This window comes from Symphalangus syndactylus, chromosome 3 (assembly GCF_028878055.3).
Source record: "Symphalangus syndactylus isolate Jambi chromosome 3, NHGRI_mSymSyn1-v2.1_pri, whole genome shotgun sequence".
In the NCBI taxonomy this organism is placed as follows: domain Eukaryota; kingdom Metazoa; phylum Chordata; class Mammalia; order Primates; family Hylobatidae; genus Symphalangus; species Symphalangus syndactylus.
In genome coordinates, this window is record NC_072425.2 from 59,736,169 (window position 1) to 59,880,347 (window position 144,179).

At 41.6% G+C, this 144,179-nt stretch overlaps 1 long non-coding RNA gene and 1 pseudogene across 1 annotated transcript; one reads left to right on the forward strand and one right to left on the reverse strand.

Moving 5' to 3' along the window:
* Window positions 1-300: 300 nt before the first annotated feature.
* Window positions 301-81,848, reverse strand: LOC129479267 (uncharacterized). Its single transcript, XR_008656629.2, has 6 exons — window positions 81,703-81,848; window positions 50,954-51,159; window positions 27,610-27,773; window positions 1,980-2,048; window positions 1,741-1,879; window positions 301-339 (listed from the first exon to the last, which is right to left on the reverse strand). It is a non-coding gene; the product is annotated as an uncharacterized lncRNA (long non-coding RNA).
* A 47,619-nt stretch (window positions 81,849-129,467) lies between these two features.
* Window positions 129,468-129,889, forward strand: LOC129479266 (cytochrome c oxidase subunit 7C, mitochondrial-like; annotated as a pseudogene).
* The last annotated feature ends 14,290 nt before the right edge of the window (window positions 129,890-144,179 follow it).

Sequence of the window (144,179 nt, forward strand, 5' to 3'; positions counted from 1 at the left end):
ATCAATAGACAGGACACAGCCCAAGAAAGGAATCAGTAAGCTTGAAGATATATTAGTAAAATTCCCAATCATAAATGCAAAGAGCCTATTTGTCCTCCAGTATTCACTCTTCCCTTCCTCCTCAGGAAAAGAACCCCCACATTGTACCCGGTTGTCTAGAACAAAGACTATTGTTTCTAGCTTTTATTGCAGCCGGACATGGCCACATATTTAAATACTGGTCAATGAAGTACAACTGGAATAAATAAATAAATGTGAACTAAGTCTGAAAAGTGCACTTACAGGAACACCATAGCTTTTCCTCCCCTTTTCTCCTTCCTACTACCTGGGACATGATTGCTGGAAAAAAAAAAAAAAAAAAGCCATTTTAGACCATAAGGTGACCTCAGGAATGAAAGCCACATAAGCATATAAGCATAAAACAATAAGAAAGAGCCTGGGTCTCTGATGCCAACCAGAACTTAACAAAAAGTAAACATATCTTGTCTAAGCCATCATTATTTGGTTTAGACAAAGAGAAATTTGTAGCCAAATCTAACAAAATATACTAATTTTTGTTATTTTGAAACATTTTTCTATTTTATATTTCTTCTAAGAAACTTTGAAATAATTGTAGAGTAAAATAGGGTTTACGATTAATCTCTATCCAAATAAGAACAAGGTAAGATCTTTAAAATGTTCCTATTATTAGGCCGGGTGCAGTGGCTCATGCCTGTAATTCAAGCATTTTGGGAGGCCAAGGCGGGCCTCCTTGCTTGAGACCAGGAGTTCGAGACTAGCCTGGCCAACACGGTAAAACCTTGTCTCTACTAAAAATACAAAAGTTAGCCGGGTGTGGTGGCACACACCTGTAATCCCAGCTACTTGGGAAGCTGAGGCACAAGAATCGCTTGAACCTGGGAGGCAGAGGTTGCAATGAGGCAAGATCATGCCACTGCACTCCAGCCTAAATGACAAAGCAAGACTCTGTATAAAAAAAAAAAAAAAGTTCTTATTTCTTACTATTAGAAGCTGGCTGCTGTTTAATATATTCTGGGACCCAACTATAATATTTATGTGCTGCTTTCCCTCCTCATTGTTTAAATAAAATTTTATTATAACCCTATATTTCAGGCAGTGTGGAAGGCAACATTTTCAGTGGAATGAAGCATAAGAGAAGATTTTTTTTTCACTTATGTACTCACAAACTCGAGAGTCAGACTCATGGATAAATTAAAACCATTATGCACTACGAGGGCAATCACAGATGCATGTTATGGGAACACTAATTATTCATGGAGTCAAGGAACCCTTGTGGATCAAAAGGATGAGATATGAGCTAGATCTTAAAAGACAGAGAGTAATTTACCAGACAGAAACAGAAAGGAAAGGCATTCTAGGAAAAGGGAATCATTGAACTTGAGAGATAGAAGTAAAGCCAGAGAAAGTGCGCCAAGAGAGGAAAAGTTGTGTTAGAGTTGGTCCAGAACAGAATTATGTTGTGGAGTACAGTTCATCACACAGAGTAGGATATCAACACAAAACTGAGCTGACTTAAGCTAAATTGAATATTATGGCAGCATATAAAAGATTTACAAAGACCATTTTAACATGGAAAATTCTAGTGATATAATTTTTAAGTGAAAATGACAGAATTTTGAATTACATATTCAGTGTCATTATAATTCTGGTGAATTGTAATTCTCTGCAGTTGTCTGGTGATTTGACTAGGCATCAATAAGAAGTGAATCATGAACTTACCATTGTTCATGTTGGCTGATTGGAAGACTTTTCCCCATATTAACTTTTGGTTCCAAAAACATCAGATCTTGTTTGCTACTCACAATTTTCTGTGCCAGGCATCAAAGGATGTGTGCATACTGCAATACAACTTCTGGCCCTACAACATCAAGTCAGAACACTAGCCAGGTCAGTAGAAAGAAGTCTTCTTGGACGTCATTTCCACAGAAGCGACTGTGAACCATTTAAACAAAACCTACCAAAATGCATCCACAACTCATCTTCTCTTAGCCAGATCCCCAAAATGCCTGCTGCCACTTCATTACCACCTGATGTGAGAAGAAGCATGACGGATGAAAGTCTGAGTGGAGAAAGATGGCAGTCTTAACAATTTCAGTTAATTGACTTTACTTCTGCAAAGTTTACAAAAACATGTGACCATGATAACACATTGTTAGTGTCTCTCCCGAGCCTTAAGAGGGTTTTTGCAAGTGAGGGGCACTGAAGTTGCAGATCTATGACTTTCACAGTAAATATGTCTCTGTACTCTGTTTAAAAACAAAGCAAAGCAAAGCAAAGCAAAACAAACAAACAAAAAAAGCTAATGTACAAAAAAGGGCTGAAAGGAACTACCCCTAAAGTATTAGCAATGTTTATATTTAGGTGATATAACTGTGGGTGGATTTTATTTTTTGTCTACTTTTCTGTTATTATCAAAATTTCTTTGAAAGACTCTTTTGCTTTGGCATTAAAATGATTAAATTAGTTTAAGTGATATTTCTGGCTTTCTCTATTACACAAGCTGTAATCTCTGATTTATTTTTTATCAGATAAGGATCATGAAAGATGTTTTAGCTCCCAAGGAATTTCTTCCCTTTAATAAGACATTTCCAGTCTTCTGAATAGTTTATTCACAAGCTATAGCTGCTCCACCAAGTCTTCTCTAAAACACTGCATAGTTGAACATATAGAGTTGCAATACTTACAACTTCATTGATAACCAACAATATTCAATAATAAGGATAAGATTTCCTGACATAGTGCCACAATTCTTACTGATTAAAAGATAAATCTATATGCCAAACTTTCTCCTCTGACATATGTGTGACATGTTAACAAGAAGTAAAATGGCCCTCAACTTTTTTTTCAGGAAACACAATCATATTCATGTACATGGATGAATCCAAGAATAATTTTATTTACTCTTAGAATGAGTTTTAGAGTCTATTGCTTAAATAGTGTTAAAATGCTGCACATTCCCATCACAAATACAACAATGAAACCTACAAGAGTCCACATATGGTCATCACGAGTCAATGAGTTTACAGCAAATTTCCCGAGCTGGTATTACACAGAATATTCTTTCAAATGGTATTTATGGATATGGTGTGAAAAAAATTTTTCTCAAATATTTGGTAAACACTGGGTCAAATAAGTTGTGTGTGTGTGTGTGTGTGTGTGTGTGTGTGTGTGTGAGAGAGAGAGAGAGAGAGAGAGGGGATTTGTCATTTTTTTAAAAACTACTGGACTACTGACTTTAATGGGTAAACACATGCTGTACCTTTTCAAAAGAAAATAGAGTATGCTGCATTTCTCAAACATATTTGATCATGGAACAAATTTTTCTTCCTATAACTATTGAAGTCCCTAGATGAACATTTTGAATACCACCACTTGGAAAAATGTTGAGTTAGATTCCAATTCTTCATAAAGTATGTGTACTGTATGAAGTGTGGTATTTGGGATCATTGAAAATATTTGCCATCTGTCAACACTGAAATTTAAACAAACCATTGCTACTGGGGAACTGGTTTACCTTTGCTTAAAGGCAAATTCCATATTTATATTTTTAGCATAATTCAATCTGGAACATTGCAACACAGGAAAGCAATTAAGCTCCCCAAGGCAGTCACTGTGGAAACCTATTAAAAAGGAGGTGGGGGAGAAAGGGAACTGTGGAAGCAAATTATTAAAATCTTCGAGACAAAATTATAAAAGATGAGTTCACAAATATGTTCAGTAAAAATGCATGTCTACCAGTTACCTACCCCTTTCAAGTAAAGAGCAATAACGCTAAAGGAAAGCAGATGGAAAAGAATTTGCATTTCTCTTTCTCCAAATTGTTATTAGAAATATAAAACTCAAAGGAGTCAATGAGGCTGGGTCATGCTCCTAGGCTATTGCTTTGCCAAATAACACAAAATACTGTCAACAATATCAATTTAATGTTCAGGAAAACATCACATTCTCAAATGAAAAGAAAAAAGTAAAATGTATCATTCCGTCATAACTACAGAAAAAATACACTGGTAAATTAAAGCTGCCATGGAGGTCCAAAGTATTATTATTCCAAATTACAAAGAGTGAATGTGATACTCAAGATATGAAGCATACAAATGAGATATACTTGGTTGGCACAACAGTTCTTGAAAGGCAAATACTAGCTCGAGGTAGCAAAGATAACCAAAATTCCAGTGGAAAAAGGACATTGCACATTGAAAAGACGGAAAATATACAAGTGCCCACAGTGATATCTTTATTAAAAAAACCACTTACTATTTTCTAAATAAAAGGTATCCTTTTCAAAATAACATCATTGGGCCAGGCACGGTGGCTCACGCCTGTAATCCCAGCACTTTGGAAGGCTGAGGCAGGTGGATCACCTGAGGCCAGGAATTTGAGACCAACCTGGCCAATGTGGTAAAACCTCGTCTATACTAAAAATACAAAAAAAAAAAAAAAAAAAATTGGCCAGGTGTGTTGGTGGGTGCCTGTAATCCCAGCTACTCAGGAGGCTGAGGCAGGAGATTCACTCGAACCTGGAGGTGGAGTTTGCAGTGAGCCGAGATCGCGCCATTGGACTCCAGCCTGGGCTACAAGAGCAAAACTCTTGTCTCAAAAAAAAATAAAAAATAACATCCCTGGAGTAGGAGCCATTCATCTTCACAGATTGCAGATAAAATAACATACAGGCCAGACATGGTGGCTCATGCCTGTAATCCCAGCACTCCTGGTGGCAAAGGTAAGCAGATCACTTGCGGCCAAGAGTTTGAGACAAGCCTGGGCAACATGGTGAAACCCTGTCCCTACAAAAAATACAAAAATCAGCTGGGCATGGTGGCGTGCACCTGTAGTCCAGCCACCCAAGAGGCTGAGGTGGGAGGATCACCTGAGCCTGGGAGATGAAGATTGCAGTGAGCCATTATCACATCACTGCACTCCAGCCTGGAAATAGAGTGAGACCCTGTCTTAAAATAATAATTATAATAATAATAATTTACAGACAGACCTCAAGATTGTGGTCATTGTTTGCCTACTAGATACTCTTTTGGACTATTTATTCTTTGAACTTTGAAAATCAAGTTTCAAGATTATCATGAAACGTGAAATAAAAGTATCAATGTCCTATCTTATGGGATAGCCATACATTGTGATCCAGGGCTATGCTGAAAACAATTGTATGTATGTCTTCCCATCTCCATGTTCAGTGACATCAATGCAGAGATGGCTTGAAATCAAGCTGTGGTGGAAGTTTTTACACTACAGAAATTGACAAACACCAGAAATCAAGGTTTTATCTTTTCAGATAACTGATTGTCAGCACGACTCTGGTAATAACTTGTCAGCATAACTCTGGTAATAACTATTAGTGTTCTGGAATTCTCTTGATTATTGATAGCTAATATTAGTTTTCATTAAAATATTAAGGCTCTGATACTTGTACCTAGATTTACATTTAAGATGTAACATGCAAGGATAAAAATTATAATAAAAGATGTGGGCTCCCTCTACTATCTAGAGAGACACCCACACCTAAAGGAGGCTGCTTATAACACACAGTACAAGAAGTATCAAACTTCTCTGACCAGAGCCCCAGTGCCAGGGAAATCCCAGCTATTGTGCATTAACAAGAACAGGAAAAACTGCAGTGATGCATAACAATGAAGTGTTTTGGAAAGAATTCTGAAAGTGTCATTGGGAAATACTAAGAACATGCCAGTTGTAGTTTGTAAGTAGCAATCATTAGTTAACCTTAGTAATTCATTTAGTAAGGTTGCTGGTAAACAGAGCCACTGCGTAGGGGATTTGGTTTACGTGCACCTGCCAAAGAGGCAAGCAGGGACTGAAGTGCAATCTGCCCTCCACTTGCAAGCTGCTGGGCTACAGCCGCCTAGTATCATACAATTTGACAAAGGTGTGTTATGTGCTAAGGACTATCCTAATAGTAAATAGCCCTTGGTTATAGTTAAAAATAAAGGACTGGGCTAGGCGCGGTAGCTCAGGCCTGTAATCCCAGCACTTTGGGAGGCTGAGGTGGGTGGATCACCTGAGGTCAGGAGTTCGAGACCGGCCAACATGATGAAACCCCATCTCTACTAAAAATATTAAACATTAGCCAGGCGTGGTGGCAGGTGCCTGTAAATCCCAGCTACGCAGGAGGCTGAGGCAGGAGAATTGTTTGAACCCAGGAAGTGGAGGTTGCAGTGAGCCGAGACCACGCCATTGCACTTCAGCCTGGGCAACAAGAGCAAAACTCTGCCTCAGAAAAAAAAAAAAAACAATAAAATAATAATAATAATAATAATAATAAATAAAGGACTGTAGAATGGGAGTCATTCAAATATAAGATCAATAAACAACAACAAAAGACTTGCACTTTTCAATTAGGAGGCTTCTCTTGAGACCCCTACAAACTAGTTAAAACACTGTAAAAATCATTCTTGAGAATTCCAGCCAGGACAGCTCTCTTACTGCGAGCTCTGATCTGACACATTTCTGCTCCTCCAAATACATAACAATGATAGACTTTTTTTTTAAAGTAAAAAGAAGTCGCAGCCTGATTCTAACACAAGACAAACACGTCTGTGGACTAAAAACAGAAGAAAAATACAAACTGACAAGCAGAGCCAGAGACCTGGCAAAGGAGTGAGCAAGAAGGGTGTGTGCAAAATGAGAGAGAAAAACGGATGGACAGCCAGGGAGCGGACAGGGGTAGATTTGCAGCCATGGATGGCGAGTAGGGAGATGCTACAAAAGAAAAAAAACAGAATCCTCCACAAAATGGCAAGACAGAATGACAGTCACTGAGTTCTTCCAGCACAAGGAGGTTCATGTCACTTCTGGCAGAAGCATAGAAATTTTATATAACTTGCCATATTGTTAGAAAACTATTTTGTTAAATATGTATGTTAAAATGTTAGGAGTAACCACTAAAAGAAGTGTAATCTTTTAGCTTGCCAACCAGCAGAGGAGTGAAAAGGGAATATAGAAAATTTATCAGTCCATCTGAAGGCAGAGCAAGAGCAAAAAGGAACACATTAGAAGAATGTGAATGAGCACAAAATCAAGTATAAAAAAATAAGTCCAGCCTCAGCAGTGCTTGCAATTAAACTTGCTATTAAAAGACAGCACTTATCTGAATGCATTTAAAATAAAAATATGAGCTGGTTACCAAAAGCTTATCTGAAACAAAATCACATGGAAAAGCACAAAATTAGGTGAGGGAATATATATTTTTTCCAAGAAAATATCTAGCCAAAATAAAGCTAATATAACAATATTTGGATAAGATAAATAGAAGTTAAGAGAAAAAGCATTGAGAGGGATAAAGAGGAGCCTTACATAATAGTGACTAGAACAATTTACCGGGAAAATATAAAAACTACAAATTTGTACGCAACTAACAGCATAGCCTAACGTGTGTGTATTATGTGTGTATATGTGTGTATATATGTATGTATATACACACATATACACATGCACAGAAGTTAAGAGAAAAAGCATTGAGAGGGATAAAGAGGAACCTTACATAATAGTGACTAGAACAATCTACCAGGAAAATATAAAAACTACGAATTTGTACGCAACTAACAGCATAGCCTAATGTGTGTGTATTATGTGTGTACACACATAATACACACACATTAGGCTATGCTGTTAGTTGCGTACAAATTCATAGTTTTATATATACATATACACGTGTATATATATATATATATATATAGCAAAACTCATTGAATGTCAGTAGAATGTCAAGAACAATTTGGCAAATACATAATCATCGTAGGTGATCTTAACACTCTCTGATAGATACAGCAGACCAAAGGTTATTAAAGATATAGAAAATTTAAATCACCAAATTAACATGCCTGATCTAAAGGATATATAACTCTGCACTAGCAGAAAACATCCAATCTCTTCAAGTAAACATCCAATCTCTTCAAGTAAACATGGAATATTTACAGAAACATACCATGTAAAAGATAACAAAGAATTCCTCAACAAATTCAAAGAATAGATGTCATATAAGCAATGTTCTCACAATAAGGCAGTTAAATTAGAGAAATAAAAAGATAATTTAAAACAAAAAGAATCACCCCTAGAGTAGGAAGGAAAAAATGGGCCATGCACTCTAAGATATAGACAGTTGAATCCCAGGTCTAACACTTGCCTGCTGAAAGTCCCTGAACAAGTCACTTAACCTCTCTAGGCCTTGGTTTCTTCAGATGTTATATGGGTGTAATATCTCTCTTACACAGATTAAAGGAGGAAATAATCTATAAAAGCACCTATTACAGTACTTGGCAGAAACCCAAATACTAGTTTCAGTCCTTTTACATAACGTGTTTAATAAATATCAATTGAATTAATAAATGAATACCAAGTGGAGATAAATATACATTCTTTTGCAAATGGAATATATAATAAATTTAATTAATCCACAAGGTCCTATTTTAAACAGAAAGAAGGAAAAATATGGCACATTCTATGTTTCTAATTATCCTCTGATTTGAAAAGAAAGAAAAGATTTTGTCTGGACGTCTGGAAAATCTGATGACACATCCTGTTTGTCCCTCTCATGTTAATTTTTATAATCGCTTCAGATCATGAGGTCACTTTGTCCAAATAAAAAGAGGTTTCACTTGTGAAAGAAGAGAAGCTTAGAGGGCAATGCCTAGTATCTTGCGGGCCGCATTACCAGCTGTTTTCAAGAGACCCAACAAAATTTGAAGGGGACCCAACACATTGCAATGAGCATAAATCAGCTAGATAGAAGAGAGAATTTTCTTGACAATAAGTTACCACTCCATTGCATCAGGCAGGGGTTTGTGTGATCTCCTTCCAAGTGTGACATTTCCAGACATCCTGAACTTGATAGAGGCTATGTAGAAAGCTAAGATCCACCCAACGTGCAGCTGTGATAGTTAATGAGGTGTGTGCAGGGGTATAGCACATAGACAGCCTTTATCACTCTCTATATACTCTTGTTGGCTCCCCTCCCTAGAAGGTTTTCAACATGTGTTCAGTGTGGTTTGGTTGCTTCATTTCTATGGGACTCAGAAGAAAGATTTTCTGCTCTCTTCATTGTGTCACTAGTGCCAAGGACTTTTCAATTTAATTGTTATATGAAGCATGATGTCCCCAAGGCCAATCTCAAGACTTTGGTCAAAGGGAAAAGTGTTTCCAGATCACAGTGAAACATGGCCTTGGTGACAAAGCTGACAATAACAGGATGAACATTTCAGGAATTCAGCACTACTACCAAGAAAACATGATTTATAAGCTATGAATGCTCGCATTTCATATTTACCTGAAAAGCACATCTTGTTTTTTTTTTCATTCCCACTAAAAATCCTAAATATTTCTGAAGCATCAGAAAATATGGCCTAATGTGGGAGAAACATTAGGACTGGCTAAATCAGCCTTATACCAAAATAAATTTAAGGTAGATTTAAACATTGAATATAAAATTAATATAGGTAAATGCTTTTATATTCTTAATGTAGAAAAGAACTTCATAAGCTTAAGATCAAATACAGAATCTAAGGGAAAAACTGCCATGTTTAAAAATATTAAATTCTAAACATTTGTACAGTTAGAAAAATCATACATAAAATCAAAGACAAATAACAAATAGAAAAAATAGTTTTAACATCTATGACAGAGAGTTCATATTTTTAACATATAAAAAGCACTTATAAACAAAAAGAAAATGAAAAATGTATGAATAAGGCTTCAAAAGCAAAATGCAAGAAAAACAAAAATAGACAAATGAGAGTTAATTAAACTTGAAAGCTTCTACATAGCAAAATAAGGGAAAAAAATCAACAGAGTAAACAGGCAACCTACAGAATGGAAGAAAATATTTGCAAATTATGCCTCTGACAAAGGATTAATATCCAGAATCTATAAGGAACACAAACAACACAAGGAGAAAAAAACAACTCCATTAAAAAGTGGGCAAAGGACATGAATAGACATTTCTTAAAAGAAGACATACAAGTGGCCAACAAACATATGAAAAAACACTCACCACTAATCATCAGAAAAATGCAAATTAAAACCACAATAAGGTATCATCTTATACCAGTCAGAATGGCCATTATTATGAAATCAAGAAACAACAGATGTTGCTGTGGATGCACAGAAAAGAGTATACTTATAAGCTGTTAGTAGGAATGTAAATTAGTTCTATCTCTATGGAAAACAGAATGGACATTTCTCAAAGAACTAAAAATAGAACTAGAAAGGCACAGTGGCTCACGCCTGTAATCCCAGCACTTTGGGAGGCCAAGCAGGCTGATCATGAGGTCAGGAGATCGAGAACATCCTGGCTGACATGGTGAAACCCCGTCTCTACTAAAAATACAAAAAATTAGCCAGACATGGTGGCACGTGCCTGTAGTCCCAGCTACTTGGGAGGCTGAGGCAGGAGAATTGCTTGAACCCAGGGGGTGGAGGTTGCAGTGAGTCAAGATCACGCCACTGCTCTCCAGCCTGGGTGACAGAGCAAGACTCCATCTCAAAAAAAAAAAAAAAAAAAAAATAGAACTACCATTCAACCCAGCAATCCCATTACTGGGTATCTACCCAAAGGAAAAGAAATTACTATACAAAGAAAACACAATTGTACTCATATGTTTGTCAAAACACTATTCACAATAGCAAAGTCATAGACTCAACCTAAGTGTCCATCAATAGGTGATTGGATAAAGAAAATATGGTATATACACCATGGAATACTATGCAGCCATAAAAAAGTCATGTTTTTTACAGCAACATGGATGGAGCTGGAGGCCATTATCCTACATGAAATAAGTCAGAAGCAGAAAGCAAAATACCACCTGCTCTCAAGAGGGAGCTAAACAATGGGTACACATGAACATAAAAATGGAAACAATAGACAATGGGGACTCCAAAAGTGAGGGAGGCTGAGAGGAGGGTAAGGGTTAAAAAATTTCCTATTGGGTACAATGGTCACTATTTGCGTAATGGGTACACTAGAAGCCCAACTCTGCTGTTACATAATATATCCATGCAACAAACATCTACATGTACCCACTGAAACTACAATAAAATAAAATTTAAAATTAATTAATTTTTAAAAAGATTATGGAAAATGAGCATAAATAGTCACTTCCCAAAGGAAGACATACAAATGACTAGTAAACACAACTTAGAAAAGTACTACTTTAATAGTAAACAAGGAAATGCAACTTAAAAGAATAAAGTATAAATTTATTATTTTTCTTTATTTTTTAAAATTTTACTTAATACATTGGTAAAAATTTGAGTGAACACTCAATGTCACTGAATCCAACATTGCTATGTATTTGGGGAAACAAGCACTCTTTTACTGGGTGATGAAAGTGAAAGACCAATACAATTGGGATGGGGGAAAGAATTGACAAAATCCATTAATATATTAAAATCCCTAAAAACAAGAATACTTTTCGATCAAATAATTTCATTTCTAGGATTTATCCTAAGAAAATAATCAAGCAGGAGTGCCTGGATTTACCTTTAATCATCTCAGGCTTGTTTATAATAGCTATAAATCAAACAATGGAAGTGTTATTCTAGAGTGGAACTTCAAGGAAATTGTGAGACACACACAATAAAGCACTCTGGAATAATTAAAAATGAAGGCATAAGAAGAGGCAAAGCAACATAGCTAAATAGAAGCCTCCACCTATCATCTTTCTCACAGGAATACCAACTTTAACAACTGTCTACACAAAATTGCACATTCATAAGAACCAAAAATCAGATGAGCAATCATAGTACTTGGTTTTAACTTCATAGCACCAAAAGCAGCAGGAAAGAGGGTAGTTTGGCTTTAGTTGCCAAAGCTACCCTTCCCCTCTCTCCTTTAGTGGCCATATGGCATGGAGAGAGAATCTGTGCAACTTGGGGAGGAAGAACACAGTGATTGTGGGACTTTGCATCGGAACTCAGTGCTGCCCTGTCACAGCAGAAAGCAATACTGGGCAGAACTCAGGCGTCACCCATGGAGGGAACATTTAGAAAAGCCCTAGCAAGAGGGGAATCATCCATCCCAGTGGTCAGAACCTGAGTTCTGGTAAGCCTCGCCACCACAGACTAAAGTGCTCTATGGGTCTAAAAAACCTTGAAGGGCAGTCTAGGCCACAAGGACTGCAACTCTTAGACAAGTCTGAGTGCTGTGTTGGGCTCAAAGCCCGTGGACTTGGGGAGCACATGACCTAGGGAGACACCAGTCAGGGTAGCCAAAGGAGTGCTTGTTTCAACTCTCCCACCAACCCCAGGCAGAACAGCTTGCAACTCTGAAAAGGACTCTTTCATTCCACTTGAGGAGAGGAGAGGGGTTTTGTCCTGCAACTTGGATACCAGCTCAGCCACAGTAATATAGGGCACTAGGCAGAGTCATAACATCCTCATTCTAGGACCTACCTCCTGGACAACATTTTTAGACCCACTCTGGGCCAGAAAGGGAACCTACTGTCAGGAAGGGAAGGACCTAGTCCTGGCAGGACCCATGACTTGCTGACTAAAGAGCCCTTGGGCACTGAATGATCAATAGCAGTAGACAGGTAGTACATACCATGAGCTTTTGGTGAGACTCTGAGATGTGCTGGTTTCACATGTGACTCAGCACATGCATAGATGTGGTGGCTGTGGTGAGAGACTCCTTCTGTTTGAGAAAAGCAAAGGGAAGAGCAAAGGGGACTTTGTCTTGCAGCTTAGGTACCAGCTCAGCCACAGTGAGGTAGAGCACCAAGTGGGCTCTTGGGGACCCTGATTCCAGGCCTTGGCTCTTGGTTAGCACTTCTGAACCAGCCCTGGGCCAGAGGTGAACCCAACGCACTGAAGGGTGAATCACAGTCCTATAAGCATTCACCAGAAGCTGATTAAAGAGCCCTTGGGCCTTACATGAACATCAGTGGTGGCCTGGCACTGCTCCCCATGGGCCTGTGGTCGTGGTGACCATGGGGAGAGACTCTTCTGCTTGTGGAAAGGGTACAGAAGAGTGGGAAGGACTTTATCTTGTGGCTCGGGTGCCAGCTCAGCTGCAGTAGAATAGAGCAGCAGGTAGATTCCTAAGATTTCCAACTCCAGACCCTGGCTCCCAGACAGTATCTCTAGACCCACCTGGAGCTAGGGGGAGCTCACCACCCTGAAGAGAAAGACACAAGCCAGGCTGGCTTCACCACTACCTGATTGTTAGAGCCCTAGGCATTGAATGAACATAAGCAGTAGCCAGGTAATGGTTACAGTGAGCCTTGGTTGAGATCCAGTGCTCTGCTGGCTTCAGGTCTGACCCAGCACAGTCCCAGTCGTGGTGGCCACAGGGCAGCTTGTACTACCCCTCCAGCTCCAGGCAGCTCAGCCCAAAGAGAGAGAGTCTATTTATTTGGAAGTAAGTAAGAGAAGAGAACAAGAGTCTCTCCCTGGTAATCCAGAGAAATCTTCTGGATTGTACCCAAGACCACCAAGGCAATACCTCTACAAGTCTTTGAGGGGCACAGCATTACTGGGCTTGAAGTTCCTCTAAATGTAGATATGGCTGCAGTGACCAAAAATGTAGATCACAACACCCAAGTCCCTTTGAATACCTGTAAAGTTTTCCCAACTTTACAGTTGGGAAACTGCAATAAATATCTTTTCAGGACTGCAATAAATACCTAACTCTTTAATGCCCAGACACTGAAGAACATTCACAAGCATCAAAACTATCCAGGAAAACATCACCTCACCAAATGAACTAAATAAGACACAAGGGGCTAACCCCAGAAAAACAAAGACCTTTCAGATAGAGAATTCAAAACAGCTGTGTTGAGGAAACTCAATGAAATTTCCAAGATAGTAGAGAAGGAACTCAGAATCATATCAGACAAATTTAACAAAAAGATCGAAATAATTAAAAAGGATGAAGCAGAAATTCTGGAGCTGAAAAATGCAACTGACATACTAAAGAATGTATCAGATTCTCTTAATACCAGAATTGATCAAGCAGAAGAAAAAACTAGTAAGCATGAAGACAGGCTATTTGAAAACACAGTCAAAGACAAAAGAAAAAAAAGAGTTTAAAAGAATGCAGCATGTCTACAAGATCTAGAAAATAGCCTCAAAAGGGCAAATCTAAGAGTCACTGGCCTTAAAGAGGAGGTAGAGAAAGAAATAGGGGTAGAAAGGTTATTCAAAGGGATAATGACAGAGAACTTCCCAAGCCTAGAGAAATATATTGATATTCAAGTATAAGAAGGTTATAGAACACCAAGCACATTTAACCCAAAAAAGACAACCTCGAGGCAATTAATGATCAAATTCCCAAGGGTCAAGGGTAAAGAAAGGACCCTAAAAGCAGTAAAAGAAAAGAAACAAATAATATACAAAGGAGCTCCAGCACATCTGGCAGCAGACTTTTCAGTGGAAATCTTACAGGCCAGGTGAGAGGGTATGACATATTTGAAGTGCTAAAGGAAAAAAAGTTTTACCCTAGAATAGTATGTCTATATAAAATACACTTCAAATATGAAAGCAAAATAAAGACTTTCACAGACAAACAGAAGCTGGGGGATTTTATCAACACCAGACTTGTCTGTCAAGAAATGCTAAAGAGAGTTCTTCAATATGAAAGAATAATAATCTGAAAAGATATTAATGAGCAATAAGAAATCATCTGAAGTTATAAAACTCAAAGTACAGGCCAGGCATGGTGGCTCATGTCTATAATCCCAGCACTTGGGATCAGGCCGCTGCAGGCAGATCACCTGAGGTCAGGAGTTCAAGACCAGCCTGACCAACATGGAGAAACCCCATCTCTACTAAAAATACAAAAATCAGCCTGTAATCTCAGCTACTTGGAAGGCTGAGGCAGAAGAATTGCTTGAACCAGGGAGGCAGAGGTTGCAGTGAGCTGAGATGGTGCCACTGTACTCCTGCCTGAGTGACAGAGGGAGACTCCATGTTAAAACAAAACAAAACAAAACAAAAAACCTCAAAATACCCAGAAAAAAAGAATATTATAACACTGTCATTATGATGTGTATGATGTGGAAACTACTCATATCCTGAGTAGAAGACTAAAAGATCAACTGATCAAAAATAATTACAACTTTTTAAAACAGAGATAACATGATACGATAAGATATAAATAGAAACAACAAAAGTTAAAGAGTAGGCGGATGGAGTTAAAGTATAGAGATTTTATTAGTTTTCTCTTTGCTTGCTTCTTTGTTTATGCAATCAGTGTTAACCTGTCATCAGTTTAAAATAATGCTGTCATCAGTTTAAAATAATGGGTATAAGATATTATTTGCAACCCTCATGATAACCTCAAATCAAAAGACATACAACAAGTTCATTAAAAATAAAAAGCAGACACCTGGAAAATCAGGTCACCCCCACCCTAATACTGTGCTTTTCCAATGGTCTTAGCAAACGGCACACAGGAGATTATATCCCACGCCTGGCTCAGAGGGTCCCATGCCCACAGAGCCTCGCTCATTTCTAGCACAGCAGTCTCAGATCCAACTGCAAGGCGGCAGCAAGGCTGGGGGAGGGGTGCACGCCATTGCTGAGGCTTGAGTAGGTAAAAAAAGAAGGCAGGAAGCTCGAACTGGGTGGGGCCCACCACAGCTCAAGGAGGCCTGCCTGCCTCTGTAGACTCCACCTCTGGGGGCAGGGCAAAGCTGAACAAAAGGCAGCAGAAATCTCTGCAGACTTAAATGTCCCTGTCTGACAGCTTTGAAGAGAGTGGTGGTTCTCCCAGCATGGATTTGAGATCTGAGAATGGAGAGACTGCCCCCTCAAGTGGGTCCCTGACCCCCAAGTAGCCTAACTGGGAGACACCCTCCAGTAGGGGCAGACTGACACCTCACACAGCCGGGTACCCCTCTGAAACGAAGCTTCCAGAGGAACAATCAGGCATCAACATTGGCTATTCAGCAATATTCACTGTTCTGCTCGCTCTGCTGCTGATACCCAAGCAAACAGTGTCTGGACTGGACCTCCAGCAAACTCCAACAGACCTGCAGCTGAGGGTCCTGACTGTTAGAAGGAAAACTAACAAACAGAAAGGACATCCACACCAAAACCCCATCTGTACGTCACCATCATCAAAGACCAAAGGTAGATAAAACCACAAAGATGTGGAAAAAACAGAGCAGGAAAGCTGAAGATTCTAAAAATCAGATCACTTCTCCCCCTCCAAAGGAACGCAGCTCCTCACCAGCAACGGAACAAAGCTGGATGGAGAATGACTTTGAGTTGAGAGAAGAAGGCTTCAGACGATCAAACTTCTCTGAGCTAAAAGGAGGAAGTTCGAACCCATTGCAAAGAAGCTAAAAACCTTGAAAAAAGATTAGACGAATGGCTAACTAGAATAACCAGTGTAGAGAAGTCCTTAAATGACCTGATGGAGCTGAAAATCATGGCACGGGAACTACGTGACGAATGCACAAGCTTCAGTAGCCGATTCGATCAACTGGAAAAAGGGTAACAGTGAATCAAGATCAAATGAATGAAATGAAGCAAGAAGAGGCGTTTAGAGAAAAAAGAGTAAAAAGAAACAAACAAAGCCTCCAAGAAATATGGGACTATGGGCTGGGTGCAGGGGCTCAGGCCTGTAATCCCAGCACTTTGGGAGGCTGAGGCGGGGGGATCACAAGGTCAGGAGATCGAGACCATCCCGGCTAACACGGTAAAAACCCATCTCTACTAAAAATACAAAAAAATTAGCCGGGCATGGTGGCGGGCACCTGTAGTTCCAGCTACTTGGGAGGCTGAGGCAGGAGAATGGCATGAACCCGGGAAGCAGAGCTTGCAGTGAGCCCACTTCAGGCAACTGCACTCCAACCTGGATGACAGAGCGAGACTCTGTCTCAAAAAAAAAAAAAAAAAAAAAAAAAGAAATGGGACTATGTGAAAAGACCAAATCTACGTCTGATTAGTGTACCTGAAAGTGACGGGGAGAATGGAACCAAGTTGGAAAACAGTCTGCAGGATATTATCCAGGAGAACTTCCCCAACCTATCAAGGCAGGCCAGCATTCAAATTCAGGAAATACAGAGAATGCCACAAAGATACTCCTTGAGAAGAGCAACTCCAAGACACATAATTATCAGATTCACCAAAGTTGAAATGAAGGAAAAAGTGTTAAGGGCAGCCAGAGAGAAAGGTTGGGTTACCCACAAAGGGAAACCCATCAGACTAACAGATGATCTCTCGGCAGAAAGTCTACAAGCCAGAAGAGAGTGGGGGCCGATATTCAACATTCTTAAAGAAAAGAATTTTCAACTCAGAATTTCATATCCAGCCAAACTAAGCTTCATAAGTGAAGGAGAAATAAAATCCTTTACAGACAAGAAAATGTTGAGAGATTTTGTCACCACCAGGCCTGCCCTACAAGAGCTCCCGAAGGAAGCACTAAACATGGAAAGGAACAACCAGTACCAGCCACTGCAAAAACATGCCAAATTGTAAAGACCATTGAGGCTAGGAAGAAACTGCATCAACTAACGAGCAAAATAACCAGCTAACATCATAATGACAGGATCAAATTCACACTTAACAATATTAACCTTAAATGTAAATGGGCTAAATGCTCCAATTAAAAGACACAGACTGGCAAATTGGATAAAGAATCAAGACCCATCAGTGTGCTGTATTCAGGGGACCCATCTCACGTGCAGAGACACACATAGGCTCAAAATAAAGGGATGGAGGAAGACCTACCAAGCAAATAGAAAACCAAAAAGGCAGAGGTTGCAATCCTAGTCTCTGATAAAACAGACTTTAAACCAACAAAGATCAAAAGAGACAAAGAAGGCCATTACATAATGGTAAAGGGATCAATTCAACAAGAAGAGCTAACTATCCTAAATATATATGCACCCAATACAGGAGCACCCAGATTCATAAAGCAAGTCCTTACAGACCTATAAAGAGACTTAGACTCCCACACAATAATAATGGGAGACTTTAACACCCCACTGTCAACATTAGACAGATCAACGAGACAGAAAGTTAACAAGGATATCCAGGAATTGAACTCAGCTCGGCACCAAGTGGACCTAATAGACATCTACAGAACTCTCCACCCCAAATCAACAGAATATACATTCTTCTCAGCACCAGATCTCACTTATTCCAAAATTGACCACACAGTTGGAAGTAAAGCACTCCTCAGCAAACGTAAAAGAACAGAAATTACAACAAACTGTCTCTCAGACCACAGTGCAATCAAACTAGAACTCAGGATTAAGAAACTCACTCAAAACCACTCAACTACATGGAAACTGAACAACCTGCTCCTGAATGACTACTAGGTACGTAACAAAAGGAAGGCAGAAATAAAGATGTTCTTTGAAACCAACGAGAACAAAGACACAACATACCAGAATCTCTGGGACACATTTAAAGCAGTGTGTAGAGGGAAATTTATAGTACTAGATGCCCACAAGAGAAAGCAGGAAAGATATAAAACTGACACCCTAACATCACAATTAAAAGAACTAGAGAAGCAAGAGCAAACACATTCAAAAGCTAGCAGAAGGCTAGAAATAACTAAGATCAGAGAAGAAGTGAAGGAGATAGAGACACAAAAAACCCTTTAAAAAATCAATGAATCCAGGAACTGGTTTTTTGAAAAGATCAACAAAATTGATAGACCACTAGCAAGACTAATAAAGAAGAAAAGAGAGAAGAATAAAATAGATGCAATAAAAAATGATAAAGGGGACATCACCACTGATCCCACAGAAATACAAACTACCATCAGAGAATACTATGAACACCTCTACGCAAATAAACTAGAAAATCTAGAAGAAATGGATAAATTCCTGGACACATACACCCTACCAAGATTAAACCAGGAAGAAGTTGAATCCTTGAATAGACCAATAACAGGCTCTGAAATTGAGGCAATAATTAATAGCCTACCAACCAAAAAAAGTCCAGGAACAGATGGATTCAGAGCCAAATTCTACCACAGGTACAAGGAGGAGCTGCTACCATTCCTTCTGAAACTATTCCAATCAATAGAAAAAGAGGGAATCCTCCCTAACTCATTTTACAAGGCCAGCATCATCCTGATACCAAAGCCTGGCAGAGACACAACAAAAAAAGAGAATTTTAGACCAATATCCCTGATGAACATCGATGCAAAAATCCTCAATAAAATACTGGCAAACCGAATCCAGCAGCACATCAAAAGCTTATCCACCATGATCAAGTGGGCTTCATCCTTGGGATGCAAGGCTGGTTCAACATATGCAAATCAATAAACGTAATCCAGCATATAAACAAAACCAAAGACAAAAACCACATGATTATCTCAATAGATGCAGGAGAGGCCTTCGAAAAAATTCAACAGCCCTTCATGCTAAAAACTCTCAATAAATTAGGTATTGATGGGGACGTATCTCAAAATAATAAGAGCTATTTATGACAAACCAACAGCCAGTATCATACTGAATGGGCAAAAACTGGAAGCATTCCCTTTCAAAACGGGCACAAGACAGGGATGCCCTCTCTCACCACTCCTATTCAACATAGTGTTGGAAGTTCTGGCCAGGGCAATCAGGCAAGAGAAAGAAATAAAGGGTATTCAATTAGGAAAAGAAGTCAAATTGTCGCTGTTTGCAGATGACATGTTTGTATATCTAGAAAACCCCATTGTCTCAGCCCAAAATCTCCTTAAGCTGAGAAGCAACTTCGGCAAAGTCTCAGGATACAAAATCAATGTGCAAAAATCACAAGCATTCTTATACACCAATAACAGACAAACAGAGAGCCAAATCATGAGTGAACTCCCATTCACAATTGCTTCAAAGAGAATAAGACCTAAGAATCCAACTTACAAGGGATGCGAAGGACCTCTTCAAGGAGAACTACAAACCACTGCTCAACAAAATAAAAGAGGACACAAACAAATGGAAGAACATTCCATGCTCATGGATAGGAAGAATCAATATCATGAAAATGGACACACTGCCCAAGGTAATTTATAGATTCAATGCCATCCCCATCAAGCTACCAATGACTTTCTTCACAGAATTGGATAAAACTCCTTTAAAGATCATATGGAACCAAAAAAGAGCCCGCATTGCCAAGACAATCCTAAGCCAAAAGAACAAAGCTGGAGGCATCATGCTACCTGACTTCAAACTATACTACAAGGCTGTAGTAACTAAAACAGCATGGTACTGGTACCAAAACAGAGATATAGACAAATGGAACAGAATAGAGCCCTCAGAAATAACACCACACATCTACAACCATCTGATCTTTGACAAACCTGACAAAAACAAGCAATGGGGAAAGGATTCCCTATTTAATAAATAGTGCTGGGAAAACTGGCTAGCCATGTGTAGAAAGCTGAAACTGGATCCCTTCCTTACACCTTATACAAAAATTAATTTAAGATGGATTAAAGACTTACATGTTAGACCTAAAACCATAAAAGCCCTAGAATAAAACCAAGGCAATACCATTCAGGACATAGGCATGGGCAAGGACGTCATGTCTAAAACACCAAAAGCAATGGCAACAAAAGCCAAAATTGACAAATGGGATCTAATTAAACTAAAGAGCTTCTGCACAGCAAAAGAAACCACCATCAGAGTGAACAGGTAACCTACAGAATGGGAGAAAATTTTTGCAATCTACCCATCTGACAAAGGGCTAATATCCAGAATCTACAAAGAACTCAAACAAATTTACAAGAAAAAAACAAACAACCCCATCAAAAAGTGGGCAAAGGATATGAACAGACACTTCTAAAAAAGAAGACATTTATGCAGCCAACAGAGACATGAGAAAATGCTCATCATCACTGGCCATCAGAGAAATGCAAATCAAAACCACAATGAGATACCATCTCACACCAGTTAGAATGGCCATCATTAAAAAGTCAGGAAACAACAACAAGTGCTGGAGAGGATGTGGAGAAATAGAACACTTTATACTGTTGGTGGGACTGTAAACTAGTTCAACCATTGTGGAAGACAGTGTGGTGATTCCTCAAGGATCTAGAACTAAAAATACCATTTGACCCAGCCATCCCATTATTGGATATATATCCAAAGGATTATAAATCATGCTGCTACAAAGACATATGCACATGTATGTTTACTGTGGCACCATTCACAATAGCAAAGGCTTGGAACCAACCCAAATGTCCATCAATGATAGACTGGATTAAGAAAATGTGGCACATATACACCATGGAATACTATGCAGCCATAAAAAAGGATGAGTTCATGTCCTTTGTAGGGACATGGATGAAGCTGGAAACCATCATTCTCAGCAAACTATTGCAAGGACAAAAAATCAAACACCGCATGTTCTCACTCACAGATGGGAATTGAACGATGAGAACACTTGGACACAGGGTGTGGAACATCACACACTGGGGCCCATCATGGGGTGGGAGGAGGAGCGAGGGATAGCATTAGGAGATATACCTAATGTAAATGACGAGTTAATGGGTGCAGCACACCAGCATGGCACATGTATACCTATGTAACAAACCTGCACATTGTGCACATGTACCCTAGATCTTAAAGTATAATAAAAATAAAATAAAATAAATAAAATAAAAAGCAAGAAATTAAAACACACCACCTCAGAAAATCACCTTCACTGAAAGGAAGACAGGAAGAAAGAAAAAAAGCAAGAAAAGACCACAAGACAAGAAAACAACAAAATGGCAGAAGTAAGTCCTTACCTGTCAATAATGACATTGAATGTAAATAAACTAAACTCTCCAATCAAAAGATATGGACTGGCTGAATGTATTTTAAAAACAAGATGCAATAATCTGTTGCCTACAAAAAACACACTTCGCCTATAAAGACACACAGAGACTGAAAATAAAGGGATGGAAAAAGATATTCCATACCAATGAGAACCAACAAAAGCAGGAGTAACTATAATTATATCAGACAAAATAGACTTCAATACAAAACTATAAAAAGAGACAGCGTCTCTATATAATTATGAAGAGATCAATTCAGTAAGAGGATATAACAATTGTAACTATATATGCACCTTGGAGCACTCAGATATATAAAACAAATATTATTAGAGCTAAAGAGAGAGTGAGACCCCAATACAATAATAGCTGGAGACTTGCAGCATTGGACAGATCATCCAGAAAGAAAATCAACTAAGAAATATTGGACTTAATCTGTCCTATAGACTAAATTGACATTTACAGAACGTTTCCTCCAATGGCTACAGAATACACAATCTTCTCAGCACAGGGATCATTCTCAAGCACAGACCATATGTCAGGCCACAAAACAAGTCTTAAAACATACCAAGAAATAATAGTAAGTGTCTTCTCTGACCACAATGGAATAAATCAGTAACGAGGAATTTTGGAAACCATACCCACAGGTATGAATTAAGCAATATGCTTCTGAATGACCAGTGGGTCAGTGAAGAAAAAAATTGAAAAATTTCTTGAAACAAATGATTATTGAATCACTACATACCAAAACATATGGGATGCAACGAAAACAGTGCTAAGAGAGAAGTTCATAGCTATAAGTGCCTACATCGAAAAAGTAGAAAAACCTCAAATAAACAACCTAACAAGGCATCTTAAGGAACTAGAAAAGCAAGAGCAAACCAAACTCAAAATTAGTAGGAGAAAAGAAATAGTAAAGATCAGAGTGGAAATAAATGAAATTGAAATGAAGAAAACAACAAAAAAGATCAGTGAAACAAAAAGTTGGTATTTCAAAAAGATAAACAAAATTGGCAAATCGTTACCCAGACTGAGAAAAAAAGAGAATAAACAAACAGAATCAGAGATGAAAAATGCAACATTACAACTGATACCACAGAAATTCAAAGGATCATTAGAGGCTACTGGGAGAAACTATATGCCAATAAATTGGAAAAGCTAGAAGAAGTAGATAAATCCCTAGACACATACAACCTACCAAGACTGAACCATAAAAAAAAATCCAAAACCTGAATAGACCAATAACAAGTAAAAACATAGAAGCCATAATAAAAAGTCTCCCAGTAAAGAAAAGCCCTGACCTCAGTGGCTTCACTGCTGAATTCTACCATTTAAAGAAGAATTAATGCTTTCGAAATACATTCTAAGAGGCCAGTATTGCCCTGATACCAAAACCAAACACATATCAAAAAGAGAAAACTACAGGCCAGTATCCCTGATGAATTTTGATGCAAAAATCTTCAACAAAATACTAGCAAACCAAATTCCACAACACCTTAAAATGATCATTTATGATGATCAAGTGGAATTTATTCCAGGGATGCAAGGAGGGTTCAGTATACGTAAATCAATCAGTGTGATACATTATGTCAACAGAATGAAGGACAAAAATCATATAATCCTTTCAACTGATGTTGAAAAAGCATTTGATAAAATTCAACATGACTTTATGATTTAAAAAAAAACTGGGTATAGAAGTAACATACCTCAACATAATAAAAGCCATATATGAGAAACCAACAGCTGGTATCATACTTAATGGGAAAAAACTGAAATCCTTTCCTCTAAGATCTGGAACATGACAAGGATGTGCACTGTCACCACTGCTATTCAACAGAGTACTCAAAATCCTGCTAGAGTAATGATACAAGAAAAAGAAATAAAGTGTATCCAAATTGAAAAGGAAGAAGACAAATTATCCTTATTTGCAGATGATATGATCTTACATTTGGAAAAACCTAAAGACTCCACTAAAAAACTGTTAGATCTTAAACAAATTAAAGTTGCAGGATACAAAGGCAACATACAAAAATCAGCAGCATTTCTATATGCCAGCAATGAACAATCTGAAAAAGAAATTTAAAGAGAAATTCGACTCATAATAGCCACAAATAAAATTAAATACCTAGGAATTAACCAAAGAAGTGAAGGATCTTTACAGTGAAAACTATAAAATATTGATGTAAGAAATTGTAAGAAATTAAAAAATATCCATAATACCCAAAGCAATCTACAGATTTAATGCAATCTCTATGAAAATACCAATGATATTCTTCACAAAATAGAAAAAACAATTCCAAAATTTATATGAATACACAAAAGACTCAGAATAGCCAAAGCTATCCTAAGCAAAAAGAACAAAACTGGAGGAATCAAATTACCTGACTTCAAATTATACAACAGAGACATAGTAACCAAAATAGCATAGTACTGGCATAAAAGCAGACACGTAGACCAATGGAACAAAGAGAACCCAGAAACAAATTCATATATCTGCAATGAACTCATTATCAACAAAGGTGCCAACAACATGCACTGGGGAAGGAACAGTCTTTTTTATAGATGGTGCTGGGAAAACTGGATATATATATGCAGAAGGATGAAACTAGATCCCTATCTCTTGCTATATAAAAAAATCAAATCAAAATTGACTAAAGACTTAAACCCGAGACCTCAAACCGTGAAACTACTAAAAGAAAATATTGGAGAAACTCTCCAGGACATTGGACTGGGCAAAGATTTCTTAAGTAATACCCCACAAGCACAGGCAACCAAAGCAAAAATGTTCACATGGGATTACATCAAATTAAAAAGCTTCTGCACAGGAAAGGAAACAATCAACAAAGTGAAGAGACAACCCACAGAATGGGAGAAAGTATTCGCAAACTATCCATCTGATAAGGGATTAATAACCAGAATATATAAGGAGCTCTAGCAACTCTATATGAAAAAATCTAATAATCCAATTTAAAAGTGGACGAAACATCTGAATAGACATTTCTCAAAAAAAAGATATACAAAGGGCAGACAGGTATATGAAAAAGTGCTCAACATTATTGATCATCAGAGAAATGCAAATTAAAACTACAATGAGATATCATTTCATCCAAGTCAAAATGCCTTTTATCCAAAAGGCAATAACAAATGCTAGTAAGGATGTGGAGAAAAGGGAACCCTTGTACACTGTTAATGGGAATGTAAATTAGTACAACCACAATAGTGAACAGTTTGAAGATTCCTCAAAAAAACTAAAAATAGAGCTATCATATGATCCAGCAGTGCCACTGCTAGGTGTATACCCGTAACAAAGGCAATCGGTATGTTGTAGAGGTGTCTGCACTCCCATATTTATTACAGTGCTATTCACAATAGCCAAGATTTGGAAGCAACCTAAGTGTCCATCAACAGATAAATGGATAAAGAAAAATTTTCACATATACACAGTGGAGTACTACTCAGCCATAAAAAAGAATGGGATCCTGTCATTTTCAGCAACATGGATGGAACTGGAGGTAATTATGTTAAGCAAAATAAGCCAGGCACAGAAAGACAAACTTTCCATGTTCTCACATATTTGTGGGAGCTAAAAATTGAAACATTTGAACTCATGGAGATAGAGTGTATAATGATAGTTGCCAGAGGCTGAGAAGGGTAGTGGGGGAGTTGGGGGCAGGGAAAGTGAGGATGGCTAATGGGTACAAAAAATAGAAAGAATAAATAAGATCTAGTATTTGACAGCACAACAGGCTGACCATAGTCAATCATTATTTAACTGTACATTTTAAAATAACTAAGAGTAAAATTGAATTTTTTGTCACACAAAGGATAAATGCTTGAGGTAATGGATACCACATTTACCCTGATGTGATTATTATTCATTGCATGCCTGTATCAAAGTATCTCATGTACCCCATAAATATATACACCTACTATGTACTCATAAAAATTAAAAACTTTAAAAAAGAAGACATAGAACTATATTCATTGGCATGGGAAAATGTCCACATTATATTAACTGAAAAATGCAGCTCGTCCATTTTCTCCCAGTTTTACGTGTGTGTGTGTATGTGTGTGTGTGTATGTGTATGTGTGTATGCCTATAAATGTATAAATGCATGGGGAAAAGTCTAAGGAATCTACAGTGAAATTTTCACAGCCTTTTTCTCTCAGCAGTAGAATTACAGGGAATTTCCACTTCTTTATATTTTTCTGATTATCTGATTGTTTTTTACAATGAAAATATTTTACTTTAGGAATTGTTCCCAGACCAAACTGAGGGTCGGGCTGCTATTTCTCATGGCCCAATAACGAAATGCAGATGAACTGGGGAGGAAGAGAGCTTTTATTTCTGCAACCAGTAATGGAGAAGGCCTGAAAGTTATCACCAGAACAACTCAAAATTACAAAGTTTTCCAGAGCTTATATACCTTCTAAGCTACATATCTACGTGTAAGTGTGCATTCAGAAGGGATTAACTTCTTTTAAGCTATAACTAACGTCTGAGTCCTGAAGACCTTCCTCTGGAGACTCAGTAAATTTACTTAATCTAAATGGGCCCAGGTGCTGGGGTAATTGTCCTTCTCTTGTCTCCTGCTAAATCACGGAGGTTTGGGGAGTTCTTTCAGACCCCCAATAAACTTTTGTGGCGGCCTAGGGAGTTTCTTCAGACCCACAATAAAACTTGTTTAACCCTAAATGGGTCCTGTTAAGAATTCCTTCATTATTTTGTCATGCTCTAAGGCCCAGGAAAGGCCTAGACAAAACTCTTGATGGGCTTTTGTTACATCCTAGCCTTTGTATAAGAGCACTGGCTTTTAACTTAACCACTTGGTCAGTACTGAAATCATTGTTATGGAGACCTGCATTAGTGAGACTTGGCGTGCCACAGAATCAGAAAAAAAACTTAAGATAATTTATATTGAGGAGAATAAAAGCAAGAAAGATGAAATTTAAGCAAAGAAATTCTAGGTTTGGAAACTTCTGGGTTTTGCTACTGAATTTATTCAGCCTATTAACTTTTTTTTAATATCTCTTAAAGTATCTCAAAGTAGCTCAAAAGCTTATTTGTTTGTTTGTTTACTTTTTCTCTTCCACCGAGCAGCAACTCTTTGCAGACATTCACCCCACTAACAATTTAAAGCAGACATCAGCATTCCCATTTCATCCATAAGAAAGCAGTCTGGGACTAATAAGAGAGCAGGACCTGTACCCCAGAGCATGTTGCAGAGGAAGCCCAAAAAAGCAGCACGCTGTGGCTTCCTGATCCGGGAGAAATATTTGGTGTGAAGTTTATTAAACAGAGGCTAAAGCCAGGCTCTCTTCGAATCCCAGCTCTGTCACCATGGCTGCATCATCTCAGGCAAATTACTTTACCTAGCAGTGACTGCATTTCTAGATCTGTAAAATAAAGATGACGAAGATAGTATCTACCTTAATAGCCTGCTGCCACGGATGAGTATATGTAATGTCGAACACTGGAAGTGCTCCACGTTTGCTGTTATGTTACCATTTCCAACGTGGGTCCCAGTCTCCCCACTCCCAAGAGCAAGGATTGCACCAGGGCTTCACCATGGCCACATTGGCCTATTAGCTTCCAATTATTACGAAGGCCCTGCTCTAATGGCAAGTGCTTAAGGGGAGTTGTTCCCGTAGTTCCGACCCCTCCTCCCCTCAGCTACTTGTCCTAAGCATAAAATGTAAACGTTCACATTCTAAACACTCATTAACTAACACGCAGGTCACAAGGCTGTTGAGCTGGTGGAGTCAGAACTCAAACCCACATTCCACCTGGCTCCCCTAAACCTGCTATGTACTTTCTACTGCTGATAATATGTAAAGAGGTAAAAGTATATTTATACTAGCAGGCTTACCAGGTCAATGGAGATGAAACTTAACATGTCTGATGGCTTCTAACATACATCTGGTCCTGGGCTCATTTTTGTTCTTTGTGGCACTTTTAATCTTGCAGAAGGCATACTTGTGGAATTTCCAGACAAAGGTTCCTGTTCTTCAAAAAGGTAATAAAGAAGTGGATCTGAAAAGTGCCAAATTATCTTTAAAAATAAAAGCAGCCCCATACCCGCTGCCTGAAATTCAGTGAAGGCAGTTACATGTGCACGTTTTATCATTTTGCCCATTTGCCCTCACCAGGGAACATCTTTTGGTGCCCTGTAGGGTCACATTTTGAAAATCTGACCCTAAACATTTTCACACTGTGGATTAGACTTCAAAGGAGATTTTGATTCATGTTTTGTGTTCTTAAAAACTTGGTACACCTTACTGATTACTGGGGAAAAAAATTCTAGTTTCACTCAGTCATACTGATATCCCAACAGTGTTTATGGGTACTTGTTATATCATATAGTGGCCACAGCTTTTGAAACAAATATCAGGACATTTGGTTTGACAGTCAGGAGTATATTTATGGGGACAGAATAGTTAGCCAACCAGAAAATCCAGGCCACATGCATGCCATTAACTATATATAAAGAATGATCTGCATGAATAATATATAGATGTACAGGCTGGCTAGTATCTTTGTACCAGCCAATGTACATGAACAGTCTTTCAGAGGTCAACTAATTGAGGTGCTATGTTGATTTTGTTCTTCTTTCCAGTTGCTTATTTAATTGATATCAACTATCTTCATTAGGTTAGTCAATCTGACAAAATTATCATGTGCCCTTATATTACCTCTTCTCTAAGACAAATATAAAATTATTTGTTAAAATATTTGAACTCTGCTAAAAGACTCATGAGAACTATTATATAAATAAACCATTAGGTAGACAGTTGTGATTAAGGCAATATTGTACTAATTGCTAATGGATAAAATCATGATGATCATCAGACATGTCTTAAAATTATACATATATTTTAATGAAAATCAATAGTCTTATGTATGTTACGGCCCATTTCTCTAAACAGTAGTGCATATTTGCAAAAGAGCAGATGAACCCTATCCAGCTGTGAACTAGAGAACCATAATAACGAAAAGGACCTACATTCTAAGGCTGTTCTGTGGGTTCAATGAGGTTATATTTGTAATGTGCTTAAAAGAGTCCCTGGCACATAGTAAATGCTATACAAATACTGTTAGCAGTGTTAGCTTTAAGATAGAATTGTTAACTTTCTTTTCAAAAGTCTTTTGAAAAACTTGTCAGAAGTTTTATTTAAAGTTTAGTTTTTGATGTAAAACATTTTTCTGCTTTTCAAATGTAAAACCTGTGAATTAATCATCATGGATTAAAACTCACAACCTATTCGCCCTTACTTATGGGCTTTTTTGTTTTTCCACAACTGTGTGGGTGATGGCCTGGAACCAAATCTCTGCCTAAACATGATTTGCTATTCCCTCTTATTTTGACCAATCTGACCCGTCAAGACACGACAAATATGCATACACAGCTATACTACGTTCCTAAATATGGACTCTGAGCAAACATGACAAATATATGAAACCTTGAATACATAAAACATTTTAAGTAAGTCTGGTTAATTACAATACAAACAAGCTCTCCACTGCACTAAATGAGTCATTGGTTCTCCCAGATGGTCTGAATAGGGTTCAAGCGACATTAAGAGAAAACAAAGTATGTCCTCAGATATTCACGGAGCTGAGGAGAAAGGAGCCACACGGGGAGCTATAGTTCAGCATGTCCCATGCTGGGGGAGGACTGTAAGATCCTGTCTGATAAACCAGTCAGGTGTGGCCTTACAGAAAAGTCTATTCCATAAGGGCCTAAAAATTTTTACAGGAAAGGACTTATAAGAAAGGAACAGTGAGACAACCTTGAGTTGGTAGAAAAGCCAAGTGCTATGTTATAAGAACTGTATCTCCAAACCTTAATCTGTGTCCGAATTTTATGTGGGCATATGAGTGTGGGGGTCAAGGGGGGAATCAAAGAAAAGTGAATATTACAAATGCTGTTCTACCAAGCATTGTGAAAGACTGAGACACAAGGCTGTCAGCTTCCATACATCCCTAACAAATCTAACATGAAGAAGTGGGGTCTCTTTTTCCCCCTCTCCACACAATAACATCCACTTGAGCAGCTTGAAGTGTCTGTACCAGGAGGAGGGGCAGCTCCTGGTAGACACAAGGGAGAAATCATGAGGCAGCCTGTGATGTGCAGGACAGCATTTAGCAAGACCAGGCAGAAGGACCCAGAAAAAGTAGTCTTGTCCAGCAGATGGGCCTGGAAGAATTGCGAGGTGAAGCTAGCTGGGGTCCTGGGTCGGGTGGGGACTTGAAAAACTTTTCTGTCTTACAAGAGGTTTGTAAAATGGACCAATCAGCGCTCTGTAAAATGGACCAATCAGCACTCTGTAAAGTGGACCAATCAGCACTCTGTAAAATGGACCAATCCACAGGATATGGACAGGGACAAAGGAATAAAAGCCAGCCATCCCAGCCAGCAGCGGCAACCCACTCGGGTCCCCTTCCACACCATGGAAGCTTTGTTCTTTTGCTCTTCACAATAAATCTTGCTGCTGCTCACTCTTAAAGGTGGTACCCCTTTAAGAGCTGTAACACTCACTGCGAAGGTCCACAGCTTCGTTCTTGAAGTCAGCGAGACCACGAACCCACTGGAAGGAACCAAGTCTGGACACAGAATGACTCAAGAGAACAGAAGAGACACTGACACAGCATTGTCAGAGGATGAAGATCCTGCTTCACCCAGTAGAACAATAGCCAGGAGAGGAGTTCACAGCAGATTCAAGCAAGTAAAAGAATCAGTGAACTGGAAGATAGGACAGTTGGAATTATTGAGTCTGAGAAACAGAAAGAAAAAAATGAAGAAAAGTGAAAAGTGAACATACGCAGATAATATATTGAATATACATCATAATCTGCTCTTCCATTTAAATATGTGCATACAAATATTTTTTGCACTAAATTCTCAAAAATTAATAGAATTTCAAAAATGCAGTCATCAAAGGGGTCACCTTTTACAGCACCTGTTGAATAATTAATAACATTCCACAAAATATATTTGTTCAGTGCCTACTATGTTATTATTGTACAGTGGAGAGGCAAAGGTGAATACTACAGAGAGGTCAAATTCCAATGAGTGGGGTCAGGGCAGGGCTATGAGTATGCGACCTGGGCAGTCTCACACAGTGCTTGCTTTAATTATCTACGTCATTGTCCTAAAATTCTTAATAATTTCTGAACAAGGGCTCTGCAGTTTCATTGTGCACTGCAGCCCCACAAGTTACATAGCCAGACCTGGAGGACACATGAATATGAAGAAAGAGAGAGTGCAAAGACTGGGAGCCCCCAGCCAGGGTGGGGTGCAGCTTGAGGTCAAGGAGTATTTCCTGGAGCAAAGTAATTGTTGAAGAGCAATAAGAATTAGCCAGAGCTGAGATTCTCTCTAGTTTGAATATTCACTCATTGAGGGTTTAACCGTTTTTTTAAGATTAAACATACATCTTTGTACATGTGCATAATATTGTTGAAAAAAATTATACCAAACATGAAAACAAGGCAAAAGGATCTTCAGGCCTTTGGGATTATCCTAGAGGATTTCTTTACAGGCTACCTACAGGGTATCTGACTTACGTCTCCAGAGCAGGGGCCCGCAAATTTTTTCTGTAACGGGCCAGATAGTTAATATTTTTGGCTGTATGGGACATAAGGTCTCTGTCGCTACTACTCACTCTGCCACAGTAGCATGAAAACGTCCACAGATGATACACAGATGAATAGGCATGCTGTGTTCCTGGGTTCCACAGAGCAGGCTGGGGCTCCAGCTCTCAACTGCCAATCCTGCTCTAGGGCATGTAACTTCACTTTGACTCCTCATTTATGATTGATAAAGTCCCAGACTGGGTAAAGTTAGATGTTACCTTGCAGATTGATAAACGGCAAGTGATTTCTAACTGGTAGAGACCATAACCCCAAAACTTACAGCTTTATTGCCCAGCAGGATAGGAACAAGTTTTTTATTAACTACTTTTGTATTAACTTTGTGTGATCCTATCCCAGCAATCTTTCCTCCTCACTACATATGTCTGTATGTACATGTAGCTATAGATATGGATATAGATAGATATGACTAACTATAGATATCAGCTTCTCATATCTGCCTTTATATCCTCTTTGTCATCTTTCTGGTACCCTCAGTGATTAAATCTTTTACATATACTTACTCTATATTTGTATGAAAATTGTGTCTTTTAAGTTTTTTTTATTTTTACTATTTTTTAGAGACAGGGTCTTGCTGTGTTGCCCAGGCTGGAGTGCAGTGATGCGATCATAGCTCACTATAACCGCTAATTCCTAGGCTCATGCAATCCTCCTGCCTCAGCCTCTCAACTAGCTGGAACTACAGGTGTGTGTGTTACCATGCCCACCATGCCTGGCTAATTTTTTTTTTTTTTTTTTTTTTTTTTGTAGAGACAGGGTCTGGTTATGTTGCCCAGACTTGTCTTGAACTCCTGGCCTCAAGTGATCCTCCTGCCTCATCTCGAAAAATGCTGGGATTACAGGCATGAGCCACTCTGCCAGCCTTTTAACTTTTTAAAATATCAACAGTGCATCTTGTCAGCTTATATGAAAAGAGGCATAGACAGATAGAGAATTAATGAAGAGCTTTAACAGGTAATGCTGCAAATGTGATTCCCTCTAAAGTAAATGCAGCTCATCTCAACAGCCTGAATGACTCTGCCCCAATACAGAAATCTCACAATCTGCCTTATTTTTACATTCAAACCATCTACAGGAAAGAGATCTAGAGAAGAGTTATCCTGCTCCTCCATCAGCCCCAGTCTCACCTCCTCTAAGCCAAGAACCTGTAAGGCCAAGCCCTCCCCGCCCTTGCCCTGAATTCCTCCATGCTCTCCTGACATAGGAGCAACAAAATTCTTTCTCCTTAATTCCTCTAAGATACAGTTAGAATCTTCAAAGTAATAGTTTACTGCTGGATGCAGTGGCTCACACCTGTAATACCAGCACTTTGGAAGGCTAAAGCAAGAGAATCACTTGAGCCCGGGGGTTCAAGACTATCCTGGACAATGTGACGAAATCCTGTCTCTACAAAAAATTTAAAAATCAGCCCAGTATGGTGGCATGTGCCTGTGGTCCCAGCTGCTCGGGAGGCTGAGGGAGGAGGATCACTTGAGCCCAGGAGGTTGAGGCTGCAGTGAGCCACGTTCATGTAACTGCACTCCAGCCTGAATGGCAGAACAAGACCCTGTCTCAGAAACAAAAACAACAAAACAAAGTAATGATTTACTCTAAAGCCAGAAGTAAACAAAGGCATAAAAGCAGATTACCTGCAGAGGATGCTGTCAAAGTTCAATGACGCCAGCCCGAGCTCCTCAGATCTGGCTCATATGCACGTGGGCTGACACTCTACAGGGACAGGTACAAGGGCCAAGAGCAAAAGAAGGTAGCCCTGATGTGCATGGCTACACTGGGCCAGGCTACTGCCTGGTGTCTGTAAGTGCTCTTTTGTAGAAGAGAGTGAAGTGCGAGGATTTTAGAAAGTGTATTTAGATAATCAGAGGCTTAAACTACTTTGGACAATGGAGGCAGAGCCAGGGATCTACAGGCTTTGGGAATGGGATGGTTGCTGACCTGACAGCTCCCCTTCCCTCCTCCAGGACTCTCCATCCATTAGCCCACCATAATATACTCCTATGCATTTGAACTCTATCAAAAAACATACATCAAATAGTAAATGAATTGGGAGGAAATAATATAAATGATTTTTGTGGCATATTCACTAATTGCTTTCATTTTATAGAGTCTCCACAGCTTTTATATAAATTTTAATAAATTTTAATAAATAGGTGAAGAAAAATAAAGTTTAATAAATAGGTGAAGAAAAATAAAGTTTTTTCTTGTTTTGTTTTTGAGGTGGAGTCTTGCTCTGTCACCCAGGCTAGAGTGCAGTGGCTCACTGCAGCCTCCGCCTCCAGGGTTCGAGTGATTCTTCTGCCTCAGCCTCCCGAGTAGCTGGGATTACAGGCACTCATCACCAAGCCTGGCTAATTTTTATATTTTTAGTAGAGATGGGATTTCACCATCTTGACCAGGCTGGTCTTGAACTCCTGACCTCGTGATCCACTCGCCTGGCCTCCCAAAGTGCTGGGATTACAGGTGTGAGCCACCGTGCCTGGCCAGAAAGATTTTTTTTTTTTGAAGGGACAGAGACATCTTCATGTTTACTGTCACCCGTGGTACTTCCCATGTGGACCAATTTAAATCAGAGTCCTGACCATTGCTCTGTACCTTTAAATCCTCCTCCCTCGAAGTCATCTCACAAACATAAAATGAGGCTGTCTGTCCTTAATTATTTTGTTCCAGATTTGTTACAACCCAGCTCACTTGCCCTACTTAAAACGCTTCTTGTCTGGGTGTTTCTGTGAGCTTATCTGCAAGCGTTCCTCTCAACTGACAGCACAGCAGTGAAGAATTTCAAATTAGTGACAAAACATAGTTGAAAAGGCAAAACTGCAGTCTCTCAATGTGGAAAAAAAAGCCATCTACATCTACCCAGGTGGTTTATTAAAATTCTGTTTGTCTTTGAAATAATTCCTGTTTGGAAAAGTACACAATATATAGTGTATTCAAAAGGTATTTTAAATGCATTTATAGATATGGGAACATATATTTTATAAATGTATAAATTATATGTGTATGTGTGTGTATTATATAAAGTCCAGTCCGCTACAACACACAGTATGTCCTCTCACAATCAGAATGATGCCCATTGCTCTGAACCATGAGTAAGTGACAGATCGTATGGACACACTTGGCCAGTGGCGATTTACGCCCCATACTGCGCACTCTCTCAAGCAGTGAGCACTCTAAGTTGTGTATGTTCTGTCATGCATGTTGTTTACTTTCCTGTGTCTCTTTTTCTTCCATGTGTTTGTATTCTGGTGAGTGATTTTTATCCACTCTGGCTGATAAAACTTGTATAGGTCATTCAAGATGTGGAAATGCAAATTTTATGGCAACTGAAGGAGTTTTCAAGAAAATGGTCAAGAAGACATTAGGAAACAGGGTCCCAAAACCCATTAAGGTCTCACTAAGGCTTTTTCTATTTAGTCAAAACCAAGGTTTAACTTTTATTACAAAATCAAAAAGCTATAAGCAGATGTGTTTTCCAAATCAGATACTCTCAGTACTGGATCAAAATAGAAAAGTTTTTCCCACATTGGGGACTGCAAAGAAAGGTATCTATGCAATTGCCAACTACAATTCTAATTTAAGATACTCTGTATGTGTGAAGTCACAGAATTTTTCCTTGATTAGCTCAATCTCATTACCAAATCCTCACGACCTGCGTACACTTTGCCCTGTGATTGCAACCACCCCCCGCCTTGTGTAGCTTGTGCTGGGTAATATCTTTTTGGCATGATGTGTGTACTGGACTTGCTCACTGAGTTAATCAACAATTGTGTTTTAATATTTTCTGTTTATTGAACTTGGATTTCAGAGCACAGTTTACCTTTAGATATGTGCATGCTCTAGCAAATCATCAAACTTGAAGTAAATATTACTCTTCTCCTTTCTAATTGCTTACTTAGCAACTTTCTCTTCTTACACCAAGGGTAATTTGCACAGAAAATCAGGTACATATGTGCATTTAAAATGCACATCAAAATATTTCATAAAGAGACAGCATTATAATTCGCCAAAGTTTTCTTTTTCCCCTTTTGATGAAGAAAACAAGCCAAACACCCGTTCACTTCTGGACTGGAGATCAGCCAGCACAGCCTTGCTACTAAAAGATTAACTGAGCCTGCTTGTTTAGATAGTCTCTTAAGGTCATTAACAATGTTCTCTTTGACCAAGTTTTTTTCTCTTATGCTGTTTTGTGGGTCCCCTCTGAAGCACTGGACACTATTAGAATCTCCCTTCTCCCTCTACTTCCCAGACACTGCCATGTTCTGATCCCCTCTGACATCCCTATCTGCTCCTTCTCAGCATTTCCCCATGAGATCCCTCTTTCTTCTGTTGGCATCTTAAATCTAGATGCTCCCTGAAAGAGAGAGCATTAATGGCCCAGTTATTCACCCCACGTTTATCTGTACTCTTTGCCATATGACTTTGAAGTTCCTCTCACTGAAAAACGGGAGTATATTTCCCTGATCCTCAACTTCGGGTTCAGGCATGTGACTTCTTTAGACAAATGGAAAGTTAGTGGGCATGACATGATCAAATGCTCTCGAGTGATTGTGCTTGCCCTCTCCTGCCTCTGCCATTGCCATGAGAAGAACATGCCCAGACTAGCCCATTGAATCCAGAAGAGTCAACCTGCTGGTGGCAAGAAAAGGATGAGAGGCACCAGAAGCAGAGCTCACCCAGCATCAGCTGACTGCAGATCCATGGAACATAAATGATTGCTGCTGTCAGTCACTCAGTCATGAGCTCGTTTGTTATGCAGCATTGTTGGGGGCATAACTAACTGACAGACTCCCTGAGAGTCTGTTGCCCTTGCTTACCAAACTTGGCTAATTTCTGACGGCTTAGAGGCTAAACTGACCTATCATATTGTATGGAGCACCCTTCACGCAACTAACTCCATCTTAGGAAGACTCCATTTTACATTTCGTAGGGCACCTTGCCAACAAGGATAAGATGTTTTGCCTGAGAAATAAAAATAAAGACTACATTCAACCACATAAAGACACAAACAAGTACACACTTCCACCATCAGTTCTCCCCAGAGGACCCTGTGACCATCAAAGAGCTGGCCTTTAGCAGCTAGAATCAGCCATCTTAACTGACAACTGTCCCACTGTCACTCATGGTAAGAACTTGGCATTTGCCTACAAAGGCTGTGCCACATCAAAGACTTCCCTGCAAGACCAACTGGCCCAAACAAAGACTACTTTTGTCTTCTTTGCTCTCCCTAGACTGGTTCGTTAACCCTTTCTCCTATCTCTTTTTCTCTTGATGTTAAATGTTTGTTGTGGAATGTTTAATCTATAACACTTACATATTGATTAAGTGTACTATTATGTATGGTTTGCAATATTGGCTAACTTGTGGTGTGGCTTGAACCTGTGTGCCCACGGCTCTGACTGCTGAGTGAAGAGAGAGTTACTAAGAGAATTGCCTCCTTGGGAACTCTATGTAGCTCATGGCTTTTGCAAATGAAATAGCATCAGTAAAAGTCTGACATTGTGGAAAGACACAAATATGCATAGACCTGCTATCTCTAACCTTGTACTGCTCATGACACATATAATAATAAATAAAATTGAATGATAATAAATAAAATTATTATTACTAATAGATAAAAGTAACTAATAAAATAATAATACATGATAAATAAATAAGAGCTAGCATTTTTTAAGTTCCCACTATGTTTAAGGGTCATGCTAAGAGCTTTACATGTGTAATGTCTAAAACTTATGATTTTCCAAAATGAGGAGATACAATTATGCCGAATTATAAAAGAGGAAACTGAGACTCGGTGAGGTAACGTGACTTGCCCAGGTTCTCCAACTAAGGAAAGGCTCCCCAGCATGTGTACCAGGTCTGTCTCACTTCCACACACCAGGGCAAACTCTGAAAGCCACTTATTCCCTGAATTCATCCAAAGCAGCTTTACCTTTATCTGCTTTCTCTGTTGGCATTTCACATACTTTTTTTTTTAACCTAAGTGTCTCATTATTAAAAAGGAAACTTTGAAAACCATTGCCATACTCCATGCTGTCTTGTGACTCCTACCACAGCCAACCATGGACTGAGAGGGTAGTGAAACATCAACAAAGTCATCTTGAACCAAAGGCTCTGCCCCTGGAGTTCAGTCACACCACATAGCCTGTACCCACCCTGACAAAGATGGCACCTCTGATCTCATGGCAGCCTTCAATTCCAGAAAGATGTTTTGGAACTTCAGGAGTCTAAGCACCTTGGTCTGCAGAAACAGAGGATATGCTCCAGGTGTCTAACCACTTCCCTGTAACTGTACGAATGTTGGTTTTGTTTTTTTATGAATAGTGGGTGATGTGCAGGAATTGGCTTCCCATAGTGAAGTCCTCCTGTACCAGGCACAGTTCGATCAGAGAAACAGAAACCACTGTTTCCAGCAGAAAGTGATTTCATATCAGAAGTTGGGTGTTTTCAGACTACTGAAAGGAAGATAAGAGTGATAGGAGGCAGATGAGTTGTTGCCTGGGCCAGGATTGGGGCAGATTGATTGCCAAGGGGCACAGAGAAACAATATGATGGTGTTTGCCTAATTGTACATATCTGTCAAAATTCATCAAACCAGGCCAGGCACCATGGCTCATGCCCATAATCCCAGCACTTTGGGAGGCCAAGGTGGGAGGATCACTTGAGGTAAGAAATTCAAGACCAGCCTGAGCAACATAAGAAGACTCTGTCTCTACAAAAAAAATGAAAAAAAAAAAAATTACCCAAACATGATCGCATACACCTGTAGTCCCAGCTACTCTGGAGGCTGAGGTAGAAGGATCACTTTAGCCCAGGAGTTCAAGGCTGAAGTGAGCTATGATCATACCACTGCACACCAGCCTGGGTGATAGAAACTGTCTCTTAAGATATATATATATACACACACACACATACACATACACACACACACACATATATATGTATGTCTATATTGGCCGGGTGTGGTGGCTCATGCCTATAATCCCAGCACTTTGGGAGGCCAAGGTGGACAGATCTCCAGAGGTCAGAAGTTTGAGACCAGCCTGGCCAACATGGTGAAACTCCGTCTCTACTAAAAACACAAAAATTAGCCGGGTGCGGTGGTGGGCGCCTGTAATCCCAGCTATTCGGGAGGCTGAGGCAAGAGAATCCCTTGAACCCAGGAGGTGGAGGTTGCAGTGAGCCGAGACTGTGCCACTGCACTCCAGCCTGGGCAACAAGAGCAAAACTCCGTCTCAAAAAATAATAATAATAATAAAAATCATCAAAGTGTGTACTTACAATAAGTAAACTTGTTGTGTGTAAATTACACCTTGGTAAAGTTGTTTTTTTTTTTTAAATGTTGCCAAACGCTGGAGAATGAAAATCAGGACTACCACAGACAGTTAGATGACTACTACCTGCAGCATACAGGAACCAGGGGAAAACAAAACAAAACAAAACAAAACAAACAAACAAAAACCTCTTCACTATTGACTCTACCAAAAGCCCTGGGGCAGGCAAATGTCAGGGGAATCCAAAGGCTGCTGTGCGAATTCATGTCTGGCATCACTGGCAAAGAATGAAGCTTCTACCTGTCTCCCATTGCCCAGCTCCTCATCAACACATCTCAAATGCAGAATTTAATTTGCTTCCAGAATTTGGTGGCATGGGATTGTAGGAAGTATGTTTTCCAGGCTCCCAACCTTTGTACCACGACTGTAAAGCAAATATTGCAATAAAGCAAGTGGCATAAATTTTTTGGTTTCCCAATGCATATAAAAGTTGTTTACACTATACTGTAGTCTATTAATGTGAAATAACCTATGGCTAAAAAAGTATATAACCTAATTAAACAATACTTTATTATTAAAAGATGCTAGCAATCATCTGAGTCTTCAGCGAGCGATAATCTTTTTCCTGGTGGGAGTCTTGCCTTGATGTTGGTGGTTGATGATCATGGTACTGGTTGCTGAAGGTTGGGGTGGCTGTGGCAGTTTCTTAAAATAAGACAATAATGTTTCCAACATCCATTGACTCCTCTTTTCATGAAAGATTTCTCTGTAGCATATGATGCTGTTTGATAACATTTTACCCACAGTAGAACGTCTTTTAAAATTAGAGTCAATCCTCTCAAAACCTGCTGCTAAGTTTATGTAATATCCTGAGTTCTTTGTTGTCAACAATGTTCATAGCATCTTCACCAACAGCAGATTCCAACTCAAGAAACTACTTTCTTTGCTTACCCATCAGAAACAACTTATCTGTTCAAGTTTTATTATGAGATTGCAGCAATTTAGTCATATCTTCAAGCTCCACTTCTAATTCGAGTTCTCTTTCTATGTCCACCACTTCTGCAGTCACTCCTCCACTGATGTTTCAAACCCCTCAAATTCATACATGAGAGTCAAAATCCATTCTCCCAAACTTCTATTAATGTTGATATTTTGACCTCCTCTCATGAATTACAAGTGTTCCTAATGCCATCTAAAATAGCTAATCCCTTCCAGAAGGTTTTCTATTTACTTTGCCCAGATCCATCAAAAGAAGCACTGTCCATGACAGATATAGCGGTAAGGGCCTTAAGAAATGTATTTCTTGGCTGGGCACAGTGGCTCACACCTGTAATCCCAGCACTCTAGGGGGCCGAGGGGGGCAGATCACCTGAAGTCAGGAGTTCGAGACTAGCCTGGCCAACATGGTGAAACCCTGTCTCTACTAAAATACCAAAAAAAAAAAAAAAATCATCTGGGTGTGGTAGTGCATGTCTGTGATCCCAGCTACTCGGGAGGCTGAGGCAGGGGAATCGCTTGAACCTGGGAGGCAGAGGTTGCAGTGAGCCGAGATCTTGCCACTGCACTCCAGCCTGGGCAACAGAGTAAGATTCCGTCTCAAAAAAAATGTATTTCTTAAATACATTTGAAAGTCAAAATTAGTATTCAATCCATGGGCTGCAGAATGGACATGTGTAAGTGTGCGTGAAAACAACATAAATCTCCTTGTCCATCTCCATCAGTGCTCTTGGATGACTAGGTGCATGGTTATTGAGTAATAATATTTTGAAAGAAATCTTTTTTTCTGAGCAGCAAATCTCACCAATGGGCTTAAAATATTCAGGAAACCATGCTATAAATAGATGTGCTTTCATCCAGGCTTTGTTGTTCCATTTATAGAGCACAGGCAAAGTAGATTTAGCCTAATTCTCAAGGACTCTAGGATTTTCAGAATGGTAAATGAGCACTGACTTACAGTCACAGGCTGCAATAGTCCCTAACAAATGATTCAGCCCATCCTGGGAACCTTCGAAGCCAGGCATTGACTTCTCCTCTCCAGCTATGAAAGTCTTAGATTACATCTTCTTTCAATAGAAGGCTGTTTTATCTACTTTGAAAATCTGTTTTGTGTACCCACCTTCATCAGTGATCGTAGACATTCTGGATAACTTGCTGCAGCTTCTACGTCAGCATTTGCTGCCTTACCTTGAACTTTTATGTTAAGATGGCTTCTTTCCTTAAACCTCATGAACCAACTTCTGCTGGCTTCCAACTTTTCTTCTACAGCTTCCACACCTCTCTCAGACTTCGCAGAATTGAAGAGTTGGGGCCTCACTCCAGATTAGGCTTTGGCTTAGAGGAATGTTGGGACTGGTTTGATCTTCTCTCCAGACCACTGCAACTTTCTCCCTATCAGCAATAAGGCTGTTTTGCTTTTTATCATTGATGTGTTCACTGGAGTAACATTTTTAATTTTCTTCAAGAACTTTTCCTTTGCATTCACAACTTACCTGTTACGTGCAAGAGGCCTAGCTTTTATCGTATCTTGGCTTTTGACATACCTTCTTTGTTAAGTTTAATCATTTCTAGCTTTTGATTTAAAGTGAGAGACATGTGACTAGAACTCTTAGAGGCCATTGAAGGGTTACTAATTGGCCTAATTTCAATATTATTATATCTCAGGAAATTGAGGAAATTAGGAGGCCCAAGGAGACATAGAGAAACAGAGACAGAGGAACAAGTGGTTGGTAAAGCACTCAAAACACACACAACGTTTATTAAGTTTGCCATCTTATATAGGCATGGCTTGTGGTGCCCCAAAACAGTTACAACAGTAATATCAAAGATCCCTGATCAGAGATCACCATAACAGATATAATAAGTGAAGTATTGGGAGAATTTCTAAACTATGACACAGAGACACAAAGTGGACACATGTTGGTGGAAAAATGTCACAAGGATTACGTGAGTCCTGGAGTTCAAGACCAGCATGGGCAACATAGCAAGACCCTGTCTCAAAAAAAATGGCACCAATAGATAGACTTGCCCAACACAGCATTGCCACAAACCTTCAATTTGGAAAAAAAAAAAAAAAAGGCAGTATCTGCAAAGTACAATAAAACAAAGTTTCAATACAACAAGATATGCCTGCATACAGGAACGCCTAAAAGCAGAGTCAGAGAGAAGGACTTAAATACAGTAGTTTATTTGGGAGATGTATTAGTTTCCCATTGCTGCTGTAAAAAATTACTGCAAACGTAGTGGCATTTTGTTAGAATAGCTCTATGAAACTAATATATGGAGGTAAAATCAAGGTGATGGCAGTGCTGCCTTCCTTCTGGAGGATTTAAGGAAGAATTCATCCCTCGCCTTTTTCAGCTTTTGTTGCTTGCATTCCTTGGCTCATGGCTGCATCACTCTGACCTCTGTTTCTATTGTCACATCTCTTGCTCTGACTCTCCTGCCTCCTTCTTAAATGGACTCTTGTGATTACATAGGGCCAAGCTGGATAATCTATATCCTTAACTTAGTCACATCTGAAAAATCCCTTTGCCACATTAACATATTCGCAGGTTCTGAGGATTCATATGAGAACATCTTAGGGATCCAATATTCTCCCTTCCACACAGCGTAATGAAAGGCCACAACTGGAAACAGATCAATTCTGCCAAAACCTCCCAATCCACACACTGAGAGCTCCCAGAATAGCCCATCTGAGCAAAGGGCTGCTGGAGCATTTATTTTCAGGCTTCCACCTCCTTTGAGAGCTGGTCCTAGGAGCACTGACCTTTCCTCACTGCTGGGCTGTTTTCATGCTGGTTGAGTGGTGATATGGTTTGGATCTATGTCCCCCACAAATCTCATGTTGAATTGTAATCCCCAGTGTTGAAAGTGGGGGCTGTGGGAGGTGACTGGATCATCGGGTGGTTTCTCATGAATGGTTTTAGCACCATCTCCATTGGTGCTGTTCTCAGTACAGTGAGTTTTCACAAGATCTGGTTGTTTAAAATTGTGTAGCACCTCCCCCCTGTTTTGCCCCTGCTCCCAGCCACGGGAAGTGCCAGCTCCTCACTTTGCCTTCCACCATGATTGTAAGCTTCCTGAAGGCTCCCCAGAAGCCAAGCAGATGCCAGCATCATGCTTCCTGTACAGCCTGCAGAACCATGAGCAATTAAACCTTTTTTCTTTATAAATTACCCAGTCTCAGGTATTTCTTTATAGCAATGCAAGAATGGACTAATAGAAGTGGGCTGCATGACATCAGAGAAGGCCCAGGCATGTGCTTGAGGTGGAACATTGTCAAGCTTACCCACAACTGCTTGCTGAAACTACAGATGAAATCATAGATGGGCCAATGGAATGTGATGTGGGACATGAGAGGCATCTGCTACAAGGAGAGAGCCTAATTCTGCTTGCCAAGAATGCACATTTTATCCAGCATGCCAATCCCTGGCAACTGCTTAGAATTTGATATTTGATTTTGAGTAGCAACTCTAGCCTATTTCTAATATGCTACTCCAAATAATATGCCTCCTGTTCAACATTTAGATTTATGAAGTAGTTATCTAACAGGGCTGTATTATTAAATGCATAGGACAAGGCTTCCCATGTGGTTAGGGGTCAAAGTTGCTCTTAAGGAGAAGGATATTACCAAATGTGATCATCAGGCAGCAAGCAGGTCAGAAAATAAGGTTTTAAAAGGGATCCGCAAAAGAATCACACAGACAAAGACAGTGGCTGTAGCCCACTGGCAGATGAGAAGGAATTTGCTAGGTCAGCCAGAAGGTCTCAGATAGGTTACATGGTGGTGAGACATGCACTTCACTTCATATAAAATCCTAATTTATTGAAACTCTGTGAAAGAGTCTCAGCCAAAGAAAAGCCAAGATCCAAACCCAGTTTCCCTAATCCTAAATCTCATCATTTTTCCCTTACTGCAGAATGAGTCCTTTCACTTGTTGATGAGAGTCAGGAGAATGTCCAGGTTTTTCAAAGATGGGTGTGCAGCATCTGGCCCTGTGCTGTCTACTGTTGAAGGGGAAGAGCAGCAGAGGTCTCTAGGTGTTCCAAGAGTCCTCATGGAGAAGAATGCACCTGGGGAAAGGCAGGCTCCTGGTGACCCAGAGGGAAACACGGACCAGATGAGCAGAGGAGCTGGGTTTTTCTAGGTCTCACTGTGAGCAGGCATCATGTTCCTGCTGCAGACCCTCCTGTAGTGTCTTGGTAAAGGAGCTGAGATGACCTTGGGCTGTTCTTGCTCCATTCTCCAGAGAGAGTTTGCCTCTCAATCTCTCCTTTCCCTAGGTTTTAAAGCTCTCTGGGATTGTGCCTTCCATTAGAGGCCACAATCCTCTTTTCTTCCAACTTCACCCAACAAGATCCAAAGCTATTTATTTTTCTGGATGTGTCCAGAACAGAAGCTCCTGACACTTTGCTAATACTCTGGATGTTTCGACAATTTTTCCTGGCAGCTAGCTTGTCACAGACGTCCAGTGGACTCTTCTCTCCACTATTCCCCACTACCTTCCCTTGACAAAACCTTGGGTGCTTTAAATGAGTCATGCAGCCAAGGAGTTCAAGTCCAGCACCGCAGCAACTTCCTTTGCTCAGCCATTCCTCCCTGCTGAGTCCTTCACTGTCTGACTTTCCTTCCTGTCATTTCCAGGGAAGCATTAACCACTCTTTTGGAAACCCATCTAAATTGAATGGCTCCAGGCTCCATTGGTGGGAAGCGAATTCCATTTTATACAAAACTCTGGTTTATTAAAATTTTGTGAAGAAATCTTCTTCAGTCTAAGAGAGCCATTGTGTACCATCAGTCTTTGTTCAGCCATTAGGACTTGTTCAGTCTCACAGAAACAGATTGAATGAAATATCTTTCCCCAATATTTTTGTTTTTTCTTAATGTGGAATGGAAAATAGTTATCTTGGATCACTATGGACCATGCTGTCTCAAGACCATTACATGCTTGACCCTTGTCATTCATCTCCCAATTCAGACGTACATCCTCAGAGTCCTTCCCTGACCACCAAACAGCCCCCAGTTACCTTGTCACGTTACCCTATTTTATTCTCTCCATAACATTTATCAGGATCTGAAATTGACCCTGTTTGTTATTTACTAGGGTTGTTTTTGTTGTTGTTTGTTAGTTCTTATCTTCCAAGGAACACAAACTCCATGAGCATAGGGACCTTGATTCGTCACTAGTTGGGGGAGTCACCAGGGCTGGTCCCAAATTTCAAGTTCCCCTCTTCTCCATGTGTAAGATTATATGTCCCTTCTCCAATTAAAGTTGAGCACAGCCATGTGGTTTTGATCACATAAAAGCTGGATCAAAGCATATGTGTCATTTCCAGGGGGAAGGTTCATGAACTAGTGTGTGATTTGCCAAATAAAGATGAAGTGGTTGCAGAAGCACATGTTCTGATGGAGCCTCCATCATCCTGGGTAAGAGGCTGGTGACAATGATCAGAGCTCCCCAATGGCCCCTACTAGACTTCTAATGTGAATAAACAATATATCTTTGTTGTATTAAGTCATTGAGGTTTGGAGGCTGTTTGTTACTGTACCATACTCTAGCTATCCTGACTGTGTTTCCTAATGCTGCTGTAACCAGTAACCCTACTTAGTCACTTAAAAAAAATCACAAATCTATTATCTTACAGTTCTGGAAGTCAGAAGCCCAAAATGAGTCTTATGAGGGTAAAATTAGGGTGTTGATAGGGCTGTGTTTCTTCTGAAATTGTCAAAGGAGAATCTGTTTTCTTGCTATACCAGATTCTAGAGGCCACCTTCATTCCTTAGCTAGTCGGCCCTTACTCCATCCTCAAAGCATATCACTCCAACCTCTGCTTCCATCACCACATCGCCTTCTTTCTGACTCATCCTTTCCTCTAATGAAAACTCTCAGGATTACATTGAGCCCACCTAGATAATCCAGGATAATCTCTCCAATCTCAAAGTCCTTAATTTAATCACATCTGCAAAGTCCCTTTTTTCATGCAAGGTGGCATATTAACAGGATATGGGAATTAGGACATGGACATCTTTGTGGGAGAAGGGTGTCATTATTCGGTATACCACACTAACTACTGCAATAGTAAATCCATCACACCAAAAACAGTACCCACCATATTAAAGGCTCTCAGTTAATATTTGGGGAATGAATAAATGAATGAACAGATAAGATAGAACGGAACAGCAGAGCAGAGCACAGCATAGGATGTAAATAGATTTTTTTTTTTTTTGTCAACAGCATTTGTAGTCTAGCTACAGCTTTAAAAAAACATGGCTCCTGAAATGCCTCTTTATTTAAAGTTTACCATTTCTTTGTCTAAAAATGATATTGACAGAGTCTAACTTCAACCTTAAAAGAAAATGCTGATTGAAGTTAGCCAAGGGCATAACTTTTTCTAAGTCAAGGTGGTTTGAGTTTTTTTTTTTTTGGCCAGAGGGTAGTTGGTATTTTGTTGTTGTTGTTTGGCTTTGTCTTTCATATTCTTCTTTACTCTGATACTTTGAGAATTTTTCCAGCCAGATCAAGAGAAACACCAGGGCCCTCACACAATCCTAATGTCCAGGATGATGTGGAAGAAAGAACAGAGGACTTTCAGCCAGACATTCCTGGGTTGGAAACTTAGCTACATCATTATTAGTTACATGACTTTGTGCAATTTACTCTGTCTGTGCCCCTTTTTCTTCAACTATGGTGGGGTAAGAATACCACTTCAAACTGTTGCTTAGACAATTCCATAAGACATATACATGGAACTCATGTTTCATAACACTTAGCGCAAGGCAAGCACACTCAATGCCAACTTCCCACTTCCCCCTCCTCACCCTCCAGCTTCCCATGCCCTTACAACACAGAGAGTTCAGTATGTGCTATTTAAAACTATCTCTTTCTCTGCTGTCTACATCTCAGGAGTCAGGAGGGATGGCTGTTTCCTGAAGAAGAGCTCTGTCCCTCTCTGAGATAATGTTCAGGAAGCCATTACCACATCATATTCTGTAGTTACACTCAAGGCATTCTTTAATCATCATCATCGTAGCTAACATTTTTTGAACGTTTGTGGCAAGAATTGTTCTAAAATATCCTGTATGTATAACTTAATATGCACAACAACCCTATGAAGTATGTATTATTATTATTTCTGTTTTACAAATGAAAAACTAAAGGTCAAAAGTGATATAACTGGAGACAGGTAGAGAGTTAATCTGTGTCCCAAGCCTCCACTCTTGATCACCATGCTAGACTCAGTGAACCTACAGTGTTCTGGAAACCAGGGAAGATGCCTTTTTAGTGAGTCATGGAAAGACTACAAACTAAATGGAGTTTGGAGCTTGGACCTGCTCTGTCTTGCTCCTCCACAGCTCTGCCAGCTGGCCATGAACAAAGCAATGGGTGAGAGGCCCATGAGTAACAAGGGAGTTCAAGTCAAACCAGGGAGGAAAATATTTTAGCATTAAACAGTGTCTTTTGCATTTGTGCAGAAAACCAAATAACGTGGCACATAAACACATCTCCTGGAAATCAGAACGACAGGTTAGAGGAGAAACGAGATGCTAGAGCCTCAATCCAGCCTTTTGGGGGTAGACCATAGTTGCCTTGGGGTCAGAAAACTGCACCTTGGAACTTGAGTTCTATTGCATAATTTGTATTTTCCAAGAGCACGTCTTCTCGCCTTATGTTCTTTGACAAATTTTGTTTAGAAGATGTTGGCCTGTCTCAGCTGACCTAAAGAGTACAGAGGAAAAAGCCTGGACTTGGAAAGAAATGATGTGATTTTGTTAGAGGCTGAGTGTGGATTTTGCAGAGGGAGTGAGGATGGGAGAGGTGATGCTAGGAAGCATATGACAGTTAACCTGTATATGCCTCCACCTTCTGGGAAGTACCTTGCTAAAGGCCTTCTCAACAGACACTGTGGCTCCCCTGGTGATGGTGGGGGATGGCCCTATTTGAATGAATGGTTGTTCCCTTGTAATCTATTGCAGTTAATGGACCCTGTCCTCCAGGTAGGTCTGTTCAATGATATTCTCCACGAGTACATGTGACTTCTGGCTAATGCTAGTGCCAGAAGCCTCTAAAGCCACTGGCCACCTGCCCTAGCTAAATAACACTGAATGCTGACAAATAAAAATGACAGTTGGTTTCATTTAGTAAACTTTCAAAGTGCTTCCTTGGAAGACAAGGCACTGAGGTTGGAAACTTTTAAGGCTACGTGATTATTTCAGTGCCATCCATTTTGGAGTTGCCTCCTCATAAATTACAAACCCGGCAAAGACTACAGACAGTACGAGGAAGCCTAGAGAGTCACACACGCATTCTAACACACAGGTCAAGGAACAACGACCTCTCCAAAGCACTTTTGATAACAACTTACTTGCCTCACTTCTTGACTCCACTTTCTCTCAGCAAATTATGATCCCCGGCCCTTACATGTGGGCCCTTACATGTATTTGCCGGGAGTCATGCAACTGCACTCTTACTAATTCTTTGCAGTATTTTTGGTATGAACACTATCATAAATTAAAGATGGGCACATATTCTTCACCATTCTTGCCATTAAGAGGTGGAGTCCAATTCTCCTCCCCTTGAAGCTAAGCTGACTTTAATGACTTGCTTGACCAACAGGATGTGGTGGAAGTGATGTTGAGTCTAGATTATAGAAGCTTCACAACCTCTATCCAGATGACTCAAAATACACTCCTGGAGCCCTGCACCATAGTGCAAAATATCTGACTACCCTGGTACCGCTGCCTTGCAGGGGAGACCATGTGCAGGCATTCTGATAGCCCCAGCTGAACCCTGCCTTCTAGCATGACTGCCAGTGTGCCTGAGTTGTGAGGGAAACTTGCTTGGAGCCTGCAGAGCAGCCTTTCACCAGCTGAATATCATCAATTAGCTTCATTTGATGGCACAGAGAGGTGAAGAATCACCCAGCTGTATCCTTCCCTAATTCCTGACCCACAGACTCGTGGAGGAGAGCAAAATGGTCGCTGTTTAAGCTACTGAGTCTTAGAGTGGTTCATTGCACAGCAATAAACAACCAGAACAACTATCTAATCAGTTACAAATTCCTAGAAATTAACTACTGTTATCCCACATTGACCTTCACTCTCTTGTCCACCAAATACTTTGCTTTGCACTAAGGGCAGACCTAATCAATGCTTCTGGAATAAGTGTATTTGGGTCTGTCTATTTCTGCTTTATTAAACAATCAGGAAGAGCCCTCATTTTTGTAGTGAGCAGATTCACTTCAGATACTGAAAAAAAATTGACTTAATTTGTCAATTTCTTCCATATTTCAGAGATGATTGACATATAAAGTTCACGGGTTTAATATTTCCATTATCATCTTCATAATGCCTTCTTACAAGAAGGAACTATGATGTCCATATATGCTCTACTTCACTTACATTATGTGGGGGCATTTAAAAACCAAGTCTAACAGCTGACCACAATACCATAAAGCTAGAAATTATCAACCAAAGAATAGTGAATGCAGCCAAAGTACTGTCTGCTTTGGAGAATATATTTCCCTTGGGACTAATATATTTACACCAGCACTGAGCACATTGTAAGCATTCAACAAATGCTAGCCACTATTGGTATTAAAGACTTGTATGTGTATACATATATATATATATATATTTTTTTTTTTTTTTTTTTTGAGAGAAAGAGTCTTGCTCTCTCTCTCAGGCTGGAGTTCAGTGGCTTGATCTTGGCTCATCGTAACCTCCGCCTCCTGGGTTCAAGCAATTCTCCTGTCTCAGCCTCCCAAGTAGCTGGAACCACAGGTGCATGCTACCACACTTGGCTAGTTTTTTGTACTTTTAGTAGAGTTGAGAGTTCTCCATATTGGTCAGGCTGGTCTGGAACTCGTGACCTCAGGTGATCCACTCGCCTTGGCTTCCCAAAGTGCTGGGATTACAGGCGCCTGGCCAAGATATATATAATTTTTAAACCCTGTTTAAAAATTTTTATCTCCTGTTTTAATTCAACAGGAGATAACTAATGCTACTCTGTCGAGTTCAAAAACATACAGTCAAAATGTTAAGAAATGTGATGTTTTGCTAACCCTGTGCACCCTCATCAGAAAATAGGTACTATTTCTGGTAGACTTTTTGAAATATTATAAATAGTATGATAACCCCTTCTAATCTCCAACTAGGAATCTAATACAGACTCAGTCTTTTATTTCCGAATGATGAAACCAAGTTCCAAAGAGGAGTAAGGCAATTTGCCCTGGACCACACAGCCAGACCCAGAACCCGTGACTCCTAACTTCCCATCCAGGATTCTGTCCATTCATGCTGCTTCTCTTGAACCAAATCATAATACACCAGCATTGCTGTTGTTTTCAGAAAACAAAGAAGAAAACAAAAAGGTTCTCCTGAACTCTGTTGTTTTTTCTTGGGAAGATGATGGCAGAGCATTGAAATAGACTTTGTACTTGACTTTTACAATGTATCAGATCTAGAACTCAGGCTGTATCTTTTAGGACCTATAGGAACCTCCTATAGGATTTCTTCCAGATGTGCCTTTGGACATCCAGGAAATATTTGAAGCCTAGGTCTCCTATGAATGTTTCTATTGCAGGAAATATAGTTTATGAAAAGAAAGGAAGTGTTGACGGGCAGCTTATATGGGTCATATGTTATACTGTAGATTTGGGCACTACACCAACATATTTTCATCCTCTAGCTGCAGCACTGTATCTCAAAACTTCGAGATTTACAATCCTATTATTGTAAAATCAAATGATATATGCCCAAGTATGAGGTGAGGCTTTTCCCCCTAAATCATCCTTCAAACAAGAAAGATTTTATCAAAGTCCTTTTATTCTATTTCTTAGAAATTAGAAATCATACAAAAATTAGCCAGGTGTGGTGGCAGGCACCCTGTAGTCCTAGCTACTCAGGCAGAGATGGGAGGATCACCTGAGCATGGGAGGCTGCAGTGAGCCGTGATCATGCCACTCCACTCGAGCCTGGGTGATAAAGTGAGACCCTGTCTCAAAAAATTAAAAAAAAGCAAATTATCTCATAGTATGGAAGTAATACTTCACTTACCTTACTGTTGGCAAGGCCACATTCGCCTGAAAAATCATAACCAATGGTAGTTTAGTTGCTTAGAGAGGTTACCTTAAGAAGTGTATTAGCCAGTATATAGAATAGACCATGATGCAGTAAAAAATTAACTCTGAAATCTCAGAGGCTTAACACATAAAAATTTACCTGTCACTCATACACGTGCCACTGTGGGCCTGGGCAGTCTCCAGGAAGGTGCCCTCCAGGCGGTGACTTACCTTTAAACTTGTGGCCCCACCTCCAACACAAGGCTTTCTTGGTTGCCAACGCAGGAGCGGGGAGAGTTGGGATGTCACACAGGGACTTCTCACTGCCACAGAGAAGCTGACACAGGTGTTTCCAACTGACATTTAATTGGCCAAAATTGCTTGACTATGAGAAGTCAGTGAGTGTGGTCTTGATCTTCCGTGTGCTCAGGAAAGATCTATAGGAAACAGGACCTAATAAGTGCCACGTATTTCCTCATTCATATGGGGTAAATGCTCAATGTAGATTTAGTAATTACATGACTTCACAATGGAAAGGGTTGAAGGTTGTCATAAACAAGCCTCTTAAAGGTCACTTTAAAAAGCAATACTGGAGGCTGAAACAACTGGATATCCATTTGGGGAAAAATATCTCAACTCTTACTTGAATACATAACACAAAAATGAATTTGATGTGGGACCTAGATCTAAACTAAAAACTAAAACTATGAAAGTCCTAGAAGAAAACATAGGGGAAAATCTTCAGATTTGGAGTAGGCAAAGATGTCTTAAGAAAATGCACAAACCATAAAATATTGATATATTATAGTTTATCAAAATTTAAAACATATGCTTTATGAAATGTAGCTTTAGGAAAATAAAAAGGCAAGTCAAAGAAGCAAAGAGAATATTCAATATATCTATATTGAGTATATATACATATACATGAATATATATTTTGTAATTCATTAATAATACAATAAAAAGCCCAATGTATTTAATCAGCAAAAGATTAAAACAGGCACTTTTTTTTTTTTTTTTTGAGATGGAGTTTTGCTCTTGTTGCTCAGGCTGGAGTGCAATGGTGTGCTCCCGGCTCACCGCAACCTCTGCCTCCCGGGTTCAAGCGATTCTCCTGCCTCAGCCTCCCAAGCAGCTGGGATTACAGGCATGCGCCACCATGCCTGGCTAATTTTGTATTTTTAGTAAAGATGGGGTTTCTCCATGTTGGTCAGACTGGTCTCGAATTCCCGACCCCAGGTGATCCACCCGCCTCGGCCTCCCAAAGTGCTGGGATTACAGGCGTGAGCCATCTCACCCAGCCTCAAATAGACACTTTCTAAGAACATGTGCCAATTTGCAGCAACCTGGATAGAGTTGGAGACCATTATTCTAAGTGAGGTAACTCAGGAATGGAAAACCAAATATTGCATGTTCTCACTTGTAAGTGGGAGCTAAGCTATGCAGTTACAAAGGCATAAGAATGAGATAATGGACTTTGGGGGCCAGGCGTGGTAGCTCACACCTGTAATCCCAGCATTTTGGGAGGCCGAGGCAGGCAGATCACCTGAGGTCAGGAGTTCAAGACCAGCCTGGACAACATGGTGAAAATCTGTCTCTACTAAAAATACAAAAATTAGCTGGGCATGGTGGCAGGTACCTGTAAATCCTAGCTACTCAGGAGGCTGAGCCAAGATAATCGCTTAAACCCGGGAGGCAGATGTTGCAGTGAGCGGAGATCGCGCCACTGCACTCCAGCCTGGACAACAAAGTGAGACTCCATCTCAAAAAAAAAAAAAGAATGGATTTTGGGTACTCACAGAGAAGGGTCGGAGGCAGATGAGGGATAAAACACTACACATTGGGTAAAGTGTATGCTGCTCAGGTGACAGGTGCCCCAAAATCTCGGAAATCACCACTAAAGAACTTATCCACATAACCAAAAACCACCTGTTCCCAAAAAAATCTACTGAAATAAAATTTTTGTAAAAAAAAGACAGACGCAGCCGGGCATGGTGGCTCACACCTATAATCCCTGCACTTTGGGAGGCTGAAGTGGGAGGATCACCTGAGGTCAGGAGTTTGAGACCGGCCTGGCCAACTTGGCAAAACCCTGTCTCTACTAAAAATACAAAAATTAGCCAAGCATGGCGTGTGCCTGTAATCTCAGCTATTCGGGAGGCTGAGGCAAGGAGAATTGCTTGAACCTGGGAGGCAGAGGTTGCGGTGAGCTGAGATCACACCACTGCACTCCAGCCTGGATAACAGAGGAAGACTCCATCTCAAAAATAAATAAATAAATAAATAAAGACACACACTACCCAAAACAAACAAATGAACAAACATGTGCCAACACCCAACACACAAAGCAAAGATGTTCAGCATCCTTAGTCACAGGGGAAATGCAAATCTAAACCCTCATGAGATACTACTGCATATATACTAGAAAGGCTAAAATGAGACAGACTGATAATACTAGTTCCTGGAGAGGACAGGAAACAACTCCATCTCTTGCACTTTGTTAGTGATAATCTAAAATTGTATAACTACCTTGAGAAAACAATTTGACACTTTCTTGTAAATTTAAACATATACCTACCATATGACCCAACAATCCCATTCCTAGGTACTCAATAAAAATAAAAATATATGTTCACCAGGAGACTTATACTTGTATTGTCATAACAGCTTCACTCATAATCCCCCAAACTGGAAACAACTCAAATATCCACCAAAAGTAAATAGATAGGCACATTTCACTTAATCCATATTATGGATTCTATTAAGCAAGAAAAAAAATAATGTACTGACACACATAGCATGACTAGATTTCAAAATTATTGGGCTGAGAGAAAGAAGGCAGACACTAAGAAAACATACATAGGATTCCTTTTATATGATATTCTAGAAAAGAAGAAAGCTAATTTGGAGTGGCAGAAAGCAAACAAGTAGTCAGCGGGGCCCAAGGATGTGGGGACTGACCGCAAGTGGGATTGGGGGAACTTTGGAGATAATGAAAGTTTTCTATTTGTTGACTGTGTTGGTGGCTACAGAAGTGTATGCATTTGTCAGAGCTCACCAAATAATACACTTAAAATGTTTATCCTTTATATAAATTAAATTACATTTCAATAAAGGTGATCTTAAAAAATACTGTAAGACAATATTGTAGCAATCACAAAAATAAATCAGGGTGAATGGAAATACATTTTAAATTATAAAAAAGTACTTTTAATTTAGGATAAGACTACCTGTGGAAACACTATAGATCAATTCCAGAAGTTCTTTCTCTAAACAACTTTAATAGAAATGAATATACTGTATAGTGAAAAACTGAGTTACGTGACAAGCAAATGATTATGTTAAGGACAAAACAATGTGAAGACATTGAATAAACGGAAATGGGAAAAACACTATTTCTAAATTAATACATAATTCTTAACATGTGATATGAAAATTCCATTGCATCAGTCAGATTCTAATCAGAAAATAGAAACCACTTGAATATTTTATTTATTTGAAGACAGGGTCTTGCTCTGTCACCCGGGCTGGGTGCCATCATGACTCACTGCAAACTCCTGGGTTCAAGCAATCCTCTCGCCTCAGCCTCTTGAGCAGCTGAGACTAAAGGAACTTGCCACCAAGCACAGCTCATTTTTCCTTTAATTTTTAGTAGGGACGAGGTCTCACTATGTTGCTGAGGCTGGTCTTGAACTATTCAGTTCAAGGGATCCTCTTGGCTAGGCCTCCCAAAGCGCTGGGATTACAGGCATGAGCCACCGCTCCCAGCCACTTGAGTATTTTAAGCAGAGGGCCTTTAATCCAGGCAATTATTTACACAAGTGATGGAAGGCTGGGCCGAGCAGAGGATGAGAAGACTGAGAAGAGGTGACAATGCAATAGGAAGTTGAACCATTTTCCTTTTTGCTGTCATTGAATAATGTAACCAGAGCCCACGGAGTGAGCTCAGCCCTCACTGACCTGGGGACAGAACAATTACTGAAGTGCCGATATTCCCAGTAGCCCCTCTTCCCCAGTCAACAGCAGAAAGAGGCAGCACCCAGAGGTAAAGCTTGCAGGCCACAGGGGCCAGAGTAGACAAGCAGGTGTGAGCACTGCAGGCCCAGGCAGGATGCAGGTGAGCAGCTGGATGGTGACAGCTGTCCTCCATCTGCAGCCTTCCCCTGGAGCACTCCAGCCCTCACACTTGCCTGATTTTCAGTCTGTAGAGATTTGAACTCCAGAAACCGACTGTGCAGACTGTATGCTAGCTGGCTGTTGCCAGATCTGGGGTCCAGGTGTATGTGGTTTAATGGGTCAATAATGGTTTTTTAAAAGAGGAGATTTCACATAGAAATTCAGATTTCTGACTTCCTCAGCAAATCCGGATCTGAAGAGACACTACCATTGTCTGCTGGAGCTGAGGCATAGCTGCCCCTTTGGCAGGAAATGCGTCCTCCACTTGCCTCTGCCTTCAGCACTTCCTGTTGTTACATCCTGCCTGCTCCATCCTCCTCTGGCCTCTGTCTTACTTACCCTGATTATAGTTTTGAGCATCCTGCGCCTTCAAACATGTTGACCGAGACAGGGATGTAAGCATTGCTCTGCAAACATCTAGATGGTTAATACTATCCTCTCGGTCATTCCACCCATCCATTCCCACCAATGAATACTACTCACATCTCTCACTGTCAAAGTCTTTGGCACATAGTTCCAAAGTCAGGGAAATATGAATGAGTCCATGGACAGGAAATCCCCTTGCTTGGCACCAGGCATACAGTCAGCACTAGGTAAAGATCAGTTCTCCTCTGTTTTTCCCTTTGCAGAACTAACTGTGCCTTTGGCAGGTAACCCTCTGTTTGGCCTTCTGAGATCAGCCATGAGCAGGCCAAACACTTACTAATAAGCTCTAAGGCCATACACTTTAATATGACATTTCTAAGTAAAACCAACTTCAAATGACTGGAAAAGTTAAAGAGCTTTGGACGACATCCACTAAATCCCAAAGGCCAAAATGAAAGGGGAGCTGTCGTGTTGAAGTTTGTCAGTATGAAGCAAAGAACATAACTTTCTAATCAGAGAGTAAATAGTTTTATTATCTCTTAGAGTTTCTCCTGCAAGGATATATGGTAAATACGTCTTGTTGGCTTCACTGTGTGACTTCGGGGCCTAATTTGGTTGACAAAATCCTTGAAGCAAATGAAAGCTGGGAAGAAGTCATACATAAAGTCAGGAAATAGCTTTGGGAGAAGCCAGGGCCTCAGGTTCACTTCTGGGAATTCTGCCTCTTGTCTCCTGAAGTGCAGAGGTTCCAGGGCTGGTCCAGCCTACAGACATGGAATCAGAGCTGCCTGGACTTGGAGAGAACCCAGCTGGAAACACATACATTGGTGGCTCTACCCCAGAGTTTCTAGACTCAACTGAGCCCTCTCCTATCTTCATTCCAAAAGTTCCTAGCAACCTGGTCAGCATATAGCCAAAACAATTTCTTTCTTCACTGTATGTACGTAACTGAATGATATTTCCAAATCTCGGGGGTCATTCTCAGCCAAAGCATACCAACAGCTTTATTTAATCTTTTATGTAAACAGTTAATAAGCTAAGTTCTTTAACTATTATTCTATTTATGAATGTGCATCTTGAAAGAAATCTTTTGTCCAAGCCAAGATGCAGGATAGAGTTTTCTGTATGGGGACAAACTTCCCTTTTGTAGACAAAGTTTTCTTTCTGATTACCTTTTCCATCCATCCATTCATCTGACCATGCCTTTCTACATTATCAGTAAAGTTTCTTGACTGCCTCTGGATAAGCTGTCACTGTTAACAAGAAGATAGGCAAAAGAATAAACTCACACTCCTTACTATCAGAATAATTCTCATAGAATGAATATTTGCCCTTGATGTATGAGAAATAATAGTCAAAATTGCATCATTACTATGCCAAAAAATCTAGGACAAAGTCAGCATTTTATTATTACATGTTAAATGCTTAGCACAAAAGCTAACACAACCATACTGTTTTCAATTTTGCTATTTATGCTAACATAGTTTGTTATCTATTTTTGTTGTTCCAAATTGCCATTAAATAACACAGGCTGTTCTTCACTGATCTCAATCCCACCTATAGATCGTTAGGCAACTCAGTAAAGTGTAAAAAGACTGCACCTATAAAAAGACTCAGGTTCCAGTCTGATTCTGCCTCTAACAAATTGGGCCTAGGCGAATCATTTAACTATCAGAGGTCAATTTTCTTCTCTGCTAAATGAGAGAGGTAAGTTCTTCACGCATTAAGGGTCATTCCAGCTCTAGGTGTCTGAAGTTTTATCATCAGTGGTCCTTTGTTTCTTCCAGCAGTGTGTATTAATCTCTCCTCTGTGGGTGCCATGCGAGCGACGCAGGATACTAGTGAACCAGACAATTGGATGTGTTCTAGGGGTCTGTACTGCGATGAGGGGAGATAGAATTCCAATGTGTGTGATCCATATGGATGTCTAATTGATGACAGGTGAACCTAGAGGGTCCCCAGTGGCATATGAAAATTGGACATAATCAAGAAGAAAGTCAAGTGTTTATGGAAGCTTCAGGAATACATTTTCTTTTGTCAGAAGCCTTCAAAAATATTATAGTTTTTAAATGTAATTTCAGTGGAAGACACTTGAGGAGCTCAATATTGCACATTTAATTACATTTAGCTTCCCTTATAATTACTGATTTAAGCCTAACTTGAAAATGACATCACCAGTGGGGAAGTTAAGTTTTACTGGCCTAGAAATTCAAAGTGTGTTAACTAGGGAGAGGCAGTGATTCCACAACCTTGACTGTACTTTAGAATCACCTGGGGACTTCTTTGAACATACTTAAGCCTGAGCTCTACCCCTGAGAAATTCTGATTTAATAGTTCTTGGAAGGAGCATAGACATCAGGAGATCATTTACATTTTTAAAGCTCTCCCTGTGATTCTAATACACAGCCAAGATTGACAAACACTGAACTAGGAAAAGAACAATGTTTTGATGAAAATTTCAGGTAAATCATAATCCAGGGTGAAGCAGGTGATATTTGACCCATATTACAACCTTGGGTTCTTTGATTCCAAAGCCCTGATTCTCATAAAACACAACCTTTAAACAAACCTAATGCAATAGACTGGAACCATGCTGATTCTATGCAAAAGGCTGTTTTTCTGCCCAAACAATTCCCTGTGGGATTTCTTCAAGTAGCCAGCTCAAAGCTGTGAACTGAAATCACAATTCCATTTAGCATATACATGTATAATACATGCAACTTCTCAGCATACTATTCCATAAAACTATTGGGGCTTTAAAAATAGCCAGCAGATGTCTTTTACTTGTGCAGCACATGAAAAGAAAAGTGACTTACTTTTGCAAACCACCTCCATATCTGAGTTGAGAACAATTTCACCAACTGGATGGGTTAAATAGATTCAATCTGTCCAGCTGGCAAGCCTAGAAGGCCAGTTGAACAAGTAACTCAGCATTCCTAACACCAAACCACTAAACCAGCTGAAAGAGAATGTGGTTGACACCTGCTAATGACCAAATCCAATTCATTTATCATGTGTACCATCAGGGTACTGGGACCCCTCCAAGCAATTCCCTTAAACCTTTTCTAATTAAAAATTATTATGGCCAGCTGCCTGTAATCCCAGCACTTTGGGAGGCCGAGGCGGGTGGATCACGAGGTCAGGAGTTCAAGGCCAGCCTGGCCAACATAGTGAAACCCCATCTCTACTAAAAATACAAAAGAAAAAAAAATTAGCCAGGCATGGTGGCAGGCGCCTGTAGTCCCAGCTACTTGGGAGGCTGAGGCAGGAGAATCACTTGAACCTGGGAGGTGAAGATTGCAGTGAGCCGAGATCGCGCTACTGCACTCCAGCCTGGGTAACACGGCAAGACTCTGTTTCAAAAAAAAAAAAAAATTGTTTAGAAAAATTCTGCTTATTGGAAGATAATTAAGGAAGCAGAACTCACAATACTTGGTTTTGATGGAATGTGAGAAAAGGTGAAGTTAAAGATGACCCCTAGATTTCTAGGTACCGTTTACCAAGACTGAGGACAGTGAAGAAGGAACAGACCTCATGGGTTCCCCTTTTGCCTCCACCTACTTTTTCCATCCCTTAAATTTGTTCTTCCCTAGTGTTCTCTTTTTGCTATTCCTCCCTGAGACCCCCGAGGTCATTATTTGGCCTGTGTTTCTTCTTTTTTGACACCCCGATCTCAAAGGCCTCATCTACTCTCTCCCATCAACACACCCATCAACAGCCTGCCCAAAATCCCAGATGTACATCACACTTAGCTTATCATCTTTCCCTCAAAACCTACTCTACCTTACTTAATCTTCCACTTAATAGAATCCAATCTGTTATCTACCTGTTCACTAAAGGGAGAGACCTGGAAGTCACCAGAGAGTGTATTCTCTCTCCCATCCCCACATAGAATCAACCACCAAATCCAAGTTTTACACTTCACTGCTCCTCTAATATCTGCCTCTCTCTGCTCCCACATGATCCATTAGTGCTCACCTGAGTTGCTGCAATTTTCTCCTTGTGTGTTATCTATCTCCACTGTTGTTGACCTACCTCTGCCTTCCATGCCCTTCCCCATACCACATCTAAAAGAGATATTTCTAAAGCGCAAATCAAATCACGTCATTCCCTGTTCACCACTCTCCAGTGGGGTCATTCAAGGCCTTCCATGGCCCACCCTACCCACCTTTCCAACCTCATCTCCTGATGCTTGCTAAACATACTTGGCATTCTTGTCACCTGGCAATGTCACCACTCTGAATAAAATTATGGACCAACGGTCACCTCAGGCATGCTATATTGCTTTTAGTTCATTGAGCCCTCAGGGAGTGAATTTGTCTAAAATTCAGGGCTTTTTTTGAGTCCTTAGCATAGTCACTGTTGAAAAGATTGAATTCTTCATCAGCAAGGCTTTGTGCAGTGGCTTTTCTATGAACAGTGTTCCCTAGATGTTCTGGGAAGGTTTACAGAACATAAAATGATAAAGTGTGTTTATTTTTGAGGGCCCAGAAAACACCTTTAACTTCTTATTTCCTATACTACCACTTCCTTTTCTTGTAGTCAAGAAGTAGAAAGGGCCATTGAATCCTGTAATAGGAGCAACATTTATCCATACGCTGTTAAGTGGTTCCTGATAAACATTTGGAAATAACTATCATTATTGAGTACCTGCTGGCTTGTTTATTCCTCACCTCCATCCCAGGAGTTTGGTGTTATTATCCCATTTTACAGATAAGGAATAAAGGTTTCATCCACTTGATGACATTCATTAAAGGCAATTGTAGACTCCACAAGGTCAATAAGTATTGTGTATCTACATCACCGTTTCTGAAATATGGTACTCAAATTAAGTGCATATTAGATGAGCAAACAAATGATTGAAGCAAATAGCTAGTGAATGTAGAGCTGGTGTCAAAACCCAGGGTGATCTGACCACAGAGTGGTGACTCGATGCTCGTAATGGAAAACCCAGCAGAGAAGAACATTCTGTTCAGGAGATGTCAGCCAAGCTCCTCTTTGTCTGATCTCTCTGTGCTTTCCGTGCGTGGTTTGAAAAGACTAAGGGGGAAAATCTGACCAATCTCATAACAGTGCTAGGAAGAACATTTAGGAAATGTTAATGAAACCTTGTAAATATATAACACTACAAAATAAACTGTTTCTTTGTGAATGTGGAATATGCATGCTTTTTTTGAAAATAAGGGAACATATGACTGAAATACCTTTGCTTTATTTCACATTACTCTTATCATTCCAGGTCACCCTTACCAGTGGTGTGGTAATGGGAATAGAAGTGATTCTTATGTTACCTCCAGAGGGGTTGTTACCAGGTCACATAGATCCACACGTGTCTGATAGATTTACATTGAACACTCCTTGTGGGAAAAATTACATTCACTAAAATGAGGTGAACTAGGTCCAGGTTTAGACATTACCTATTAAACAAAATCTATTACACTGTCAAGGACACCAAATTGTTTAATTCAATATTTTAAGTGTGAGAAGTTAATGTTGGTGGAAGAGTTGGGCACCTTTTACATTTATCACCCTAAAGACAAAGATATGAAAATGTCTACACCATTAGCTACATAATAGCTTCAAATGCTTTATCCCGGTAACCATAAATCGGCTAAATTATGAAACCACAATTAAGAGTAATTATCCATGAAGTAGTCAGGTAGATGCAGAAACCCCAAGGAGTACCTTGGTAATATATCAGCTCACAACCTAAGTCAGCCTGAATAGTGATGGACTCACCAGTTTTATACCCCTCTAATAACGCTTCATAAACCATCAAGAAATAGTTTGTGACAATGAACAAAGGAAAATTGCAAGATGCTAATCCAAAACCTGTGTCCATCTAAAACGAGAGGTGTAAAATACTCCAGAAATGATGTTTCCCTTGTAAATTAGCACGGATGACGTGAAACTCCACTTACTTTCAAAGTCATTTGTTTACAAAACTATTTTGTAAGCCTTAGATTTTAAAAAGATTTTGTATCTTTAGATTTTGATAGATAAGCCAGTATTTTTAAGTTGATTAAAGCTAGCTGATTTTAGAATATACAGTGGTTCTATTTTTAATGTTTTGAGGAGTCTTTATACTGTTTTCCCCTATGGCTGTACCAATTAGTGCAATCCCACAGTTAAATAATCCCACTTATCCAAAGTAAATGAAATCAGTATCTCAAAGAGGTATCTGTACTTTCATGTTTATCACAGAGCTATTCACAATAACCAAGATATGGAAACAACCTACATGTTCATCAATGGATGAATGGATAAAGAAAATGTACACACACACACACACACACACACACACACACACACACACACACTGGAATTATTCAGCCATAAAAATGGCAGACATAAAAAATGTCTGCCATTTGAGACAATGTAAATGAGCCTGGAGGACACTATGCTAAGTGAAATAAGCCAGGCACAGAAAGACAAATACTGTGCGATCTCACTCATCTGTGGAAACTAAAAATGTCATAGTCATAGAAACAGAGAATAGAATGGTGGTTGCCAGAAGCTGCAGGAATAGGAGACATGGGGAGATGTTGATCAAAGGGTACAAACTTTAAGTTATAAGGTGATCTAAGGCACAGTGTGGGTAGCATGTTAATTAATTCGATTGTGATAACTGTTACACAGTCTATACATATATTAAATCATCATTGTGCACCTTAAATATATACAATCTTTGTCAATAATTAAATATTAAATACTTTAAAATTGGAAATGAAATGAAAATAGATGCCGAGACAGTGGCTCATGCCTATAATCCCAGCACTTTGGGAGGCCAAGGCAGATGGATCACCTGAGGTCAGGAGTTCGAGACCAGCCTGGACAACATGGCAAAACCCTGCCTTTACTAAAAATACAAAAATTTGCTGGGCTTGGTGGCGGACACCTGTAATCCCAGCTACTCGGGAGGCAGAGACAGGAGAATCACTTGAACCCTAGAGGTAGAGGTTGCAGTGAGCTGAGATCGTGCCACTGCACTCCAGCCTGGGTGACAAGAGCAAAACTCCATCTCAAAAAAAAAAAAAGAAAGAAAGAAAGAAAAAAACAGAAGCCAGCTTACTCTTATTTCTTTGGATCATTATTTCCAAAGCTCTCCCTTCAAGGTCTGTCACATTTATCCTTCTTTTTTCCATAACAGTTACTCCACATCAAATCCAAATGGTGAGCACTCAATAAATATTTGTTGAATGAATACGTGAATGAACAAATGAATGAGCTGCAGACCGTACACAGACCTCACAAGATACAAGCAATTTTCCAACTTCCCATTCTTTCTCAGTTCTCATCCATCCTGTAGCCTTGCCAAGCTAGTCCTGCCCCAAACACTCTCCATGCATCCATGCACCAGCCTCTTACTCAAGAACTACCAACTCTAAAGTAATTGGTTTAACAGTGAGATCCTCCCTTACTTAGTTCCAGCTGACTGGACTTGGCCGTCTTTGCTTACATTGGTCCCCTTCCTGGGAATGAGCTGTCTGTTCAGTTTCCGAGATGGCGGGGCTTCCCAACAGGTCAGAACAAATACAGCCTAGGGCCACTCCCATTATACCAGGTTGTTCATTCCAAAGGCCAACAGGCCCTGAAACAAACAGCTAGAAACATGTTGACATTTGATTAACACAGCTGCACTAAAGTGCTCTGAGATTTTGGTAGCAATAAGTATTTTATCTAAGTGCTTGTAAAACTTTAACAGGTGCAGGAATCACCTAAAAGTTTGAGATTCTGCATTTCTAGTAAACTCCCTGGAGATGATAATGATACTGACCCATGGATCACACTCTTGAGTACCAAGGCTCTAAAACAAGAATTACTAGACTTGGCTGCACAATGGCATTATCTGGAGCATTAAAAATACTAGTGGCTGGGCCAAGTGTGGTGGCTCACACCTGTAATCCTAGCACTTTGGGAGGCCCAGGCAGGAGGATCCCTTGAGCCCAGGAGTTTAAGACCTGCATAACGCTGGGAGACCGTGTCGAGAGAGAGAGAGAGAGAGAGGCAGAGAGAGAAAGGAAGCAAGGAAGCAAGGAAGCAAGGAAGGAAGGAAGGAAGGAAGGAAAAGAAATAAAAAAAATACTAGTGGCTGAAACAAATCCAAGAGATCGTGATCTAATTGGTCTGGAGTACAGCCTAGACATCAACATTTTTTTTTTTTTAAGTATTATTATTATTTTTTTTTTATTATACTTTAGGGTTTTAGGGTACATGTGCACAATGTGCAGGTTTGTTACATATGTATCCATGTGCCATGTTGATTTCCTGCACCCATTAACTCGTCATTTAGCATTAGGTGTATCTCCTAATGCTGTCCCTCCCCCCTCCCCCCACCCCACAACAGTCCCCGGAGTGTGATGTTCCCCTTCCTGTGTCCATGAGTTCTCATTGTTCAATTCCCACCTATGAGTGAGAACATGCGGTGTTTGGTTTTTTGTCCTTGCGATAGTTTACTGAGAATGATGTTTTCCAGTTTCATCCATGTCTCTACAAAGGACACGAACTCATCATTTTTTATGGCTGCATAGTATTCCATGGTGTATATGTGCCACATTTTCTTAATCCAGTCTATCGTTGTTGGACATTTGGGTTGGTTCCAACTCTTTGCTATTGTGAATAGTGCCGCAATAAACATACGTGTGCATGTGTCTTTATAGCAGCATGATTTATAGTCCTTTGGGTATATACCCAGTAATGGGATGGCTGGGTCAAATGGTATTTCTAGTTCGAGATCCCTGAGGATTCGCCACACTGACTTCCACAATGGTTGAACTAGTTTACAGTCCCACCAACAGTGTAAAAGTGTTCCTATTTCTCCACATCCTCTCCAGCACCTGTTGTTTCCAGATTTTTTAATGATGGCCATTCTAACTGGTGTGAGATGGTATCTCACTGTGGTTTTGATTTGCATTTCTCTGATGGCCAGTGATGATGAGCATTTCTTCATGTGTTTTTTGGCTGCAGAAATGTCTTCTTTTGAGAAGTGTCTGTTCATGTCCTCTGCCCACTTTTTGATGGGGTTATCTACAATGACATCAACATTTTTAAAACTCTTTCAGTAATTCTAGTGTGTAACCAACACTGAGAACTACTGCCCAAGACGAACGTTTCTCCATCTTTTTTTTCATTATTTTTCCCTTAGGAGGCTTTTTAGACACTTTTATCCCTAAATACCCTCCATAAAATTTTGCCATTATGGATATACTGTATATCCATGTGTTGTACACATACCTTTGATTTATATCAAAGAAATTATTTAAAAGATTTTGCTCTCTGAGAACCAATTTCATCCTCTTGGGGGCGACATTGCTCCCATTGAGAACACATGCTTTGGAGTCTAAAGTTATACATGGTCTAAAATTTCGACTATGCCTAAGTCCTGGTTTTGCCCAAGCATCCACATGTCAGTCTCCACACAAATCCCCTCCAGTGGAGGCAGCAGTTCTCAGCCCCAAAGAGCCAGGCTGGAGAGAAACCACAGGAAGGTGGTCAGATTGATGCATCCACAACCCCTGCATCCTAAGCCATGATTGGCTACAAGGCCTGAAATTCCTGTGTGCTTTCCAGGACCTCATTGGAGGCAGCCACAAAGGACAGTGTATATCCTGTCCAATCCAAACAAGTAAACTATGGTGTTTGCTAGCCTATCCCTACTTGTGTTCACAGCCAAGCCTTTCTTTAGACTGCCCAATAGCAACATCTGCCTAGAGACAAATGGGTTCTCCATCACTGGCTAAAGCAAAATGTCTACAGGAGACATTTTAATGTATGTATTAATTCCTAACACTTGCTCAGGTTACACAGTAACTCCTATACATTGTGGCAGTATGGGTCACAGCTATGGGGTGGGAAATAGCATTGCAGTCTAAAGGCAGAAGAAGCTGAACTCCAATCCAGGTGTGAAGTCCTAACTATGGGAAAGGCAGATGAAAATGTGGTAACAAAAGGGGAAAAAGATGGGTAAAAAGAAAGGGAAGGAGAAAGAAGTTAACATAACTGCGTGTCTACTCTGTGCCAGGTGGTATATGAACACTCTTTTATCTAATCCAGGCTCCAGGAGCCCAGGAAAGAGAGGTATTATTGTCCCCACTGCACACACAAAAGTCCTGAGATACTGAAACTGCCTCAGGTCCACTCCTAGAAAGTGAGAGAGCCAGCATTTAAATTCTTGTCTTTCCAACTCCAAAGCCATGCATGCTGCCCTCCCAGCCTCATGAAACACACACACACACACACACACACACACACACAAATGAACCACCGCACAACAAAAGACAGCCTTCCAGAGATTAAACCAGGAAACTCAAGGTGACTTTGCCATGACAGCAGGAACCCCGGCTCCTGCAGCAGCTCCAAAATATAAGTCAGGCTGAAATGGATATTAGAAATCAGCAAGAGGCCATCTGTAATCAAGACATTCACACAGCATGGATTTAAGCAACTAAATCCAGGAAAGCACCAGAAGTCATGAAGAAAGGTGAAGAAGTGAGGACTGAGGACTGGTCTGCATCTAACCTTAAATAGTCAGAAAAATGGGGGCCCTGCATGGCCTGAGGACACAAAGACACCAGAAACCATGGAGGACAGAAAGGAGGCAGTAATGGTGGAAAGAATTCCAGGAAGTGGGCCTGGCACGGTGGCTCACGCCTGTAATCCTAACACTTTGGGAGGCTGAGGCAGGCGGATCACGAGATCAGGAGATCAAGATCATCCTGGCCAACATGGTGAAACCCTGTCTCTACTAAAAATACAAAAATTAGCTGAGTGTGGTGGTGCACACCTGTAATCCCAGCTACTCTGCAGGCCGAGGCAGGAGAATCGCTTGAACCAGGGAGGCAGAGGATGCAGTGAGCTGAGATCACGCCACTGCACTCTAGCCTGGCAACAGAGTGAGACTCCGTCTCAAAAAAATAAAAAAGAAAAAAAAGAAAGAACTCCAGGAAATGGAAAAATGAACAGCCCCAGAAGTAAGTAACTTACTTGCCTTGAGAAGATAGCGCCTCTGGGCCCACGGGTCCTCTGCTCCACGGGGGCCCTTCTGACCTCAAGGTAGGGAGTAGGAGAAAGAGAACAAAATGCTGAGTAAACCCTAGGGATTCTAAAAATAAGATTCTCTCCTCAGGAAAAGAGGAAGACACATCTTCTCTACCCCCCACCCCAGACCTAATGCCTGACCTCACCAGAAAAGCCCCTTTCTCCCTCTCTCTGGGGCAAAACTAAAGCAGCCTCACATACTCCGGAATGAATGGAAGGAGGCCTAACAACCTGAGAGTCCTCACGTGCACACAGGGACACAGAACCCACCATAAATATGATCATTCACATCCGCCTTTATCCAGGACAGGATCTGCTTCTTTTTGTCTAAACAGTGTAGCCTGAAACCCATCCAACGCCATGACAGATCACCCCTGGGTGAATTACAGGGCTGACTCACACATCTTTCGGAGGGGCTGCAGAGGAAATCCAAGACGTTAACCATTTGTCTTACCGTCACCAACTGCGCTACTAACTACAGTCTCTCCGAGCTCCCTGCAGGTCCAGAGTGAGGGAGACCACATCCTGTGGAAGCCCACTACATCAAATTATTTCTCAAAAGATATGTTTGTGGGAAAAGGGAAAATTCCTGAATAATACATTGAAAGCCAAAGGCCCCTGAACCTTTCCGTTCATAACCACCTGCAGCTGGAAATCACCCAGGACATAAGAGCGGCTCCAGGTAGGGAAGAAACACTGGTATCCAACACCTCACTTTAAGGCTTAATGGATCTCACTGTGCCTAAAAGGTTAAGGATGTTTTTCAGGGCCTATGAGAGACTCTGGCCATAAGAGGAAAAATAAAGATCCACTATGTAAAAGTTATCTCCCTCAAGGAATTCGTTCAGATTATTGCAAAAGTATTTTTAAATTGCTGGAGAGACTAAGTGCAGATTTATCTCCAATGCCTCCCCAGGGTCAGGCATCTGGCACGTTTAGTGATTAGATTAAACCAGTCTGCAGGGCAGAGAGAAGGGAATTGTCTCTGTTTAAGGGATGAGGAAGAGTGTTCCCGTCCCATTCCTCGCTTTGCAACATTGATCATATTCCTACATTGATTTAGCTCCTCCAACTAACCAGTTGATTTCCACTCGTTTGTTAAAATGTTGAGCAAGAATTGGCAGCATTTGACAATGCTGGCCCTGGCAGAAGAATCCCCACATGATGTTTTGACAAGAGCAGTTCAAAGGGCTCTTCTGAACTGGCACCACAAAGGTTTGCATTCCCAGGAGTAGTGAAGCAGAAATCATTTGATTATTTGCTGAGTATTTACCCAAGCACAATTACACCCGATAGGCAGATGAATTCCAAGAGACAAACTTTACTTTGAATCTCTCACTAAAGCCGAGAGAAACATATCTGCGCATTTTGGCTAGAGACAATCTGCCAGTGGAAACCCATCTCTGTTTGGCGTAAGGAAGGCTGTGCAGTAAGACCAACTTAGCAGGCTTGCTCAGTGGGGAGCTGTGTGTCTCAGCCACAAAGATCAAGGTCAACGATGTTCAGGCAGGTCAAGATAGTAGCAAATACCTGGAGAAGTAACCCACTTCAACATAAAGAAAGAGAGAGAGGAAGAAAGCAAGGGAAAGAGAAAAGAGAAAAGGGAAATAAAAGAAATGAAGAAAGAAGTCCAATTCGTTCTTACTAGTCTGAACTAGTGAACATTCCCCGAATTCACCATTCTGCTAATTCACTGAGCAATTATGCAGATTCTCTGGATGCCTGTCAGACATTCTTCATCTCCTCTCCCTCTCATCCCCCACGGAAAAGCTAATTAAATTAACATTGCAGGATAGCATGTAGAAAGTGCTACCACATTTTGTAAAAGAGGTGGGCATAAACATATATAGTATTTGCTTATATTTTCATGCATACCCATGCAACCAAACTGGAAGTAAACACAAGTAACTGCAACAATGATTGCCCCTGGGTGAGGTACAAGGCAATTTGGGGTGGGAGAGGGCAAGGTTGGAAGCAAGATTCTTCCTTGGGTATCTGTTACACATTTTGATATTTGAACCATGTGAACATGTTGCCTATCCAAAAAATTAAATACGTGGAAATATAAAAAGCAAATTATTGGCTGGGCACAGTGGCTCACACCTGTAATCCCAGCACTTTGGGAGGCCGAGGCGGGCGGATCACTTGAGGTCAGGAGTTCAAGACCAGCCTGACCAACATGGTGAAACTCTATCTCTACTAAAACTACAAAAATTAACTGGGCGTGGTGGCACATGCCTGTAATCCCAGCTACTCAGGAGGCTGAGGCAAGAGAATCACTGGAACCTGAGAGGCGGAGGTTGCAGTGAGCCAAGATTGCGCCACTGTACCCTAGCCCAGGTGACAGAGTGAGACTCCATCTCAAAAACAAAGCAAAACAACAACAAAAAAGCAAATTATTTCAATGTCAGCTAGCAGAAGCCCAGCCATGCTTACACCAGACTTGGAAAGGAGGGAGGGGGGAGACCCCACTAGGATTTCCTCTTTTCCTTCATTCCGCCCCTTACCTTTCCCCTTCCTCTTTCACCAAGCCTGGGTTTTTGATTTTGCAAGTAACTGGAACATCCCAGAACTCAGCAGAAGTTGAGACTGTGACAGCTGCCGGGTCCTTGGAGCAATAAATGGTATAAAAGTCCTAAAACTGAAAACTAAAAGCAGAGAAAATCTAAACTTTTCCATCAGGGCTAGGAATAGAGACGTGGCAGCAGGTAGGAGCATCTGCTCTGCAATTAGACAACCTGGATTCCAGGCTTAGAGGTGATGCTTCTCCTCATTGAGCCTCAGTTTCCCTTTGCGAAGCTAACACAGTGAAGGCCCAAAGAGGAGGTGCAGAGACAGCCGCGGCATGGGGCCCGGGCAAGGGAAGGCGCTCACGATGTCAGCAGCCCTTATTCTTCTACTTCACCACAGCCCATGGCTGCCACTGAAAGCATGCTTTCGTTCTGACAGCAACAAAGTATGGGGGTGAAGAAGACTAGCCATGAGACTAAGACCTCAGCACACTGTAAGTGTTCTTTGGACATTTTGAGGTGATCGGTTTCTGCACTTCAGGGGTTGCACAACAGAAAAGGGAAAACCTGGCTTTGAAACCGGAAATCCCAGCTCCTTTCACTTAACTGTGTGACATCAGACAAGTGGTTTAATCTCTCCACTCCTGGGTTTCTTCATCTGCTAAATAGGACACCAGGATTTACCCCGCAGGAGGATGGGACAGTGGGATGTTGTGATCCAGGCCCTACCACAGATTTGGCTCCCTTTTTGGGAGAACTATTAATTCAAATGGGAACCTAGAGGTGATGGTGACAGACCAAGGTCCAAATAAAGAGTAACTTCTTCCATCCAATACTTTGCTAGCGTTATTATTATTATGTTCAGTTCTTTGCCATAACATGGAAGCACTGTTATTTGTACTTTTTGTTATTTGTTTTAGGCATATTTGTCAAAAAAATGCTAGAAAGAATGCCACAGGGCCAATGTCGAACTCATGTTACTCACTTTGCCATGGCGAGAATAGGGTTAACTATCAGCATTATTATTCCAAGTCCTCAGGGACCTTGAGAAACCCCTCATAGAAGACCCAGTATGTTTGAAACTTGGAGCAGAGCATTTTCTAACACCTCCTTCTCCATAGAACAAAATTACTTTCAATTATAATAATGTTCTATGAGTAATATTATTTTTGCTGTTTGTTCTTTAGTTTTAAAATAATCACCAGGCACAGTGGCTCATGCATGTAATCCCAGCAGTTTGGAAGGCCAAGGCAGGTAGATCACTTAAGGCAAGGAGTTCAAGACTAGCCTGGCCATCATGGTGAAACTCTGTCTCTACCAAAAATACAAAAATTAGCTGGGCATGGTGGTGCATGCCTGTAGGCCCAGCTACTCGGGAGGCTGAGGCACAAGGATGACTTAAGCCCAGGAGGTAGAGGTTACAGTGAGCCAAGACTACATCACTGCATTCCAGCCTGGGCAACAAAGTGAGACTTTTTCTCAAACAAAAACAATAAACAAGGTGACAAGATCCATACTCCAAACCTCAGCGTCACGCAATATTCCCATGTTACACATCTGTACATGTACTTCCCATATCTAAAATACAAGTTGAAATTTTTTTAAAAATTTAAAAATAAAAATCAAAACAATTAATTTAAAAAGAAGAAATTTCTATTTTAAATATATTATTTAAAATGTAGTAACCTGGCCAGGCGTGGTGGCTCATGCCTGTAATCCCAGCACTTTGGGAGGCCAAGGAGGGCAGATAACCTAAGGTCAGGAGTTCCAGACCAGCCTGGACAATATGGTAAAACTCTGTCTTTACTAAAAATACAAAAATTAGCCAGGTGTCATGGCAGGAGCCTGTAATCCCAACTACTTGGAGACTGAAGCAGGAGAATCTCTTGATCCTGGGAGCAGAGGTTGCAGTGAGCCAAGACTGCACCATTGCACTCTAGCCTGGGCAACAAGAGCGAAACCCCATCTCAAAAAAATAAAAAAATTAAATTAAATGTAGTAACCTACTTCATTTACAAACTAATATTTGCACTTACCAAACAAAAATATTATGCCTTGGATTTACTCTTTGAGGTTTCAGAAACAAATAACAACTCTAAGTAGTCACATAGGAGGACAGAATTAAAATAACTCACATTCTGGGTTTTTGTCTTTATAGTCACTGGAACGTCATTGTTTACTTCAAATCTGCCTACGGTTTAAACACGGAAATATGCAGTATCACAGGGATTGGAGACATGTTATGAGCCCAAAGCGAGTTTGAACAACTCTGGAGCATTCTTCATTTCTTCTCAAATAAAATGTGTAGCTAAGTCCATGCACATCGGAGGTCCACTATGGGACAAAGAAGGCTCCAAATTAACGCCCATGTAGAATACTATCTTTATTACAGAATAAAAAATTTAAACATGCTAATTTGAAGCTGACATATACATTATTAACTCTCAACAGTAATTCTAATAAAAATATAGACCAACCAAAAGATTTTTTTAGGTACAAATCTTTGATCACTGACATGGTGTAGAACTGCCCACACACAGTGATAATAGAAAGCAAACTGAATTTTAGTTGGTTTTATGGTTTTTAAATTCTCTATAGACATTACCCCCACCCAAGGCAGACAGCTCTCACCCATGCACACCCCAGCACATTCACCCATTCATCAACCCAGCTGCTATGGCTCCAACTTCCAACCTGAGCACACAGGAAGTAGAGATTCATGTTTATCAAAAAAGCCTCTATTGGTGAAGCTATCCCTATAGCTCTCTTTTTGCATTTCAGGCCATTTGGCCTTGGGATTGATTTATAGGAGGTCTAAGACATTTTTATTGCAATATGGAACAAACAAGGTGTCCCAAGGGAAAGCTGGCTGGTTAGCTAGCAGTGGAGAGCTTACTCAGGATGACACTAGGTTGATGAGTTGATCACAGCTCAAGTTCATTCCACAGCCTTGCAAGTCTAGAAACTGCAATTTCTCACTATTCCCAGAGAAAGTCAAATACATATAAAATGGTTAGTGTATCCATTTACAGTGGGAAACATGGCATTCCCATCACTAGAGGACTAATTCCCATCTGGCTCTTTCTTTGCAGTGGACCTTTGTTGCCCTCTCTGTATTTGGAGACTTTGCCCTTCGTAAGTGGCATCTCCCAAGGTAGAGTCGAATAGGATGCTTCCTCAACTCCCTGAAAGCTAAGGTAAAGCCACGTGACCTGGATTTTTCCAATAAGATACACCCACATGAGATTTTGGCCTAGCACTGTGCAGAATCTGATTTTTTTTTTAAGAGGATGGCACTGAAGGTGACTTTAAAACAACAGTGGCCAATGATTAGGTATTTACTTTCCAACATTGATATAGTTTGGATATGTGTCTCCTCCAAATCTCATATTGAGATGTGATCTCCAGTGTTGGAGGTGGGGCCTAGTGGGAGGTGTTTGGGCCATAGTGAAAGGTGAAACCGGCTGGGCTTCTGGGTCAGGTAGGGACTTGGAGAATTTTTCTGTCTAGCTAAAGGATTGTAAATGCGCCAATCAGCTCTGTCTAGCTAATCAGGTGGGGACTTGGAGAACTTTTCTGTCTAGCTGAGGGATTGTAAATGCACCAATCAGCGCTCTGTGTCTAGCTAAAAGTTTGTAAACGCACCAGTCAGTGCTCTGTAAAAATGGACCAGTCAGCACTCTGGAAAATGGACCAATCACCAGGATGTGGGTGGAGCCAAATAAGGGAATAAAAGCAGGCCTCCGGAGCCAGCTGCAGCAACCTGCTGAGTCCCATTCCACGCTTTGGAGGCTTTGTTGTTTCACTCTCTGCAATAAATCTTGCTGTTCTCACACTTTGGGTCCACACTACCTTTATGAACGGTAACACTCACTGCGAAGGTCTGCAGCTTCACTCCTGAAGTCAGCAAGACCACGAACCCACCAGAAGGCAGACACTCCGGACACATCTGAACATCTGAAGGAACAAACTCCGGACACACTATCTTTAAGAACTGTAACACTCACCGCGAGGGTCTGCAGCTTCATTCTTTAAGTCAGCGAGACCAAGAACCCACCAATTCTGGACACAATAGGAGCAGATCCCTCATGAATGGTTTTCTGCTGTCTTCATGGTAATAACTTCCCATTCTATGAATTCGTGCAAGATCTGGTTAAGAGAGTCTGGCACCTCCCCCTCTCTCTTATTTCCTCTGGTCACCATGTGACATGCTGGCTCCCCTTCACCTTCTGCCATGATTTTAAGCTTCCTGAGGCCCTCTTCAGAAGCAGATGCCAACATCACACTTCCTGTACAACCTGCAGAACTGTGAGCCAAAATAAACCTCTTTTCTTTATAAATTACCTGGTCTCAGGTATTTCTTTATAATAATGCAGATGGACTGATACAAGCATCAGTGGTGACCTCTACTAGTATATCTTTGACCAGGGGTAACATTCATGGGATTGTGCCTGGAGCCATCCCATCATGAGGTCTGCTACAGGCTGCAGGGCACCTAAGCATAACCTTCTGACTCTCCCACAGAGTATGTGAGCTATGAAAGATCCTACAATAAACTTCATTTCGGCATCGTTTAGCTGGAATGGGTTTTATTATTTCCAGTATCCCAGGAAGCCAGATAAGTAATTAGGAAGTTACAGGTACAGCATATAATGTAGGTAGATAGTACTGAGGAATATTTTGTATGAGTCAAAGTGAGAACTGTTTATGAGAGAGCTCCTGTCTATGATTACCTTATGTCTCCCAGGTAGGTTTTTATCCCAGACAGTGATGTTCACACAATGGCAGAGTTTGTGCCTCTTAACCCCACTTTTTGTGCTGTAATAAATGTGTCCTTGATGGCACTATATTAATATCACTGATTAAATGACAAGTCAGAGTTGTTCCCATGGGCTGACACTTTCCATTTAAGTAGATTAATTTATTTCTACCTAATTCAGCAACCTTATATATAGACTCCCATGGGCCAACTCCTATTTAATATTATGTAATTAGTCTAATTTATATTTAATTAATCTACCTCATTTCTAGGTTGTGGGCATCTCACTGCTACCCTCACATACCACCTACAGTTGACCTAAGTTTTTGGAGTCTTTAGAGTTTTTTGGGGTTTGTTTTTTTTTTTTTTTTTTTTTGAGACAGAGTCTCACTCTGTCACCCAGGCTAGAGTGCAATGGCATGATCTCAGCTCACTGCAGCCTCCATCTCCTGGGTTTAAACAATTCTCGTATCTCAGCCTCCTGAGTAGCTGGAACTGCAGGCGTGTGCCACCACACATGGCTAAGTTTTGTACTTTTTTTTTTTTTTTTTAGTAGAGATGGGGTTTCACCATGTTGTCCAGGCTGGTCTCAAACTCCTGACCTCCTGCCTTGGCCTCCCAAAGTGCTGGGGTTATGGGCATGAGTTACCAATGCCTGCTTTTTTTTTTTTTTGTCAGTCTTTTAAAAGTAAAGTAGTACCATGTGAACTAAGAACTCCTCTCAAAGCAAATTTCCTCATATTCACTCTACCAAATTTCGCTCACAGTTATTCAATATTATAAGAAATTATTTGGACAACTTAAAGGCTACCATTTTATTTCAAAATAGTAGACTAAATCAAAACTCAAACGTAAGGCTTTACTACATTAGGTAAACATTACTCATCAACTTCCTCAGATGTGACATACATAGCACTTAAACACCAACTGAAAGATGCTGCTGAGAAAAAGAGCTCTAAACTGGTCCATCAGCTTTTAGAACTCTTGGGTGATTTACAGATACCCCTGACAAAGGCAGAGGGATGAACAAGTGGCACTTAAAGTCCTCAGATTCCAAAGTTTTAGAACTATCCATGATGAGATTCTAATAATAGAACCTCTAAAATCCTGAATGTATTTAAATTATTTTGCTATCTGGTGAAAAGTTATTACCAGGCAAGATAATGGCTGGTAGTGCAGAATGCTGATTTTCTAATACAGAGTTCTGCCAACATAGTTGTGTTTGTTGTATCATTTGTCTTTGTTCTGTTTGAGCTTCACAGGGTGAATAAAAGTTTACCTGGAAAGATGCTTTTGACAAATTCACTGCATTCAGAAGATTTGGCAGCTGTCAAAAGTTATTCCTGGGCTTTCAAACATCTTGCTGTATTTTTGACAAGAAAATGTTCACTAAGCCACTTAAATCATATACCAGGAATAAGCCAAAAGTTTTGAGAGAATATTCTATACTAGACCCAGATGGATCTTTAAAATAAGAAAAATAATATACTTAAGGGGTGAAAAAGAGGTTTTCTTGTACTCACTCCCAAGAAGTAAATTTTGAATGAAAATTAAATGTTTATTCAATTTTTATTTGACATAGCATGTTAAAAAGTTTTCTGGATATTAATTTTTCAAAATACAAATTGACTTAAATTACAAACTCTTAAAATCATAAACCAGCCAACCCAGCAACCTGGTAGAAGGCTGTGACATCCATTAGCTGGTGCCATCATCATAAAAGAATGTGGTGGCTGAAATGTCCTGACAACCATCATATGGACAAGTGGTTTCCAACCTTCACTTATTCACTTACTACTTCGAGATTTGTGTCATGTTATGCACTATATGCATTCGTATTTACTTTTTCTTTTACAATCTCTTTCTTTAAACCAACACACTTTTTTATACTTACATAAATTTGACTTTGCCTTAAGCATTGATATCCATGAAATCAGAGATTTGAGGTATGTGATAAAGACTAGTTAGATGCTTGCCATTTTTTATTTCCTCTTCTTGGTGACACAAGAACCACCTCTTCCTCAACCATCCTTGCATTAGGTTGGCCCCATATGACCGGATTCTGGCCAATAGAATCTTCATGGAAGTGATACTTAAACTTACAAGCCTGGCCCCTAAAACATCCTGCATGTTCTTCCTTGATCTCATTCTGGCATCTATGTGAATAGAAACAGTGGACTCTGAGATGGCAGAGCTGGGTTCTCTAACTGCTTAGAGAATGGCTGAACAGGGCATCCAGTCCTGCACCAGACTTCACATGAACAGCAAGTAAACTTTTATTGTGTTACGCCATTAAGATTTTGTAGTTGTGTTTGGTCCTCAAGACCACACTTTGGTTGAATGATTCAGTAAAAGGACTCACTGAACTTTAAAAAGCTGTTATGCTCACAGTTTACTACAGTGAGAGGATAAAGATTAAAATCAGCAATGGAAAAAGCACATGGGGTCTTTCCATTGGTCAGAGGCCAGGAGAGTCTAGGCGTCAAGTTTCCAGTAGCCCTTTCCCAGTTGAGCCATGTACACAGTACTTAGTTCTCCTACCAATGATGTGTGACAACACGTGTTAAGTATTGTCAACCAGAGGGTCTCGGCATCCAGAATTTTTATTGGGGGTTTAATAACATAGACATGGCAGATCACCCAGGTGGCTGACCTTTTCTCCATCCCCTCCAGAGGTCAAGCTGATATTGTGCTACTCAAGATCCCCACCATAAATCACATTGCTAGCATAAACTCTCTGATGGGGCCCAAGGTGTCTGGCAAACAGACACATTCTTAACAGGCAAAATGTTCCAGGGACTTAGAGATTATTTCTCAGGAGCCAGGTAAGTGCCAAAGCCTTCTTTGGAAGGGGCAGGGTTTGGACCACTCATACTTGCTTAGTTGATCCTTTACTGCAAGGCCTAATCTACCCTGACTAAAATATAATGTATAATATATATGTAATAATACATAGTGTAAAAGTATGTAATATATAAAGTATAGGTTTGTCTAATATACATGAAAATAAATACACAAAAGAAATATTTATTCACATAGTTCCTGAAATTATCTTGTATAATTGAAACATCAGTATAATACTAGCAGTAGTACACATATCATACTTTAGGGAATATTGATCTGGTCCACGTCCTCAAGTTAAAATGTGAGAAAGTTAAAGAGTCCAACTCCACACAGGGTTTTGTCCAGGAGGAAAGACAGTGGCCTGGAAGGATTACTGGACAACATGAGGTCTGAGGCAGCAACTTCACAGATGAGTTCTCAGCAGCTTCTCCAGTCAGGGATATCCAAGGGCTATGATAGGAAGTTCACAGGAGCTACCAACCTCTGGATCCCACCAATCCCTAGCCTCTGGGTTGTTTGGACAATCTTGGGGTACTCTGCCCCAGAAGATTTACCAAGCTCAATCTCGATCTTTGTGTGTGTGTGTGTGTGTGTGTGTGTATCTTCAAATCTCTTCCATGAATATCAGCTTCCTGGTTTCTCTTCCTTTACAGCACTGCAGGGTGAGGGGAACACAAAGGTATGGACCTAGGGCTTTGACTTACAAATCCAGAGCTCGTAACCACCTGATGTATTCAGTTTCCATGTCTTAACATTAAAATTCAAGACAGAAAAGTGAGAATGGCCCAGCTTGGCCCAATCAGTTGTGACTACAGGGTAGCACAGAGGGTAGTCAAATGGCACCACCAAGAGAGATGGAGCTCCTGGGGAGATGTGGATGGGCAGAAACCAGCCATTTATCTTGTATAATACAGAAGCATGGAATAATAGAACAAGGTTGAAAACCCATCCTCCAAGTAAACTAAAGATCTTCCAGAATGTGAATCTCACCCTTCACTTAAAATTTTCATTTTATCTGAACCAACCTTTTCTTCTAAGGGTCAATCCAATTACTTGGGACAAATACCAGTGGCACTCTGATCCTCTGTCAATCCTCAGAGAACAGATCTGAAAAGGGAGGGCTGGAGGAGCAGCAGGGTCTCAGTCCCATGGGCCATCCAAATGGCTCCTCTGTGTGGATGGCAGTTTAGAATTACAGCTCAAGGGGCCCTCAATGAGATCTGTTCACAAAGACCACAGACAGATCCCTCGTCTTCTTGCTTCTCTGGACTTGGTAGTTTGTGAAGGACTGTTATGGTTCTGTTCCCAATTTGTCCTTAAGGCCATTTTCATTTTTCAAATGCCAAGTAGTTATAAGTCTGGCCAGTGACAAACAGCATCAGGTTTTTGCTTCATTTTGTTTTGTTTTAGCTCTAGCTTGCTCCATTTCAGAGTTCCCTGAGAAAGAGGACAGATGTGTGCCAACTCACTCCTTAGAGCCAGGATAATACAGGCTCAACTCCTTATGTGAATGGATGAGAGCCAGAAGCTCTGAAATTCCAAAAAAACAAAAATATAAGATAGGCACAAAATCATTGGGCAACTAAAAAATGAGATATTTTGTACTTTTTGTGTATCACATTAGTTTGAATGTCGATATGTTTCACTGCTAAAATATTAATGGATTTGATTACAGGGTGCTACTCCAGACCCCACTGGGAGTATTAAGTACTCTATGGAATACGTGTCATATCCTCCTTCTATACCCTACTGAATTTCAGAAACATCTGACTTTAAACCTTTCGAATATGGAATTGTGGACTCGTTCAATAGACACAGCAGTACCTTTGGCCCAGACAGGCAGGCCTGGATTTGAAAGCCCTCTTTAGTTCTGTGGCAAGAGGCTTCCCTTCTCTGGGCATCAGTTTCCTCCTCTGTAGAATGGAGCTAATAATGGTAACTTCCTCATGGGGAGGAGGGGAGGAGGGTAGTTGGGGTTAAATGAGATAATTTATATACGGAATTTAAGACCCTCTCTGGTTCCCCAGTCTGTGCACAACAAAGAATACTTTTCACCACATAATATCCCCATTCGTTCCACAGAACCCAGGCCAGTAATAGAACAATCAAAACATGAAAGAACAGAAAACAAAAAAAATCATTCCCAAAAAGGAAGGCACAAAAGCAGAGACTGACAAGATAATTATCAGAAATGCCACCGTTTGCAATGAGTAAGGTGCTCACATGGGGCTGCGCATGAAAACCAGCAATAACAAACATCTACTCTCATAGGTATTTCTTTATATGCTTCTCTTGGATTGATTTTTTATGGTCTATTAACCGATTCTAACAACTGGTGCAATTATGTGGGTGGGTGGGTAATTTCCTTTCTCCATTGGTCCTGTCATCCTGGTAAGGGATTGGTTGTAAACATTGCCAACATTATTGACTCTATCAACTCTAGAATCCCACACCTTGCTTTATTACGTGTTCCCTTTTTGAGATGAACTCCTTACTTAAATACTTCACCACACTCCAGTCAACTGTAAAGGCCATAAAGCATCACAATATTTTTCCTTAATGTGAAATCTATGCATGTGAAAAGTCCAGGAACATGTAAATAGATGGGTTTAATGAACTTTGCTCAAAACTGTAGAGGAAAGGAGATCCAAGTAGCAATTGTATGCAGAATTTTAACTTCTATTTTAACATTTTTAATAAATTAAAGTAGCAAAAAAAAGTCTTTATGCTTTTAGTCCTCTCCAGTACAAAATGGGATTGATTGCTAGTTTCTACTTGTAGTTCTGTGCTTAAACAAAGAGAGCATGAGGCAGTCTCCCTGGCCCTCAGGAGTGCTGGGGTCTGTTCGCCATGACTTCCATGCGCACAGAATTGGGAAGAGGTAGCACATGTGTGGCAATTTTGGAAATTCCACTGCATATTTTCCAAGTATTTCTCTCCATTTATTTACCCATCATTCATCCATCCATTCTTGGCCTTTTTTTCTGCCAATCACTGAACTCATGTAGGGATGCAAAAGAGAGTAAGACACAGCCCCCAAGGGTGAGACAGACAGGCTTTTCATTTAACAGTTCATGATTAACTAGAAGAATGTTTTCTTGTTATAATGAAAACCCCATCACCATCACTAGATCATCAACCCTGCTCTTAAGGAGATCTAATCCCTGGAGGTCCTCTTGTTGTGGACAGAGCTGGGATGGACGTGGTTCGGCAGGGTTAGAAGCAGAGGGAGGAAGAACACCATTAATTCTGTATTATGAAGGCATGGAATGCGTGAGGTGTCCCAGAGAAACTGCAGAAAATAGAGACTGGCACCAGCAAGACTGAGCTCTAAATGGAGGAAAAGCCGGCTGCGGTGGCTCACACCTATAATCCCAGCACTTTGGGAGGCCAAGGTGGATGGATCACGAGGTCAAGAGATCGAGACCATCCTGGCCAACGTGGTGAAACCCTGTCTTTACTAAAATTACAAAAAAAATTAGCTGAACATGGTGGCGCATGCCTGTACTCCCAGCTATTCAGGAGGCTGACGCAGGAGAATCGCTTGAACCCAAGAGGCGGAGGTTGCAGTGAGCTGAGATCATGCCAGTGCACTCCAGCCTGGCGACAGAATGAAACTCCATCTCAAAAATAACAAATAAATAAATGGAGGAAAATGCTGAGCACTGGAATAGCTAAATGGCTTCAAGAGAAAGGAGAGCTTCAAGGGACGGAGTCATGGCCTCCAGAATCAGAGAAGGTCTCATGGGAGAAGTGGGACTTGGGCAAAAGTTGGAAGGGATTCCAGTTATTATCGTTTTGCATTATAAGGCACCCTAAAACTTAGTGTCTTCAGAAATATATATTATTTGGCCAGGCACAGTGGCTCATACACAGCGCTTTGGGAAGCGAGAGGGTTGCTTGAGGCCAGGAGTTCAAGACCAGCCTGGGCAGCAAAGTGAGACTCCATCCCTATAAAAAATGTTTAAAAATTAGCCAGGCATGGTGGTGCATGCCTCTAGTCCCAACTACTTGGAAGGCTGAAGCAGGAGGATCGCTTGAGCCCAGGAGCTCAGGGTTTTAGGGAGCTATAATCACAGCACTGCACGTGAGCCTGGGTCACAGAGCTAAAACTTGTCTCTAAAAATATATATATATACATATATATATATAATTTTATTGTTGCTCAGTTTGTGCATGTCAGGAATTCAGGAAAAACTTGGTGAGGTGGTTTTGGCTCAGGGTAATTTACTGACTGGAGTTGGAAAATTGTGGGTTAAAGGAGAGGGGCCAGGAGCAGCCTGTGAATGGCCTGTCATCTCTCTCTTCTTGGAGCTTCTCCGTGTGGTCTCTCCAAGTGGGATAGTTTGAGCTTCCTTACAACATGGCAGCTACAGGGCAATTGGACTGCTTTATGATGGCACTGGGCTACAGAACAAGTCTACATTTCTAGTGCACAGGATGTAAGCTGCATTGCTTTTCATTCCCTAACCTTGAAATCATGCAGCATCATTTTTGACACATTCTATTAGAAAGACATCATAAGCCTGCCTAGATCCAAGGAGAAGGGAATTGGACCTTAATGCATAATGAGGGGTAGCAAAATTCTAAAGAGCAAGAGGGATAGGAGCTATTGTCATGGGTACCTTTGGAAAATACAATCTGTCTCAGAGTGAAAAAGGTTGGGGGTTGAGAAACCTGATTATACCTGAATACCTGTGTGCTGCTTGTTCCTGCAGCCAACCTAAAAGCTCTGCCCTAGTCCCACTAAATAAGAAATCAGCACTCTCCCCAGCACTCTCTGTGGTAGTGCACCTGGTGCCACTGTCAACAGGCTGCAGACCCCTCTCTCCTCACCTCTCAGCACCTCTGAGTCCCGCTCTGCTCACCTTCCCCCACTGCCTGACACTAACACGATGGCCTTTTGCATGCTCTCTTAGTTTCCAGGGGCTGCCATATCAAAACCCACAAACTGAGTGGCTTCAAACAACAGAAATGTGTTTTCTCACAGTTCTGGAGACCCAAAGTCTGAAATCAAGGTGTCAGCAGGGCCAGGTTCCATCTGAAGCTTCTAGGGAAGAATCTTTCCCTCCTCTTCCCACCTCCCCGTGGTTGCTGGCAGTCTTTGGCATTCCTCGGCCTAGAGCTTCAGCACTTCAACCTCTGCCTCCATCACCACAAGGTCTTCCTTCCCCCCTTCTCAGGACACCAGTCACTAGATCAGAGCCCCCCGACTCAGTCAGTTCAGGCTGCTATAACAAAACACCGTAAACGGGGTGGCTTACAGACAACAGAAATTTACTGCTCACAGTTCTGGGAGCTGTGAAGTCCAACATCAAGATGGTGAGAGATCCAGTGTCTGGGGAGGACCCACGCAGAGAGAGCAGTTTTTTCACTGTAACCTCACTTGGTGAAAGGAGTGAATGAGCAGCCTCATGCCTCTTTCATAACGGCATTGATCCCATTCCTGGGGGCCTCACTCTGATGACCTCATCACCTCCTGAAGGCCCCAACTCCAATGACTATCACCTTGGGAGTTAGGATTTCAACATATGAATTTGGGGGGACATAAACATTCAGACCATAGCATCACTGTAATCCAGTATGATCTCATAAAGACCCTATTTCCAAGTAAGATCATCAGGTGCCAGGGGCTAGGACTAGAATATTTATTTTGGGGAAACACCACTCAACCCACACGCTTGCCAATGGGTCATGGGAGCCCTGGAGTCACCACCAGGCTTCAGGACTGTTACTCCCTCCCAGACTCGGTCTCTTCCCCCTTGGAGCAGAGCTGCCATCTCCCATTCAGCAGGGCTTCTCTCCTTAACAGGGACTCTTAGTGACACACAGTTTGGCAAGAACTATGTCCATGTCTCTGCCGCCATCTCTGCTGCATTGCAACCCCCTCTGCAGCACTAGTATGTGCATTCACACACACAGCATACACACACATGCCACACACGCCACACACACATGCCACACACACATGCCACACACACACCCGCACACACACACCACACCCCACACACACACAGCACACACCCCACACACACCCACACCACCTGACTCCTGACCACAGAAAATGGCGTTCCAGAGCCACACACAGGAGATTATTGATTTTCTTTTCTCTCAGCTTTTCATTAGTGCCTACAATTGCTTTTGTTCCACTGGCTTCCTTTACCTAGCTTTTTAAAAAATGAGATGTGTTAATATTCTCAGGCTGGTGCTGTTGTAAAGTTTAAAAAATAAAATGAAACGAGTTGTGTTAGGAGAAGGAGCCCAACTTTTTTCTAAGAACTGAACAGAGCTCTTTAGAACGCCAGGTCACCTTTTTTTAGGCTTGTCCACCCATAGGGCCTTTCAAGAGTCCAAATGCAGACCTCTTCCTAATGGCCTCTTCAATTACAGTAAGAGGTGAGAGTTCAGTGGAAGAAACACTCACCTACATTTTGCATGCTTCAATCTGAGAGAAATAAAGCTAAACACCCAGCTTGTGGGAGTCCCTGTGTTGATGAATGACAGCCTCACTACATTGAGACGAGACTATAAAGTGCCACATTTCGACTCTTATCTGAAGGACACCACCTGTCCCTTGTTCTATTCTGTTCTGAGACATGAATACAATTTTAAAATCACCCACATTTAGGCCGGGTGCAGTGGCTCACACCTGTTATCCCAGCATTTAGGGAGGCCAAGGTGGGAGGATCACTTAAGGACAGGAGTTCAAGATCAGGCTGAGCTAAATAGTGAGACCCCTGTCTCTACTTAAAAAAAAAAAAAAAAAAATGTAATCAGCCAGGTGTGGTGGTGTACCCCTATAGTACTAGCTACTCCAGAGGCTGAGGCAGGATGATCAGATCACTTGAGCCCAGGAGTTCAAGACTGCAATGAACTACGGTCATGCCATTGCACTCCAGCCTAGGTGACAGAGTGAGATATTGTCTCTATTTAAAAAAAAAAAAAAAAAAAAAACCTCACATTGAAATTTGTTCACACACGTGCTCGAACCAAAAAGCTCTATAAGAAAGGATTCAGCAATTTTTAATTAGACCTCATTATATAAAATGTGTGTGTATAAGCGTGTGTTTATATTTATATACACATTATGGCTGATATCCTGAAATAAACTCATTATAGAACATTTTTTCCTGCATATGTAATGACTGTCCCATCTTAAATTTGCAAAAGTAGCTCTCTTCATGTTTGAAAAATTATCTGCTTGCCTGTCTAGGCCATATATGGAGGAAATAGTAAGGAGCCCCTCTCCCCTAACTTTGAATTAATTCAAATCGTAATTGATTTAAATGGAAAACAGTTGTCAAAACTGAACCCCAACATGACAACAGGCCCTAAGTACTGTCTGATTAAAAGAAAATGAGGCGCCAGTCAGGGAAACATAGAAATAAGTCATATTCCCACCCCGCCCCACCAGCCCTAGGCTGGGTTTTAGTCTGCAGGGTGGGCTCTGAGCCTTCAGCCACAGGCCTGAGATCCTGCCACTTTTTGCCCTGGGCCATGCCCTCCCCTGACCCTCAGATGGCCTGACTTCTTCTAAATTTGCACATAGGGAAAGAATATACTGGACCTCCTCAAATATCAGTTTGTTTTTAGAATTTGTCTGTTTTATTTTTAGGTAAAGCCAATGGGTTTTTCAAAACTCTAAATGGAAATGATAGAATAGCTAAAATCTACCCAAGCAGGAACTTGTCCAGCCCCCTTCCAAAGTCATTAAATCCAAGTTACCTTCACATGGGTTTTAATAGTTAATTTATTGCATGTGCTGGCAGTCAAAGGAAACTATATACCTAGAGATCTGATGATCTCTCTGGATCACTGCCATGTCACATGATTTTGAAAGGATGTAAATGGTTCTCCAGTTTTGAACAAGACTGCTGTAGCTGTTATGAGCATGTTTTTGCCCCTGTGGACTATAACATATTTGATAATTCCTGAGAAGTTGGCAGGCTTATGTTTAAGAGCTCAGGCCATCACTTCTTGGCCTTTTGGCTAAGATCAAGTGAAGAGCTCAGGTCATGCAATCAGCCAGAATTGGGTTTGAATTTTTAGTTCTGCCACTTAGTAGCTATGTGACATTTGGAAAATTGCTTGTCCTCTGTGAAGTCTATTTCCACAGTGATAAATGAAAATAATAATGAATGCCATCTACGGCCAAGGTAAAGATTAAATGGTTGGGGGTGGTGATGCAATAAACAACCCTAAAATCTCAGTGGCCCTAAAACCATTAAGTGTAGCTCTGCCTCCTGCTCCACATCAAACTCAGGTTGGTGGGAGAGCTCCAGCACCCACAGTCCTCCCTCAAGGGCCAAGGCTGATAAAGTCACAATTGTCAAGAGCATCTCTGTTCACCACAGCAGGGAGAAGAACTTATGAAATTGCACAGGAGCTCTGCAAGGCTTCTCTACATGGAAGTGACATGCATCCCTTCTGCTCATGTTTCACTGACCAAGTCAAGTCCTATGACCATGCTCATCTTCAAGACAGAGGGGAATTACCCAGAAGGAAGAAAATCAGAACCATCAGTGAATGGCACTAATGTTGGCCACATATGCAGACCACGGGTTCTGGTGATGCAGAACATGTAGATCCTGTCCCTTTTCTCCTCCAATGTTGACTTCTTGAACATTTTGACTCTGAAGTTCAATGCAGGGAAAATGTTGGCTCTGTGGTAATGAATGCAAACATTTTAATGAGAATGTGTTCGACCAATATTTGTCAAGCTTTCTGCATATCCCCAGCCCTCTTTGAGACACTGCAGAGTGAGCAGTGAACCAAAGCCTTTGGAGCCCACATTATAGCCAAGGAGGTAGGACAAACAGACAGATATAATGTCAGGAAATAGTAATTACCATGAGAAAAAAGAAAGCAAGGAAAGCGGGTGGAGAGTGAGTAGAGTAGTCCAAGAAGTTCTCTCTGAGAAGTGATACTTAAGTAGAGACCACCACGAAGTGATGAGTGAGTTGGGTGATATCTGGGAGAAGAGGTAACATGGCAAGATCAAAGGAGTGTGTGCCTGGCATGTACAAGTAACAGCAAGGACAGCAGTGTGACTGGAGCAGAGGGAACCAGGTTCACGTGGAGGAGATGAGGCAAGAGGCGTGACCAAGAGCCAAGCCACACAGGGGGCCAGGCCACAGCTAGGGCTCGGGATTTGTACTGTGTCAGAACATCCCTGGAGCATGTGGACCAGGAGAGGTCTGAGTTGCACCAACATGAATCCATGTTCATAAAGAGGTATTTTCAGAAGTGAACTCTATTAAGTAAATTTAATTCCTTGCTTAAACGATACCCAATTATTTCCATTTTTATTTCTCTTTTAATAAATTTATTTTGATTGCTATTAAATCATTTCCTCATACAATTTACAGCATAAATTTAGTCCAGTTAAATTTAGTTCACTGATTAGTTTTATGTCCATATAAAATGTTACAGAATTTAGCATCTGCCACTGGGAGGTGTATTAGTCAGGGTTCTCTAGGGAGATAGAATCAACCAATGGGGGGGGGGGGGAGAGAGGGGGAGAGAGAGAGACAGACAACGGATAGAGAGACAATAGATAGGTAGAGAGACAATAGACGATAGATAGATGATGGATAGATAGAAATCAATGTGATAGAGATAAAGAAGACAGATATAGGTATATAGATATATAAGAGAGGGTTTATCAGGGGAATTCACATGATTTTGGAGGCTGAGAAGTCCCACGGCAGACTGTCTTCAAGCTGCAGACCCTGGGAAGCCAGGAGCACCCAGGGAGCCAGGGAAGCTGATGGTGTAACTCTCAGTCTGAGCCCAGAAGCCTAAGCACCTAAGCAGCCACTGGTCTAAGTCCTGGAGTCCAAAGGCCAGAGAGCTTAGAGTTCTGATGTCCCAGGAGCAGAAGAAGAGTGTACCCCAGCTCCCAGAGAAAGAAGCCAATTTGCCTTTTTTCTGTTTCTGTGCCATCCGGGCCCACTGCCCACTGGATGATGCCCCCCCACAATGAGGGCAGATCTTCCCCACTTAGTCCACTAAGTCTCACATGCCGAGTCTCTTCTGGAAATACCCTCAACTCTAGGGAGTCCCCCATTGAGTCAAGTTGACACCTAAAATTAATCATCACAGAAGGTGTTCCTCGTTTGTTCTGTCTTGTCTTTCTGTGGCCAATATTTTGGTCAAATCCAATGTTTCTAACCCAAGCTTTTTAGATCTAAATTTTTTCACAAAGATTTGATTTTTCCATAATCTATTTTTTAAATTATCAAGTATAATTTTAGCCACTGCCTTTTTAATTGCATGTTGATTATTTTTAACCAGACAAACTTTCCCCTGGTCAGTTTTTTGCTATATAACTACCAAGATGTTATTCTTTTTTCTTGCTCTGTCACCTAGGCTGGAGTGGAGTGGTGTGAACATGGCTCACTGCAGCCTGGACCTCCAGGGCTCAAATAATCCTCCTACCTCAGCCTCCCGAGTAGCTGGGACTACAGGCATGCACCACCACACCCAGCTAATTTTTTTTGTATTTTTTTGTAGAGGTGGGATTTCACCTTGTTACTCAGGCTGGTCTCAAACTCCTGAGCTCAAGCAATCCACCTGCCTTGGCCTCCCAAAGCGTGGGGATTACAGGTGTGAGCCACAGCACCTGAATAATTCTTTGGTCAAGGTTTTGTTAGAAGACTGTTTTGTTTTGCATTGCTTGCATATACCAGTAATATACATTATAATTGAATTTTTTTTTTTTTTTTTTTGAGACGGAGTCTCGCTCTGTCACCCAGGCTGGAGTGCAGTGGCGCAATCTCGGCTCACTGCAAGCTCCACCTCCCGGGTTCATGCCATTCTCCTGCCTCAGCCTCTCCGAGTAGCTGGGACTACAGGCGCCCGCCACCACGCCCGGCTAATTTTTTGTATTTTTAGTAGAGACGGGGTTTCACCGTGGTCTCGATCTCCTCACCTTGTGATCCGCCCGCCTCAGCCTCCCAAAGTGCTGGGATTACAAGCGTGAGCCACCGCGCCCAGCCTATAATTGAATTTTTAAAAGATAATTTTACTGGTTTCTTAGAGAAAAGGGCAAGAAGTAAGATCTTAGTGAATCAGTAAGTCAAAATAGTGAGCAGGTCAGTTTCCTGCTCTTAGCAAACACTGATCGCTCAGTAAATACACTCATGATTGTCCCGTTACAAGTAGGACACTACTGTACACCTGAATTTCTATTTATTCACTCCCAAGTAGACTATTTACATTTTTATTGCCAAAAAAAGGCATCATTAGCTGAAGTAGGGTTTCACACATTAATTCCATACATCAATACAAGAAAGGATCTCTGACCTGAAAACAAGATATGAAAAAATAAATTTACCTGTACAACTTTTTTTTAAACTCACAGGTACAAGTGATTTTTTTCAAGGCTAACGTTGAAAAGACAGCCTTGTCAACCCCAGCCTAAACTAAATGGTTCCGCATTCTTTCCAGCTGCATAGACAAGGTTCTGTCTTAACCTATGGCCATTGCACTGCTGTTCTAGAATGCTTAGAGACTCCTGAGTTGGCAGAGCTAGAAGCTGCCTGATGACTGTTTCTTCTCCAGACACACAGGAGAGGAAAGCCTAAAGTTACTTAGCAATTATCCAAGTGTGTATCAAATGTCTACTCTTCAAAACATCCTTATGAGGCAAGAATTTACTCCCCATTTTAGAGACAAAGAAACTGAGGTTCTGACGGGTTAAGCAGCTTGCCCAAGATCCCATGTCTAGTATAATGACAGAGGCGGGAAATGAAATCCAGAGGCCAATCGGCCTCTAGAGCTCATGCATTTTAATCCCATCTAACCCAGCTTCATAACGGTTTCTATTTCACAGCATAGGAGTTTTCAAACACCAGAGGGCACTTTTTCCCCACCTGCAAACTGTGCGTGTGTGTGTGTGTGTGTGTGTGTGTGTATTTAAGACAGAGTATAGCTATGTTGCCCAGGCTGGTCTCCAACTCCTGGGCTGAAGTGATCCTCCCACCTCAGTCTCTCGAGAAGCTGGGATTACAAGCATATGCCACTGTGCCTGGCTCCTCCTGCAAGCTTTTGACCCCTACCATCCCTCTCCCAATGTCAAAAAGAATATTACGAAAAGACAAAAATCAGTTTTGAGCCAATGTGGAATATTCATGACCAACAATGGAAATTCAAGATATGTGTGTCATAAAAACACGTGTTCCCAGACCTGTCCCTAAGCAATGTAACATTTAAGATGACGTTCCAGACACACTGCTGTATTTTGCAATATGCACCACTTCGTGTTGTACTGCGTTGTGGTGCCCAAGCCACACTGTTCCAGATTTGCATTTCAAGAAAGTAAATCCTAATTTCCCTGACTCTGTGACATATGTAATACATCATGCAACCCAAGGTCTCCTATATCATGCAGTCTATTATATACATTACAACTCCAGTTTACTCACTTTGTCAAAATAAGTCATTCCTCTGAAATGAACTGTAATAACTTAAAAGAAAATAAACTAAGATTCATTTTTTTTCATGTCTCTTTATCCAACCCGGGATATCTACTTTAAACAACCACTCAAAATGTGTTAATAATAAAGGCTTTCTCTGATTTCTCTGACTTCATGATCTAAAACGCTTCCAATTAATAGCAATCACTGATTTTCAGCTTTCCTCCCTGGTAGACTGACCATAAAAGACTGAGCCTGGCTTGTCTGATTTATTGTTACCATCATAGATTGTCAATTACTCATAAGCACTGCAAATGCTGAAACATTACATGCATAGGAACACTACACTAAATTAGGAATGGCAATGTTGAGAAGTGTAATATATGAGGTCCCATCAGCACAACCTAGAGAACAACCTTTCAAATAAAAGTCTCTGTTTTAATGAGCACCAAAGGCCCATCCACATTAAACATATGAACTCAAGAAAAATAAATCAGAGAATCACAATTTATGAACCAAAAAGGGTGCATAAACTTTGGGAGGAACCTAATTGCTGAGTTAACAAAGCAAAAGCAGTTCAGCATGTTAATAGCACAAAATACAATATAGCGCCAATTTAAGTAACCTCAAGAAGTCTAGTACTCAACTAAAAGCCTAATATCAGTACACTAAGAAAAACAAATATATATATATGAAATGAGCAAACTGAAGAGTAGTGTCTTGAGTGGATTCCCTAAGGCACAAGACTAAATTATTCCTCCAACTTAGAGTGGTAGAGGGAGGGTTTGGGGGGTAGCACAATCAGGAATCCAATTCTGGGACCTCTTTGCTCTGTGTATCTAAATCATTAAACAGCAGACAAACGATTTAACACTAATACGAACAAGGGTTCCCAGAGAATTAAATTTCTCTTCCCACAAATGACTCAGAATAAAAGTGAATTGGGCCATTCCATCAACTCACCAAATGCCAGGAAATATGATGCCAGCACAAAATAAACATAGTAAGAATTGACGTGGCTGTCTCCAGAACCATCCATGCCCTCATGAAGTTCCTCAATCTATATGCGATCTTTCCCAAATAGACGAATGAGGTCAGTGGTCATCTAGTATACAGAGTCCCCAAAGGCCAGTCCCACCACCTGGGCTCACCATGATGCCATCTTAAGCATTTTAGGGCAAAAACCAAGGTAGAAGATTACAAATGTGCTTTCTTAGGAAGGGCCATCTTTTATTCTGAGATTATGTACTTCCTAATAATTGATATAAAAATTGTATTTCTTGCCAGGCACAGTGGCTCATGTCTGTAATCCCAGCACTTTGGGAGGCCAGGGCAGGTGGATCATCTGAGGTCAGAAGTTCGAGACCAGCCTGGCAAGATGATGAAACCCCGTCTCTACTAAAAATACAAAAATTAGCTGGGGATGGTGGTGCACACCTGTAATTCCAGCTACTGGGGAGGCTGAGGCATGAGAATCACTTGAACCCAGGAGGCAGAGGTTGCAGTGAGTCAAGATAGCAATACTGCACTCCAGCCTGAGCCACAGAACAAGACTCTGTCTGAAAAATAGATAGATGGATGGATGTATATTTGTTTTAAAAATAATGACCATCAGTTTGTCACTGTCAATGTCCTTTTAGTTTAATTTAATTCAGCAAGATATAAAGTTAACAATTCTGTGTTGTATCCCAATTTTTAAAAATTTATTAGCTCATAAAACTAACAATCAGTGAAAAATCCTCAATAAAATACTGGCAGACCGAATCCAGCAGCACATCAAAAAGCTTATACACCATGATCAAGTTGGCTTCATCCCTGGGATGCAAGGCTGGTTCAACATATGCAAATCAATAAATGTAATCCATCATATAAACAGAACCAAAGACAAAAACCACATGATTATCTCAATAGATGCAGAAAAGGCCTTCGAAAAAATTCAACAGCCCTTCATGCTAAAAACTGTCAATAAATTAGGTATTGATGGGACGTATCTCAAAATAATAAGAGCTATCTATGACAAACCCACAACCAATATCATACTGAATGGGCAAAAACTGGAAGCATTCCCTTTGAAAACCGGCACAAGACAGAGATGCCCTCTCTCACCACTCCTATTCAACATAGTGTTGGAAGTTCTGGCCAGGGCAATCAGGCAAGAGAAAGAAATAAAGGGTATTCAATTAGGAAAAGAGGAAGTCAAATTATCCCTGTTTGCAGATGACATGATTGTATATTTAGAAAACCCCATTGTCTCAGCCCAAAATCTCCTTAAGCTGAGAAGCAACTTCAGCAAAGTCTCAGGATACAAAATCAGTGTGCAAAAATCACAAGCATTTCTATACACCAGTAACAGACAGAGAGCCAAATCATGAGTGAACTCCCATTCACAATTGCTACAAAGAGAATAAAATACCTAGGAATCCAACTTACAAGGGATGTGAAGGACCTCTTCAAGGAGAACTACAAACCACTGCTCAATGAAATAAAAGGGACACAAACAAATGGAAGAACATTCTATGCTCATGGGTAGGAAGAATCAATATCATGAAAATGGCCATACCACCCAAGGTAATTTATAGATTCAATGCCATCCCCATCAAGCTACCAATGACTTTATTCACAGAATTGGAAAAAACTACTTTAAAGTTCATATGGAACCAAAAAAGAGCCCGCATTGCCAAGACAATCCTAAGCCAAACGAACAAAGCTGGAGGCATCACGCTACCTGACTTCAAACTATACTACAAGGCTACAGTAAACAAAACAGCATGGTACTGGTACCAAAACAGAGATATAGACAAATGGAACAGAACAGAGCCCTCAGAAATAATACCACACATCTATAACCATCTGATCTTTGACAAACCTGACAAAAACAAGAAATGGGGAAAGGATTCCCTATTTAATAAATGGTGCTCGGAAAACTGGCTAGCCATATGTAGAAAGCTGAAACTGGATCCCTTCCTTACACCTTATACAAAAATTAATTCAAGATGGATTAAAGACTTAACTGTTGAGACCTAAAACCATAAAAACTCTAGATGAAACCCTAGGCAATACCATTCAGGACATAGGCATGGGCAAGGAATTCATGACTAAAACACCAAAAGCAATGGCAACAAAAGCCAAAATTGACAAATGGGATCTAATTAAACTAAAAAGCTTCTGCACAGCAAAAGAAACTACCATCAGAGTGAACAGGCAACCTACAGGATGGGAGAAAGTTTTTACAATCTACCCATCTGACAAAGGGCTAATATTCAGAATCTACAAAGAACTTAAACAAATTTACAAGAAAAAAATGAAACAATCCCATCAAAAAGTGGGTGAAGGATATGAACAGACACTTCTCAAAAGAAGACATTAACACAGCCAACAGACACATGAAAAAATGCACAACATCACTGGCCATCAGAGAAATGCAAACCAAAACCACAATGAGATACCATCTCACACCAGTTAGAATGGCAATCATTAAAAAGTCAGGAAACAACAGGTGCTGGAGAGGATGTGGAGAAATAGGAACACTTTTACACTGTTGGTGGGACTGTAAACTAGTTCAACCATTGTGGAAGACAGTGTGGTGATTCCTCAAGGATCTAGAACTAGAAATACCATTTGACCCAGTGATCCCATTACTGGGTATATACCCAAAGGAGTATAAGTCATGCTGCTATAAAGACACATGTACACATATGTTTACTGAGGCACTATTCACAATAGCAAAGACTTGGAACCAACCCAAATGTCCATCAATGATAGACTGGATTAAGAAAATGTGGTACATATACACCATGGAATACCATGCAGCCATAAAAAGGATGAGTTCATGTCCTTTGTAGGAACATGGATGAAGCTGGAAACCATCATTCTGAGCAAACTATCACAAGGACAGAAAACCAAACACCACATGTTCTCACTCATAGGTGGGAATTGAACAATGAGAACACTTGGACACAGAGTGTGGAACGTCACACACCGGGGCCTGTCACAGGGTGAGAGGAGGGGGGAGGGATAGCATTAGGAGATAAACCTAATGTAAATGACGAGTTAATGGGTGCAGCACACCAACATGGCACATGTATATATATGTAACAAACCTGCACATTGTGCACATGTACCCTAGAACTTAAAGTATAATAATAATAAAAAACTAACAATCTAAAAATCATCATCTTATACTCTAGGGTAGCCCAACTTTATTAATCAACATATACCCAGTAAGAATCAAGGAATGCTGGCTCTGCTTATTTTGCTACTTGATTATGGTTAGAGGAGAGAGCCATGCAGTATAACCCAACTTAGGGGACTTGTCCCAGCTTCCTGTAAAATGAATTAAGTAAATGAATGACAGTCTCTCAAGCATTCACACTTGAGCAGTTCAGTCATCTGGAATGCTATGGTGGTTTATGCTTCATTTTCCACCTCGGTTGATATCTCAGACACACTGAAGATCCTTTCCACACTCTGGACTGACAGTTTCTTGACCTCCATTATTTAGTTTCCACTCATCAGCTACCCATAGGCAACAAACCTTATTTTCACTTGTACAATGGGACTACCCTTTCCTTTGATCTTATACAAGGCCAGAGGACACAGTAATTGAAAAAGTGGTGATTGGACATGGCACCTCCCAAGGTTTAGTCAACAGAAGAGCACTTTGAAGTGACCTTCATATTCCAGAAAAAGAAAGTTGATGGACTTCTTGCATCATATGCAATCAAGGTTAATGCAGGCAGGGGCCAGGGGCCTCTCATGCTCAGACCTACTGCATATTTTCAATGGGGGATCCCAAGGAAAAAGAAAACATCTACTGCATGGCAAGATAGCAGATTATTTTTGGAAACTTAAGAATGATCAAAGGAAGAAAAAAAAACTTTTCTTTTTAAAAGAAAGAGAGAAATGAAAAAAAAAAAAAAAAAAAACAAGCTTAATACCAGGAGCACAACCTACACTAGGGATCAAGGGGACTTCAAAGTCACACGAGGAGGCTGGGCACTGAGAATGGAGAGAAGCCCATTCCTTTCTGCACCCATCTTCACTCGAGTCTGTTCCTCTGCTTGGGTGCCCTCCCTTCCCCAGCCCATCTCTTTAAGTTAACATTTTCTCCACCTTCCAAGACTCAGTTAAAAACCATTTCTTGGCCGGGTGCGGTGGCTCATGTCTGTAATCCCAGCACTTTGGGAGGCCGAGGTGCGCAGATCACTTGAGGCCAGGAGTTCAAGACCAGCCTGGCCAACATGGTGAAACCCCATCTCTACTAAAAATACACACCTGTAATCCCAGCTACTCGGGTGGCTGAGGCAAGAGAATCTCTTGAACCTGGGAGGCCGGAGGTTGTAGTGAGCTGAGACTGCACCAATGCACTCCAGCCTATGCAACAGTGAGACTCCATCTCAAAATAAAAAAAAAGTTCTTTTAATAAGCCTTCCCTCCCCTTGGCAATAAATTTTCTCTCTCTCTTCAGCGTAACCACAGCATTACAACTATATCTCTCTTGTAATAGTAGTGCCTATCATTTTATACTTTGTATTGTGACTTAAGATATAGTGCTATTTCTCCTAACATTTTGAAAAAATCACAAGAGCAGATCTATGTTTGATTCATCATTGTATACAGTTGATGTTCAGTAATGACTTGCTGGATAGACAAGTGAATGAATGAATAGAAAATTGCACATATGGCCAGGTGCGGTGGCTCACGCCTGTAATCCCAGCACTCTGGGAGGCCGAGACGGGCGGATCACGAGGTCAGGAGATCGAGACCATCTTGGCTAACACGGTGAAACCCCGTTTCTACTAAAAATAAAAAAAATTAGCCAGGCATGGTGGCGGGCGCCTGTAGTCCCAGCTACTCCGGAGGCTGAGGCAGGAGAATGGCATGAACCCAGGAGGCGGAGCTTGCAGTGAGCTGAGATCGCGCCACTGCACTCCAACCTGGGGGACACAGCGAGACTCTGTCTCAAGACAAAAAAAAAATTGCATATATTTACTTTAGTCTTCCTGCAATTCCATGGAAATCTCTGCCCCCCCAGGGTCAAATAAGTCAATAAAACACCAGAGAGCAGGGAGGCTTTCTCTAAACATAGTATGGAATTTGACCATTACCTTCAGCGTTTTTAATTCTCTATTTCTTTGGGGGTGTTTTGTTTTGTTTTGTTGAGTGAGACACTGCACTCTGTTGCCCAGGCTGGAGTGCAGTGGCTCAATCTCTGCTCACTGCAGCCTCAATCTCCTGGGCTCAATTGATTCTCCCACCTCCGCCTCCCAAGCAGCTGAGACTACAGGGGTAAGCCACCAAATCCAGCTAATTTTTGTATTTTTTGTAGAGATGGGGTTTCACTATGTTGCCCCGGCTGGTCAAGCAATCTGCCTGCCTCCGCCTCCCAAAGTGCTGGGATTACAGGCGTGAGCCACCATGCCCTGCCAATTCTCTGCTTCTTTTTATTTCCTATAAAGTACACCTGGGCATCTGAGAGGTGGCTGGGAAGACATATACAAACCCACTGGCTGGGGGATGCTAATAACTCATAATTATAAGAATTCCACCTTTGGTAACTATAACCACTTCTAGATTTTCAAACTCTGTTCACACACACATAAAAAATATTATCTCATTTGACATTCACCACCACCCTGCCACAAGACAGATAAAAGCATCACAGGAATATTCTCCCCCGTGGAGCTGACAAAGAGAAAAAAAAAAAAACTGAGATTCTTAGAGATGCAGTAACTCCTCATCCAAAGTCATAAAGATGGCCAGTGGCAAGGCAAGTTTCAAATCTGGATCAGTCCTTTGCCAGAGAAAACACACCTGGAGACATTCACCAGGGGTAGGGCAGGAGTGGGCCCGGGTCCACAAGATGAAGAGAGCAATGTTGGGAAATGGGTTTTGAGAAGGCAAGGTAATCCACACGAAATAAACAAGAGATGAATGTGAACATTCTCCCAAGGTAGCTGCTGTGCCAGAGCTTGCTGACACATCCGTCCCTGTAAGGGACCCAGGCAGTGACTCTGAAGACCATTGGCATGTCCATACAGGTGTTGATCCATGGGCCTCAAGGCACTTGAAATAGATGAAGTCATACTTCAGCATAGCAGTCCATCCATCTATTCAATAAGCATCATAGGGTGGCTTATTCTCCATGGGGCTGAAAAGTCCTATTTCTATTTCAAAGACTGTAAACTAATGATTTGTAAGAGAAGAGAACAGAAGTTCTAAGAGTTAGGTGGGACGCAGTGGCTCACACCTGTTATCCTAGCACTTTGGGAGGCCGAGGCAGGTGGATCACTTCAGGTCAGGAGTTCGAGATCAGCCTGGCCAATCTGTTGAAACCCCGTCTCTACTAAAAAATACAAAAAATTAGCCAGGGTGGTGGTGCACACCTGTAATCCCAGCTATTCGTGGGACTGAGGCAGAAGAATCACTTGAACCCTGGAGGCAGAGGTTGCAGTGAGCCGAGATCGTGCCACTGTACTCCAGCCTCCAGCCTGGGTGACAGAGTGAGACTCAGTCTCACAAAAAAAAAAAAAGAAGAAAGAAAGAAAAAAAAAGTTCTAAGAGTTAAACTCCTCTCAGCTCTACGTGGTGGAGCCAGAAGGGCCATACATGTTTTCTGACTCTGAAATCCTTGCTTGACTCTCTGCTTTTACAGGAAAGGGAGACTGAGACAGGGTGAGGTTAGCATGACTTAAGCCACACGTGGGGCAGAGAAGAGGTAGGATTTATGAGAGCTAAATCCCATGTCTGCATTTTAGCCATTAAACAAGGCTTTCTTCTAAGGAGGGGACACAATGGAGACATTGCTTTCCTTCTCTTTATACCAAAAGAGCCAAGAATTCAAAGCACCATCCAGCTGAGCCTTCTGTAACTGACCAGCCCCCTCGGCTGTCAGCAGCACCCCCAGGGCTGCCCTATACATTTGCATGGCAGACATCTCCAAGCCAGAATCATAGAACTTCTCACCAATAGACAGCTGCTCCTTTGCATTGAATTCAACTACTAATTGTCTTTTAATCACATGTCATGTGGCGGAAAAAGGATTTTCAAAAAAGATATGTTCTGGGCCAGTGGCAGTGGCTCATATCTATAGTCCCAGCACTTTGGGAGGCTGAAGTGGGGCAGATGCGTGAGCTCAGGAGTTCAAGACCAGCCTGGGCAACATGTCGACACCCTGTCCCTACAAAAAATACAAAACATTAGCTGGGCGTGGTGGCATATGCCTGTAGTCCCAGCTACCTGGGAGGCTGAGGTGGGAGGATCACCTTAGCTGGGGAGTTCTAGGCTACACCGAGCTGCACTCCAGCCTAGGTGACAGAGACCCTGTCTCAAAAAAAGCAGCGGTGTGCGGAGGACCCTCTGTTAGCAAAAAGCAAATAATAGGTGCCCAATTCACCAATAATACTCTATTTTCACTCTGTGTAAGAAGGCTCTTCGCCTGACTCTAGACATTAATCTATAGACAGATGATTCTTCTCTCCCTTGTTTCCCTGTGAATGATGTCTGTCTTGCACACTGTGGTATCCCTCGCATCTAGCACAGTGGCTGGCACGCAGCAGAAGCCCAATATTTGTTGGATGTTGATGTACACCTGTGTGCATGAGTAAAAAGGCTGCTATGTAACCTGCTGCCCTTGCAATACTTATTTATCCTGGAAAGACCCCCCGATATCCAGGGTGGCTCCCTAGGTTAAGGAAAGCAGGGGGCAGTGGGTGGGGGTTGCCTGTGTGTGTGTTTTCCCAGCAATTCTAATGGCAATGCACCTGGATGTTGACTCTTCTAATGTTAGATGTTAGACCTAAATATGGCAGCCCACACTGATGAGCACATTTGTACGTGCCTCCTGCAAGAGACAATTGTAGCAGCCATATACAGCCTGGCCTTGGGACACGTGGACACTAGGTAGTGTGCAGAAGTCTGCTGCTTCAAGTCACCATTCAGGAAAAGCAGCAAATGGCACTGCAAAGCCTCTAAGACTTAAGACTATGCTGCTTTGGTGCTATGACAGGAAAAGTGACAAGGAGGAGAGGCAGAGTCATCATCTGTTGAACATCCACTTTGTGCCAAGCATTTGGAAGTTGCTGTTATTACCCCCACATTTCAGAAATTAGAAAATTGAGGCTTCCAAAGGTCAGGTAGTTTGTCCAAGTTTCCTCAGCTGAGATGCAAATTCAGGTTCGTTTTAAGCCATACCCAACATTTTCTCCACCACCTCACTCTGTGTACTAAAAGGGCCACTAGATGGTATATATAATTCTGTTCTTGCTTTTTGAGGGCAGCACTTTGCCCAGTGTTGAGTGTGTGGTATTCCTGTCCCAGTGGCAGGTTGGTGGTCCATTGAGTATCTAGTAAAACAGTTCCCCTGAAGACACCAGAAGCCAAGATTGTGGCATTTCCTTCAATATGCATATTTGCTCCATCCCGTCTCCCTTCCTTAATCTCTCATAATTTTTATTTTTCTTCTGACTTCCTGTCCCTTTCTGCCTATATCTTGGCGTTGCAATGACAGCCCTATGACCCTTAAAGCTACAACATGTGCCAAGCCATGGATCTGAAGAGCTTAATTTAATTAGGTCCTGGGATGGCCAAGTTCATGGCTGACATTTCTGAGAACCCGGTGGGGCATAGCCCTGTTGGCTGCAATGCATCAGGACATGGTATGAGTCCAGAACCAGGAACTGACCTTGCCCACTAGAGGGACAGGCTTGGTGGGGAAAGCCCTACCGTAAGTGCTTCCCTTTTGGAAGGCTGAGTGAACGCTCCAGGATGCATAGCAGTAGAGGTTCTATAAAGCTGGTGGCATCAAGTCATTCTAATGGAGGGAAAAGGTGTCCTAATGATGTGAACCGAGGAGAATGTAGGAAATCAGACAGTGGACCATGCTTGGAGAACAACCAGGGGTTAGACTCATGGATACCTGTCATCAGGCAACAGGCGCACAGCCACTGGGCTGGTGATCAAAGCCAGGATCTCAGATGTTGGGAAACATCAAAGATCAAGGTAGAAGCCCGGGGTACAAGAGCTGGCAACTGGGCAAGTTATCAAAACCCAGATGAGGGTGAGAGGTTGGAACAGCAGACTAGAGCTCAAGGTGGAGAGAGCACATCTAGGGCTAGAGCCTGTTAGGGGTTTTCCTCCACCAACCAATTCTCCAGCACCAACCAGGTGTCCTGCAGTTCAATTCAATTCTGACCCTAACAACCAGAGTTAGCACCAGACTCCACAGATCTAAGGGGCTAAGTCCCATAAAATCGCCTTCCCTTCAGACACCAGCTGCAAGTCTGGGTGCCCAGGTTACCTGGACTTCTGTCTGCCTCTGCTACAAAGTCAGGGGTTCCCACAACCTCCTTCCTCAACGTCAATAATTGGCTAGAATTGTAATCACCCCATGGGTTCACCTTGCCCGCTCCCTAGACAGAGCCGATTTCTCAAAACAGGGGAACTGCAATAGAGAAACAGTAATTCACACAGAGCTGGCTATGTGGGGGACCGGAGTTTTATTATTACTCAAACAAGTCTCTCCGAGCATTCGGGGATTAAAGTTTTTAAGGCCAGCTTGGTGGGTGAGGCGAAACCAATGAGCCAGGAGTGCTGCTTGGTCAGGTAGGAGATGAAATCATAGAGGGCCTATGTAATAAATCTTTACGTTCTACACACGTATCCCAGAACTTAAAAACAAAAATAAAAAAGAAAGAAATCACAGGGAATTGAAGTTGTCCTCTTGCACTGAGTCAGTTCCTGGGTCTGGGCCACAAGATCAGATGAACCAGCCAATCAATCTGGGTGGTGACAGCTGACCCATCAAGCGCTAGGTCTGCAAAATATCTCAAGCACTGATCCTAGGAACAGTTTAGGGAGGGTCAGAATCCCATAGCCTCCAGCTGTGGGACTCCCAAACCACAATTTCCAATCTTGTGGCTAATTTATTAGTCCTACAAAGGCAGTCTAGTCCCCAGGCAAAAAGGAGGTCTGCCCTGGGAAAGGGCTGCCATCGTCTTTGTTTTAAACCATAAACCAAGTTCCTCTCAAAGTTAGCCCAGCCCACGCCCAGGAACAAACAAGGACAGCCTGGAGGCTAGACACAAGATGATTGTTGGTTAGGTCAGATCTCTTTCACTATCTCAGTCACAATTTTGCAATGGTGGTTTCAGAATGACTCACAGAACTCAGGAAAATGCTATACTTCCTATTACTATTATAAAAGATGCAAATGAGCAGTCAGATGAAGATGTGCACAGGGTGAGGTCCGGGAGGGTCCCCAGCACAAGAGCCTTTGTCCCCATGGAACTAGGATGCACCACCCTCCCAGGAAGTGGATGTGTTCATCAACTCAGAAGTTTCCTGCATCCTATCATAGAAAGGTTTGGTTTGGGGTTTTTGTTGTTTTCTTTGTTTTTGTTTGTTTTGAGACAGAGACTGGCTCTGTCGCCCAGGCTGGAGTGCAATGGCATGACCCTGGCTCACTGCAACCTCCGCCCCCAAGTTCAAAAGATTCTCCTGCCTCAGCCTCCCTAGTAGCTGGGATTACAGGCACCTGCCACCACGCCTGGCTGATTTTTGTATTTTTAGTAGAGATGGGGTTTCACCATGTTGGCCAGGCCGGTATGACCTCAGGTGATCTGCTTGCCTAGGCCTCCCAAACTGCTGGCATTACAGGTGTGAGCCACTGTGCCCAGCCCATATAAGGGTTTTTATGGAGATTTTGTTACATGGGCATGATTGCAGCCACTAGTGACTAATGGGACTCCAGTCTCTCTTCCCTCCCTAAAGCTCCAAGGGTGGAGCTGAACATTTCTAGCTCTAATCATAGTGTGGCCCCCCTGGTCACCATGCAGCCATCCAGGAGCCTCTCTGTCTAGAGTCATTATTAGCATATTGAAGACACTCTTGTTGCTCAGGAGATTCTAAGGGTTTTAGTAGCTGTGTACCAGGAACCAGGGACAAAGACCAAATATTTTTTATTATACCACAGAGGCAAATGTCCTACTATCAAAATAAAGGTCAGAGCCACACAGGTAGCAAGGACGACTTATAGCTGCATCCTCCAAACTGATCCAGAGCCTCCGCAAGAGAAAAGGACAGAGGGGAGCCTGTACGTGCGAGGCTGAGGCAGGAGGATCACTTGAGCCCAGGAGTTCCAGGCTGTAAGTTCTCTATAACTGTAAATGCCACTGCACAGCTGCCTGGGCAATATGAGACCCTGCGTGTAAGGCCCTGAACGACGTGGGAAAGGAAGATGCATGAGCTTAACTAGTGATGAGAGGCCAAGAAGAGTTGAACTGAATTCAATTCAACCAGGACACCTGGTTGGTGCTAGAGAATTGGTTGGTGTCTGGAAAAGCCTTCTGTTCACATTGCTTCAGAGCTCCTGCTAAGTCATGATTTTCATCATGGCTTCTCTGCTTTCCCCCAGATAACTTATAAAAAATAACAATAAATAGGTTTATTACTGATCTTTTTAGATTGACGAATACATTTGCATTTTAAACATTTAAAAAATCAATAATTATTGAGCTTCTATAGTTATGTTCTGAAGTTATAGTGGATTAATTTTTAGAAGGAGCCCCTGCCTGCAAGGCTTTTTATTCTATTTAAAGACATGAGCCCTGTGCACAGGTGTGTTTCTTAATCTCAGCTACTTGGGAGGCTGAGGCAGGAGGATCACTTGAGCCCAGGAGTTCCAGGCTGTAGTTCTCTACGATTATAACTGTAAATGCCACTGCACTCCTGCCTGGGAAACATGAGACTCTGTCTCTAAAAAATAAAAATAAATTTCAAGAACTGAAAAAACAATTTTTAATATACAGAGACATGAAATGAACATGCAAAAAAATCACACATTTCATTCTAGAAGGGACCTTAGAGCTTCTACTAGTTTCCTATTGCTGCTGCAATAAATTACACAAATTTAGTGGCTTAAGACGATGCACATTTATTGTCTTACAGCTCTGGAGCTCAGAGGCTGAAATGTTCTTACAGGCTAAATCGAGGCGAGGCAGAGCTGCCTTTCTTCTGGAGGCTCTAAGGGAGAATGTTTCCTTTCCTTTTCCAGCTGTAGGAAGCCACGTGCATTCCTTGGCTCATTGCCCTTTCTCCACCTTCAAAGGACATCGCTGCAAACTCTATTTCCATCGTCATGTCTCCTACTTCTGACTCTGACTCTGAAGGACCCCTGTGATGACATTGGGCCCACCCACATAATCCAAGATAGTCTCCCCATCTCATGATTCTCAACTGATCACACCTGTAAAGTCCTTTTTGCAGTGTAACGAACCATATACAGGTGCCAGGGATAAGGATCTTTGCTGGGCAAAGGCAGTATTCTATCTATCACAAATCTCTCCTAACATAACCACCCTGATTTTTTTTTTTTTTTTTTTTTTTTGAGACGGAGTCTCGCTCTGTCGCCCAGGCTGGAGTGCAATGGCGCAATCTCGGCTCACTGCAAGCTCCGCCTCCCGGGTTCACGCCATTCTCCTGCCTCAGCCTCTCCGAGTAGCTGGGACTACAGGCGCCCGCCACCACGCCCGGCTAATTTTTTTTTTTTTTGGATTTTTAGTAGAGACGGGGTTTCACCGTGGTCTCGATCTCCTGACCTTGTGATCCACCCGCCTCGGCCTCCCAAAGTGCTGGGATTACAAGCGTGAGCCACCGCGCCCGGCCTCACCCTGATTTTTTTTAATTTTATTTTTATTTATTATTTTTTTAAGACAGTCTCGCTCTGTCACCCAGGCTGGCTGGAGTGCAGTGGTGTGATCTTGGCTCACTGCATCCTCCGCCTCCCAGGTCCAAGTGATTCTCCTGCCTCAGCCTCCTGAGTAGTTGGGATTACAGGCAGGCGCCACCACGCCCAGCAAATTTTTGTATTTTTAGTAGAGACAGTGTTTCACCATATGGGCCAGGCTGGTCTCCAACTCCTGACCTCAAGTGTTCTACCCGCCACGGCCTCCCAAAGTGCTGGGATTACAGGCATGTGCCACCGCACCCAGCCTGATTTTTTTAGACAAGCATATTTAAGCACGGGTTGGCCAAATGACTTTCCCAAGGCCATGAGTTTAGACTAGAACTCAGGGTATCTGAGTCCCACCATCATAGTTACCAGACAGGTGTTCTTTCTACTACATTAAGTTGCCACAAATAAAAATGAATAATACAAATTACTATATTGGTGAGTAAAAATTATATGCCCTGGAGTATTATGTTCATAAGTACACAGAATTGCAGGATCAAAGAGTTAGTGCCCAGAGGACCTTAGAAGTCTTCTTGTCCAACCAGTCTGATCCTGCCTACATTCATATATTTTAACATCTCCAGTTACTGGGAGTTTTACACTCTTGCCAAAGCAAGACACAGCCCATTCCTAAGGCTGCTAGTTGTTAGCAAAGTGTGTCTTGAATAACTAGATTGCCAGCTTCAGAGTGTGGACAATGCACACTACAATCCAGCCAGCCCCCAGGAGTGACCCACACAATAATGGAAATCCCACAAACGCAGATGGACAAGAAGTCCAGGCCCCCAACCTGGGAAATCTTTCCCTTGAAACAGACAAAAGTAGCAATCCGAGTACTCACTCCAGCCTCAAGGGCCATCCTTGTGTTCCCAGCTTCCTGCTGGAACCAGAACCCAGACAGTGCCTGTGACCAACATTGCTAGACACACCTCCACACACACACTCTTTTTAGTATAACAGAGCGGTAAACAGACACATCCCTTGACTGCATTTTTAGGGTCCCTTACAGTTAAGTGTGGGCATAAAGCTAGTTTTCATCAATTGAATGCAAATAGAAGTCATGTTCAGTACTTTGGGGCCAGGATTAAAGAAAACAGGTGTTCCTCCTTCATTCTTTTTTATCCCCTTCTACCTGAATGCAATGTCTCTGAGGACCTAGATAAATGGTGCTCCGGCTTCTGAGTCACTGCCCAGAGGAGAGACACCTGCTGACCAGAAACAGTGCCCTTAGACTGCTGTGTGAGCAAGAAACAAAATTCCATCGCATTTGAGCCATTATACAGTTTGGGGTCTAATTTGTTTTAGCAGCTTCATTTACAATAACCAAGACTGTATCTCTTGAGGCAGAAGTATTATACAACTGCTACCTGAACAGTGTCACTGCCACTGGCTGTAGCCAAAGGGCAAGTTCTGACTATTCCCACCAGCCAGGCAACTATTGTTAAGTCTGTAGAGGCCTTGGGAGGTGGCATGGGAGACTTAAGTGGCCTCCGTTATCTTCATCCATGCCCCCATGCTTTGATAGAGACTACAGATTTTTTTTTTTTTTTTTGAGACAGTGTCTTACTCTGTCACCCAGGCTGGAGTACAGCAGCCTGATCTTGGCTCACTGCAACCTCCATCTCCTGGATTTAAGCAATTCTCCTGCCTCAGCCTCCCCAGTGGCTGGGATTACAGGCGTGCACCACCACGCCCAGCTAATTTTTGTATTTGTAGTAGAGACAAGGTTTTGCCATGTTGGCCAGGCTGGTCTAGAACCCCTGACCTCAGGTGACCCACCCATCTCAGCCTCCCAAAGTGCTGGGATTACAGGCATGAGCCACCACACTCACCCTTACAGCCGATTTAATATCACATAAAGTGCTACTCAACACTCCCTCCCCCACCCTGACACACATACATACATGCAATACCTTCTAACAATACACCTGCCTCAGGTCCCTTTCACGTGGAAGTTCTAGACCCACCAATGTCACAACTGATAAGTCTGGAGAAAAATTCTACTCACCATCACTGCCACCTGTATTGTGTCATCACTTTTGGTCACTTCTGAGTCATGCAGTGGTCATCACCTCACACTGACATAGTGTGAAGTAGGAATAGATCTCAGATCAGTCTGCAGGGATTCTGCCAATGCAGGAGAGCCAAGGTCCACCCCACCAAAACTGCTCTGTAGCTCCTTCCATTCATGCATATAGCCTTTTTCCAGAGGTACGAGGCTGACACCATGGATTCAGAAGCACTGGTCCCCTCTAACCACCCGATTCTATGCAAGGGTCACCCCTCAGGCAGCCACCTGGGCTTTCCTGCTGCAGGGCCTTATATCAGGCCACCTTTTCCACCCTAATAGCTTTCTATAACTTTGACTCTCAAGGAGGAAATTTCCCCAGGCCAAATTTATCAAAAAAAAAAAAAAAAAAAAAAGCGTCGAGCGCAATAGCTCACGCCTATAATCCCAACACTTTGGGGGCCGATGTGGGTGGATTGCTTGAGCCCAGGCACATAAGACTAGACTGAGCAACATAGCGAGACCCCATCTCTACAAAAAAATGCAAATTTAGCCAGGCAAGGTGGTGTGCGTCTGTAGTCCCAGCTACCTGGGAGGTTGAGGTGGAAGGATCACATGAGCCTGGGAGGCTGAGGTCGCAGTCAGCCAAGATCATGCCACTGGACTCCAGCCTAGGCGACAAAGTGAGACCCTGTCTCAAAAAATGAAAATAAATTAAACAAAAACACTAAATCCTGGTTTCACATAGGACCAGGGTTCTGGAGAATAAGAATTTATCTACATGATAGTCCTCATAAAAACAGAAAAACTTTCATGACCCCAGACAAGGTGGTCTTTTCCCTGAGCCAAATATTGTAATTCCTTTGATGAGTCCTTGAGAAATTAAAGAAGAAAAAATGTAAAAGAAAGTGTTTTGTGACTGCTTGAGCTCCCAGGAAACACTGGTCATCTTTGTGGTCACTATGTGCAATCTCAAGTCCCCACACTGTCCTCACCTCACCTCGGAATGCGCCCAAAGAAGAGAGAAAACAATGAGGAATGGAGGAGAGAGCACAGGCTCCGTGGAGGAGGAATCCTTGCTGGACATGGAGCAGATGAGTAATCTGGGTGTGTGACAAGTGAGAAATCCAGCGAGGAAGAGAAGATGAGTAAAGGCAGAATCAGAGAAGGAGGGTGGTCTATGAGGATGTGAGTCTGCCCAGAACTGAAGGTGTCCATATTTTGGGAAATAGTAAGTAAACCATTTTAAAAGTCAGAAGGAAAAGTTCATTGACTATTTAGAATATTAGGACTCAATGAATTCTGAGCAGGTGAGTATTCTGACATAAACACCGAGGAAGATAAATTTGGTATCAATGTAATCGGGAAGGACCAGGAAGAAGCTACAGGATGAATTTTGAAATGGGCAGGTAAGGGAATGAACTACAGCAGTGAGAAGAAAACCTCAGAGAAAAGAATGTATGGTAAACATTTCCAGGGATTCAGTGAGTGGTTGAATCCAGAGAATCATCCATTTCTAAAATTTGGCACTTGGATAACTAGCACAATGACTTGGCATCAGTAGAAATTTGGAAAGGCAGGGCTGATTTGGAGAAGGAAATTTTTTAGATATGTTGCATTTTAGCAATTAAAGATCCTAATAGAAATGCCTGGTAAGCAGCTGAAAATATGGAACTACATTTGATTGAAAGAGCAAATACAGCTGTAGAGTCAGGAGCTACTCCCATGGTGGTGATAAAAAAGAAACAAAAATAAATGAACTTTCCACCCATTGGGCCAAATAGCTAATTGAATGACTAGAGAAAAGGTAAGAGAATGCATATTCAATCAAAAATCAGGACCAGGAACTGTCCCTAGGCACTGGGAATGCAGAGCTTCATTTAGCCTCCAACAGAACAGACTGATACTGGGGCAAAAAAGTCTTTGTGCTGGTCCCGATACCCAACTATAGATGAACTATTGGGCAATTACTCCCAGCTCAGGCATTTCCGCATCCCACCCCTGGCTGAATTAGAGGAAGGATAACTCTTTTCTCTCAGAATTCAATTCCTCTGCAGATCTCATGTTTCCTAATCTTCATGAAATCATTTATGAGAGATATTTTAGCTCTACATAAACTCTGAAATGGGCATAATTACCCCCACCATCTTGCCCATTCTTCTCAAACATTGGAATTTATCCAATGTTATAACATTTCTTTTTTTTTTTTTTCAAGAGAATCACCTTTAAAAAAATGCCTTTCAGTGTATGCATTTAGAAGTTTCAAATAATTGGGCCGGGTGCAGTGGCTCACGCTTGTCAGCAGTGGGTGCAGTGGCTCATGCCTCCCTGCATGTTGGGAGGCCGAGGTGGGCAGATCACCTGAAGTCAGGGGTTCAAGACCAGCCTGGCCAACATGGTGAAACCCTGTCTCTACTAAAAATACAAAAATTAGCTGGGCATGGTGGCGCACGCCTGTAATCCCAGCTACTCGGGAGGCTGAGGCTGGAGAACTGCTTGAACCTGGGAGGCAGAGGTAGCAGTGAGCCAAGATCAGGCCACTATACTCCAGCCTGGGCGATAGAGTAAGACTCCATCTCAAAAAAAAAAAAAAAAAAGTTTCAAATAACTGTAGATACATATGGTCCAGCTCACACATCTCCCTCTATCTCTGTCTCTCTCTGTGTTCTCTGTCTCTCTCTCTCTCTTTATGGGGTGGGGGGCGGGGGACTACCACTGAGCAGTTTCTTGTAATTGACCTAAAGTCCTTCCCTACTGGAGGTAGAGGCCAACAAGTGAGAAAATTGTGAGAACTTGGCCTTTGGCCTCTAAGTGTCCAAAAAAAAGAAAGAATGAATGAAAAAAAGCACTCAGGCTCCATATGTTCAAGACTACAAAGTTTATCTTTTTTAATTAATATTTTTCTTTGTCCCAGGAGATGGAAAGGGCTGATAATATAATTACATGAGTGCTTTTTATTTTAGTGATGCTTCTGTTATAGAAAAGTTGCTTTTTTTCTCCTCAAGTTTGGACTCAGATTTACCAAGTGGTCAGCACTCTGTAGTCAGCCCCCAGAGTCCACTCTCTTTTCACTCGTTACAGAAAGCAAGGACATGTTGGTCACTGCTGTGGCATTAACACCTTCAGAACTTCCTGGCCCTGGCATTAGCACTCTCTATATATAAAGACAGCAGTAGCTCGTGCATATTTTGATCCTCTATTTTAAAGAAAACAGGTAAAAAAAAAAAAAAAAAAAAAAAAAATGGTTCGAAAAACAGGAAAACGAGTCTTTGAGTTTTTCTTTTCTCATAGGAGTTCCCCAGGCTTTTCAAGAGACCATTATTAATATATTCTCAGTGGAGCCCTTAGTGATCTGCAATGTACTTCAGTTAAGTAAATGTGTTTTTTCCATGACCAACCATAAATTTTTTTATTTTTTTTGAGACGAGTCTCACTCTGTCACCCAGGCTCATTGCAACCTCCACCTCCCAGGTTCAAGTGATTGTCCTGCCTCAGCCTCCCAAGTAGCTAGGATTACAGATGTGCACTAACACACCTGGCTAATTTTTGTATTTTTAGTAGAGACAGGATTTCACCATGTCAGCCAAGCTGGTCTCAAACTCCCGACCTCAGGTGATCCACCTGCCTCGGCCTCCCAAAGTGCTGCGATTACAGGCGTGGGCCACCGTGCCCTGCCCCAACCATAACTTGAGTTTGCTTAAAAATGGAATGAGAGGCCTTGACAATCATCGTCATGAATATACATTCAAGAGAAAGCCAAGGTGACTTTCTCTTGAATATAATTTTTAGAGCAGGAAGTGACCAAGAAAGAATGTATATAAGACCCTGAAAACAAAATTTGCTCTTTATTCAGTGTGACTTTGTCCATTCAGAGAAATATGGTCTTTCAGAACAGCGTTTTCCTCCTAGAAGCTGAGACCAAGAGCGATTAGGAGACATTGAATCTTGTGTGCTACAACACTGCTACTCAGTCCATTCACAAATTATAACTGGTCTGTGATCAGAAACTAAGAGAGAGTGACTACAAACTTTTATCACAATTTGACATTGACACAACATCCAAGCGCTTGATCAGTAACTTGTTTCTTGAACCAAGATAGAGGCCAGCTTGAACATCATCTGTCTCATATGATGAGTGGCACGTGGTGTGAGACACACAGTGGTACTGGACTGTGATGGATGGGAAAATTTTTTAAATAATAAAAAGGAAAATTAGTTTTCACCACAGATAGTTTGAGAAGCACTGGCCTGCAGAGCTATTGCTTAGATGTCCACACTATGATATAGTTTGGAGCTTCCAGAATTTCAAAATATCTGACTTAAACTTTTCAAGAAGTTTGAAAACAAAAATAACTCAATGAAATATTTATTTTCAGGGAAACTGAAAAGATGACATTTTAAAGCAAAAGAGTGAAAAGAGATTCTGAATTGTTCCAGTGTTTTCTTCATCTGCGGAAATGTTTAAGGCATATAGATACACTTTTATGTTACATTGCATGTAAAATAAGTTATATGCAGGGCAAAACAATGGCAACCTTGTTTATAATAGAAGACTGGAAACAACCTGACTGCCGTCAATAAATGGCTGATTAAACCAAGTGTGACACCTTCATGCAATAAAGTATTTTGCAGTTGTTAGAAAGATCGAGACATACTCTACCTCTTCAGATATGGCAAGATCTCCAATATAGTAAGCTTTTTAAAAGGCACATGCAGAACAATATACATGATATGATACCATTTGTATAACAGTAACAACACAAACAAGTGTGCTGATTTTTAGATGCATGAGTTATTTTGGGAAGGCTAGAGTAGTTGCCTCCAATTACTAGGTTCCTGATAGATAAAGAAAGCCAATTTGTCTTACCTTTCACTTTTGCTCTTTTGTATTATGTGTAAGTGATATCTATTCCAACAATATATTAAAAGTAATAATTTAAAATATCAAAAACAAAAATGAAAAGTAAATTATTCATGTTCAATCATACCCATAAACTGAAACAACATCTGCCTTTAAATCTTCATGCAGAGTCTGGCACAGTGCCCTACATTCAATATTTGTTCAGTTGTTGAACTGAAAGTAATAGCTCATACAGAATTTAACAAGATGCCTTTCTAAACCCCCCCAAAAAGGATTATTCAATATTTATCACTTAAATTTGATATGTTTTCAAAGAATCAAATCATTTTAGTCAAAATGGACAAACTACATTACAGAAACAGATGAAACTGCTAAAGCTGCTGAAAGACTTTAGAATCAACTTCAGAATCAAATACTTTCTGCAAAAGGATAACTCACCCTTATAGATGTAATCGGTAAATTAAAAAAATTGTAAGGCCGGGCGCAGTAGCTTCCGCCTGTAATCCCAGTACTTTAGGAGACTGAGGCAGGAGGATCACTTGAAGTCCAGGAGTTCGAGACCAGCCTGGCCAACATGGTGAAACTCCATCTCTACTAAAAACACTAAAATTAGCCGGGCATGGTAGCGTGCACGTGTAATCTCAGCTACATGGGAGGCTGAGGCAGGAGAATCACTTAAACCGGGGAGGCAGAGGTTGAAGTGAGCTGAGATTGCACCACTGCACTCCAGCCTGGGCGACAGTGAGACTCTGTCTCAAAAAAAAAAGAAAGAATACACCTAAAATTATACGGTATGTGATATGTGACCAGGGAATATAGGTATTAGATGTCATCCATGGGCTGCTCATTCATTTTTCATTAATTTGACATAAATCCACGGATTTAGCAAGGCTCTGCCATGTTTGTTCAGATACTATTGGAGAAAATAACATTGTACTGGGTGAAAAGGTAATAGTAGGAAATAAAGGGAATATTTGGAAATCAGGTTTTAGGAATTGCCTAAGGGAAGTATAGGACTATGCTATTTAGAATATAGCACATGGAAAATAACAATGAAGCTGTTATAGGTAACACAATAAATATTTACCTCATCTTATTTCTATCCTTTTCTGCCAAGTACAGATAGCCTGGCACATCTTAGTTACATAATAAACTATTGTGATCTTGGCTATATTTGTGTTAGTTCTTTGGTGTTAATTCCAGTCAGTCTTCTCACATCCCTGAAACAAGCTCATATTCTCAGACATTCTCCAGATTTTTCTAAAAGGTTCAATTTTTCTCCCAGCTAAATCATTTGTTTATCCAGACGTTCCATTTAGGGAACAGTAAAAGTGTCCAACAAAAGTCTTCATGCAATTCTCTACCCCCACCCCAAATCAAAATGTGTGGCTACAGGTCATTCAATTTCCTTAATGAGAAAATAACATCAGGTCACTCTAAAAAGAAGGAAGTGAGGGGTTATTTTAACTTCGTAAGTACTCCTCTTTGCAAAAAGAAAAGATTTTAAAACATATGAACTAACCCTAAGCACATGATGCCAACCTCAGCAAAAATACCTCAGGAAAAGCTCAACGTTTTAAAGGAAAAATTCACTCTTAAATATTTAAGGAAACTCATCGTACCCTCACATTCTTTTCCGGGGAGCCCTTCCAACAAAGCTGAATCTTGCTCTTGCTCCAGGAGCTCATGGATTACATCATCTGCCAGCAAAATATATATTAATCTATCCAGGCCTCCCAACTCCAAGGAACACAGGGAAGTGACAAAGATAAGGAAGAAAGAGCTTATTTAAAAAAAAAAAAAATCCCAGAGGTTTATAGGCATACAATCCATTCATAATACTTTTAAGAGAAAACCATCCCCCAGGAAAAGCATTTTTGCCTCCTCCATTTCTCACATGTCCTTCCCATAGCTCAGCCTTTTGAATGCTCTTAATGAATGATCATTTTAACTTGATTTCACTTAAATAAAAATACCTGTTACAGTTGGCCCTCCATATTCATGGGTTCTATATTTGTGTATTCTACCAACTGAGGATCAAAAATTTTTTTTAAATGGATAGTTGCATCTGTACTGAACATGTACAGACTTTTTTCTTGTCATTATTCCCTAAACAATACAACTATTTACATAGCATTTACATTGTATTTGATATTATGAGTAATCTAGAGATGATTTAAAGCATAAAAAAGGATCCATGTAGGTTACATGCAAATACTACACAATTTTATATAAGGAACTTGAGCATTCATGGATTTCGGTATTTGTGGGGGCTCCTGGAACCAATCCCCCATAGATACCAAGGGATGACTGTACATCAGTTAGCTACTTCTGTGTAACAAACTATCCTAAAAAATCAAGTGGCTTAAAACTATCCCCAAAAATTCAGTTACTTAAAATAGCACTTGTTATTTCTCATGAATCTTTTGCTCAGCTGGCCAGCTGATCTTGGCTCATGCATCTGTGGTCATCTGTGGGTCAAAGGGGCTGGCTGGTTTAAGCTGGCCTTGGCTGGGATTACTTGACTCTTTTCAATGTGTCAGTCATTTTCCCCCAGCATGCTATTTCAAGCTATTTTTTATGGCAGCAGCAAGGGTCCAAGAAAGGAAAAAGAAGTGCCCAAGTGCTTCTTCAAGTCTCTAGTTGTATCAAGTTTGTTTTATCCCATTGGCAAAAGTCACATCGCCAAGCCTAGAGTCAGTGTGGAAGGCCACTAGCAAAGGGCTTGGATACAGGGAGGTGTGGATACAGGGAGGATCCATCAGTGCAATCAATCTGTCATTCCAGAAGGCAATACAGGGTGGTATCTTAGAAAGCCCCCAGAATGACCCCAGCCTTCCACTCCAATCACTTACACCTGCAGTCTGGGGTCAGTTGCTGAGCTGGCCAGCAGATGAAAATAAGGGCCAGCCTAGTTGAGGTGTGGCATGATTGGCTGGGGTATAGAAGAGACAATCTCCTTTCATGCCATGGCTGGTGGTTGGAGTCCAGGAGCATGACTCTTCCTCCCAGAAGCTGGAGAGAGATGACCACTACTCAACTTAGGAAGTAGTCACCCAAATGGGGAGGCAAAATACATCCTGAGGGAAGAGAGACAAATGCTCAAGTTGGGAAGAGAGCACGAAGGATGGCTTTGAGTTATAATATATAATGCACCAAAATCCAAATTCCTCCTGGTCCAGGGCCTAGGACACCTGTCAAGTTTCCAAAGTTGAGGGTGGCTGTAATGAGTTGAGTAAAACCTTTATCTCTAGAATCTACATGATGAAAGGTACAGAGAAGTTATGCTTAATGAGGAAGTCATAGGGTCCCAAGGTCAGGGAAAGCTTTTCCCTGGTGATGATCAGGGCAGGATAGAGGAGTTGCTGCAGTGAACAAAAGAAGAGAACAAGGCACAGTGATAGGTGAACCCTGACCAGCAGAATGATAGCACAGTGGAGAGGAGGGATAGAAGGTAGCCAAGAGGAATGGTTGTGAGCACACGAGATGCTCTGTAGGTTCCCTAAATGATGCAAAGGCATTTGGGGCTGGGGTTTTAGTAAGTGAGGTGGTGGGTAATGAACGAGCTACAACAGTGCTTCTCAAACTACCTGTAGGGAAGGATGAGTTTCTTATACTTGCAAACGGTTGTAGACTCAGACTTTTGTAAATACTAAAAATTAAAGTATCAAAAAAAAATTTTTTTTTTTTGAGATGGAATTTAGCTCTGTCACCCAGGGTGGAGTACAGTGGTGCAATCTTTGCTCACTGCGACCTCTGCCTCCCAGTTTCAAGCAATTCTCATGCTTCAGCTTCCCGAGTAGCTGTAACTACAGGCATGCGCCACCACACCTGGCTAATTTTTTGTATTTTTAGTAGAGACGGGGTTTCACCATGCTGGCCAGGCTGGTCTCGAACTCCTGACCTCAGGTGATCTGCCTGCCTTAGTCTTCCAAAGTGCCAGGATTATAGACGTGGGCCACCGTGCCTGGCCCAACAAAGTAAACTTCAGAAAAGGCACAAATACAAACAAAATACAAGACCAACTAGTTTATTACCAGATTCAACACACACAAAATTACTCTGCCAAATTTCAAAGTTTCAAGTGCTGCCTCTCCATCTCAGTGCTTATGTTATTGGAGACCGGTAACCAACAATCTGCCAGCTGGCTCGAGTCTGTGTTCCAAGCAACAAGTTAGACAGCTGTCAGGCTTTTCTTTGCTGGTATGAAAACAATAACTACCAGGTTTGAGTGTCTACTGTGTTCCAAGCTCTGTGCTCAGAACTTCCCATATTTTATCTTTATTCTGTCCATGTTATTGTCCCCATTTTAAAGATAAGGGAACCAAAGCCAGTGAGGCTAGGAACTGTACAGCTGCTGTCAGTGACCAAAGTAGGGTTCTCTTTTGTTGATGGCCTGATTTTTGGGGCTTGGATAAACACAGATATAGATAGAAGCACTTACAGTACTCTCCACTCTCCAAGACTCAAGTGTAGGAGGTGCCCAGGAAAACCTCCAAAATAGCTAATTATAAATTGCCTTTGATATTAGCTTGTCTCTGCTGCTGCTGCTATTTTTTTCCGCCCTAAATACAGAGACTTGGGAAGTTTTGCCAGATTTCTTACAGCGATCAGCTCAGAACTGAGAAGCTCATCTGCACTTACTCTTCACTGTAGTTTGCCTCATAAGTGCATGTGAAAGCCCCTGTGCCCCCCGACTTCAGGTGTTCTGGCTAGAATTTGCTTTGTGATTTTTGAACCAGATAGGATTAGACAAAATGATCATGTTAGGGCTTCACCACTGTGACAGCCTGCTGACTGTGATTCTAGGTTTAGTAGAGGTTTTGTGTTGTGCTGGGCTGAGTTCGGTTGTGCTGTGCTGCGTGTTTTGCTTTCATTTGCCTACTCAGCTAAATTAGTGAGTTAAGCCTGAACTATTCACCTTGCCTTATCTACAAATTCAAGTTCCAGAATGCTGGGAAAACTTACTCAGAGGATGTCGGGCCTTGGACTTCCCAGAACAGTGGACAGCAGTGTTCCCTCCCAACCTGCCCCCTAAAGCACTCATATAAGAAGAGGGTCTTGGCACTAAGCCATGGAAGACAGTTTTTAGGGCTAGAGCTCAACACAATCAGGAGATGGGGAAGGGAGGTTGGGAACCTCCACTGGTGATTGTCTGGGTTGGCATGAACAGGAGAGGAGATGGTGCCATGTCCACTGTGAAGCCCTTCACGACGCCCCGTACCAAGTGGGCCCTCCCTTGTGTTATTGCCACAGCCTCGATGTTGTCACCTCCCTCCCTTGTGTTATTGCCACAGCCTTGATGTTGTCATGTAGTTCTTCTCCTAGAATAGGGCACTGACGCATTTACATCTCACTATGACCTGAATGTTTGTGCCCCCCCCCTCCCAAATTCCTATGTTGAAATCCTTTCCTCCAAGGTGATGGTATTAGGCAGTGGTGACTTTGGGATGTGCTGAGGTCATAACGGTGGAGCCCTCATGAATGGGATTAGTGCCCTTATAAAAAAGACCCAGGAAGGAGGCTCTTTTTCTCCAATGAGGACACAGCAAGAAGTCATTGTCTATGAGCCAGAAAGTGGGCCCTCCCCAGACACCAAATCTGCCAGTGCCCTGACCTTGGACTTCCTAGACTCCAGAACTAGGAGAAATAAAGTTCTATTGTTTATAAGTCACCTGGTCTGTGGTATTTTGCTATAGCAACCTGAACAGACTAAGACATATACTCAACTTTTATGGGTATCTTTTCTGACCAGAGACTTCTTACTGTTTTATATCCAGTAAAATGCCTGCTCAACCACAGGCACTGAAGAAGTAGACAAAAGTGAACCCGTGCTAGCTGTATCCTAGGAACATCAACCAGGGAGGTCTTCTCATGAGCAAAACAGGCAAAAGTGCTACAGAAATCTAGACTGCATTTGAAGATTAAGAAGTGGAAATCAAAGGTTTAGAAAACATCTGAGCTCTACAGGTCAAAGCAACCTTGTCCCTGGAGTTCTTTTATGAACTCCACAAAATAAACCACCATAATGAATTGAAAGAGAGAGAGAGAGGGGGGGGAAAGGAAAGGAAAGGGAAAAGGAAAGGAGAAGGGAAGTGAAGGGAAAGGAAGGGAGAAAGAAGAGAAGAGAGAAGAAAAGAAAAGAGAAAAAAGAGGGAGTCCCTGTCAATGTGATTGTCAAGAATCAAGGCTACTTAGAAATGGAAAATGTGTCCTTGCCGTCACCAAGAGCCAGCTGGGCTAAATACAATCAGTCTGCTTTCAAGAACCATGCCATTCTCCATTCAATTTAAAACAGTTTTTAAAATTCCGGGCCCACAAAGAAGATTAAATTCACATATAAACACAAAATCTCACCACACCTTGCAAGATTTAAAATTTAAGGAAGTAAACTATTTTCAGATAAAGATAGCCACATAGGCAATGAGAAATAAATGCTTTTCAAAATCACAAAATGTTTTAGCCTAGGACTGGTCACCCACCTACTCTATCCCCATAACTTCCTGCCCAATAACTTCAGGCATGGACCTGATTCTGGGGCTGGCTTCTGTGATAAACAAAGAAGAAATGTGGAAACCCAAGCCCCATTACGAATGGTGTCCAATAGAGATACTGGTCAGCTTGACACTTACTGTCAACATGGGGGCTGAGTTGAGAGCATAGAGAATCCTTGAGTTATAGTGAACAACTCTGGAGATATCTTCCTAGCATTTACCTATCTCTGCTGAGAATTAAGACTCCCACAAATGAACCCCATAGCTACATTAGGACCATGTGACTCTGCCACCAGCCATAGGTAATGGTCTCAGGGCTGGAGACCTGGCCCAAGCTGGGTCAATCAAGTTTCTCTCCCAGAAATCTGAAACTGGAACCCAGATTGCATGGCTAAGATCTTCTTGGTAAATTTTTTCTGCTTAAGCCAATTTTAAGTGGGTCTGAAATAAAACTTGACCAAGTCTGGAGTTCATCAGCAAATCCAGGAGTGTGTTCAAGGAGCAAAAACCCAACAGGCTTTTCATTATCATGAGTGTGTTCAGATTGTTTTGCTGGAGAAGGAAAAGATCCTAACATCTAAAATTTTTAGCAGAAAATTATTTCTCCATTACTTTAAAAGGGCTGAGTTAACAGCACTACAAAGCAAACTTCCTCCAACAAGAGTCTTAAAAGCAACACCAGGCCAGGCACAGTGGCTCAGGCCTGTAATCCCAGCACTTTGGGAGGCCGAGGTGGGTGGACCACCTGAGCTCAGGAGTTCAAGACCAGCCTGGCCAACATGGGGAAACCCCATCTTTACTAAAAATACAAAAAATTAGCTGGGTGTGGTGGCGCGTGCCTGTAATCCCAGCTACTCGGGAGACTGAAGCATGAGAATTGCTTGAACCTCGGAGGCAGAGGTTGCAGTGAGCCGAGAACATGCCACTGCACTCCAGCCTAGGTGACAGAGTAAGACTGTCTCAAAAAAAAAAAAAAAAAAAAAAAAAAAAGAGCAATACCAATTATGTGTATGTTTAAGGCCAAATTTTACCCAAATATATCTGAAGTACCCAAAATGGGTACTAGATTTTTTTTCTTACCCTTAAGGCTAGAGTCATATGAGTAATCTTTCATTGGACTTACCAAAACATATTGTTTGGGCTTTTTCATTATTATTTCTGGACACACCATTTTATTGTGATGGAGAAAATTTTGAACCTACTTATAATTCCAGTGTGTCTCAGATGAGAAAAGGCAAGTATAAACTGAGCAGCAGTGCAGTGTGTATTAATATTTCAATATGGTTTAGCTTTAGTTTTACATATCTGGGTAAGAGGTGAGTCTTAATGGTCTCCATTTATCTGTTTGATAGTGTAAACTGCAACCTGAAATGTATACCTGTAAAAGTGCTAAGTGTCTTTTTTTGATCTCAATCTGCTTTTGGTTTCTCTTGTTGCTTTCTTTCCTGGACACTTGTGTTTCTGCTAGGATAGATTTGATTCGATGCTTCCTTTCACCTTTCACTCACATGGTCTCTTCTAAGTGATGGCCACTCTGACCACTTTAAGAGTCAAGATGAACTCAATCTTTCCAAGGGACCTCAGCTAAAAGTATGGATCTCTTAGGTCAGCAAAAATTCATTCTTCCTCAAACTCCATGTGGCTCTGTCCCATTAAGCCTTTACTAGGCCAAGTAGAGGTTGTATTCTTAACATCCCTAAGCACAATACAGACATAAAAAAGTGAGGAGAGGAAATTGATATTGATTCTTCCCATTTTGTTTTCTAAAATATCCCTTAGACTGCAAAGACCCAAGCAGAGGCTGGCTTCCATTCTAAAGATGACCAAATACAGTTAGTCCTAAAAATTAACATTATACCATAAGTACCATCTTTGTGTAGGGCTGCTACACACCTGTGCCTTGAAATGCAAATTAGAAAAAGTATTTTTGTGCAAATTATAAAAGATGCCACTATAGACAGGCACTGCCTTCAGGGGCTGAGCTTGGCAAGTGGCCTAAAACCAACTCCAACTCCCACTCACCCTCTCAGCCACATTATGAAGGGAACGAATAGTACAGCCATAGGCTTTGACTCTTCTGTTGTGGTTCAGAAGCTATCGTTACATATATTTTCAGCTATGCACTTAAGAGGTAGTGTAATAAAAGTGTACAATTGCTGCTAACTTATGAACTTCAGAAATTTTAAAAGTTACACACTTTTGAGAGTCAGTTTTAAAGTTTTTTCCCAATAGACACTTTTGCATAAACATAGAAGAGAAATGAGCAAGAAACTGTATTTTAAGTAGTTCTCTTTCATGGGGAGGATATATATACATAAAGCAAAATGCATAATGTGTACTAATCCTAAGTTTACACTTTAGTAATTTTTTTAACATGGGTATACACTCCATACCAGCTCTCTTCAAGATACAGGATATTTCTAGCACCTCACAAGGTTTCCTCTTGACACTGACCAAGAAATCCCTTTCCAAGGCAATCACCTGACTTTCACCAATTCTGATTCATGTTATGGGTCCTTGGACTTAATATAAATAGAATCATGCCATCTCTACTCTTTTGTGCCTGACTTCTGCTCAGCACAGTATCAATGAGGTTCTTCCACACTGTAGCATGCATCAGTAGTTGATCTTTTTTGTTGCCATATAAAATTCCATCATATGATTATACCACTATATTAATTCTCCTCTTAATGTATATTTGGGCTGTTTCTAATTTGGAGCTATTATGCATATAAATTCAGTGGTTCCTTCTAGTTCAATGAACAGAAGTTTATATTTTTACTCTCTGTTATTCCACAAAGGAGTCTGTTTACACAATAAAATAATAGAGAAACACAGTGAATTAAAGTAAGGATAAAACAGCATGCTTGGGCAGATAAGAATATGCAAACTCTCAGGTCTTTATAGTTCCATAATCAGGTTTCACTTAGACTCTGAGCTTCCTGGAAGCCAAAATACAGAGAAATATGGTGAGTTATAGAATTTTTATAATAGAATTAAAAAATCAGTTAGTCAGGGGAAGCAAATTTTCTGTTGGCACTAAGTTTCAAAAAAAAAGTTATTCAGCCAGGTGCGGTGGCTCATGCCTATAATAATCCCAGCACTTTGGGAGGCCGAGGCAGGTGGATCACCTGAGGTAAGGAGTTTGAGACCAGCCTGGCCAACATGATGAAACACCATCTCTACTAAAAATACAAAAAAGAAAGAAAGACAAATTTGCCGGGCATGGTGGTGCATGCCTATAATCCCAGCTACTCGGGAGGCTGAGACAGGAGAATCACTTGAACCTGGGGATTGGAGGTTGCAATGAGCCGAGATCGCGCCACTTCAACTCCAGCCTGGGCCACAAGAGCGAAGCTGCATCTCAAAAAAAAAAAAAAAAAAAAAAAAAAAAAAGTTCACCTTTATGGTAGGAATTAGGAATTATTAAGACAGGGAATCAATAATGCCCTCAAGGCAGCTCTACAAGAAATATATTGGGCCAGGCATAGTGGCCACGCCCTTGGGAGGCCAAGCACTTTGGCAGGCTGGGGCATTTGGGAGGTCAAGGCGGGTGGATCACTCGAGGTCAGGAGTTCGAGACCAGCCTGGCCAACATGGTGAAACCCCCTCTCTACTAACAATACAAAAATTAGCCGGGCGTGGTGGCAGACACCTGTAAGTCCAGCTGCTTGGGAGGCTGAGGCAGATCACTTGAACCTGGGAGGCAGAGCTTGCAGTGAGCTGAAGTCGCATCATTGCACTCCAGCCTGGGTGAAAAGAGTGAAACTCTGTCTCAAAATAATATAACAAACTTTTAGATATCGTTTTCATCTAGTGCCCATAAGAGTTGATGCCAACCCAGTAGGTTATAAAATAGTATCATAGTCAGTGGTTTTGAATGTGGGTGTGTACTTTTAAGGAGAAAAAAGTATATTAGAATATCATATACCCTAAGCCAGGGGTCACCAAACTAGAGTCCACTGACCAAACATGACCTACCACTTGTTTTTGTTTTTCTGAGACAGGGTCTCACTCTGTCACCCAGGCTGGAGTGCAGTGGCACAGTCAAGGCTCACTGCAGCCTCGGCCTCCTGGGCTCAAGGGATTCACCCACCTCAACCTCCCAAGTAGCTGGGACTAAAGGTGCGCACCACCACACCCAGCTAACTTTTGTATTTTTTGTAGAGATGGGGTTTTGCTATGTTGCCCAGGCTGGTCTCAAACTCCCAGCCTCAAATGATCCACCCAGCTCAGCCTCCCAAAGTGCTGGCCACCGCGTTTTTATAAATGGCTTTGTTGAAACACAGCCACACCCATTCATTTACATACTATCTGTGGGTGCTTTCCTGTTACAATAGCAGAGCCCAACAGTTGCAACAAAGACCATCTGGCCCACAAAGCATGAAATATTTACTATCCAACCCTTTACAAAAAGAGTTTGCCAACTCCTGCCCTAAATTAGTAGTAGGATAGAATTTCAGATATTATTTGCTTCTCGGTTATTGCTAATGCCTTTGTGTAGTCTCCACCCCTTCAGTACAAGTAGGACCTGTGACTGACATCTAGACAACAGAATATAGGAAAAGTAAAAGGATTTTGCAGGTATAATTAAGGTCCCATATCAGTGATTTTTATTTAATCAAAAGAATGTGGAAGGCTAAGGTGGGAGGATTGCTTGAGCTCAGGAGCTCGAGACCAGCCTGGACAACATAGGGAGACCTTGTGTCTACTAAAAATCACAAAATAAAACAAACCAAAATCAGCCAAGTGCCCACAGTCCCAGCTTCTTGGGAGACTGGAGCAGGAGAAACACTTGAGTCCAGAAGTTCCAGGCTGCAGTGAGATATGATCATGCCACTGCCCTCCAGCCTCAGTGACACATCAAGACCCTGTCTCAAAAAAAAAAAAAAAAAAAAAAGTGATTATCCTGGTTGGGCCTGACTTAATCAAGTGAAAAGTTCTTAAAAGAGAGACTGGACCTTGCCTGACATCAGAGACTTCTCTCCCTTATTAGCTGGAAGAAGCAAGCTGTGTGTTGTGATGGGGTCTATTGAGAGGGCTGTGTGGTGGGAACTATGAGTAGCTTCTGAATTCTGCCAAAAGCCAGATGAGCTTAAAGGAGGACCCCATGCCTTGAATGAGACTGCAGCTCTGGCCAATACCTTTGATCACTGCTTTGAGACCCTGAAGCAGAAACTCCACTAAGCTGTGCCTGGACTCCTGGCCCATGGAAACTGTGAGATAAGAAATGTGTGTCCTTTTTTTGTGGGTTTTTTCCCCCCTTTGTTAGAAGAAGTCCCACTCTGTCACGCAGGCTGGAGTGCAGTGGCACAATCTTGGCTCACTGCAATCTCCACCTCCTAGGTTCAAGCAATTCTCCTGTTTCAGCCTCCTGAGTAGCTGGGACTACAGGCACACACCACCACATCCAGCTAATTTGTGTGTGTGTGTGTTTGTGTGTGTGTGTGTGTATTTTCAGTAGAGACAGAGTTTCACCATATTGGTCAGGCTGGTCTTGAACTCCTGATCTCAAGTGATCCACCCACCTCAGCCTCCCAAAGTACTGGAATTACAGGCGTCAGCCACCACATCTAGCCAAAATGTGTGTACTTTTAACCAAGTTTAAGTCACTTGTTATGTAGCAACAGAAAGCTAATAGATGCCGGGTGCGGTGGCTCACACCTATAATCCCAGCACTTTGGGAGGCTGAGGTCAGGAGTTCAAAACCATAATGGCCAACATGGCAAAACTGTGTCTCTACTAAAAATATGAAAATTAGCTCAGAGTGGTGGTCAGTGCCTGTAATTCCAGCTACTTGGGAGGCTGAGGCAGGAGAATCGCTTGAACCTGGGAGGCAGAGGTTGCGGTGAGCTGAGATCACACCACTGCACTCCAGCCCGGGTGACAGAGCAAGACTCCATTTCAGGAAAAAAAAAAAAAAAAGAGAGAGAGAGAGAGACAGAGAGCTAATAGAGCTACCTAGTCTTCCCAATTTTTTCTACAATACACATATGGTTTAAACATGAGAAACTACCAGTTTGTATAAAGAATTCTTAATTTTAAGAAAATTAACTGGGCATGGTGGCATGCACCTGTAGTCCTAGCTACTCGGGAGGCTAAGGCAGGAGGATCACTTGAACCCAGGAGTTCAAGGCTGAAGTGAGCTGTGATTGTGCTACTGCATTCCAGCCTGGGCAACAGAGCAAGACCTTGTCTCTTTGGGGGGAAAAAAAATAGAATAAGAAGGAGAAGAAGGGGGAGAAGGAGGAGCGGGAGGAGGAGAAGACGAAGAGGAAGAAGGAGGAAGAAGAAGAAGATGGAGGAGGAGGAGAAGAGGAAGAAGAGGATTTTTTACAAGTGCACACTGAACTAAGGTTCAAATGATGTGATGCCTGGAATTTGCTTCGAGATACTTGGCGGGGCATAATGGGACAGTATAGATGAGATGAGCCATCATTGTTGAAACTAAATTCATGCATTTGTGGAGATTTGTTCCCTATTCCTTCCACTTTTGCATGTTTGAAATTTTTCATAATAAAAGATTTTTAAAAATTACACTTGTACATACAGAATTAACTTAAAAAGATGTTTCTAGTTTCTGCTAGAGGAAAACTAAACAAGTTAAATGTCTAACATAGGGAACTGGTTACCACTAATCACTAAAGATATACAATATGTTTATATGCATCTTTTGATTGCATAGAAAAATGATGCCATTAACATTTTTCTATGGTCATATTAATTTGATGTGCAAATAAAATACTTGTAAGCAACAAAACACATTCACAAAACTTAGCGTTTTTTTGTTTGTTTTTTTAATTCAACTGAGTAAAGTCAGTCCCATCAGACAGTGACTAAATCCAGTCTAAGTGCCCTGGTGACTCCTCTTGATGGAAGGAGTGCAGTGGAGGTGTATGGAGGAGGGGAGAGGCTATGAAGCCACCCAGTGATCCTCCCTGCCCTTCATCTACCCCTCAGCCTTCTGCTGGACAATAGGCTACTTTTAATCCACTTTAATGTTAAGATCTGCTTTGAATATACAGATCTGCTTTGAATATACAGAGGTTGAGCAAGGAAGAGGGTGGAGCCAAGCAGGTAATTCAAAATCTTAGTGCATCTTAAATAAGTATCATCATGATTCTCAAGAAAGAATCGGGCTGTGACCACCTTCAGGGACCTCCAGTTTTTACTGCAGCTCATATGGCCTTAGATTCATATTATCACAAGAGATTTATTCATTTTCCTAAAAATCATAAATTCTCAGTACCAGCATCTATTTTCCTTGGTTCCTTTGTCAGTAAGATTAGAGGATGAGCTACATTCCACACCAAAGTGGCTCTAGGGCCCATTTCTTACAATCAAGATTTCAGATCACATTAGGGCAAAGTGTTCAAAATCACAACGAGATACCACCACCTGCCTATCTAAAATTAAAAAGACTGACTATACCAAGTGTGGCACAAAGTATGACTAGAACTCTCATAAATTGCTTGTAGGGATACAAAGTTTGTCTACTACCTGGTACAACCACTTTGGAGAACTGTTTAGAAGTCCCTACTCAAATTGAACACAATAAATCAATCAATGTAAAATAAAGGTGAGCACATGCCTTCCCTATAAGTCAGCAATTCCACTACAACATATATATCTAACAGAAATACATGTAAGTATTCATGGAAAGAGATGTTTTCACAGCAGCACTACTGTTTTCCAGAGACAGGGTCTCACTATGTCGCCCAGGCTGGAGTGTAAGGGCTATTCACATGTGTGATTATGGGACACTATAGCCTCAAAATGCTGGGCTCAGATCCTCTTGCCTCAACTTCCTGACTAGCTGGGACTACATACAGGTGTGTAATGTCATGCCTGGCCCACAGCACTATTTTTATTAGGCAAGACCAGAAACTTCCAAAATATCCATCAATAATAGATGAACAAATATCCTCATATAATGAAATTCAATGCAGAAATGTGAATAAAGTACTGCTATAGGCAACAATATGGATGAATCTTATAAAAACTGTTGAGTAAAAGAAGCCAGTAACAAAAATAGTGTATTTCAATTTACATAAGATTAAAAACAGACAAAACTCATTAATGGTGTGAGAAGTCAGATTGTGACTATTTTGGGGAAGAAGAAAGGGACAATTTTGGGGGTACTCATGGAGATCTGTGTCTTTTTTTTTTTTGAGACAGCGTCTCACTCTGTTGCCCAGGCCGGAGTGCAGTCGGACTATCTCAGCTTACTGCAACCTCCACCTCCCACGTTCAAGCAATTCTCCTGCCTCAGCTTCCCGAGTAACTGGGATTACAGGCATAGACCACCACCCCCGGGTAATTTTTGTAATTTTAGCAGAGACGGGATTTTTACCACTTTGGCCAGGCTGGTCTTGAACTCCTGACCTCAAGTGACCCGCCTGCCTCAGCTTCCCAAAGTGCTGGGATTACAGGCGTGGGCCACCATGCCCAGCCAGATCTGTGTCTTTATCTGAGTGGTCATTACACAGTATTCACACTATGACCATTTATTGTGCTATTTCACAGCTATAAAAAAACAAAAGATTTCCACTAAACAGTAATACTAAGTATCACATCATATTAGATCACTAATAACCGGCCAGGTGCAGTGGCTCACGTCTGTAATCTCAGCATTTTGGGAGGCTGAGGCGAGTGGATCACTTGAGCCCAGGAGTTCAAGACCAGCCTGGCCAACATGGCAAGACCCCATCTCTACAAAAAATTAGCCATGTGTGGTGGCATCCACCTGTGATCCCAGCTACCAGGAAGGCCTAGGTGGGAGAATCGCTTGAGCCTGTGGAGTCAAGGCTGCAGTGAGCAGGGATCACACCACTGCCCTCCAGCCTGGGCAACAGAGCAAGACCCTGTCTCCAAAAAAAAAAAAAAAAAAAAAAAAAAAAAAAAAAAAAAATCACTAATAATCTTCAAATAACAAGGAGAAAAAGAACTAACATTCTTAGACACCAAATATGTTACCAGAGATGTGCTCTGTATCTTATACATGTTATCTTCACTAATTCTCTCAGTAGCTTTTCACAATAGGTATTAGTACTAAACCCATTTTATAAAAGCAGGATTTAAGACTCAGAACTTAAATAATTTGTCCTAGGTTGCAAAGCTCTTAAACAGCAGAACTTAGATTCAGATCTGGGATTGCTTTGCACCAAAAACCCAGAGTTGTTCCACCACACCCCACATAAATCCTTACATGGCCCTGGGCTATTAGTGCCTTTGACTTTTACCAATAAAACAACTTCATAAAACTTGCGCCCTCATAAATATCTCATATAAACTAAGTAGCCCAAGGTGATTTCTTAGGAATATTATTGCATTATGCTGTGTTGCCATTTACAACCCAGAAAATGTTCCAGAGCCTTTACTACTAACACCCAAAAGTGGGGGTACAGGTTCCCTGATTGCCAAATAACATTTAATTGCCTATGACAGCCAGAATACAACCAAACAACCCGCTGAGAAGCTCTTCTGCAAAGAGGCCTCTACCAAGGCCAAGTTACTCTTTTAAACCTTTTCTTACTCTAGCTGTTTTATTATTCATATACTTTTAATAGCATCTCAATGATTGTTTTATAGGCCTACTATAGCTTCAGTTAATGCTAAAGACATGACAAGTAGCTCCCTTTTAAATTTTTAACCAGAATAAAAGTTTAGGAAAAGCACATACACTTCTGAAACAATACCACTCTGTATCCAAACAGAAATCCAGGCAGTTTTACAAGACAGCCTGTAGGTTTTACTGGGCCCCATCAGTATTTGATGCTCATTACAACTACAAAAACTGAAGCCTTGGTGACTATCTACAGCCAAGTATGTGACGTTTTCTGACTTTAAAAGGCCATTTTCAGGCAGTATTATAAAAGAAGATGAAGAAAGAAAACACTGTCTTTTTCTCCTTTTAACTGGACAAGAAAACCAAATGCGCAGTAGTTGGAGTGGAGTGACACTAAATAGGACACTAAATGTCAACATTATGCAACTACTGAATACATCTACTTAAACTACCAAAGTTGATGCGCTTAGTTTAGAAAGGGCTAATGGCTTTTATTGAAGGGAAATGAGTTTTGTTAAATATATCAACAGTGCTAACACATTAATAATTGAACAACAAATCTTTCCCACTGTTCCATTAGACATACTCTATCATATAGACAACGAGGAATTTCATGCTTCAGCTTTTACATGTAGGAACTAATAGCGGAATCCCTCCCAAATTAGATGGTTGGATTCCTGAAAAATCTTCCCAGTAGGACAATTCCTAGCTGTAGAACAGTAAGACCTTTTGAGAAAATCAGGATTGAGGGAATACGGTCCTGAGTGAATCTTTTATAAATATTTTAAGTGTACTAAATCTACAATGATAAAGCTAGCCAGCACATTGTAGTCTATAACGTTTTTACATGTCTTGAATTAATAATAATGGCCTCTCTACAATTAATCTTCATTCCCTATCTCTTGGATCCATTGATATTAAGTTCTCCTTTCTTCAAGTTTCAGTAAGATTCACTGTGCTTGTTTGGAACAAGCACAGGCTAAGGCTAAGAGCAGGCTATAGGCTAAGAAAGCTTTCCCTGTCTTCAGTTTTCCAGCCAAGTACATTTTACCATTCAGATTTTTTTTTTTTTTGGAGACAGTCTCACTCTGTCCCCCAGGCTGGAATATAATGGCAAGATCTCAGCTCGCTGCAACCTCTGCCTCCCAGGTTCAAGCGATTCTCCTGCCTCAGCCTCCTGAGTAGCTGGGATTACAGGCATGTGCCACCACACCTGGCTAATTTTGTATTTTTAGTAGAGATGGGGTTTCACCATGTTGGCCAGGCTGGTCTCAAACTCCTGACCTCATGTGATCTGCCCACCTCAGCCTCCCAAAAACATTCAGATTTTACAGCTCAGAGCTGTGGCCATCCCAGTCCCCCAAAGAACTACCTGCCTTTGTCTTAGAAATGCGTGGATTTTTTTTAATAGAAAACAATTAAATTAATAGATAACGTTAATTGACTTATACATCCAGATGAGTAGATTTTTTTCATTTCTCTCCAGTCTCAGAATTATCAGTCCAATGTCAATGTACTCAATTCCCCTCCTGCCTCCTCACCATATCTCGATAGTCCACCTCAGGGATCAGACTCCCCTTTCCATTTCCTTCTGTGTCCTGCAAAAACTCCAGCTTTATCTGCTGTGATGTTCACCTTAATGTGTAGCTTGGTGAGGCAGTAGTACCCAGTTATTCAATCAAACACTAGCCTCGGTGTTGTCATAATTAATAGTTTTGTAGATGTTAACATCTGCAATTAGTTGACTTTAAGTATAGATTACCCTCAATGATGTGGGTGGGCCTCATCTAATCAAGGAAGTCCTTAAGAGCAAAAACTAAGGTTGCCCAGAAAAAGAAATTCTGCCTTAAGACCACAGCATGAATTCCTGCCTTCTCTATTCCTACTGCTATTATTTATCTCAAAACAAAGAACTCATGAGAAGGAGAATCTCCCAGTTATTCCATAGTAAATTTTATATACCTAATATTTCATGAAACGGAAATTTTAAGTTGTGTAGATATTGCTATAATTTAACATCATTTCTTCCACTTTCAAGCTGGCTTACTACTTGAATAAATTGCCTCATTACATGACTGCAAGCCAACATTAAGAAGACTTCATTCAACTCAGTTGAGAAAAGGTGCCAATTCAACCAGAAACCTGTTTTCTCCCACCAGCATGAAACTGCTTTTGCAAAGATTAAGACAGTGAGAGAAGCCTAGCATGGCTTCCTCCATCTTGCCTCTAGCCTCACAGGATGCCTGTCTTCTCTCATTCCTGGCTGTAAGCCAGGGAGGAATTTAGTTCATAGTTTAACTTTGAAGAAAGGATGGTAATAGTCCCTCCCTAAAACTGATTCCTTCTTTGTCGGGGAGTGAAATTGTCCTTGTAAGACTAATGAAAAAACATAAGAAAATGTTTTTTGCTAAAATGTAGGCATAGTTTTGATAATTCCTTATTGCTTAGGAGTTATGTGGCCAGAGGTCACAAAATTTGTGACTTCCCCAATTGCTCCTATAGATAACATCACTATTGTAGAACCTACAATTGGTCTTTTGAGATATTTTCAGACTGACCCAACCTGGATTCATGACTCATGACTCAACGGGTCCTGTGTGCCCACCCCCTACCACCCCAAGGCAAACTCAGTGCACAAGGACCATTTTCCACACCCCTATAATTGCATTCCCCAACCAATCAACAGCACCCACACCCATTCCCTAGTCCCATTCCCACCAAACCATCCCTGAAAAATCCTAACTTTCAAGCCTTCAGGGAGACTGATTTGAGTGATAATGCCAGTTTTCCACATGGTCAACTTCATATCAATTAATCTCTTCTTTACTTCAATACCACAGTCTCAGTGAATTGGTTTTGTCTGTGCACCTGTCAGGAAGAACCCATCAGATGATTACAAGAGTTGAGCACATCTGGGAAATTCAAGTCAACTTCCTCAGTCCAAAGAACAGTGGGAACACACAGTCAGGCATGGGGACCACTTCCCACAAGAATGCCTACGTACTAAGCATATCTTCAGCTTGCTCTCAAAAATCTAGGTAACATATGGCTGTGCAAACAGAAGTTTTATTTTTCTAGCCTCTGAAGAAGAAAAAATTTAGACTTTAGAAATCTAAACCCCTTCTAGGAAGTTAAAATATATCCTATAGGAATGAAAGAAAATAACTCAGAATTGTCTTACTGCTTGTGATTCAAGTATTTTATCAAAAGTTCTATTTCTAAGAAAGTTATTTTCTTCAAAATGCATACAGCAGCTAATGTGAAGGGAAAAGACAACATAAAACTTTATCTTCAACAGAAAAATGCCTACAAGTAATCACTATTACCATGTCATTTGGATGGGCGATTATTGATTTAAAAACCCACCAATAACAAACATGGTTAATGAGACCACTCTACCCACCATGTAACTTGTTAGGACTTACAACCAGAAACTATCATTAGGACTCTTCATGAGAAGAGCCACCAGCCAACCCCAGTCGACCAAAGGATCCTTTGTAGAACTGGCCAGATTGAATACTGGTGCCACTGATCAATGACTAGTGAAAGGAAAATGTAAAATCCCTCCAGCCTTTTGTAAGAACAAAATACCACAGAGAAACATAGCAGAGGTGAAGGTCCCATAACCTTTCAGTCCCTGAGGAAAAGGGCATCCACACCAGTGACCACCCCTTTACCACTGCCTCACTCACATGCACACAAAACTTCAACACCATCTCACTTGAGACTCTTGACCTCTGCGTGGGCCCTTGATAGGTGAAGTTTCTTTGCCCAGTGCAGATTCACCCCTGATGGTAGGAGGAGGGCAGATGCTTAAACTGCCTCCTGTGACTATTGTGGATGCTACAGGAAAAGGAAGCCCAGGGCTCCAGCAGATGAAGTCTCAGGTCTCCTGCTGGATTTACCACCATCATTTGTCTTTGACCGGAAGAATCTCAATGAGGAGCTGCTTAAGAATCAAATGGAGCTTTCAGTCCTTGCGCACTGGGGAACAAGGTCGTGGAAGAAAAGGTCTTGGTGAGGTGCCGCCATTTCATCCGTCCTCGGTCTCTGCGCCTTTCCCAGAGCTTCCAGCAGCGCTATGTTGGGCCAGAGCATCCGGAGGTTCACAACCTCTGTGGTCCGTAGGAGCCACTGTTAGGAGGGCCCTGGGAAGAATTTGCCATTTTCAGTGGAAAACAAGTGGTCGTTACTAGCTAAGATGTGTTTGTACTTTGGATCTGCATTTGCTACACCCTTCCTTGTAGTAAGACACCAACTGCTTAAAACATAAGGATGTTTCAGTTCCTCCATTTAACAGATATGAAGAGCATTTTAAGAGGTGCAGCCTCTGGAAGTGGATCAAACTAGAACTCATATGCCATACTAGATGTTTGTCAATAAACTTATGATGTGAATGAAAAAAAAAAAGAATCAAATGGACTTGCACAGAGGATGAAGAAACTGCCATTTGGGAATTAAATGCAATCAGATTTTTGCAAAACCCTGAGCCTTCAGCAATACATGGAGAATGATTTATTGGAGTCATGACTACGAGTGAAACATCATGCTTTGTTATATAAACATGAATAAGCAAGCTCCCCAACCTCAGGGGGCTTATATTTGGCAGAGAAGGCTGATAACGTCCATAGCAAAAAGATGGTGGGGATAATTTGCTTAATTGAGGAAGACAATCCTGTAGAAACCCACAGGCGGAAACAATTTCAATAAGAAAAACTGAAATTAAATTTGGTTGGTTTCCCCCAGAAACTCAAAAGGAAGGATAGGGGGCACTTGGAACTCGGGGAAGAAAAGAAATGGAAAGAAGTTACACAGAAGGGAGAATGAGCCCCTGCAATGTGGCAGCGGGCAGAGGCCCCAAGAAAAAGAGAAGACAAGACTGAGCCATGTGCCCCTCTGTTCTCAAGCCTTCAGTAAAAGTCTATAACACAGCAATCCTCTAGAGAGTGCTGTGGGACAGAAAAAACAAAGGACCGGACTGGGTCAATGCTTGGGGCACACAAGACAGACAAGACCCTTTTTTGCCTCTGGGATGTGAAAATCTTAGAAAATGTACTTGGAGGATTGTGTTTTGAATATTAAAGAAACAGACCAGAGGACTTGGCAACCTTGGTGTTTCACACATAGAAATGGTAAAGTAATAAATTTTAAAATGACAGTGGAAGTGCAAAGGAAGGAAATGGCTTTGACATTCTGTAACACTGAGCTAGGGAATGAACCAGGTTTCATGCTTTCTCTCATAGTCCTGTTATTTCATGCTGGTCTCTCTGCTTAAAACACCTTCTTAGGGTTCACCCAAATGCTACTTCCTTCAGGAAGTCTTTGTGACTCTTCCAGGCAGACACGGGTTAGATAGTTCAGGCTGCTGTAACAAATTAAACATTAGAAATTTATTTCTCACTGTGGTGAGGGTCCCAGATCAGGGTGCTGGCATGGTCAGAATCTGAGGAGGGCCCTCTTCCTTGTTCACAGATGGTGCCTTCTCACTGTGTCCTCACATAGTGAAAGGAACAAGCTAGCTCTCTGAAGTCTCTTTATAAGGAAACTTATATGCGTGAGGGCTCCACCCCCATGACCTAATCACCTCCCAATACCATCACATTGGAGGTTAGGGTTTCAACATATGCATTTTGGGGGGACATAAACATTCTGACCAAAGCAGCAATCCTCCCATGCTGTCAGTCACTTACCTCAATTAATTCCATGATCCAACTGCCTAATAAATGCTCATTCCCTAAACAGCCTCTCCTCTAAACAGTAATCTAGACTCAAGAATAGGAGCTGTGTGTCTTTCTATCTGGGTCACCTCAATGCCAAGCACATTAACTCGCACACAGCCAGTGCTTAATCAAAGTTTCTGTAAATGAGGAGTGGGCAGTAAATGGAAGAGAGGAATACTTTAACTGCACTGTGAAAGATTATTCTGGTTTGATTAAACAGAGAAGAGATCAAAGACACTCTAAGAAAAGGAAGCACAGGAAGGAGGAATATAAAAGGAATGGTCTGGTTCAACATGGTGGCCGGAATGAATGCACGCATCTCTGTTCTCTTCTGAAATCCCACTGACTACAAGGAATTTTTTAAAAACTGTGAATTCGGTTGGGCACAGTGGCTCATGCCTGTAATCCTAGCACTCTGGGAGGCCGAGGTGGGTAGACTGCCTGAGCTCAGGAGTTTGAGACCAGCCTGGGCAACATGGTGAAACCCCATCTCTACTAAAATACAAAAAATTATCTGGGCATGGAGGCGTGTGCCTGTAATCCCAGCTACTTGGGAGGTTGAGACAGGAGGATCACTTAAACCTGGGAGGCAGAGGTTGCAGTGAGCTGAGATCGTGCCACTGCACTCCAGCCTGGGCGACAGAGCAAGACTCCATCTCAAATAAATTAATAAATAAACAAACACAAACACGAAATTCATAACACAAATAGGATTAGCATTGTCAACATATCTCTGACTATGGAGCAGCTAGAGCCTAGATACTTCTTATACCCAATTACACCAGGGTGCTGCTGTCTCTCACCTTTGGCAGGAGATTAGAGTTGTTCCCTGCACAGATCCTAAACAAGAATCTCACACCCTAGGACACTCAACCCTCAATGCACATGCTATGTGCTCCTTTGCCATGCAATATATCAATTATGTGTACACCATGTACTTCTTGTACCGGATACCAGATCCTTCAGCAACTCCAGCCCAGATCCTGGCCACCCCCCATGGAAAAGTCCGGCTGGGGACTGATGACCAGTAGAGCCCACCAGTTGGCAAATCCATCCATGCACCCAAGTTCACACAGAAGTTGTCACCTTTCTCGTGAACTAGTATTAAATAAAATTTTTGAAAGCCTCACTTTATTCCCCCATCTAATACAAATTTACTTATGCCATGCAAATGTCTAGTATTCATTTTAAAACATCATTTAAGGATGTTTTAGATTGTTTAAAGTTTAAACAGAGAAGACATCCAGAGGAAACAGGAGAAACCTGACTCAAAACCATTTACTGGGGCTCGAGCATCCCCAGAAAGAAGCACAGAACTAGAGTCCCAATTACAGCAGCAGATGGTTTGGTTTGTAATAAAGAAATTCTTGTAATCTGTAATTTTGTTTTTAAACCAGAGTTTACTTTCTAAAGAAGCTTAGAAAACCTCTACAGAGACTATAAAAGGACTTCTGGGTAAAGATGAGAGGTTGACAATCTCCTAATTCTTACTAAAACAAATACTTTATTTTAAATCAAAAGAAAATGTTATCCAAATTCCAACCAAGGCAAAGTAATATAATTTCCTGCCCTAAATTTCAAAAGTGGCTGAAAATGAAAGAAACAGAAGATTCTCAAAAAACTTACGGAGTCTCTGGGGTCGGTTGGAAAATGCTCCTAGTTCTTTACTTCCTCCTATATCTAGGATTTTACATCCTTGTCCCTCACCATGTGACGCTGCTCTACCTCCCACTGGAATTAAGCTAGTGATGCACACAGAGGTTTTAAATGTGCTTGTGTGATGGGACTTGGCCTTTCGTGCTCCTGTGATCCCAGCAGGTCACAACTCCCTTCCATTCTGGGCTCCAGAGCAGAGACATGGAGCATCTTGGAAGCCATCTGAAGCCGGGGTCCAGCCTGGCCCTGCCAAGCCCAGCCTATACCCCACAGAGTGGAACTTAACCTGCAGACTCCTGAGCAGGAAACTCAATGTGTGTTGTAAGCCGCTGAGATTTTGCAGTTGTTTGCTCCACCGCAAAAACTATTACAAGTTCCTAACTTAATCCCCATCTTTTATATGCAATATTAGAGAAAGAAAGAGCGTAGACAAAAGTCTCAAATTCTCACTTATACCTGCTAATTTGTTTTTGTTGTTTTGTTTTGAGACAACGTTGTGCTCTTGTGGCCCAGGCTGGAGTTCAGTGGCACGATCTTGGCTCACTGCAATCTCCGCCTCCTGGATTCAAGTGATTCTCCTGCCTCAGCCTGCCAAGTAGCTGGGATTACAGGTGCTTGCCCCCACGCCCGGCTCATTTTTGTGTTTTTAGCAGAGACAGGGGTCTCACCATGTTGACCAGGCTCATCTCGAACTCTTGACCTCAGGTGATCCACCCGCCTCAGCCTCCCAAAGTGCTGGGATTACAGGCGTGAGCCACTGCGCCCAGCCTAATTTGGAGAAAAGCAAATTGAATGGAGGTATAGCAGCCCGGGGGAGGGGAGGGAGGATATCCTCAAGAGGAGAAGCACTGGGCTGCCACTATAAAATAGCAGGACGCCAGGAGAGGCAAGAAAACCATCAGGGGTAAGTAGGGAAGCGTTACCCACTCTGGGGTTTTCTGTCCTCTTTGGGAATAGGACACTCCTAGGCAGAGAGAATCCTGGCATAGGACAAGTCAAGGCCTCCAAGGGAGGCTTTACAGAACATCAGCAGAGCTCTCCTCCACCCCCAACCACACACCCCCACCCCCTTGTTACACACAAGCCACAAAAATACACAGAAAATAATACTCAGTCTTCTGCAAGTCAGAGAGAAAAACAAATAAATCTTAGAAAAGGTAGCAAATTCGAGAGAATTCATTTATACTATATTATATTCACTAGAAAATGAACAGAGTGGTTTATGCCAAGCGTGATCAAGATAAAAAGAAACGGCACCGGGGCTAAGCCGCATGAAAACACAAGAAAAAGAGAGAGAGGGAAGGAGGGAGGGAGAGGCAGACAACATAATTGAAGAGAAAAATTAAAAGAAAAGAAAATATAACCAGAGGAAAAGAAGGCTAATTACCTGTGTTTCCCACTACAACAGAATTTAAAGAAAACATGAATTTTATAAAACAATAAAGTCAAAGTGAAAAGTGATGAAGGGAAATGAAAGGGAGGAAGGTGAAACTAAGGAAACAAAACAGGGATCAAAACAACATCATTATAGAAATAAGGAGTAGGAATGGTGAGAAGAGAGCAACAAAAATCAAAGTTACAATAAAGGCTTGAGTCTATCACAGCAAAGGGAAGCAAAACTATAAAAGCAATTGAGAGTATTATACAGGAACAGACAAAAATGGGTGTCCTTAAGATAAAGAACTCGATAAATGGAATAAGAACATAGTAATAAACAAAATAGAAGATTCCCGTAGCATGAAGGGAGAACTAAACGTGAAGAATAACACAAACCGGGCCAGGCGTGGTGGCTCACGCCTGTAATCCCAGCACTCTGGGAGGCCAAGGTGGGAAGATTACCTGAGGGCGGGAGTTTGAGACCAGCCTGGCCAACATGGGGAAACCCTGTCTCCTCTAAAAATACAAAAAAAAAAAAAAATTAGCTGGGTGTGGTGGTGCACGCCTGTGATCCAAGCATCCAAGCTACTTGGGAGGCTAAGGCAAGAGAATTGCCTGAATCCAGGAAACAGAGGCTGCAGTGAGTGGGCATCAACAGAGCAAGACTCCGTCTAAAAAAAAAAAAAAAAAAAAGGAATAACACAAACTGATAAGTGATTAATAATGTCACACGTTCTCAAGAAGAAATTAAATTCCAACAATGAAGAAAGGTTCCTTACTGCATCTGGGAAGAAAAAGAAGGGACCCGTAAGGGGTGAAAAAAGCTGTGCTCAGGCTTCCCCAAACAATACCCAGTGGTAAAAGGCAAAGAGGTTCTAGGAAAAGAGATGACCCCAATTCTAACATACACAGCCAAGTAATCCCACCAGCATGAATTCAAAGATGGACCTTTCCTAAGGCAAAAGAACAGAAGAAACGTAGCAGCCACACATTACTGGGGAGATGGGAAAGTGGGACCACAAAACCCAATCAGTCTAAAACTGAATGGAGACTCTGTGATGTTAAAATGATATAACACTTGATAGAAAGTGTGGCCTAGGAATTTTACAACTAGACAAGTTCTCCTTATCTAGAATAAAGCTAAGAGGAAAATCCTAAAATAAAACACCCATAAGTTGTTCTTGAAAAAGTTACTAGGTAATGAAATCCAGCTGATTAAGAGAGGAATCAATATTTGAAAAACACACACACACACACACAGGGAATGGGCCGGGCACCATTCCATCAGAATATAATACGCCTATAATACCAGCATTCTGGAAGGCTGAGGCGGGTAGATTGCTTGAGCCCAGGAGTTTGAGACCAGCCTAGCAACATGGTGAAACCCCTTCTCCACAAAAAATACAAAAATTAGCTCAGTGTGGTGGCACATGCCTGTGATCCTTGAACCAGATGGAGGTGCAAGGATCACCTGAGTCCGGGGGGTTGACGCTGCAAATGAGCCATGATTATACCACTGCACTCCAGTCTGGGAGGCAGAGCAAGACTCCGTCTCAAACACACACACACACACACACAGGAATGGAGCCGGATGTGGAGGCTCACACCTGTAATCCCAGTACTTTGGGGGGACCAAGGGTGGGCGGATCACCTGAAGTCAGGAGTTCAAGACCAGCTTGGCCAATACAGTGAAACCACGTCTCTACTAAAAGTACAAAAATTAGCAGGGTGTGGAGTGCACCTGTAGTCCCAGCTACTCGGGAAGCTGAGGCAGGAGAATCACTTGAACCTGTGAGGTAGAGGTTACAGTGAGCCAAGATCATGCCACTGCACTCCAGCATGGGTGACAGAGTGAGACTCCATCTCAAATGAATAAATAAATGGAGAAGCCTTGCTATAAGAATCGGTGATGGGCATTTGCCTGTCTGTTTAAACATCTAAGACCAACGGACTCAAGTAACTGTGGTTACAGAAGAGAGTGTAAATAGTCAGCCTTGACCATTTAAAAACAATCGCATCAGTAATGAGACTTCAGAGGAGGCATGAGAAATGAAAGGATGCATATTTCCTGATTTGTCACAGTACAAACTCAACTGCTGCATCCAAAATTGAAAACCAGAATTTTAACAAGCAAAAGAGTCCCTAATCTTTTCATCATCTCTTTTCTTCTTAATTTTATCAGAATATTTTAGGAACTATTATCACCAGTGTTAAAGAAATACGGGTCTGAATTTCAGCAGTTCCTGCAGTCTCATTTCAGTTCACTTTCTTCAGTTAAATTCCAGTAAAATTGAATTTAAAATATTTTTAAATATAGCTTCCATTTTTATAAAAGTGCTTCAGTCTCCTTCGTGGTTTATGAAAAAGAAGTGCTTTCATTTATATAAAATTATTTCTCAATTTTTTTCTCTATGAGTGTCCACAAAGACATGAGGAGGGAAAAAAGATTTAGAAATGATGAGCACCTGATATAAATGAGGGTAACTTCAGATCAGGGGTCTGCAAACTATGGCCTGCATACAAAAATCTAGCCCTAATAAAGTTTTATTGAAACAGCCACGCCTCTTTGTTTACATGTTGTCCATGATTGCTTTCACACTACAGCTGCAGAGCTGAGTTGTGATAGAGACCATCTGGCCTATTTTAGCAAAGACTAAAATATTAACAACCTTACCCAGGTGTGGTGGCTCACCAAGGCGAGAGAATTGCTTGAGATCCAGAGTTACAGACCATCGTGGGCTACATGGAGAAACTGTCTCTACAAATAAATACAAAAAATTAGCTGGGCGTGGTGGCATGCACCTGTGGTCCCAGCTATTTGCAAGGCTGAGGTGGGAGGATCTCTTGAGCCTGGGAGGTCGAGGCTGCAGTGAGCCGTGATCATGCCACTGCACTCCAGCCTGGGCCATAAAGTGAGACCCTGTCTCAAAAACAGTAAAAATAAAAATAAAATATTTTATGACCTCTACATGTACAGCAAAACCTTGCAGAACCCTGAACAGAGATGGTGAAGTTGGGAGTGGGGTGCTTGTTTTTTGTGTGTTTTACTTTCTTCTTCATTATTTGTTATATTTACAGAACATTTTTCAGTGAGCATTATAACGTTTAATAAAACAATGAAGCCATTTTTGCATTTTAGAAAGATTACCCTCTACTCACATATCAAGGTACTAGTCTGCTATAGATAAGAAGTTAGGCCAAATGACCTAGCTCACCTAGGCTTCACTCCCTTCTACAACAAGGCTCTTCCATCAGAGAAGCTCGTGTTCCTCTGACGCCTCGAGACAGGGCGAACTGGCTGCTGTAGGAATCTGTGCAGGTTTGGCAGGTGCCTGTCGGAAGGAGCCAGTTATGTCACTGGTTTTGGCAAACAATTTGAGAACTCTCCAAATAAGACTATGGATCAGGGAAGGCAGAGGAGGAGGAAAAAAAAAAAAAAAAAAAAACTTTCTATTTAGCATTTGCCAGAATTACAACCTTCAGTAAATACCACATAACTCATTAAGAAATTCCTCATTTACTGAAACTAAAATGGAAGCGGCCCAAGAACCAGAAGAAAAGCAAAGCGAAGCAGTCCCGCTCATGTGTTTCAAATCTATTTCTCAACTGCATGCTAATTTTTCTGTGCCCAAATAAAGGCCTGTTCTCAAGGACTCACATTATGAAATGTTTCTGATTCTACACAATCCAAAGAACAGTCAGAGGCTGTGAAATTCCATCTGATCCACTCGTGAGAGACCCTGTCACACTGAAGACCCCGAGACAAAAGAAGCCGCCCACCCGTGACCACCCTTTGAGCCTCTGCCCTTCGGCCTCTGGGCCTCCCCACCCCAAGGACCTTTCCAGCAAAAAACCTCCCTATTTAAGCCACCAAAGCAATCCCAGCATGGGATGAATGCCCACCCCTGCTCTGCCTATCACCTCACCAGGCATACATTATTAATTAATTACGGAGCATTCCAAGGGCACAGGGGCATAATTCTGCAGGATGAGCTATCAGCCCTTAGAACCAGGAGAAAGATTAAGACCCATGAATTAAGAGTTTCCACGATTCAAGATGTTTTCTGTCTTGAAATAATTAATAATGTGGATTTTATTCCCTCATTGGGTAATGTGCTTATTCCAATAACAGTAAATCTCCCCAACTCCAATAGCAATCAGAATAAAAAGCTTTCCAACAGAAATTTTCTGTTTCCTTTCTGATTAGAAAGCAACTTTATTTTTTAGGGAAAGGCAAAATCTGTATTATGGACCATTTTTACTAAAAATGCTAACTAATCAACTCACTATATCTGAAAACAGAACTATGAATAATTTTTCTTTATGCCTCTTCAGGTTTCTTACACAATCAAAAGGTTTAAAGCTCAGATTTGATAGGTAATAATAATCAAATTATTATTATTATTTTTTAAGACAAAGTCTCACTCGCCCAGGATGGTCTTGGCTCACTGCAATCTCTGCCTCCCAGGTTCAAGCGATTCTCTGGCCTCAGTCTCTTGAGTAGCTGGGATTACAGGTGCGTGCCACCAGGCCCGGCTAATTTTTGCATTGTTACTAGAAACAGGGTTTCACCATGTTGGCCAGGCTGTTCTCGAACTCCTGACCTCAGGTGATCTGCCTGCCTCAGCCTCCCAAACTGCTGGGATAACAAGTGTGAACCACCACGCCCGGCTTTCTTTAAAAAAAATTTTTTTTTTCACTCTGTCCTTCTGGTCTGAAATAAGTTGAACATTCAACACAAGTCGAAGTTGTCTACGAAAACTGCTTATAAATTCTTGTGAATCAAAAAGAAGATATTTCTTCTGAAGATTTTTTGCTCAAATATTGCTGTTCCTTCCTATTTCATTATCAGTCATCCAGATTTTCAGCAAAATCAAGGCTATTCTCCCAAATGCACGTAATATTGTTTTCCACTGCCTTACCACCCATCACAATCTCACAAAATCTCGTTTTTATTTATTGTATTTCTTTTTTTTAAGACAAGGTCTGGCACCGTCGCCCAGGCTGGAGTATGGTGGCACGATCTTGGCTCACTATAGCCTGTCTCCCCTGCTCAAGTGATCTTCCTGCCTCAGCTTCCCTGAGTAGCTGGAACTACAGGCATGTGTCACGGTGCCCAGCTAATTTTTGTATTTTTAGTAGAGACAGGTTTTCACCATGTTGCCCAGGCTGGTCTCAAATTCCTAAGCACACGCCATCCACGTACCTGTCTCCCAAAATGCTAGGATTACAGATGTGAGCTACCTCAACCAGCTAAAAACTCTTCTTTAAAAACAAAAAAAAACCACCCCGACCACACGGCAATTAATTTTTTTTTTTTTTTTTTTTTTTTTGAGACGGAGTCTCCCTCTTGTTGCCCAGGTTGGAGTGCCGTGGTGCGATCTCGGCTCACTGCAACCTCTGACCCCTGGGTCAAGCGATTCTCCTGCCTCAGCCTCTCGAGTAGCTGGAATTACAGGCCTGCACCCCCACCCTGGACTAATTTTTGCATTTTTAGTAGAAACGAGGTTTCGCCATGTTGGCCTGGCTGGTCTCAAGTTCCTGACCTCAAATGATTCACCCACCTTGGTCTCCCAAAGTGCTGAGACTGCGTCCAGAATGGGTGGGTTCTTGGTCTCACTGACTTCAAGAATGAAGCCGCCGACCCTCGCGGTGAGTGTTACAGTTCTTAAAGGCGGCGTGTCTGAAATTCGTTCCTTCTGACGTTCGGATGTGTTCGGAGTTTCTTCCTTCAGTGTGGGTTCGTGGTGTCGCTGGCTTAAGGGGTGAAGCTGCAGACCTTCGTGGTGAGTGTCACACCTCACAGAGACAGTGTAGACCCGAAGACTGACCAGCAGCAAGAGTTACTGCAAAGAGCAAAACAACAATGCTCCCCCAACTGCTCAACGGAACTCCAGCGCGTTACTCTGGTTGGCTCAGGCAGCCTGCTTTTATTATCTTATCTGGCCCCACCCACATCCTGCTGACTGGTCCATTTTACAGAGAGCCGATTGGTCTGTTTTACAGAGAGCTGATTGGTCTGTTTTGAGAGGGTGCTGATTGGTGTGTTTACAATCCCTTAGCTAGACATAAAGATTCTCCAAGTTCCCACCAGATCAGCTAGACACAGAGCACTGATTGGTGCATTTACAAACCTTGAGCTAGACACAGAGTGCTGATTGGTGTATTCACAATCCCTTAGCTAGACATAAAGGCGCTCCAAGTCTCCACTAGACTCAGGAACCCAGCTGGCTTCACCCAGTGAATGTGGCACCGGGCAGCAGGTGGAGCTGCCTGCCAGTCCCGTGCCTTGCACGCGCACTCCTCAGCCCTTGGGTGGTCGATGGGACCAGGCGCTGTGGAGCAGGGGGCGGCGCTCGTCAGGGAGACAACAGCGGCACAGGAGCCCACGGTGAGGGCGGGGGGAGGCTCAGGCATGGCGGGCTGCAGGTCCTTTGCCGGGCCCCGCGGGGAGGCAGCTAAGGCCCAGCGAGAAATCGAGCGCAGCGCTAGTGGGCGGGCACTGCTGGGGGACCTTGCGCGCCCTCCGCAGCTGCTGGCCCAGGTGCTAAGCCCCTCACTGCCCAGGCCGGCGGGGCCGGCCGGCGGCTCCGAGTGTGAGGCCCGCCAAGCCCACGCCCACCTGGAATTCTAGCTGGCCCGCAAGCGCCGCACACAGCCCGGGTTCCCTCCCGTGCCTCTCCCTCCACACCTCCCCGCAAGCTGAGGGAGCCGGCTCCGGCCTTGGCTATCCCAGGAAGGGGGTTCCACAGTGCAGCGGCGGGCTGAAGGACTCCTCAAGCGCCGCCACAGTGGGCGCCCAGGCAGAGGAGGCCCCCGAGAGCAAGCGAGGGCTGCCTCAAGATTACAGGCTTAAGCCACTACAGCCGGCCGGCAATCAATCTTTGTAAAGAAAAAAGAAAACTCTTAGACATATTTCTTTTTTTTTTATTTTAATTGAGACAGTCTCACTCTGCTGCCCAGGTTGGAGTGCAGTGGTGCAATCTCGGCTCACTACAACCTCCGCCCCCGGGTTCAAGGGATTCTCCTTCTTCAGCCTCCCGAATAGCTGGAATTGCAGGTGCCTGCCACCACGCCCAGCCAATTTTTGTATTTTTAGTAGAGACAGGGTTTCACCATGTTGGCCAGGCTAGTCTTGAACTCCTGACCTCAGGTGATCTGCCTGCCTCAGCTTCCCAAAGTGTTGGGATTAGAAGCATGAGCCACTACGCCCGGCCCCCAGTTCCTTTCTTGCCCTTCCATCTGCTACTACGTGAGGACACAGCAAGGAGGCACAGCATGAGGAATGGAATCTCAGCGGACACTGAACCTGCTATTGCCTCGATCTTGGCCTTCCCAGCTTCTAGAACTGTGAGAAAATAAATTTCTGTTTTTTTATAAATTACCCAGTCTTGGGTATTTTGTTATAGCAGAACAAATGAACAAAGACATACACTGAACATTTTGAATGATATGTTGTAGAGACTCTTGATTTTGTTTTTCTCTAAAAACTGTGATTTTTTTCTGATAAGCAGTTAAATTACTAACATGTCATATTGATCCTGTCAAGCCTTGGGATTTGGCTTTCTTAAGGCAGTTCTATTTCATCTTTGCTCTCAGCCCTACATCATGTCCCTTATTCCTAGGACATAGTGATTTCCCCTAAGCTGAGTGTTGTTTTGGGTCTCAAATAAATGTTCCGCTCTGCTTTAGTTGAATCAGAACTCCAACATCTCCCTAACGGATCAAACTTCTAAAATCACTGTTTACCTCTCAGTCCCCTAGAAGCTGTTCTCAGCTAGACTTTGCAGAGTCTCAGTCAATAAATACGCAACTAAAGATCTTGCCAAGGACCTGAAGGAAGCTCCTATACAGATTTCTGATTGTTTCTCTTCAATTGCCTTCTCTCTGGTATCAAACTTGCAAGTTCAAGCAGTCTTAGCTACCCTTTCTGTCTTCATTTTCTCCACCAGGCAAGACTTCAATTATCTGGTTGGACTCCATTTCCCTACAGTTTGGAAAATGTCTCAAGCAAAAAGTCAGTATTGGTTAGGCATGGTGGCTCATGCCTGTAATCCCAGCACTTTGAGAGGCTGAGGCAACATGGTGACATCCCATCTCTACAAAAAATAAAAAATTTGCTGGGCATGGTGGCACATGTCTGCGGTCTCAGCTACTCAGGAGGCTGAGGTAGGAGGATCACTTAAGTCCAGGAAGTCGAGGCTTCAGTGAGCCATGATCGCACCACTGCACTACAGACTGGGTGACAGAGCAAGACCCTGTCTCAAAAAAACAAAATACAGGCTGGGCATGGCGGCTCATGTCTGTAATCCCAGCGCTTTGGGAGGCCAAGGTGGGTGGATCACCTGAGGTCAAGAGTTCGAGACCACTCTGACCAACCATGGTCAACATGGTGAAATCTCATCTCTACTAAAAATTAGCTGGGCGTGGTGATGTGCACCTGTAATCCCAGCTACTCAGGAGGCTGAGGCAGGAGAATCGCTTGAAACTGGGAAGCAGAGGTTGCAGTGAGCTGAGATCACACCATTGCACTCCAGCCTGGACAACAGAAGGAGACTCCATCTCAAAAAAAAAAAAAAAAAGACAGCATGAAAATGGACCTCACTTTGTGTGCTTTCTTTCAAGGATTGCAGTCCTGTGATGTCTACTTTCCAATGCCTAACAATACACGTTCATATATTTTGCTCAGCTTTATAATGCTAATAGCATAAAAATAAACCTGTTGCTCTGTCTTGACAAAGATTGAAAGTGTTTTATAGGGCCAGGCCCATTGACTCACGCCTGTAATCCCAGCACTTTGGGAGGACGAGGAGGGCGGATCTCCTGAGATTAGGAGTTCGAGACCAGCCTGACCAACATGGAGAAACCCCATCTCTACTAAAAATACAGAATTAGCCAGGCATGGTGGCACACACCTGTAATCCCAGCTACTCAGGAGGCTGAGGCAGGAGAATCGCTTGAACCCAGGAGGCAGAGGTTGCAGTGAGCCGAGATCGTGCCATTGCACTCCAGCCTGGGTAACAGAGTGAAACTCTGCCAAAAAAAAGAAATGAATGAACGAAAGAAGGAAAGAAAAAAGAAAAGAAAATAAAGAGCTTTGTATTTTAACACTTCAGTAATTTTCACTCTTCTAGAATAACAAAGACCTCTAACGCAAAAGTCATCAAACACCAGTTATTTTAAAATAAGTTCTAAATTGGTAATGAGAAGACCAGGTTACCCCATGAGTTCTTTTACTGCCTAGTTGTCATTTAAGCTCCCTGATCCTCAGTATTCAACTCTGTAAAAATGACAAGCTGAGCTACACGATTACTGATGTCTCTTTTAGCTCTAGTGTAATACAATTCTTCTATTCCCATTATGTACATTAGATTAATGAGTTGTACTACTTCAGGAATCACAGGAATCAAATCAGCGGTTCCTCGTGAAGGCAAACTTTTTTTTTTTTTCTTTTTTTGGAGACAGTCTCACTCTGTCGCCCAGGCTGGTGTGCAGTGGCATGATCTCAACTCAGTGCAACCTCCACCTCCCAGGCTCAAGCAATTCTGTGCTTCTCCCAAGTAGATGGGACTACAGGTGTGCACTGCCACACCCAGGTAATTTTCGTATTTTTAGTAGAGACAGGGTTTCACCATGTTGTCCAGGCTGGTCTCGAACTCTTGAGAACTCTCGAACTCTGGCCTCAAGCGACCCACCCGCCTCAGTATCCCAAAGTGCTGGGATTCAAAGCCTGAGCCATCATGCCTGGCCAGGCAAGTCGTTTCTAAAGTTCTCAGTTCCAACAGCCTATTGAGAAACTGTTGAGCCTCCAAGCTGTCTGGAAGTCCTCTCTGATGCTTGAACAATGGTGCATGGAGGTACAGGTTGGTACAGAGGGTGAGAGCCTGTGAGCAAGATAGAGGAGCATGGGTGGGGGACCAAGTAAGACTTCAA